The 144,179-nt window shown below is 36.7% G+C and overlaps 13 protein-coding genes and 2 non-coding genes across 16 annotated transcripts; 7 read left to right on the plus strand and 8 right to left on the minus strand.

Moving 5' to 3' along the window:
* Positions 1-851: 851 nt before the first annotated feature.
* On the plus strand, positions 852-923 carry TRNAN-GUU (transfer RNA asparagine (anticodon GUU)). Its single transcript has one exon. It is a non-coding gene; the product is annotated as a tRNA-Asn (tRNA).
* Positions 924-18,566: 17,643 nt separating this feature from the next.
* LOC140884009 (N-terminal acetyltransferase B complex catalytic subunit NAA20) lies at positions 18,567-21,528 on the minus strand. The gene is made up of 6 exons (XM_073290670.1): positions 21,379-21,528; positions 21,196-21,286; positions 19,786-19,918; positions 19,182-19,251; positions 18,987-19,047; positions 18,567-18,884 (listed from the first exon to the last, which is right to left on the minus strand). The coding sequence occupies exons 1-6, from the start codon at positions 21,454-21,456 to the stop codon at positions 18,793-18,795; spliced, it is 525 nt and encodes a 174-aa protein (XP_073146771.1). The 5' UTR covers positions 21,457-21,528; the 3' UTR covers positions 18,567-18,792.
* A 14,849-nt stretch (positions 21,529-36,377) lies between these two features.
* LOC140878639 (uncharacterized) lies at positions 36,378-37,482 on the minus strand. Its single transcript, XM_073282254.1, has 2 exons — positions 37,150-37,482; positions 36,378-37,001 (listed from the first exon to the last, which is right to left on the minus strand). The coding sequence occupies exons 1-2, from the start codon at positions 37,480-37,482 to the stop codon at positions 36,378-36,380; spliced, it is 957 nt and encodes a 318-aa protein (XP_073138355.1).
* Positions 37,483-38,432: 950 nt separating this feature from the next.
* LOC140882981 (uncharacterized) lies at positions 38,433-40,430 on the plus strand. The gene is made up of 2 exons (XM_073289258.1): positions 38,433-39,355; positions 39,862-40,430. Exons 1-2 carry the CDS (start codon positions 38,522-38,524, stop codon positions 40,273-40,275), a joined length of 1,248 nt encoding a protein of 415 aa, XP_073145359.1. The 5' UTR covers positions 38,433-38,521; the 3' UTR covers positions 40,276-40,430.
* A 1,861-nt stretch (positions 40,431-42,291) lies between these two features.
* On the plus strand, positions 42,292-48,167 carry LOC140880373 (F-box protein SKIP17-like). Its single transcript, XM_073284743.1, has 13 exons — positions 42,292-42,803; positions 43,240-43,415; positions 44,012-44,206; positions 44,312-44,422; positions 45,462-45,547; positions 45,622-45,743; positions 45,866-45,930; positions 46,023-46,095; positions 46,195-46,257; positions 47,008-47,072; positions 47,162-47,236; positions 47,329-47,590; positions 47,743-48,167. The coding sequence occupies exons 1-12, from the start codon at positions 42,447-42,449 to the stop codon at positions 47,534-47,536; spliced, it is 1,596 nt and encodes a 531-aa protein (XP_073140844.1). The 5' UTR covers positions 42,292-42,446; the 3' UTR covers positions 47,537-47,590; positions 47,743-48,167.
* A 455-nt stretch (positions 48,168-48,622) lies between these two features.
* Positions 48,623-50,210, minus strand: LOC140884655 (uncharacterized). Its single transcript, XM_073291480.1, has 3 exons — positions 49,886-50,210; positions 49,121-49,262; positions 48,623-48,911 (listed from the first exon to the last, which is right to left on the minus strand). The coding sequence occupies exons 1-3, from the start codon at positions 50,182-50,184 to the stop codon at positions 48,828-48,830; spliced, it is 525 nt and encodes a 174-aa protein (XP_073147581.1). The 5' UTR covers positions 50,185-50,210; the 3' UTR covers positions 48,623-48,827.
* Positions 50,211-51,986: 1,776 nt separating this feature from the next.
* LOC140882000 (uncharacterized) lies at positions 51,987-54,356 on the minus strand. The gene is made up of 2 exons (XM_073287705.1): positions 52,581-54,356; positions 51,987-52,351 (listed from the first exon to the last, which is right to left on the minus strand). Exon 1 carries the CDS (start codon positions 54,277-54,279, stop codon positions 52,585-52,587), a length of 1,695 nt encoding a protein of 564 aa, XP_073143806.1. The 5' UTR covers positions 54,280-54,356; the 3' UTR covers positions 51,987-52,351; positions 52,581-52,584.
* A 10,037-nt stretch (positions 54,357-64,393) lies between these two features.
* On the plus strand, positions 64,394-66,762 carry LOC140880978 (small ribosomal subunit protein eS24z). The gene is made up of 6 exons (XM_073285899.1): positions 64,394-64,528; positions 64,643-64,717; positions 64,835-64,876; positions 65,490-65,660; positions 66,118-66,204; positions 66,422-66,762. The coding sequence occupies exons 2-6, from the start codon at positions 64,646-64,648 to the stop codon at positions 66,461-66,463; spliced, it is 414 nt and encodes a 137-aa protein (XP_073142000.1). The 5' UTR covers positions 64,394-64,528; positions 64,643-64,645; the 3' UTR covers positions 66,464-66,762.
* Positions 66,763-67,059: 297 nt separating this feature from the next.
* Positions 67,060-68,197, minus strand: LOC140880976 (late embryogenesis abundant protein D-34-like). The gene is made up of 3 exons (XM_073285898.1): positions 67,820-68,197; positions 67,445-67,735; positions 67,060-67,345 (listed from the first exon to the last, which is right to left on the minus strand). Exons 1-3 carry the CDS (start codon positions 68,129-68,131, stop codon positions 67,190-67,192), a joined length of 759 nt encoding a protein of 252 aa, XP_073141999.1. The 5' UTR covers positions 68,132-68,197; the 3' UTR covers positions 67,060-67,189.
* A 12,581-nt stretch (positions 68,198-80,778) lies between these two features.
* Positions 80,779-83,591, plus strand: LOC140882625 (uncharacterized). Its single transcript, XM_073288737.1, has 3 exons — positions 80,779-80,998; positions 81,129-83,126; positions 83,212-83,591. The coding sequence occupies exon 2, from the start codon at positions 81,372-81,374 to the stop codon at positions 82,002-82,004; it is 633 nt and encodes a 210-aa protein (XP_073144838.1). The 5' UTR covers positions 80,779-80,998; positions 81,129-81,371; the 3' UTR covers positions 82,005-83,126; positions 83,212-83,591.
* Positions 83,592-84,993: 1,402 nt separating this feature from the next.
* Positions 84,994-87,099, minus strand: LOC140882479 (FCS-Like Zinc finger 8-like). The gene is made up of 3 exons (XM_073288517.1): positions 86,596-87,099; positions 85,615-86,472; positions 84,994-85,516 (listed from the first exon to the last, which is right to left on the minus strand). Exons 2-3 carry the CDS (start codon positions 86,409-86,411, stop codon positions 85,426-85,428), a joined length of 888 nt encoding a protein of 295 aa, XP_073144618.1. The 5' UTR covers positions 86,412-86,472; positions 86,596-87,099; the 3' UTR covers positions 84,994-85,425.
* Positions 87,100-95,187: 8,088 nt separating this feature from the next.
* On the plus strand, positions 95,188-95,293 carry LOC140885959 (small nucleolar RNA R71). Its single transcript, XR_012151370.1, has one exon. It is a non-coding gene; the product is annotated as a small nucleolar RNA R71 (small nucleolar RNA).
* Positions 95,294-134,456: 39,163 nt separating this feature from the next.
* LOC140881856 (F-box/kelch-repeat protein SKIP30) lies at positions 134,457-138,081 on the minus strand. Of its 2 annotated transcripts, none has more exons than XM_073287486.1 (2): positions 137,807-138,081; positions 134,457-135,848 (listed from the first exon to the last, which is right to left on the minus strand). In XM_073287486.1, exon 2 carries the CDS (start codon positions 135,774-135,776, stop codon positions 134,739-134,741), a length of 1,038 nt encoding a protein of 345 aa, XP_073143587.1. In that variant the 5' UTR covers positions 135,777-135,848; positions 137,807-138,081; the 3' UTR covers positions 134,457-134,738. The 2 variants fall into 2 exon arrangements, with proteins under 2 accessions (XP_073143587.1, XP_073143586.1); XM_073287485.1 differs by having other exon boundaries at positions 134,457-135,852; positions 137,807-138,080.
* A 2,084-nt stretch (positions 138,082-140,165) lies between these two features.
* On the minus strand, positions 140,166-141,228 carry LOC140884282 (non-specific lipid transfer protein GPI-anchored 5-like). The gene is made up of 3 exons (XM_073290997.1): positions 140,765-141,228; positions 140,561-140,683; positions 140,166-140,470 (listed from the first exon to the last, which is right to left on the minus strand). The coding sequence occupies exons 1-3, from the start codon at positions 141,084-141,086 to the stop codon at positions 140,334-140,336; spliced, it is 582 nt and encodes a 193-aa protein (XP_073147098.1). The 5' UTR covers positions 141,087-141,228; the 3' UTR covers positions 140,166-140,333.
* A 1-nt stretch (position 141,229) lies between these two features.
* LOC140884281 (non-specific lipid transfer protein GPI-anchored 16-like) lies at positions 141,230-142,529 on the plus strand. The gene is made up of 4 exons (XM_073290996.1): positions 141,230-141,863; positions 141,953-141,979; positions 142,133-142,183; positions 142,263-142,529. Exons 1-4 carry the CDS (start codon positions 141,437-141,439, stop codon positions 142,472-142,474), a joined length of 717 nt encoding a protein of 238 aa, XP_073147097.1. The 5' UTR covers positions 141,230-141,436; the 3' UTR covers positions 142,475-142,529.
* Positions 142,530-144,179: the final 1,650 nt, after the last annotated feature.

Raw genomic sequence — 144,179 nt, forward strand, 5'->3', positions numbered from 1 at the left:
AATCAACAAAACTACTTGTTACAAATAACGTCTTATTGTTGCATCGAAACATATAAATGTGGACTAATTTGGCTAACATTGAACTTGGTAAAATGAAATGGTTGAATAATTGAAAAATAAGATTATTCAAGAATACACATTGAATGCTGAAATTGCGCATTGAATTTCTGGTAGTGGATCCATAATAAAAAAAAAGTGTGTGTGATTGTTGCAGACGAAATGAAACAAAAGATATGATAGAGCTAGGACAGTTATTGTATGAGTTCTACCCAATGCTAGATGCAGATGCGCATAATAGATCGATATGAACATCATGAGCTGTCCTGTAATAAAACCAGTTGTTGCTGATACCTTCTTCTCTGTTCCTTCTTCCATAACCTAAGCTCGGAGAAGGAAGAGATGAGAGGGCCCTATGGAGAATGTGGTCAAAAATCCATAATAGAGTTCGACCACAACGACCGAAATTGATTATCTTCGTGCATAAGGATACTAGATTACCTAGTAGAAAAGATTGAAAAATCATCACAAACCTCATTTATTTCTTTTCTATTGCAATTTCTGGATTATTATATGATGATTTTTCAACTTTCCATATATATAAAAGAAATAGAAAGAGATAGACTAGAAACGACATCTGTTATGTCAATGACACCAAACGGGTATTAAATGAATGAAATTGGGATATGGATGGAATATAATGAAATAGAGCCACTTTGAGGTTCCCTATGAAATGAGGCATGGAAGGGAGCCACTACGAAGAAGTTCCGGGAGTTACGAAGGAGGGTTCGAGCTCATATTGGTCATGGATTGAGAACGGGAATTGAACTCTAGGAGATCTAATCTCCCATTGTTCCTCAGCAGCTCAATGGTAAAGCGGTTGGCTGTTAACCGATTGGTCATAGGTTCGAATCCTACTTGGGGAGATTTGATTTATTTTGAATTAACGAATTCAGAATAAAGAGGCTCACTTTGACCATTAAGAGTAGGGAACCTGTCCTCTGTATTTGTTTCTATCTCATCGTATCCCATTCTGTTCTGCGAGATTTTAAACTGACCATCAATACCTTGGTGTAGATCCGGGATAATCCTTTGCTCCATAGCCCTGGGTCTATTTACAAGTAGCCAATTAAAAATTCTCAGGTGTATTAGCACTGCATCAAAGGTGCAGTCATCGATTCTCCTGAGAGTTCACAACTGCCACGAGCAAACATATTAATGACGAGGCAGGCATTTTTTTATGCTACTAATACTTGTACTTGCTCGCCTATTCTGCCCAAGCCTAGTTGAAGAAGAGTTACGGGGCGTAAAACAAAAAATACGTTGATGGGCCGGGGGCATACTATGTGTAATGATTCTGTCATTCATGATAAATAAAAAGAAAAATCCATTCCAAACCCACACCCAAGTTCCATAGATTTTGGTCCGCTATCCCGATCATGTTTTTCCTACCCCCCCCCCCCCCCCCCCAAAGGGAAAGATACTTCCTTTTTGGGCCGGTTGTGGGCGAGGAGGGATTCGAATCCCCGACACCGTGGTTCGTAGCCACGTGCTCTAATCCTTTAAGCTACAAGCCCCACCCCATCTTTACTGGATCTGTTCCCGGGAGTACCCTCAAAAAAGGAACCTTTCCTCTCCCCATCCATTTCGGGTTAAGAAGATGTGAAAGAGTACTGTTTGTGACATTTAAAAATAAATGATTATGAATGATTTTTTAACAAATTTATTAATAAGAAATTCATAATCACTTTTTTTAAAATGTTAAAAACACTATTTAAATTTGTGTCAAAAGGCTGCAATTGATTTGATACATAAAGTTGAAATTAAATACTCTTTAACAATATTTATGATAAGGCAAAAATCTTAATTTTGGTGATGACAAATGTGCGAACAAAGTCAAACACATAAGCAGATCAGTGGGGAACGCTATAACATTACCAAGAACACTTTAGATATGTATCTAATCGATCTTATAAACATTTGATATTAACAACACTTATATGATAAGGAATCTCTTATCAGATTAGTAATTTTATTGGACAAAGTTTTGACTAAGAAGAACTAGTCTGGATTATTCAGATCGATCTACATTGCCAGACCAGTTCACATAGCCAGACCAGATCAATCATGTCTTCCGAACATCATTCAAGATTTAGCTAGGTTGTTGAAGATAAATCCAAAACAAGTTGTTGGAGATAAATACGTTAGAATCCGTATCAGACCATATTCAAATTGTCCCACAAACAATCAGTACAATTTGTGGAAATAGGGCAAAAACACGTGGTATATTCTGCTTGATTTCCAGCTATTTTTGGATCAAATGTGCAAGGGCTAGATTTGTAGTGACCCTTACCGAGATCACCTACTAATCAAAAACTTAAGCATACAATTAACTTAATTAAAACAGTAAACCAAAATAAACTGCGAAAGCAATAATCATTATACAATCCCAAGGAAAGGAATCTGTAAATACCCAAATAATAATACAACCAAATCGAACTACTGTATCAACCCAATACATCAAAATAAACCCTAGGCGAAAATCCCAGCTGGCCATCCACTGCCTAGTCCCTCCTGGATCCACCCGCCTCATCCAATCGCAAACCTGCCTCATGGAATAGGGTGTCCAGATACACAAAGTACGAGACGTGAGCATAAAACGCTCAGCACGAGAGTATGAGTATACCAAATTATATAAATACATGAATGCAAGTGTACCGCCTATAGAAACTAGAGGCCAAAGATCAGATAACAAAGACAGACCGGGCCCTGGTATGTAGCACGATGTGCCGTCGCTTCAGGAAGTGGCTCCCTTACCAAAATACCAGTGGATACTCCGGACCCAAATCGATGGAAATTCATCCACTAACAGGATAGGGCAAAACTCTACTACCAGACATCTCAAAAGAGATGGCTCAATATGCAAAATGCATGCAACATAAAATCATGTCATATAAATCATGCAGTCACATAATACATGCATACTCAATCAGGATATCTCGAACAGTACTTTCGCACCTCAACTAATAGGCAAGCTCTACCAGCTCTAAGTCCACGCCTATAGTCCGCACTACACAGCGAAATGATACTAATATCATTATATTACTCCAAAAGCTTTAACTAAGCTATTGCATACTCCTATATATTTTTAGGAATCAAAAGCTATACCTGCATCTGTCCTCAGCCCTTTGTTATCGCTTACCTCAAAACTAGGCCACAGCTCTGCTACGACGCCTGGAACGCCCTGCCGCTTCCGAATTTCCCAAAGGAAGCCTAGAATTCCCTATATCTAAACTAGAAACCTAAGGAATCGAGAGAAGAGAGGTGATTGGTGCGTCTGAAAATGAGGCTCGGCACCCCTATTTATAGAACACAATCGAAACTTCCGATCCTGATCGGAACATCCGATCCCGACATCGGAGCTTCCGTTCTTGCTTCTCTGCCACATGGCAAAATATCATTGGCTGGCTGCGGATAAGGGAGATCGGAACCTCCGTTCCAGATCGGAGCTTTCGTCGTCCTACACGTCATGACTGACGTAATCTGATCGGAGCTTTCGATCGCCATCGGAACTTCCGATCACTGCAACTGAGCTTCCATTCTGATCAGTCCTTAATGGTTTATTTTGTGTGGATTAACCCCTTAATCACCTATTCTGGGTACGGGCTACTACAAGATTTTTGAACATTGGACAATCTCCAATGTAAATACTTGAAGAGTATGCAGATGACATCTCTGGCTCACCTCCTGAATCTTTGAATCATCAAGCATACAAGTGTTCTAAAAGTTTTCACAATCTTCATACTCAAACAAAGAACCGGATTGAATACTTCGAACTGCTATCACACGCTTATTGTTATACAATATCAACTTTAGTGATCAAATTCGTGATACTCAGTCAAGCTTATAAGATCATTTTAATATTAGAGTTTGTGTTGTAACTCTAATCAGAAGTGATTTGATTGTGAGATTGTATTGTTAGGAGTTCCAGTCAAAGATTGATTGGATTGAGTTTGTGCAAAGTATTGTATAAATCAAATTCTTTTAGTGAAAATCCTTCTGAAAGCAAAAAAAAAAAAAGGGATACGTAGAATTTTTAGCTTCGAACTTCCATAAAAAATTTCTTGTTCTCCTTTACTTTTATTTTATGTTATTTACTGTTAGTCTACCTAAGCTATCCAGTTCAATTTAGTTAGTGAGATTTTTCTGCCTGATCAGATCAGTTATCACAAGCAAATTTTGTTATGCAAAATTTTTGACAATCGAGCTGGTTACTCAGCATAATTGTAAGATAAATTTTTAAATATTTTTAAGTGTGTATTCACTCCCCTCCCCCTTCTACACTCATTTCGATCCTAACATGTAGTATCAGATAGAGTTTTTGCTTAACTTGAACTACTCTTGATAGCTATGACATCCTTTAACAAGATTCCTACGTTTTTAAATGAAGAATATGATGACTAAAAAATTTGTATGTGGTCACACTTATCTGCCCAACATCACTGATGAACCAATGAAGATCATGAAAGCCAACAATGCAATGGACATAACAGAAGGAGCAACCCAGATGATTGAAGATCCCAGACCAGAGTGGACTGTCGAGGACAAAAAAAAAAGCCAATCTATATAATGTGGCAAAGGATATACTGTACAAAACTCTAGATAAAAACATGTTTAGCAATATCAAAACTTGTGCTACTACCAAGGAAGTTTGGGAAAAACTCACTGAACTTTGTGGGCGCAATGATCAGACCAAAGAGAACAAACTCATGGTGGTTATTCAAAAATTTGATAGAATAAATGAAGCCTAAAGAGACTATGAACGAGTTTGATGAAAGATTTAGCAAAATCATCATTGAGTTGAATGCATTGAGAAAGAACTACAGCAATAGAAAGGTTGATCTGAAAGTCATGAGGTCATTACCAAAAGAATTAGATGTTAATACCATTGTCATAAGGGCATCCACATAGATCTCTACTAGTAAAGTATGATTTTGTAATTGGGATTGTTGACAAAACATTGTTCAAGTTTGATAAAGGTGATCATACTTTAATAGTACAAATCTATGTAGATGATATAGTCTTTGGGTCAACTACCCTCAAGCTTTGTGAGAGATTTTCAAGCTTATGCAGGATAAATTTGAGATGAGTATGATGGGAGAATTAAATTTCTTACCGAGGTTACAAGTCATACAGCTTGAAGATGACATTTTCATTAACCAGACCAAGTATATCAAGGAATTATTAAAGAAGTTTGGGATGGAAATTTGCACTGTTGCCACCATTCCTATGAGGTCCTCTATAAAACTTGATAAAGATGAAGTTGGAATCTCATTATATCAAACTCTTTACAGAGGCCTCATTGGATCATTACTCTATCTCACTGTCAGTAGACCAAACATTGTATTTTCAGTTTGCATGTGTGCTAGATTTCAATCGATCCTAAGAAATCACACTATGAAGCTGCCAAGAGGATTCTAAAATATTTAAAAGACACTCAAAATTTTGGTTTGTGGTATCCAAAGGACTCAAGTTTCAATCTGATAGGGTACTCAGATGCAGTTTACGCTGGATGCAGAGTAGACAGAAAGAGTACAAGGGCTTATGCCAATTTCTTGGAGACAGATTGATTTCTTGGTTTAGTAAAAAACAAACTTCCATTGCTATATCTACACCTGAGGCAGAATACATAGCAGCAGAAAGTTATGCACAATTTCTCTATATTCAACAATAATTAAGATACTATGGTGTCAACTCATCTGAAACACCTATCTTTTGTGATAATACCAGTGCAATAGCCATTACCTACAATCCAGTACTCCATTCAAGAACAAAGCACATTGAATCATTCATATAAGACATAATTTCATCAGAGATCATGTTCTCAATAAAGACATCAGACTGGAGTATCATGTTCTTCTGGGCAAAGCAGGATTGTTTGATGCTATCACCATGGAGAAATTTGATGTTATGGCAGCCATCTCTACTGGATCACAAATAATTCTGACAGATGCTCTGTTTAAAGGTCTTACCTCTATGATTACTATTCCATTCTTTCAGTCTCAAGGGTTAACAGTCCAGATCAATTATCTGCTAAATGGACTTAATCATAATTTTGGGCCTTCTACTGCACTACATGTGCACAAAACACTAAGTGTAAGGGCCATTGTTGTATATCAAACCAAGCAATTGGTGACCTCAAATAAGGAGGTTAGTGAAGATTATGAAGTTGAAGAAGTTATAGAACAGATAGAACAGAGCAAGTCCAAAGATCTAGTGGTCATTTCTCCTACTAAGAAGGCTACTGGTCAAAGCCTAAACATGCCAAAAGAAAATTGATCACACATGAATCAGAATGGGAGGAGTCGGAATCAGATCAAATTCCATTGTCAAAAATCATTCCTTCATCTCCAAGGGTCTAGACCAAAAAACGTTCTCATCTGCTTAAGCATGCCAACACACCCGCATATCAACCTCCACCAATTCCAGCCATACCTATCTCCAAGGTTCGATCTGGAATAACAGTGGAAGAAGTGTATGTTGAGAGCCTGGATTCCGGTCTAAAAGAGTTCAAAGACAGGGAATCAGATGAAAAAGTTCAGTATGAATTTCTCTAATGTATTCGAAGGGCCATAAATGCAGCGATGAAAACCATAGGAGGCCAAATTTAAGAGAGAATGAAGTGTTTTTATAAATGGGTCAAGTACAGAACCAAATTTGCAGTGACCCGTTCCAGATCACCTACTAAGCAGACTTATACATACAATTAAACTTAAACAGAATTACAATCAGAGATAATTGTGAAAATTTTAATTAAATACTAACTCGACAGAATACAACTGGTAACAATTGAACCAAAAGCAATAATTATACTACCAAAATGGAAAAGTACAACAAAATCCCACCTAAACCAAGTTGTTGATAACCCCTGCATCCAAACCTTGGTCACCTACTACAAACAGGTTCAACTTCTGGGAAACCTGCAACTGCACCGTTGAATGGGGTGTCCACAAAACAACCGAAGATGTGAGCGATAACAGTGCTTAGAACTAAAAATACGAGTATACACATGTTATGAGTGCGTGAATGCAAATGTACAAGGTGCCAGAAATCTATCACGTCAAACTCTGCTCAGTATGGAATGACGCTATGGTATGTATCACTCTGGACCGTCGCATCAAGAGATGGCTCACACACCAAAAGAAATATGTGGATATAGGTGACCTGATCCCGTACTAATGGGTCCAACTATCCACTAAAGAATAAAGGGCTGAGAGACTGCACTACAAGGTATAACGAGTTATGAGTCAACATGATAATGCATGCAACATAATAATCATGACATGATATATGCACATAAAACATATCAAATAAACATGCAACACATAGACATCCATACTTAACCAAGATTGAGAGGAGAAACTTGTGAATTGGAAATTGAAAATGAGCCCCGAATGTCCTATTTATAGACGACGATCTAAAGCTCCGATTTCTACATGCATGCCACATTCCAAACTCGGCTACTTCACAAGCTCCGATCTCCACTTTGGATCTGGGCACAGTACGGATGCGGTTAGTGATAAATAATTTTATTATCATTCAATTTATCGGTTGTGTACGTTTATATTTTTTTAATGTATGTTGGTCTTTATTAGTTGTGTACGGATGCTATTAATCAATTCAAACTTTATTATTAACTATGAATGTTTTAATTATATTGTGTTTTATTTTATTAAATCATTATAATGCTTTAAATTTTAATTTTGTATATTATTATAATTATATATTAATAAAATAAAATTTTAAAATTTAATAAATTTTTTGGAATTTTTATTTTATAATTATAATAATTTTATAATAGTTATTAAATTTTGTTAAAGATTAATTAAATAAATAAAAATATTAAAAATTTGTTAATCAAATTACTTTACGTATTTAACAACTATTTAAGATGAAATTTTTATTATATTATAAAAATTAAAATTTTAAATATATATAATAAATGAAATAGTAGGATGTTGAATAGACATGATTAGTGAGCCATAAAAATGTTATTTTTGGGTTTAGGATGGTGTACAGGAGTTTATAAAAATTGTGTTTTTAAAAATTTTGATGTGACAATGATGTGACATTGTAAGTTCCGTGCTGAAATTAGATTTAGAGATTCCGGGTTGCGGTTTCCCTTAATTAGGATTAGATGTATTTCAGTTCAACAAGGCCAACATGAGACAATGAGCATCTGACTTATGTGAAATGAGTTTCCCTTCAAAGTCAACCCTATTAAACAAAAAAAAATGGAATTATTGCTTCATTTTCAAAATAGTCATTACATATTTGGATAAGATTTTTGTAAACTGCTTTTAAACAATATTTTTTAAAAATATTTTTTTCAAGTATAGTTTTCAAATAGCAAATGATATGTGTTTTTTTATGCGTTTAGGTTTTGTTTAGACAAATACTAATAAATTTTTTTTATAAAAGTCTTTTTAAAATGTTTACAAAAATTATTTTAAAATCATTTGAACGACTATTTTATAAAAATGTATTTATAATTAAAAGGTAGTATGTTTTGTTTTTCATCTTTGTTTTCAACTCTAAGACATATCTTAGTTATTATTTAAAAACGAGTTATTTGCATCAAACACCCCTGTGAAATATTAAAAATGCACACTTCTTCCCTGTAAAATTTTAATAGGCATCTTCAACCCCAGCCTTTTAAAAAATTAGTTCACTCGCCCATTCAGATGAGTGATTGTTGTGCACGCGCCCCTCATGCGACTGGACAAAGATTTTGATATTTTTTTTGCACCAAATCCCCTTGTGAAATATTAAAAATGTATATTTGACCCCTGTGAAAATAATTTTTAAATCTATTCAACCCATAATACAAAATTTTTATTAAAATTTAATTATAAAATATTTAGCAAACAATTTTTGTTTTATTAATTTTATTTTTATTTTTAAATTTATTATGATTATATAATTATTTTCTAAAAAATATTATTATTTTATCTTGTTATCATTATTTTATTAAACTTTCTTCTTGTTTCCATCTTTTCCATTAAACATGCATTCATAAACAAGTATTTAAATAATTTCAAGTACCAAAATATTGAACTAAATAGATAAGTTCAAACATATTGCTTTTTCGATTTAGGACTATATATTATTGAACCAAAATTTAAATTTTTCGAAAATTTGCATTGCACAATTTGTAATAAATAATAAAAAAATAACATGCTTATATAATTCTAAATCGAAAAAGTAACATTCATGAACTTATCATTTGGTTCAGTATTTTGGTATTTTTAGATATTTAAATCCTTATTTATGAATCATGTTTAATGGAAAAGTTGAAAACACGAAGTGATTTGATAAAATAATGATAACGAGATAAAGTAATAATTTTTTTTAGAAATAAATTAATTATAAATTTAAATTTAAATCAAAAATTAAAAATAAATAAAATTAAAATTTTTTGAAAAATATTTTATAATTAGATCTTAATAAATATTGTGTATTATTATTTAATGCAAATTCTACAATGCATTTTAAAAAATTTAGATTTTGGTTCAAAAATCTATAATCCTAAATTGAAAAGTAATATGAATGAAATTATCATTTTGATTTAATATTTTGGTACTTTTAGGTATTTAAATCTCGTTTATGAATGCATTTTTAATTGAAAAGTTGGAAACAAGAAGAAAGTTTAATAAAATAATGATAACAAGATAAAATAATAATATTTTTTTAGAAAATAATTATATAATCATAATAAATTTAAAATTAAAAATAAAATTAATAAAACGAAAAGTGTTTGCTAAATATTTTATAATTAGATTTTAATAAAAATTATGTATTATGGGTTGAATAGATTTAAAAATTATTTTCACATGGGTCAAATATGTATTTTTAATATTTCACAGGGGTATTTGGTGTAAAAAAAATATCAAAATATTTGCTCAGTCGCATGAGGGGCGCGTGCGCAACAATCACTCATCTGAAGGGGCGAGTGTGCTAATTTTTTAAAAAGTCATGGTTGAAGATGCATATTAAAATTTTACAGGGGAGAAGTGTGCATTTTCAATATTTCAAATGGGTGTTTGGTGCAAATAACTCATTTAAAAACTATACTTGAAGCACATTTTTTAAAATATTTTTTAAAAATCTTGTCCAATCACATATTTTAAGTTTTTTAACGTTTTAAAATTACTCGTCCAAACAGACATTTACAAATTACAACAAATCCCAAAAATACATATAATATTCCGGTTAAATTTCAAGTATTTAGGTTTAGTTATTTTTATATGTAGATAGAGCTGGTGAGTTAAGCTCACCGAATTGACCGGCCGCCTCACCCCCAAACAGAGGGATTAGGTTGACGATTTCCAAACCCGCTCAAATGGTGAGCCGCCTCGCCAAACAGCGAGTTGTGAAAAATTACGAGTCAATTTGTCTCAACTAAATATAACTAAAAATTGGAAGCTCAACTCCAAAATAGCTAGCCAAATGGTGGGTTAATGATCAACCCGTTTTGATGGCTCTATTAGTGGTATTAATCTGAGAATACACATAAGGGCTTTAACTCGATTTTATAGCAACATTAAATCAACGTCACGTCGAGAAAATGACCAATATAACATATTGATGTTTTTCCACACACACACACACACATATATATATATATATATATATATATACACTTCAATTTTCATGATATTTTTGTTTCTGAATTCTTTCTACAATTACTTCAAAAAAATTTAATTATTTATAATGACTATGTAATTAATGAAATTTGAAACAGTTATATTATTTACAATGGCTCATAACTTGTGTATAATTCGATTGATGAATTTTGAAAATTTTATATTATTTATAACGAGTTTTGCCAAAAAAAAATTTATTTTTTGACCATTGATAGATATCGAACCCATGATTCGCAGTATCGAGTTGAGATTTTAGCGATCAACCAAGCCAAGTTGGCAGGGAATACTAACTGGTTTGATAGCTCTGTTACGAGTATGAAAGATGTGCCAATATATATATATGCTCCAATAATTCTTTCCTGGAGATCAGTTTACCGTTGACATTCCATCTCCACAAAATTCCATATAAAGATATATATAACTAGAAAGAATATATATATGCTTGCATGGCTTGTGACATTATATATGGACGAGGCATTTTGGCTAAGATAAGTAGGCCCAATTCGTACCCAGACGTCTTCGCCTATAAATTCAAACCAATCAGAAGCATTTTCTTCACAATTCTAATTAAATCAAAATATATATATATATATAAGCGCAAAAGGAAGAGAGACCTCACATGAAGATAAGAGCTTCATTCTGCTAGCCAAGAATGACTTGCCTACATTCTCCGATGATTACCACATGCGGTCGATCGAATCGAGCTTGCTGGAAATTCCGCAGGCAAGTTGTTCTTGGCTATGTTGAAAAGCTCTTATCTGCATGTAAGGTCCCATCTTCCCATCTGATCACTCTAGGATTCGAACTCAATTAGAATATTGGAAGATGCATCGATGTAGCTAACGTACGTCTTTTATGTATCGAGGTAATTTAATAACAACATATATCGAAGTAGTTGGGAAATGATGTATATTTTTTCTAGACAGATCAATTATATTTGTTGATGGGCAATGCACGATATATATATATATATATATATAGTTCTCACTTCTCATTAGAAAAAGGACAGAGAATTGGCTTTGATACTATTAGTTATGGTTTAATACGTACCCACCTCAATGACAATAGTCAATGGCCTATTCATGCACATATAATCTCGGAAACGTGTTTATTCAAAGTAATTACTTCTTCTTCATCATTTTAATTTCCCCGGCCCCATTTTTCATATTTCGAGATTATCTCGAAACTGTCATCTAACGTACAAAGCTCTATTTCTTGAAAAAAATTATGATATATATATATTTATTACATGATTACAATGATTTCTTTGCATAATATATATATATATATAGATATATATATATAAATATAAAGTTCTTTTATGCACTAGTAGAATTTCTGCTTTTTACTTCGCATATTAACTGAAGTATTAGATAGATAAGTAGCGAAGTAGATGCACGTGAAGTAATAGGGTACTGTTTTACTTCACTTATTAACCGAAGTCTTAACTAAGAAATTATCGAAGTCTTTGGTCCGTTCACAGAGTCAAAACCGGTTCAAGATTGGATCATTTTCGAAGTAAAAAAATGTCTTTTACTTCAACAATTTCGTTAAATGACGAAGTAATAGAATATGTATGACTTCGAAAATTACATTGAGTGATGAAGTAATTGAATAATATAACTTCACAGGTTATGTATTGTGGTGAAGTAAAAGCATCTCTTTTACTTCAAAAGTTTTTTTAGGTGCAGGCGAAGTAAAAAATACAAATTAAACAATTTTGAGATACAATTATACCACTATATATATATATATATATATATAAAAGAAACTAAAAATACAATAATTAGATTAATTAATTATCCATCCGAAACTACAAACATCCATATATCCTCAAATCCACAATTATGCATCCACGAATCCAAGATAATAACACGAAATTGCATGTATTCCCTAGTATTTCCACAAAAATAAAAGTTTTTAACAAGTACATCCAATAATCCACAAAAACAAAACAAAGATTTATCCCAACTTGCACGACCAATTTAGACACCACCTACATAGGCATTGACGAATTCACTCCATTCACTTCTAACATCATCAAATTGAGCTTGATTGTAATATTGGTTCTTGATGGATCCTGCAAACATGAAATGTAAAAAGAACAATGTCAAGTTCAGAAGACATAGCAACATATTGCAGTCAACACAATATCTTTGCCAAAAAAATACATGTGTTCACGTTTGTAAAAATAAATGTAAGTATCGCTTTATATTTGTTTCAATCCACGCACACAAGACCACATGATAAAATGTTCCTAGTACAGAATTTCCAGCACAAAGTTACAGAGGTGGAGCAGAGACAATTCAAGAACAGAATCCTACCAAAAATGCCAAGTTCAAATTCATTTCTGAGGCAACTAAGGCAGCAAACAAGGATGAAACTAATTATTGTCACACTAATTGAGTTAAATCCAAAAGTATATTTTCATCATGAAAAAAACTGTTCGTGCAATTATCATTAAGAAGAAACAACCAACTATGTTTCTTAATACAAATTTGTCGTGTTCTATTTGTGCAAAAAAAAATCCAGAAAGTTGTCTGTGCAAAAGTAAAGCATAGCATATTCATGTACATTCATTAGTGGTGCTGAGATGCATACAATAGAACCTTGTACATGTGCTGAAGATAAAACGGTCTTGATTAAGCTCCAAAGATTCATATGAAATAACAACATTTCAGAGTAAAACAGAGATCACAAACCTAGTTTTCTACCCATCCAAAAAGCATACGCAGATGCACTATAAGTGACCATAAAACAAGAAAATGTAGAATAGAAAATATGTAAATGAAAAATAGACCATTAATTGCTGTTAAACTAGAAATTGGTGAGCGATTACCAACTTATAACTATGCTAAGGTTTGAAGTGAATAAAAAGTTAAAACCGAGGAGTAGCCTCCATAAACCAAAACAATAAGAGAAAGAGTAAACAAATAGGCTCGTTGACATGATAATCATATATATATATAAAAAAAATCTAACAGTCCCGGTCACAAAATACAAGAAAGATCAAGCACAAGATTACAAGTGTTCCCTTCCAAAAAAAATCACAAGAGTTAAACAATAGCTTAACCGCAAAGTTTTTAAGAAAAAGCATCAAGCACTTACTTCTTCACAAGCATATGATGTGGGGCCTCTTTTTAGTTTAATATTGTCGTCCCCAACTGAAATGCAGGAAAAGTGTCTGGTTAGAGAACATGAATGATAATGCAACAACTTAAAAGTTGTTTTTAAGAGTGATTGATTTGTAGTTTATTTGATAATGCAACTTATGATGTGGGGCCTCTTTGTAGTTTTTAAGAGTGATTGATTTGTAGTACTATTTGAGTATTAGTATATCTTCAAAAATTTCTCTAAAAGAATATGAATGATGGATGGAATGAATGATAAATTTATTAAGCGTCCAGTCCTGACAAAACCATTTATTTTTCTTGATAAACTATTAGACTACACTGCATTCCCCAAATTCTAGAAGCAACAACTTAAAACTTTGGGATAATTCAAAGAATAAGTATTATTGTGGGAATTATAGTAGCAGTCTATGATTATTCTAAATAAATTCATAACAAGTAATGATAATCCAGAAGATAATTCTTCTACACAATATTTGATGAAACCTCCGAGTTCAGATTAGAGTTTTGATATATATTAAATAAGTATTCAAAACATAAATGACTACTGCTTTAAAATGGGTCTTTCTCTCGGTACTCTACTAACTAACATATATACACTAATTCATATGACTATAATGATTATTCAAGTAATAAAAAGGCTGACCAGGTTATCGATGACATCCTTTGACAATGGTCTCATAGCGAATATGTATTTTGAACCACACGTGAAAAACACAGCAGCACAACAGTCAAACTACAATTAAATCCAGCAAAAATCAAAACAGCATAAGTTGCCCATATCAATAAACACTAACATACAAAAACAAAAAGAGCTCAATCTCGTAGACCAAGCTCAAGATCGAGTTCATCATCCTCCTCGAACAACCTTAGTAAATGAGCATACTGCTCTTCACGCTTCTTCATTTGCCAGAACAGAACCTCCTCGAACAGAACCTGCCTATATAATTTTCAAGATAACTTCTACAATCTAAAGATACTGAAAATACAAGCTATAAAGTCGAAATAAATTCTGGAAAAATTGAAAATTTTATGGGTACCTTCAATGGTCTTAAATAAAGTACCTACAATCAATAATATACCACAAATAATTCTGAAAAAATTGAAAATTTGATGGGTACCTTCAATGGTCTCAAATAAAGTACCTACAATCAATAATATACCACAAATGAAAAATATAAAGACGATCAAACAGTAAGTACCGTGATTCATCAGATTCATCTTAATTTTTGCAACAAAACTACAATTATGAAAGCTTCTCAACGCAACAAGAACACCTTTGCAGCACTCCTCACTGCAATTTTTGTATTATGCCATTATAAAATCCAAAAATTAAAACACATTCATGTTTAAACTGCTCGCTCAAACATCAAACAAACAATTAAAAACAACGATTCTATTAGCAATAATTTAACAACAGCAAAAACATGAAAAACACACTAAAAAGTAAATCGCGGGGTATGGAGATACCATTTGGTAAAAGCACTGCCATCTTTAGAGCGCTTGAGAGGAGTACAAAGGAAGATGATTCCGCCTAACTCTATTCCTGACTTTGTGAGGCGCCGATGCTCCGACTCGATGGCTTTGGTTTCCGGTGAGAAGATGTCGGCACGAAAGAAGAGACGAGAGAACTGAATATAGATCGCCATAGAGGAGGGATGAAGAAGTTCTCTCACCGCGTGAGAATTCCAAAAACGTGCAGCTTTTATTGGGTTGGTGTGCAGTTCGCGGCGATGGACACCTGAAGATGGAAATCGGCGGCTGCTAGGGTTGAAGAAGAAAGGGGGTGCGAAGTTCAGAAAGAAATGAAGGTGAAAGGAGATTAAAAGTCCATTGTTCCGGTTCATCTTTTCACTTCACCACTTTTCAATTTAATTTTTTTTTACCATTTTACTTCATCTAATATAGCATGTCGAAGTAATAGGTTATCAAAAATTATTAGTGAAGCCCGTGTTTTGTAAAATTGAAGTAAAAGGTGTTTGTATACTTCGCCATAATTATTATCGAAGTTGATTTATACATATTACTTCGTAATTATTAAATGTCGAAGTAAATAGTGGCGAAGTAAAAGCCTACAATTCTACTAGTGATGGTGTCCAATACTATATGCCCACTTCATGTCCACCATGTACAAGTCAACTCATCTATTGTACTGGTCAACTCATCTATTGCACATGGTGGGCATGAAGTGGGCATATAGTGTTGGGCACCATAAAAGAACTCAATATATATATATATATATGAGTTTTTTTCAAGTGTCCACCTACTATGCCCACAACCATGTCCACCAATGATGTGGCATTATTCTATTGGATGTGATAAAGATGTGATAAACTGTAGGTCCAATAGAATAGTGTCACATCATTGGTGGGCATGGTAGGTGGGCACTTGAAAGAAACTATATATATATATATAGACTAGGGTGCGGGGAATCCGTGCACACCCGTGTTCAAATCAACTCCGATTGACTTGAAATTTTTATGGTAGGATCGTCTCAAAAATACGAATCCAACGATATATCATATGCTACAAATTTCAATCTCGGTGGCCGAAATCGTGAAAATGACCGGAAATAGGATTAAATGTGCAATTTCCGGTCATCTTAACGATTTCGGCCATCGAGATTGAAATATGTGTGTGTGTGTTTTTGCACTGTTTTTCAGTTATTGGGGATGTGGTTTTGAAGACTAATGAAGATGAGGAAAATGGTTAAAGAGAAAGAATAGTTTTGAAGACTAATGAAGATGAGGAAAATGGTTAAAGAGAGAGAATGGGGGAAGAGCTGCATGAAATATTTTCAATTAACTGCATGTGAAAGTTATGTAAAATATTTTTAAAATGTTTCACCGATTCAATTACCAAGTCTTTATTTATAAGTTTCAAAAAAAAAAGTTTTAATTTATATAGGGGATTTCAACTTTAACTAATGATAATTTACCTGTGACTCTAAGATGTATCAATTGTCATTTATATTCATGCATCGGTATATATATATATATATATATATTATAAGAATCTTTGATTTGATACTCGGAAAATGACCCGTTGATACACTTACACCAAAAACTACGTTTGTGGATCTGGTGTTATACACAACACTACGGTTGGATCTAACGGCTTTGCAATGCACAACACCATGATATGCACTAAGATGATCCAAGTAACGTAACATTCTAAGACAAACAACTTTAGAGCTAGGCCGGTTAAAGTCCCTGGAATTACACAAACCAAATATTCCAAAAAAAAAAAACGAACAATAGGCCTTTTACAAGAGAAATCAATTAAAACATATTATTAGAAAAGAAATCATGGAGAAAACAGAGGGGTGAAGTAACATGGAGTTCCCACTAGTCATAAATGGGCAAGGCATTTGGCGTCCAATGGGAGCAGCTATCTGCTGTGGGCCAGGAATTGAGTGGCGGCCCACCCTGATATGAACCTTCTGGCCCGCTTGGCAGTGGCCCACGAATCCACAGATATAGAAGTAATGCCCGGAGCTCCGGATGGGAATGGAGTCGTTCCCGGTGGAGTAGGCGGCGATGGGTGACGCGGCGTCGCAGGAGTGGAAGGCGGAGCGGCTCACTAGCAGCACGTTGTGATATTGAGGATCGTAATTGAAAACTGCAACGCAAATTCAGTTATATATCTATTTCTTGGTTAATTATAATATATTCAGAAACTGGAAAATGATTGAAAACTGACTGAGAGTATCGTAAATTTGAAAAGTCTTGGAAGAAGCCCATTGATTGTAATCGACGTTGCCGATAATGGTCCACCCAGTGGAATCGCCGACATAGTAAACAGTCGCAGCCATGGAATATATTCCAAGAAAAGGCATCAGAATGAAGAAGAAGAAGATTAGCAATATTTGATTCATAATGAATCGGGGAATTAAGTTTCGGAAAGAAAAACAAGGATTGTTTCTTAGAAAGAAATTATCCTGCAGGAAACGCTCATCCGCAGTGCATGATCGAGTGGAGAGAATGATGCGTGAGTGGCGATTTCTTGTGTATGTATGTGAAATCAGAATGTGATGGATTTGGATCATCATCTTAAATACTATTTCTTTTCTTTTTTCCATGTATTGGCGGAAAGTCGATTTTTTTATAAAGTTCATTTTAATTTTAAAAATAGAGGCTAAAAAAGTTAAAATATCATCTAATGTTGCTTATCCCACAGCAAAAAATAAATTAAAAAAAATACAAATCCACGTTCGATTGAGAAATATCTGGTCTATATTACTATATGTACACTATATTAAATGAGAATACGAGAGGTCCTCTAAAAAAAATTGACTCATATGATTAGTGAAATTTCATAATTCTAATAAAATAATACGAAAAAAATTAATTAAATATAAAGAAAATTTTATGGTTTTTCGAAATAATTTATTTTAAAATTATTTGATTAAATCATATTAAATGAGGTCCTATACTAATTACTTTTGCTCTTCAAAAACATCAATTTTATATTTCATTATATCCCCTTGTGATACTAACATTTTGCGATGAAAGGAAAAACCAAACGTGTATCAACATTGAAATAATTTTTCCAATATAATTAAAATTTAATGTGTGTAATGTGTGTGTGTAAATCATATGTCATAGCAAAATTTAATATGATGTGCACGTTATGAGCCCAGATTTACTGGGACTGATAGTTAAGTTTTATACTTTCATCGCCCCAATTATACTTTCACCGCCCCAATTATATAAGACAATTGTTAAGTTTTAGTAATTATCAACAAAACTTTAAAATGATATCACAACTATAAGCAGCACTCAGAACAGTAAGTTCACCTCATACAACAAATTACAACCCCCCAATACCTAGACCAGTTGTATTAAAAGAATTCCTCAAAATCTCAAGATTTTGCTCGATGGCTTTAGTATTAACAATGACAGGATCATACATTTTCATTGAGTCTTGATTTGGGTGCTTAAATGAAGAAACCATCCCTAGTCATACTCCAGTTCATCCGGCGTGATGGGCCGCTTCAAAGGAATAACAGACTTCTTTTCCACATCCCTCGACAGAGCTTTCCTCATATCTGAAAATTAAAAACATGAAAGGCAAAATATATCGTTGAGAAAAGCCAACAACATTCGGCCAAAACAAACGAACTTTCTCAGATTTGCGAAGAGCAACTCACCCAACCCATCCTCCTCTCCGGAGTAATATCGAAGTACGCGTCTATAGACTATGTAGCCAAGCTGAAAAAAGATAAAATGAGCATGCCTGGGAATGCAATTGTGAATAGAAACACATTCATGTATTCATACAATTTTCAAAGGCCAATGGTTCTAAGAATAAATTTTCAAGTATGAAGAAACAAAATTTTCAGTACCTTTTCATACATCTTGATGGCAGGTGTATTAGAAGCTCTCACGAAAAGGTCCACAAAATAAGCCTTGTCACTGTAGAGAGAAAAAATTCGATATCAGAACTCATCTATTACCTCATAACAAAAATAAGTAGAACTTCCTGCACAATTTCATAGTGAAGATGTTACTTTCAAATTTAGGCCAAGTATTTGAGAGGGAGACTCGAGTATTGATTGCATAGAGCAAATGCTGGCAGCTTTGTCATATGCACACCTCAAGTGCATGCATAAAAGAAAGACTCTTATCACTCAAAGATTCAAAAAAAAATGTGGCAGACAGCAAAATAAAATGAGAAAATGCAACAAAGGTCAAAATACTCGAGAAACTTTGTTTACATCGAACATACAACCCCACAGAACACTACTTTTCTCCTAAGATTTAGAAGAAAAATGAGAAATGGGCAAAAGGACAGGATCAAAGGAAATAATAATGAGCTTCAAATTGCAGAAGCAGGCAACTTGAAGAATCGATAGAGATGTTTTAACACAACCAGAATGTGTGATTTCATTTCTACAAACTATGCCAAATGAAGGCACGTCTGAATGCATAAGAAATGTGGATCCTCACATCTTGTCGCTCATGTTCTCCAATAGGTTCATCAGTTTCTTGGCCAATTGTTGCCTGCGATATTCAGGAGCTACAGTTACAGCAGTCACATGACCATGCCATGACTCTCCTTGTCCTTCAACCTTGCCCATAACTGCAAAATAACAAGCATTAAAGTTTTGTTGAAACAGCATATTATCCTGTATAGGAGGAGTAAACATTAGATAAATAGCAAAAATGTCTGTCAATCAAAGTCGAAGCAAATATACTTAAAAGCCATATCATCAAAATCAGCACAAGATTACATTAACATTCTTTTGACACACTTAAATCTTCAACTTTATCACGAGAGTCACGAAAATCTTAATTTTTAATAATCAATGTGCCAATGGCCCAAAATTGTGAACTTGGGGGAATCCAATGAAGTGAACTTCGAAATTCAGCTTATTCTCCCTGTTTTGTTTTAGTTGATAAATAGAGTATAAAAAACTCGTAAGTCATAAGTAGTGCATCACAATTTCAATGGGACAGATCTCCTTTCCTGCACTGAGTGAAAGAGCAAGCGCTAACCCATTTTCAGTTCATATTTCTCACAAAAATAATTGGAGTGCTCAACAGACATAGTTACAGCAATAGTTCAGGAATAGTTTCATTTTACTGCATGACGAATAAGAACCTTCTGCACTTGATACCTACTAAGGCTGATCTAATATTAATCAAATTTCATTTACAGACTAAGGATTTGTGAGAGTTTCAAACAATACCAGAACCGCCACATCCAAATCAAAACAAAACTAAGAGTATCACCAATTAGGCAGAAAGACTAGCAATCTATGATCTCAGATATATGATTCTTCATGCAGTCAATGACATCTTAACCTAAATAACCCAACTTCCCCAACCACTGAAAGCATTAAAGCCAAGATTAAACAGGCAACGACACCATCTTTATCAGGAAAAACAATTTGAGATCCCATCAATTATTTTGAAGTTAAGGGAGTATTGACCAAATGTGCACCTGGCATTTATTGTTTCTCCCCTCATCTATCAACACTATTCATTCTCCACCTTCCCTCCCACTCTAACTTTTAAGTAATTTTTTTTTATGTCCCATTACAGGCCTAACAAAACTAGATAACCAAATATGAACCGTAGCACTTTTTTAAAGAACATTTGAGTTTTCATTAACTGGGAACAATAAGATAATTCCAAGTTTAGAAAGTACATCTCATGTTAAAAGCAAGAAGCAAATTGTATTTAATTTGCTCCTCTTCCAAACAAAGTTGCTCTAATCCTACTATATTGAATATTTTTTTCAATTTAACGAACAAATATCCATTTAATTTGCGGCAAACAGGAATCAAATCAATCCTATTGCGACCAAAACCTAAGCAAACAACATGCTTGTCTTTCCATAGGAGGAGAACTCACTGTAGCCCATGATTCGGTTGCCAGGAGCTTCCGCCACGTGAAAATAATCCGGCCAACGCGCCAAATAAGTCATATAGAACGACATGTTGAACTGCACCCATCAGATTATTGCACTCGTCAACTGGAATACCGAATTGCCGATTCCTGGGAAAGGAAAAATGGAAAGCAGGAAGGGATACTCACTGTTTCTGTGAGATGATCGAGATTCACGGAAGCGAATCGGAGGAGATCGTTGCAGCAAAACCTTCGAATCGAAGTCATCCTCGGCCGCCCTTCGTGAAACTTTCAAGTAATTTTATCCTCTCTGCACCTTCGTATCCACTAATCCAGCTAAAATTTGTTTAAACTTTGGGGTTCCTTCTTATTTTATTTTTAAAGGTTTATACGTCAAAAAAAATGTTGTCCAAAAATTTTTTTCTAATTCCAAAAATATTTTTATAAATAGTTATATAAATTCATATTTATTTTTAAAACAATTTTTAAAATATTTTATAAACATTTTGTCAAAAAAATATATAAAAACTTTTCCAAACAGATTCTGAGTTTGTTAAATAATAATTTAACTGTTTTAAAAGTATGTTATTAAAATTAGAAAAAAAATATAACAATTTGACTTCTTATATTAATGCTAAAATAGTGTTGGGAGAGCTTTTAGTAAGCAATTCTTAGCTTTTTTACATAAAATTTCAAAATTTTGTGAATGAAAAGCTTAAAAGTGTCTCCTACAAGTTCTCTCAAACACTGCGTTAATTTCATTGTGCTGATTCTATTGAATAACAAATCGAATACATGCAGAATCGTTATGATACTAAAAAAAAATTAGGTATTCTAAAAAAAACCATTATACTGGCTTTTATTTAGGTTCAATTTTAATATATAATATAAGATGTATTTATTCCTTTAAATTTATAGTATTTGAGTATTTTTTTTTGTGGCAAATATGATTGATACCCTGATAATATCTCAAGGTACCACAACTCTGACATGAAGCCATGGAAGAACGCGGACCACGTGAGGAAGTCAGAGGCCGAGGACCCAAGAAGTCGGGTAGGTCATGAGGAGGAGGTCGACTCATTGGTAGAATGTGTCAAGGAGGTGGCCCGTGGTAGGGGAGGAAAGGCCAGAGACTCAAGGTCGTGAAGGACTCTTAGGACAAGAGAAAGGGTTTGATTCACCAAGCTAGCCCGAACGGGACGGGAGAGGAGCGGAAATACAAATGTGCATGGTTAAGAAGTTAGTAAGGGGGAAGTAGTGCAAGGGTTTAGGGTGGGTGGGGGATCTCGGGGTTCTGAGGTAGTAGCGTGAACTTGAGAAAATTGAGGCGACAGGAAAATAAGGTCGATATCTAATAAAATATATCAAATCTTTGTCAATATGTTTACTTTTCTTTGGATAAAGAAAGAATCTTGGATATGGATAGACATGAATTCAAATGAAAAACAAATTTTCTCATGATTCACACGCACATATTCACAATATATATATATATACATCTTTTAGAGTTTTTTTTTCTTTTATTTTCATGAGTCGTAATTTGACTTGAAGATCGGAATGACCATGCCGCAAAACTTTTTCGGTACCAATTCACTGGCTATTTGAGTGTGCGGGAAAATTTGTCACGTCTTCTCCAAATTTTTCAAGTATTTTTCAGATACTACATTTATGCAAGCTTTCTTGGGACACAATCCTTCCTACATTTGGCGGAGTATCTTGTGGGGAAGAGATTTTCTAAGTAAGGGACTTCGATGGCATATTGACTCTAGTCAACATGTTCGAATATTCAAGGATCTTTGATTGATGTATCATTTATCTTTTAGAAGTATGACATCTCCCCAACAACAACATGAAAATTTGCATGTTTGTGATTTAAGGACAGAATCAGGTTCGTGGAACTGAAGGAGGATCGAAAGCATTTTGTGGCCTATTGATCAGGAAGAAATTCGAAGTATTCCATAGAAATGAGGCAAGGTCCTGATATACTCGTTTGACATTACACTGCTAATGGTGTATGTGCTATCAAGTTGGGTAATAATGTGGCCAGAAATATTGGGGTAGAAAGTAGCGAAGGGATTTTAGGGGAATCTGCAAAATTATTCCGGAAGTTCTGGCACTTAAATATTCAAAGTAAAGTTAGGTTGCGCTTGGATTAAAATATTTTAAATCCATGGATTTTGATTATAATTTTAGTGTTAACAATAAAATATAAAAAACTCTCAAATTCATAACTTAATTATTTACACATTACTTAGGGAGTGTTTGCAATCACTAAAAAAAAGTGATTGTTAGCTTTTGGCTTAAAAAAATCATTTTTGTGTGTTTCTTAAACCTAGATTATGTGTTAGCTTATGCTTAACTTAATTGAAATCTAAAAGCTAGTCATGTGGTGATTATGATTCTTCAAAAGTGATTCTAATAAGAAGATCATTGCTAAAATCACTCTAATCACTTATTTATCAAATACTACCCAGCTTTGATTTTTAGATTTTCACATTTGTTTCCAAACACTACCAACTTTTGATTTTTTTTTGAGTTTTTTATAATCTATAAATTAATCACTTCTACAAAATCACAATCTATTGCAAACACTCCCTTAGATGAATTTAAAAAAAAATTCTAAATTACCACTTGAATGAACTTAAAATCTATCCTAACTACCATAAATTACCATATAAACATAAAAAAAAGTGGATTTGATGTTTGTGGTGCTACTTCTCTAAACAACAAAAATGCATTTGAAATCCATTAATTTGAAATACTTCTATCCAAGCGGAGGTTTTTCTTTGGAAAACGATTCACAAAATGCTTCTTCAAGAGGAATTTCTATTGATACCAAGTGTCCTCGTTGTCCAACTTTTTTAGAACACAGTTTTCATGTTTGTGGCATTGCAATTGGGTGAGAGCGGTGTATAGTCTAAATTGACAAAACTTTGGAAAACGATTCACAAAAAAAATTAAAAGTATGTGTTTGGATAAAATTTTTGTAAAATTTTAAAAACTATTTTTTAAGTATAGTTTTTAAAAAACATTTGAAAGATATTTTTTTGAATGAAACTATGAATGACAAAAATTAACAACATTAATTTTGAAATATTAAAATATTTTTATAAAATAGTTATCCAAATACATAATTATTCTTAAAACTGTTGTAAAATAAAGGAGAAACTAACCAAATAATATGCAAAGAAATATGCAAAGAAAACAAGTAAATTCGATGTATTGAATGTATTACATGAGTGACCTATTTATAGGTACAAGAATCTGGAGATAAGATCAAATAAATTGATTTGATCACGATTCTATATCATCTCTTTGGGATTTGAATATAACTCCGTGATAACTCAATCTTTGATTATCTTGACATCTATAATATTGTAACACTCCTCCTTGGATGTCATTCGACGGATGTGGCTCGTTAAAATCTTACTAGGAAAAACCCAATGGGATAAAAACCTAGCGAAGGAAAAAAAGTACAACATCCCTCGTTATTGCTAAACTGCTTCGTTAAAAACCTTGTCATGAAAAACCACTTGGGAAAAATCATGGACAAGGGAAAAAGAGTGCAGTTTGGATTAACTCCCCCTGTTGCGAACATCACTTGAAATCTCTAAGTCGCTGCATTCCGATCTTGTACACCAATTTCTCAAAAGTTGATGTGGGCAATGATTTTGTGAAAAGATCGGCCAGGTTATCACTTGAGCGAATTTGTTGAACTTCAATACCACCTTTCTTCTGCAAATCATGGGTGAAAAAGAACTTTGGGAGATATATGCTTCGTCCTATCGCCTTTGATGTATCCATCTTTCAGTTGAGCAATACATGTCGCATTGTCTTCATAGAGTATTGTCGCCATGTTTTTAGTAGAAGACAAGCCGCATTCCTCTTTAATATGATGAATCATTGATCTCAACCAAACACATTCTCGACTAGCTTCATGGATTGTAAGTATTTCTGCATGATTTGATGATGTAGCGACCATGGTTTGCTTCGTAGATCTCCAGGATATAGCTGTTCCACCATAAGTAAATAAGTACCCAGTTTGTGATTTTTCTTTATGTGGATCAGAGAGATATCCAGCATCTGCATAACCAATCAATCGTAAATTACTAGCATTAGAATAAAATAAACCCAAATCACGAGTGCCCTGAATATATCTAAATAAATGTTTAACTCCATGTCAATGCCTTCGTGTAGGAGAAGAACTATATCTTGCCAACAAATTTATAGCAAATGCTATGTCTGGTCTAGTGCTATTAGCAAGGTACATCAATGCACCAATTGCACTAAGATATGATACTTCTGGACCAAGTAGTTCTTCTTGCTCATCATGAGGCCGAAAAATATCCTTTTTCACATCAAGGGATCGAACAACCATGGACGAACTCAATGGATGGGCTTTATCCATATAAAATCGCTTCAACACTTTTTCTGTATATGTGGATTGATGGACTAAAATTCCATCTGCCAGATGTTCAATTTTTAAACCAAGACAAAGTTTTGTTTTGCCTAAATCTTTCATCTCAAATTCCCTTTTCAAGACATCAACTGTCTTTTCAAGTTCTTAGGGACTTCCAATGATATTTAAATCATCGACATATACAGCAATAATGACAAACTTTGATCCATTATTTTGAATAAAAACACATGGGCAAATTGGATCATTTTTGTAGCCTTCTTTCAACAAATAGTCGCTAAGTCTCTTGTACCACATGCGCCCAGATTGTTTTAGTCCATACAAGGATCTTTGTAGTTTAATGGAGCAAACATTTGCAAAATTTGAAGCAAATGCTTCTGATATCTTAAATCCTTCAGGGATTTTCATGTAAATATCATTATCAAGTTTTCCGTACAAGTATGCAGTAACAGCATCCATAAGATGCATTTCAAGTCTTTCTTGTACGGCCATGCCAAGAAGATATCGGAATGTAATTGCATCCATCACAGGAGAGTACGTCTCTTCATAATCAATGCAGGGTCTTTGAGAAAAACCTTGTGCTACTAATCAAGCTTTGTATCTAGTCACTTTGTTTTTCTCATTTTGTTTTTGTACAAAAACCCATTTACAACCCACAGAAATTACCCCTTGTGGTGTTTGGACCACAGGTCCCAAAACCTCACGTTTTGCTAGTGAGTTTAAATCTTCTTGTATTGCCCTTTTCCAATTTGGTCAATCATGTCTGTTACGACAGTCATTAACAGATTTAGAATCTAGATCATCATCTTCATTAACAACATCAAATGCCATGGCATATGCAAACTTATTGTCGACAATAATTTCTGCTCGATTTAAGTGTTTCCCCGTCTTGATATAATTTATCGAGATCTCTTCATTGTCAAGTACTTGAACTTCATTGGGGATTTGATTATCAACTTTTTCAAAGTTATCAATCAATAAATCAGATATCTCAATATGTTGATTCATATTATTTGCTCCTTTTCTTTTTCGTGGATTTTTGTCTTTGGACCCAATTGGTCTACCACGCTTGAGTCTAGCAATTGACTCATCATTTGACGATGCTTTGGTAACATCAATATGTGCTGAAGCATTAGCAGCCGGTAGGTATGACTTAGTCACCCTTTTCACATCACTAAATGCATCAGGTAATTTATTTGCAATATTCTGCAAATGGACTATTCTTTGAACTTCAAGTTCACATTCACTTGTTCGATTATCAAAATGATGTAGTGATGCCTTCCAAGTTAATTCACTTGGTGATCTCATATTTTCTTCCCCTAATGTTGGAAATTTTGTTTCATCAAAATGACAATCGGCAAATCGTGCCGTGAAAATATCTCCCGTTGTGGGCTCTAAATATTTGATAATCGAGGGAGAATCATATCCAAAATATATTCCCAATCTCCTTTGAGGACCCATTTTAGTGCGTTGTGGTGGACTAATTAGAACATACACCGCACAACCAAAAATTCTTATATGGAAAATATTAGGCTCTTGGCCAAAAACTAATTGTAAAGGGGAGAATTCATGATAACTACTTTGTCTGATGCGTATAAGTGTTGCTGCATGCAAAATAGCATGTCCCCAAATTGACGTTGGGAGTTTCGTTCTCATCATTAATGTTCTAGCTATTAATTGGAGACGTTTAATCAATGACTCGGCGAGACCATTTTGTGTATGAACATGAGCAACAGAATGTTCAACAATTATCCCAATTGACATGCAATAGTAATTAAAAGTTTGGGATGTGAATTCACCGGCATTATCAATACGAATCCTCTTAATAGGATATTCTGGGAATTGTGCTCTTAATCGAATTATTTGAGCCAATAATCTAGCAAAAGCTAAGTTGCGAGATGATAGTAAACATACATGTGACCATTTTGTTGATGCATCAATCAAAACTATAAAATATCTAAATGGTCCACATGATGGGTGAATTGGTCCACAAATATCACCTTGTATTCTTTCCAAAAATGTAGGTGATTCAATACCAACTTTAGTCGGTGAAGGCCTAATAATTAATTTGTCTTGAGAACATGCATCACATGAGAATTCTTTAAAATTTAGAACCTTCTTGTTCTTTAATTGATGTCCATGTGAATTCTCTATAATTTTTCGCATCATTGGAGAACCAGGATGTCCCAAACGGTTATGCCAAGTCATAAACGTATTCATATCAATGACTTTCTGGTCAACTGTGGCATTGATCTCTACTACATTTATTTTTGTGTAGTATAAGCCAGAAGTAAATGTTGGTAATTTTTCAACAATATATTTCTTTCCCGACATTTCTTTCGTAATAAAAAGATATTGTTTTTCTTCTTGGCTTACAGTCTCAAGATGATATCCATTCCGTCGGATATCTTGAAAGCTCAATAAATTTCTTTGAGACTTAGGAGAGAATAATGCATTATTGATAACAAAATTTGTAGTGACCCTTACCGAGATCACCTACTAAACAGAACTTAGGCATGCAATTAACTTAATTAAACAAAAATCAGAATTTAACTGCGGAAACCATAAACATTATACAATCCCAAGGAAATGAATATGTATATATCCGAATAGTTTATACAACCAAATCGAAAGATGTATCAACCCAATAACAACAGTATAAAACCTAGACGAAGCTCTAACTGGCTGACTACTACCTAGCCCCTCTTGGATCCACCCGCCTCGTTCAATCGCAAACCTGCCCCAAGGAATAGGGTATCCAGAAACACAGAGTACGAGACGTGAGCATAAAACGCTCAGCACGAGAGTATGAGTATACATGCATTCAAAGTAAACTCCCTACAGACTCGAGGTCAAGGATCAGATAACAAAAATAGATCGGGCCCTGGTATGTAGCACGCTGTGCCGTCGCTTCAGGAGGTGGCTCACATACCGAAAATACCAGTGGATACGCGGGACCCAAATTGATGGAAGTCCATCCACTAACAGGATAGGGTAAACCCTACTAACAGACATCTCAATAGAGATAGCTCAAGATGTAAATGTATGCAGCATAAAATCATGGCATATAAATCATGCAGTCACATAATACATGCATACTCAGTTAGGATATCTCGAACAGTACTTTCGTACCTCAAATACTAGGCGCGCTCTACCAGATCTAGGTCTACGCCTATAATCCGCACTACACTACTAAATGATACTAATATCATTAAAGAGCTCTAAAAGCCTTAACTAGGCTATTGCATACTCCTACATATTTTTAGGAAGCAAAAGCTATACCTTCGTTCGTCGTTAGCCCTTTGCTGTCGATTGCCTCAAAACTAGGCCCAGCTCCGCTACGACGCCTGGATTGTTATGCCACTTTCGGATTCCCAATGGGACGCCTAGAACTCCCTAGATCTGAGTTAGAAGGCTAAGGAATCGAGAGAGAAGAGATGAAAGATGTGCTCAAATGTGAGCCTCGGCACCCCTATTTATAGACAACTAACGTTGTGTTCGTTCTGCCTGACAAACGTTGCGTCCGTTCACCATCATTGCTTCCGATGGTGCCAATGTCACATCAAGTACGTAAGCAGTGACGCATTTCTGATGGCACAAACGTTACATCCGTTCCTAGAACGTTGCTTCCGTTCTGCCTGACCCTCCAGACCATTTCTGATCATTCTGGGTCTAATCTCGGGCTCTGCTAATCCATTAGAAGTCTCCTTAATCATGTTTATTGGATTAAATAATAGTTAATCACTAAAACTGGGTTCGGGCTACTACATCCTCTCCCACTTAAGATATTTCGTTCTCGAAATCAGATCTTAAGTACTGAATGTTAAACAAGATGCAGAAACATTCTCTTATTCAAATTGCAAAACTTACAGAGTTTACAACTGAATACAATTCAAAAATAAAATCAAAATAACTCAGGATGTTCTGTGCGCATCCTGCTTTCGAGCTCCCAAGTGGCTTCTTCAGTGCCTCGGCGCTGCCACTGAACTAATACTAGAGGAATGATTTTATTCCGCAAGACTTTATCCTTATGATCCAGGATACGAATAGGTTTCTCAACATAAGTCAAATCCTTATCCACCTGAACCTCAGACCGCTGTAGAATATGAGATGGATCTGCCACATACCGTCGCAACAGAGATACGTGGAACACGTTGTGAATACTGGATAGATACGGCGGCAAAGCCAGACGATAAGCCAAATCGACAATGCTCTCCAAGATCTCAAACGGACCGATAAACCTGGGAGACAACTTGCCCTTAAGGCCAAATCTGAGAATCCTGCGGAAAGGTGACACTCTCAGAAACACTTTCTCCCCAACATCAAACTGCAGAGGCCTACGCTTAGTGTTAGCATAGCTGGCCTGACGATCCTGTGCAGTCTTAATCCGTTTCTTGATCTGATCAACAACATCTACTGCATGATGGATAAACTCCGGTCCCTCAGCCTGCCTCTCCCCCACTTCTTCCCAGAAGAGTGGAGTACGACAACGTCGCCCATACAACGCCTCAAAAGGTGTCATCCCACTGCTAGTATGATAGCTATTGTTGTACGCGAACTCAATCAATGGCAAATGATCCTGCCAGACTGTACCAAAGTCCATAGTGCAAGCTCGAAGCATATCCTCCAAAGTACGGATAGTGCGTTCTGACTGACCATCTATTTCTGGATGATAGACAGTACTCAAGCTGAGAGTAGTGCCCATCGCACGCTGAACACTCCCCCATAATCTAGAAGTAAACCTGGGGTCTCGATCGCTGACAATGCTCACGGGCACTCCATGAAGTCGAACGATCTCCTGAACATACAAACGGGCCATACGATCCACGGTGTACTCTCGGCTATAGGCAATGAAATGCGCTGACTTGGTGAGTCGGTCCACCACAACTAGGGGTGGGCAATCGGTTCGGGTAGTTTGGGTCCCGACCCGACCCGACCCGACCCGAACCCGATCGGGTACAAAATTCGGGTAGATCGGGTTTTTAATCGGGTTCGGGTAGTAACCGAACCCGATTAAAATTTATTCGGGTCAGGTTCGGGTAGTAAACGACTACCCGAAACACCCGATCGGGTACCCGACAACCCGAATATTATTAATTTATTTAAAAAATATAAAATTTATTTGGGCAATTGATTTGGACTTTATCGTAAACCCATTTTTTTATATATAGAAATATGCATGATTTGGTTGCAACAAGGCAGAGCCGTAGCCTCCATTAATTCTTTAGAATTTGAGGCATTAAAACAAATAATTAAAACTGGAGCAGTTTTATGAAACTTTCTAGTTTCTTTCTCCAGTGCCTTTTGATTCTTTGAATGTATCACTTATCCTAAATAAGCTACAGGCCCACAAGGAATTAGTGAGCAAAACTTTCGTTGTGATAATTATTTTTTTTATAAAAAATTTGGATTTGGTTTGAGATGGTAGAATATTATTTTGTAGTTTGCATCAATTTTTTAAAAAAGCGGGTAACCCGAACCCGAACCCGAACCGAACCGACTTAATCGGGTATCCGACAAGTCGGGTACCCGAGGTTATCGGTTCGGTTTCGGGTAGTATAAAACACTACCCGGCTAATCGGGTACCCGACCCGAACTACCCGAAACCCGAAATACCCGACCCGTGCCCACCCCTAACCACAACCCAGATAGAATCACAATTCCTCGAAGACATCGGCAAATGGGTCACAAAATTCATCGTGATAAACTCCCATTTTCACTCTGGAATAGGCAGACTGTGAAGCAAACCTCCAGGTCGTCGGTGCTCTGCCTTGACCTGCTGACACACCAAACATCTTGAAACATACTGATACACGCTGCGTTTCATCCCCTTCCACCAAAACCGAGTACGTAGATCCTTGTACATCTTGTTGCTCCCCGGATAAATACTCAACTTGGTGCGATGTGCCTGAGACAAGATCTCCTCTCGCAACTCTTCATCCTGCGGAATGACAAGTCTACCAGACAAACACGGAAAATCATCTGACTGATAGTGAAATCCAGAAGTACTACCCTCGTTGGCTAGACGAGCCAAACGATGGGTCTTTGAATCCGACATCTGAGCATCTCGAATTCGCGAATACAAAGCTGGCTCGGATAATATCGCAAACATCTGGATACTCTGCATACCTCTCTTGTGCTTGAAGGTATACCCTGAAGAACAACAGTCACTGATCGCACTAGACATCGAACAAGTCTGAAGTGCGGATAGTCGCACCTTGCGACTCAAAGCATCAGCAGTGAGATTAGCAGCTCCCGGATGGTACTTAATCTAGCAATCATAGTCCTTAAGCAAGTCCATCCAACGTCTCTGCCTTATGTTCAACTCCGCCTGAGTGAACAAATACTTGAGACTCTTGTGGTCGGTGAAGATCTCAAATTTCTCGTCATACAGATAATGACGCCAGATCTTCAAAGCGAACACAATAGCTGCCAACTCCAAATCGTGAACTGGATAGTTGTCCTCGTGCAACTTCAACTGTCTAGAAGCGTATGCTATCACATGCCCATTCTGAGTCAGGACACAACCTAACCCCTGAAGAGAAGCATCTGTGTAAACCACATACCCTCCAGATCCTGACGGTAATGCCAACACCGGCGCAGAAGTCAACCGCCGTCGAAGCTCACAAAAATTCTCTTCGCACTCGGAGGACCACTCGAAATCCACACCCTTGCGGGTAAGCTGCGTCAATGGTTGAGCTAGCTGAGAGAAGTTTAGAATGAAACGACGATAATATCCTGCTAGACCCAGAAAACTACGGATCTCAGCGACCGTCGTTGGACGCGACCAATTAAGCACAGCTTCAATCTTGCTCGGATCAACAGAAATCTCATCCCTGGATATGATATGACCAAGAAAAATCACTCGATCCATCCAGAACTCACACTTGCTCAGTTTAGCGTACAATTGCTCATCCCAAAGAGTCTGCAGTACCACTCGCAAGTAAAAAACATGCTCTTCCGCATTACGCGAATACACCAGAATGTCGTCAATGAAAACCACGACAAACTTGTCTAAATACTCCCTGAAGACACGGTTCATCAGATCCATAAATATAGCCGGTGCATTAGTCAATCCAAATGGCATCACTAAAAACTCGTAATGCCCATAGCGAGTACGGAATGCAGTCTTGGCTATATCCTGATCTCGGACTCTCAACTGATGATACCCAGATCTCAAGTCAATCTTGGAGTAAACTGAGGTGCCCTGCAGCTGATCAAACAAGTCATCAATACGATTCAAATGATACTTGTTCTTTACAGTAACTCGGTTCAGCTACCGATAGTCAATGCACAACCGCATAGACCCATCATTCTTCTTCACAAAAAGAACAGGAGCTCTCCAAGGAGATACACTAGGACGAATGTACCCCTTGTTCAACAGATCCAGTAACTGATTCTTCAACTCCCGCATCTCTGACGGAGCCAGACGATACGGTGCTCGAGAAATAGGAGAAGTACCAGGCATCAGCTCTATGCCAAACTCGACTTCCCTAGCAGGAGGAAAACCCGGAATCTCATCTGGAAATACATTTGGGAATTCATTCACAACAGGAATGCTCTCTATCCCAATGCTCTCAGCGGATAAATCAACTGCATAGATAAGATAGCCTTTTTCGCCAGACTCTAGAGCTCGACAGGCTCTCAAAGCTGATACTAAAGGCATCGGGGGTCGCGCTCCCTCACCATAGAAAAACCAGCTATCACTCCCATCCGGATGAAAGCGTACTAATCTCTGATAGCAATCCACTGAAGCTTGATAGGTAGTCAGCATGTCTATCCCCAGAATACAATCGAAGTCATCCATCGCAAGAACCATGAGATTCGCTAACAGAATATTTCCTTCGAACTCTAAAGGGAAACCCATCACTAGACGCTTAGCCAAAGCAGATTGACCCGTCGGAGTAGAAACAGAAACTATTACGTCTAGTGCAATGCATGGTAACTTATTCCTATTAACAAAACATGCAGAAATGAAGGAATGAGATACACCAGTGTTAATAAGTACGATAGCAGATATACCATAAAGTAGAAATGTACCTGCGATGACCTTCTCATTCTCCTCCACAGTCTGATCATGCTCAAGGCGAACACCTGACCAGCAACCCGCGGTCTCAAATGAGAACTCCCAGCAGACTGTCCCTGCGTCCTCTACTGAACGGTAGCCTGAGAACCAGACCCTGAACCAGAACCGCCTCCCCCAGACTGTGGACAATCTCTCTAGAGATGACCAACCTCTCCACATCAAAAACAAGCTCCAGAAGCTTTGCGGCATCGGTCGGTCGGATGGTTCTTCCCACAATGATCACACTTGTCCTTCTTCTCAAAACGGACAACACCAGCAGAACTAGAGGAAGAAGAAGTAGATCCGGACTTCTTGAAAGTCTGAGCACGGGGACCCAAAGAACTCGCAGGCCTAGACTGAGAGAAAGACCTGTTCCGCCGAATGCTATCCTCCGCCTGGTGACAACGGCTTACCAAACCCTCGTAAGTCATGTCATCGCCAACCGCCACACGGACATGGATCTCAGGGTTAAGGCCCTGAAGGAACAGATTATACTTCATCTCAGAGTTGTCGGCAATCTCAGGGCAATAAGACAACAGATCAAAGAACTTCTGCTGATACTCGTCAATAGAAAAGCTGTGCGGAACTCGGCCCAGGTGGCCACTCCTCTCGCAGTAACAAAGGGTGCAGAAGTAAACCTCCACCACCTACGGGCTCGCCCATCCAGAAGGTAACCCAGTGTCTCCATCTTTTGCTCCTCAGTGCAGTGAAAAGTCTGGAAAGTCGTCTCCATGCGGTCTAACCAGTTCTCCGCATCCTCTGGAGACTCGCCTCCAACCAAGGGCTTAGGACCCATCTGCAGGAATCGGCGCACACTGAAACGATCCTCATCACGTCGACGATGGTGACGCTCCCGACGACGCTCACGGTCATCGTCTCCCCAGCGTCCACCTCCACTACCATAGCTACTCTGATCATCGTAGTTTGCCATCTACAAAAGTACCTCACGATTATCTTATGCAGAATCTAAATTTCCAAGAATACTATGCATGCTCTGATACCATAAATGTAGTTACTCTTACCGAGATCACCTACTAAACAGAACTTAGGCATGTAATTAACTTAATTAAATAGAAATCAGAATTTAACTGCGGAAACCATAAACATTATACAATCCCAAGGAAAGGAATCTGTATATATCCGAATAGTTTATACAACCAAATCGAAAACTGTATCAACCCAATAACAACAGTATAAAACCTAGACGAAGCTCCAGCTGGCTGACAACTGCCTAGCCCCTCTTGGATCCACCCGCCTCGTCCAATCACAAACATGTCCCAAGGAATAGGGTATCTAAAAACACAGAGTACGAGACGTGAGCATAAAACGCTCAGCACGATAGTATGAGTATACATGCATGCAAAGTGAACTCCCTACAAACTCGAGGTCAAGGATCAGATAACAAAGATAGACCGAGCCCTGGTATGTAGCACGTTGTGCCGTCGCTTCAGGAGGTGGCTCACATACCGAAAATACCAGTGGTTACGCGGGACCCAAATCGATGGAAGTCCATCCACTAACAGGATAGGGTAAACCCTACTAACAGACATCTCAATAGAGATAGATCAAGATGTAAATGTATGCATAAAATCATGGCATATAAAATCATGCAGTCACATAATACATGCATACTCAGTCAGGATATCTCGAATAGTACTTTCGTACCTCAAATACTATGCGTGCTTTACCAGCTCTAGGTCTACGCCTATAATCCGCACTACACTGCCAAATGATACTAATATCATTAAAGAGCTCTAAAAGTCTTAACTAGGCTATTGCATACTCCTACATATTTTTAGAAAGCAAAAGCTATACCTTCGTCTGTCGTTAGCCCTTTGCTGTCGATTGCCTCAAAACTAGGCCACAGCTCCGCTACGACGCCTGGATCGTTATGCCACTTTCGGATTCCCAATGGGACGCCTAGAACTCCCTAGATCTTAGTTAGAAGGCTAAGGAATCGAGAGAGAAAAGATGAAAGGTGTGCTCAAATGTGAGCCTCGGCACCCCTATTTATAGACAACGAACGTTGCGTTCGTTCCTCCATCGTTGCGTCCGTTCTGCTTGACGAACGTTGCGTCCGTTCACCATCGTTGCTTCCGATGGTGCCAATGTCACATCAAGTACGTAAGCAGTGACGCATTTCTGATGGCACGAACATTGCATTCATTCCTAGAACGTTGCGTCCGTTCTGCCTGACCCTCCAGACCATTTCTGATCATTCTGGGTCTAATCCCGGGCTCCGCTAATCCATTAAAAGTCTCCTTAATCATGTTTATTGGATTAAATAACAGTTAATCACTAAAACTGGGTTCCGGCTACTACAAAATTTGTTCCTCCATGTAATATAATATTTTCTCTTCCGGAGCCTTCAATAATGCTTGTACTACCACAAATTGTGTTGACATTACTTTTTCTCATTTGCAAATATGAGAAATATTTATCCTTCTTAAATATAGAATGCGTTGTCGTCTTATCAACAAGACATAAATCTCCATCATTGACTTCATGTCCAAAGTCCATATTCTATTTAAAATAATAAAATTAATAAGAATAAAAAAAATTCATAATAAAGACAATATTGAATAAATAACGTTTATTCATAATAAAAAACAATTAAACCAACTTAATATTGTCTCAAATAAAAATAACTCAAAAACATTACATTTAAATAAATCAAAACATATAACTAAACGATAGATAAAATATTTAATAATTCTGCACGCTGCCATCTCCAGTCAAATGATCAATTCTCCCATCTGGGTCTTCAAAGAAATCAGAGACATCGAAAGGTGCTGAGAAAGATGAGACTTGGCTTAAATCTTCACCTCGATAAATAAAATTGGTCTCTGTATCCTTTGCCTTCTCTTTTGATGCTTGATAGAGATCAACAAGGTGTTTGGGTGTACGACAATTTTGATACCAATGCCCTTTTATTCCACATCTATAGCACTCATTTTTTGATTTCTTTGGCTTATTATTTTGATCACTTTCAACTTTCTTTCCTTGGTCATTACCCCATTTTTGGTAATTTGTATTCTTTTTATTGCTATGACTATAGTCACGTGGCTTTTCATGCCCACGATTATACGGATGAAAGCGTCCTCGACGGCGCTCACGGCCACGTCCATGACCATGACAACGACCACGACCAAATTCGGTCTTATTTTGTTTCCTCTTTTCATCATGCATTGCCGCATTCACTTCAGGGAATGGGTTGGCTCCAGTGGGACGAATTTCATGATTTTTCATCAATAATTCATTATTTTGCTCAGCCACAAGCAAACATGAAATCAATTCAGAATAGTTTTTGAAGCCTTTCTCTCTATACTGCTGTTGCAGGAGAACATTAGAGGCATGAAACATTAGAGGCATGAAACGTGGAATATGCTTTTTCCAACAAATCATCATCAGTTATTTTCTCTCCACACAATTTCAATTGTGAACTGATGCGAAATAATGCAGAATTATATTCACTTACAGACTTAAAATCTTGTAAGCGCAAATGCATCCAATCATAGCGTGCTTTTGGGAGAATCACCGTCTTTTGATGACTATATCTCTCTTTCAAATTATTCCATAGATCAAGCGGATCTTTTATCGTCAAATACTCAATTTTCAAACCATCATGAAGATGGTGGCGAAGGAATATCATAGTCTTTGCATGATTTTGCGGTGATTCATTATTTTCATCTTTGATGGTATCTCCAATACCCATAGCATCTAGATGTATTTCAGCATCTAGTATCCAAGAGAGATAATTCTTGTCGGAGATATCAAGAGCGGCAAATTCAAGCTTTGAGATATTCGACATGATGGAATCTATATTTCACAAAAATCATAAATTTGTGACATTAATTAAACCGAATTTTAAAATGTACATGACATACAATAAAAACATGATTCGAAACTAATAAGAGTTGGGAAGATTACGTCTAATATGTGATACATGATATAACCAATCGAACAAAACAAAAAAAAAGTAAAACGAATAATAATTGTACATGTCATCATGGTCGTGGAAGAATTGAAAAAGAAACAACTAAAATATTCATCATCATATCACATATTAAATATTATTAATATAATCATGCTTTAATTTCATAATTTAAAATATACGGCAAAGTTATGAATGTCAACCGAAAAAAGAGAAGAAACACTTGACAAACAAATATTCAATCGTGCGAGTGACGGTGATGCATGATATGTGTCATACCATAGATATTTAATCGCAAAAAGAAAATTACGATGTGAATGAAGAACAAAATATTTAACAGTCGGTGATCATAGATAAAACGATCATGCAATCGTGCTGATAACGTGTTGTAAAATAAAGGAGAAACTAACCAAATAATATGCAAAAAAATATGCAAAGAAAACAAGTAAATTCGATGTATTGAATGTGTTACATGAGTGACCTATTTATAGGTAAAAGAATCTGGAGATAAGATCAAATAAATTGATTTGATCACGATTCTATATCATCTTTTTGGGATTTGAATATAACTCCATGATAACTCAATATTTGACATCCATGTAACAAAAAAAACTTTTAAAATATTTTAAAAAACAATTTTATAAAAATATTTTATAAATACATGTCTACAAAATCTACACAACATTTGTAATTATAATCGAAAATGTTAAAAAAAAAAAAAAAAGAAAAGAAAACGGTTAAGTGTGGAGGACCGGCGGTTCTAATTCTAAACTATTAAACCGAACCGAGTACATATAGACCTCCTATTTCCTTCCCTACTCCCCTCCCCTCCCCCGTTTAACCCTGAAATCAGAGAAACCCCTAAATCCATTACCTGGAATCGAAGTAAACCCGAAGCAAACATAGAATACTATCCATGGACATCCTTAAACAGGAGCTGATGAAGAAGAGGCAGAGCCTGTCCGAGGATGTCGGAGGTAAAAAGTTCTTCAAGCGTTCTGAAATCGAGCAGAAACGCCTTCAGCGGCTGCGAGAAGAGGAGAAACGCGAGGCCGAGGCCAAAGCCCTCCGCCACAAGAAATTACAGCAAGAACAACAGAACGAAGACCCTAATTCAGCTTCAGGTCAGAATTCTAAGCACGATATCCCCAAATCCAAGCCCGAATCATCCTCCTCAAAAACCCTAGCCGACGAGAAAAACATCGACGATCTCAATCTACCGAAGCAAGAAGTCGTCCGCCGCCTCCGCTTCTTGAAACAGCCGGTGACTCTCTTTGGGGAAGACGATGAGGCCAGACTTGACCGTTTGAAGTTTGTTTTAAAGGCTGGATTGTTTGAGGTTGATGATACTGATATGACGGAGGGGCAAACTAATGATTTCTTGCGCGATATTGTGGAGCTGAAGAATCGGCAGAAATCTGGTATTCTGAGTGATAGGAAGAGGAAAGGAAGGGAGGACGGAGCGGAGGATGACGAGAGTGGAGGTCGGGATGATGATTTGAGTGGGGACGGGGGATCTTCCGGTGCGGATCATGACAAGGATTTCAAACGAATGAAGGCGAATTTCCAGGAGTTGTGTGACGAGGATAAGATTCTTGTATTCTTTAAGAAGCTGTTGAATGAGTGGAAACAGGAATTGGATGAGATGAGTGAGGCTGAGAAGAGGACGGCCAAAGGGAAGTCCATGGTTGCCACTTTCAAACAATGTGCCCGTTATTTGCATCCTCTTTTTAAGTTCTGTAGGAAGAAGGCGAGTGTTTTCTTCTTTTTGTGGTTATTAGTCATTGAACGTTGTGCTACTTGTCTTCCATCACTAGAACACTGAAAACATCAAATTCTATTTTCTTGTTTACTAAACAGAATGGACGGAAGGACTTAGTGAGGGAGCATAATATAGGTGATAAGGCACCATATTTATAGTTTAGATCGATGTTTAGATCGATTTTTGAAGACCCGCCCTTTTGACCACCTGCCCAGATGCATAACCTTAAAAGCTTGTGATTGATGTTTTTACTTTGAAGAAATTCTGTCTGCATGCTACAAGCCTACAACAGAATGAATCTACAAGATTTTTTATGCACCTACTGTAAAATTCATAGTATGTCATATGGTAGTATCTCTAGGTGTATGAAGATACTCTACTTATCAGTCACATCATTAATCTATAAAGTCATTGATGGTTATTTACTTGTTCCATACTATTCTAATGATCCATTAATTTAAAATCTGAATGCTGTTGATTTATGTCTTTAATAGGTTCTTCCTGACGATATTAGACAAGCGCTGCTGGTGGTGGTTAAGTGTTGTATGAAACGTGACTACCTTGCTGCAATGGACCAGTACATCAAATTAGCAATTGGAAATGCTCCGTGGCCCATTGGTGTTACTATGGTTGGTATCCATGAACGTTCTGCACGCGAAAAGATTTATACCAACAGTGTCGCACACATAATGAATGATGAGACAACTAGGAAGTATTTGCAATCTGTTAAGAGGCTGATGACTTTCGCCCAACGCCGGTATCCAACCATGCCTTCCAAAGCTGTTGAGTTCAACAGTCTTGCAAATGGTAGTGATTTGCAGTCGCTGTTAGCAGAGGAGATGTCATTTGGAGGAAATCACCAAAAGGAGGAGATGCTTATGTTGATGCCTGCTCCTAAAGAAGACTAGCTTACATAGTGATGATTTTTAGATTCTTAATTTAAGACATGGCCTTTCCTGAGGTGCTGGATGGATCGATACATGCTATATGCGTGGTTTTTTTTGTACTCATCTTTTGTATAATCAAAATTGTTGGTGTTCTTTATAGAATGAAACTTGGTGAATGAACAAAGATAAGCGTAATTCTGGTTAGAAATTTAGACCACATCTGGATCAGTCTCTACAACGCATCCTTCACACAGATTCACCTTTATTTGCATGCATGCATCTTTCTATTACTATTATCAGGAAAGGTTTAGATAAAATGTACGCATCCTAGCTAGGATTCATGAGATATGAAAACCTATTTATACAGGCACTGTTTTGACATAGATCTAACGGTGTACATTTACCAATAAATGTGGGGTTAATTATTTTTTAGTGGACCCTGCATGTATTGATAAATGAGAACCCTTCTATCTATCATGGAGGTAATGCCTGTAAAGGTAGGTTGAAATGAACGAGAGCATGAGCATTCAATCTTTCTCAGTTATGGGGCAATCTGGTCGGAGCATGAGCATTCAATCTTTCTCAGTTATGGGGCAATCTGGTCGGAAGCCCATCACTTCATCTGCTCTCACAATCTTCTCGTAAATCAGTACAACGAAACATTTGGACGGCCAGTAATAAGTTTTAGGATCATTACGTTTACCTCCCTTGAGGTTTATAACTATTACAACAACAAAAAACCCAAATAAATTTAAAAATAACAAACATCCTCTTAACATCGTCATTTATCTTCATTCTTACATATTACCCCTCCATTAAATATTTCAATAGAAAATATATTATAACCCTAAACAATACTACAACATTCTAAATTTACCCTCTTTATTAATAATTTTATATACTAAAACTTGAAAAAATAACATTTTATTGTAATTTTAATGTTTTCATACTTTTTTGAGACTTTTTCTTAATTATTTAGATTAAAAATGAAATTTAATATTTATCATATTTGATTTCAAATTAATATAAAATTTTTACACTTAATTTTATTTGTCTAATAATAATATCGATTACATTGTACATAATCAAATTGAGTATATTATCAAATTGGCGTGTGTTTTTTCCTCGGATATACGGTATACCATTTTTTAAAAAAATTGAGAATGAATCCGGTCGATCATTTTTTTAAAAAAGTTTGATTTCCTCAAGTGCATTCAAATACACTTGAGGATGTTAATTTTTTTAAAAAAATTATTAACGAGGTTAGATTAAAAAAAAAAAAAAAAAGACCGATTGAATACCTCATTTATGTATCGTGTGGTTTATATTCTACTAGCATAATCGCACACGCGTTGCGTGTGTATAAAATCATATAATATGTTTAATATTGTATGTTATATATAAATATTATTTTTTCAATAATATTTAAATTTATTTTTTAAAATTTATAAAATAATATAAAAATAAATTTAATTTTTTTTTATCAATTTATCTTATCTACAATGTTTAGTTGAGAAAAATATGAAAATTTGAAATTTCAAAATTTAAAAAAAAATAAATAAATAAAATTGTAATATTTATGTTACATAAGGACAATTTCGGCAATTTAAAAAATAATGTCTAAGGGGGAGATTCTTTATATATAGTGAGAGATATTACGTCCATGCATACATGTTTCAGTTTTTTCCATTGTGCCAAATATATAGTCAAATTTCTGAATGTAATTATACGGGCTTCTTGGTTTTACTAAAATTACCTTATTAATTAAATTTTAAACTAAGCACAATTATTTTTTTGGATGAAGTAAATAAAAATAAAACATAGAAGCTAAGTGTAAAAAAAAAATTCACTGTGTTTTTTCGATATGTCTATTCATATTGGGACTGAATAAACATACCAGTTTAAAATAAGCGATAGTAATTTGGAAAACATAATTAATTTTTTAGAACTATAAAAAAGAGAATACTACAACTTTTAGGTATTATTATTATTATATAGAGTAGGCTTTAGCAGCGATTCGCCGATACGGTGACGTAATCGGTTAGAGCAGGTCACATGTGGACAAAAATAATTCCCACGTGTCACTCTCTCCTCTCATCTCGCACTTCACGCAGTCCGCCTCTCCTCTTTGCTAACCCCGAAAATATATATATCACTCTAAATAGAAATGCTTCACTGAGCCAACATCTCCGATGGATACCAGTCTTCTCCTCCACTGCCCCACCACCGTCTCCGCCACCAGCAACCCCAAGCTCAAACGCCCGTGCTCCTCTTCCCTCCCGGAAGCCACGCGAATCCCCAGCCCTAATCCGTTGGACTGGCTGTTGGAATCGCTTTTAGAACTCCCCGATTCATCCGCGGTTGCGCTCGACCTCTCCTTCGACCGCATACTTCAATCCAGACCGTACGATTCTGATAAGGATGATGTCATCGAGCACGCCTTCCGTCTTGGCTCGGCTCTCGCTGAAGCCGCTAATCGATCCGCCCGGAGGCGTGCTTCCATGCACAACGCTGTCGTTTGGGCGTTACCGTCTGATCTCACTATCAAGGTTCATTTCAGCACCTACTGATTTGTGCGGATCCAATTCCTGATATTGTTATTTTATTTTTTTCGTTTTTTTATGTGGTGTTTGATATCTGTGAATTAATGCGACGGGTTAGAAATGACCAAGATCGCGTTTAACTGTCGTGAAATTTGATTCGCTGAGCTGAATTTCTAGATCTTTTGATTATTCTAGTTTTTAAATGAATCGGTGGTTATGTGATTTTTACTTGAACAGGACATTTTTTTGGCTTTGTCTAGATTCATTTATGTCATCTAAACAGTGGTTGTTCAAAATTCAAATGCATTTTTATACACGCTACTGTGCTTTGGGATTGAGAAAATATTTATGATGGTTTTGGGCAAAGTTGATGCAGATGTTACTTGATTAGTTAATTTCCACCTTTCGCTAATTTGAGTTCTTAACTTCGTGTACTGGCTAGGTATTTTCTTCCCTTGATACTCAAAGCTTATGTAAAGCTGCCTCTGCATGCTCGTTTTTCCACAAGTGTGCTGCAGACCCATTGTGCTACTCCAACGTTGACTTGACCGCAGCAGCGCCAAAGGTCAATAATATGGTAGTTTCGACCATGATTCAGCGTGCTGGGAAAGAACTGAGGTAGGTTCCATTGGCTGAACTTCTGTTTCTCTGTTTTCAATGCCTTATTTTTCATTATAATCTTGTTGAAGCACTGGTAAGCAGCGATCTTGTCTGTTTTTGTTATTTCTCTGGTAGAATGTTGGGCAATGACCATGGAAATTTATTGTTTAGCCTTGCACGACAAAGTTTTCAATAGAACAATGGCCTTCATCTTCAGTTCTATTTCAAGTTGGGTTCTGTATAATGTTATGGAACATGTCACATGCCAAAAAAATCTGAAATGACTCCACATCCTAGGCTCTGAGCCTTTGAAACTTTCAGCGTTCACGATATCATATAATTATTGCTAATGATTATGTATTGCAGTCATCATATTAGTTCCTTTCTTGGTACCAACCACTACTGGGTTCTTTTTTGACTTTACATATATTCCCTTGTTTATTTTTAGTTTAATTTTAATCTGGGGAAGTAAACTTGTGATTGGATATTGGTTTTTATGGTTCTGGAATCTCTGAAGTTCTGCATCAGCATGAGAAGATATAGGCTGCTTCATAGTTTTGTTATCTATGAGCACATGGCTTTATAGAATATGCCACTTGTCTTCATGTATGCAGGTCTCTCAAGCTTGGAGTTGAGCCATGCCCTGTAGCATTGCTAGGTTCTTATCCAACCCTGGGTATTTCTACGAGGAATTTCTCAGATGCATCACCATCATTGTGGAATGATAAACATTCTAGACAAGGAAAAGAGTCATTTACACTTACTAGGTCGTGCCTAGCTCCCTTGATTGCTGTTGGTGGTGGTCCTGGGTAACATTCATTCATACACTTTTATGTTTTTGTGTATTTTTGGTTTTGAAGTAGTTTAAATATTTGAGTCATCCTGTCTAATTCTTTCCTTTTAACCACCTTAAGGGCTCTTTTGAGAAGGTTACACCTTTTCAATATTGAAAGAATGGACAACACTGCATTTGGTGCTGCATTATCGGCTTGCCCTTCTTTGCTCGATCTGGAAATTGTAGGCCTGTGAGTACCACTTTCTGACTTTCTGTTTGATTAAGTTGTAGTTTTCTAATTTTTCTGCAACAAAACCTTAACTCATTGTAAATCCATGATATAACATACTCAGAGTTCGATGTACCTGAAACATTTTGAACAAATTCAGTAACCGTTGATTTACACACCAAGGGTCCGTAGAATAGTACAAGCTAATTTTTGTTATTTCATATTATTGTTGCTACTTTAGATGGCAAATGAGAAGCAGGTTTCCATATCTGAAACCTCCTATTCTGAAGCTAGTATCATTGATCTATTTTTCTGGGAAATTGTTTAGTTTTAACAGAATTTGTCATGTGCTGTATTCGGGTTAATATGCATCACTGAGTTTCAGTTACGTAGAATTTGTAACTTTTTTTGGTAAGTTTCTCATGTCCATGATTGTTACATTGATTTTGCAATACTCTCTTTAAAGAAGGTAAAATGGACTGCAGTGCGACAGATTGTGAAACCCAATTTTTTTTATTTCCAACTTCGATATTCGCGTCATTAGGAAACTCGAAGTTGAGCATATGTTTGCGAGCCCACTTGCAGGATTCTCATTCAGCTTCCCAGATTGTAAAGCTTGCCTATAATTTGATCGGTTTTCTTGGTTTTCTTGGCAATTTCCTTAATTATGCTGGTTGTAGAGCATTGTACTTTCTGGATGAGGCAGCTTGTTGCCAGAGTTCTTTTTATGTATTTTTGTACTGCATTTTCCATGTCCCTCTCTGTGGTGATTTGAATCGGATGTTTTGGTGGCCTCATTTTCTGCATGAGCAAGGTAATTCACATTATAATGGTTGTGGTGTCTAGCTTCTTTTTAACTGATGTTATAGGGAAAGGTGTATGCTTCTCATTTTCAGTTTTTGTCTTCACCTCATGATGATGTGTGTTGATGTTCTAGTTTTGAATGTATGAAGATATTCTCTGAACTCTCTATATCACAATGACTTCCTCAGTTGTCTTATTAGAGTCTACACGTGTACTCATTTTTACTATTTTATGTGAGACCACATTTTCGTGACAGTCATGTTGAACTGAGCCAGACACTGGAGTCAGTGAGTAGATCTTGCCATCTGTTAGATCGACTATTTTTTGAGTCATCAAAAACAGGTTGATTCTTATTGTATCATGTTCTCATAAGTGCTGAATAGGCATTTTTCTCATACTGTATTGATTCTATTCAGGTAGAGATGACAGTTTAAAATTACCTACATGCCATGATCTAGTGACGCGTTGTCCTTGCATATCAACATTGGCACTAAGGGGATTTAAATTACCGGACATGAAACTTCGTATATTTGTAAAGGTATCATTGCTTGTCATTACTTTCGGGACACGTTTGTCCCCACTACCCATCAGTTTCTTTTTTATGGGATGTTCTGGAAATTTTTTGTCCAATGAACACAGTTGAAAATTGGATTCATGCAGGGATTCCGCCAATTGAAATTTGTTGACTTTTCAACATCGTATTCGATTACGGGCGACTTTCTAAGGTACATAATACATTTACTTCTGTTTCCCCCCGACTTGCAATGTTAATCCCCCTGGGCCAATTATATCTTTATCCTAACATGTCTGCTTTCAGGAATCTTGGTGGCTGTACGGGTGGAAACTTATTGGAGGTTTTGATTTTGCGGGATTGTATGCACTTGAGAGAAGTGAGTTTTTTTTTTCCACTTCTCATAGTAACTGAAGATTGATGCAAACTGCAAAGAATGGAGAGCATTTTTTTAACTTGTCAATAAGTACTCTTTCAGGCTGAAGTTTCGCGGTTTCTGTCGGCAATTCTTGGAGGACGCTTCAAATACCTTAGGCACCTTGTGAGTCCAATGATTCCTTGGCCACCCTCTTTTTTCAGTTATGACTAGGGGTGCACATGAGAGCTGAGTTGAGATCAAGTATCATACTACTCGATCTTAACTCGATTTAAATTTCGTAGTATCGAACTCAATCGAGCATTCAATTTCGAGCTCGACTCGTGAAAGCATCAAGTTACTCGAACTCGTGTTTGAAAAGCTCGAAAATGTTTGTAGCATAATTTTAGGGTTTAAATTTTGTATTTATATGGACAAAAATACTGTTAAATTATGTATCTACTAAAATTTAATACATAGTTACTCGAGTAGCTCGCGAACTACTCCAGTAGAAACAATTAAAACTCGAACTCGTCTTGAGCGAAGAGTTGAGCTATTCAAATTTAGTCAAATCTAGCTTGAGTCGAGTTTAAACCGAGCTGTTCACGAGCCAATCACGAATAGCTTGACTCGCTTGTACTTTAGTCGTGACCATTCTCTTAGGTGCATTTCGGGGAAAGAATTTGATTTGGGAATTGATTAAAGAATGTATTTGAAATTTCACCGATCTTGGGTAAGTTTTAGTCCTTTTCAATTAGTATTATATTTAACTAAATTAAAAAAAGGCCAGATTTCAAATTTACCCAATACAAATTCATCCAAACAATTTAATGTGCAAACCATGATTTCAAATTTCTCAATCCAAATGCACCCTTGGTTTCCCGTCTTTATTCCCTGTAAGCTTTCGGTATGTAATACTTGTTTGGCTGTTAACAGGATGTATCAAATCGAGAGGGACTTGCTTCTGATGATGATTGGTATCATCGATGTTATTCCCCAAGGTCAATTTAATTATATCTTAAATTGTGTGTGGACAATTTTCACATCTTCTATTATAATCTACAACTGTCATTTGTACGAGATTATGCAGTTTTGCGTCATTAGGACTGTTATTGCAAGAAAGGCCTCATTTATGCGTGCTTGCGGATTTTCCTGCAGAAGGAAGGTGCTGAATTTCTCTATTTGTTTTTCACTTTGCATGCCATTTTGAGCGTCGATTTCATTCACTTCTGTCTGATTCCTGTTTCTGGTTTTCAGTTTTGTAGAAGAACCGATGACCAGCAGTGACAATGATATGAATCTACCCTCACTAATAGGCAGTCATACATCTGATGGGTCAACTTGTTCTTTTTCTCCGGAACCTAGTTACTGCTACAATAGCGATGAAAGCAGCGGCAATGAGGACAATGTAGGTCCCATTTTCGCGCTTCATGCAGAAATTGCAGATGATGTGGATTACTTGTAGAGAGATGGAGACTATAAATACATGTCTGACCAAGTCAGCAAAATAATGCTTCAGGTATTAATTTCTACCATAATTACATATAATACGCCATAGTATTCATCACTAACATATTCGGTCAAAACTATGCATTTGAACTCCCACTCTCCCCATTAAATTATTAGTCGTAATGGTCTGTGGTTTGGTACACATTGTTTCCTTCATTTCAGTGAAGGCATACTGTGGCAAACATCAATGCAGTCCCTGGATATAAGGCGATGGTCCTCGGTGGTTCCGAGCGAAGAATTTTGTTTAATTGCTTGACCAATCTTCTCATTGGTCCCGCTAGTACAAACGTCTATCGTTGAATAGGTTACAATAGTACGTGTTTATTAAGTGGTCAATATATAAATCTTCGAAATGGTTTGTGTTCTATTTCTTGACGATGTAAATCCGGTAACTCTGCGAGCGTGCCACTGCTGGGAACCGGCAGCTGAGCGCAAGGTCAGGAAGTTTTTTCGCGCTCGAATGTTTTAATAACACCTGATTTCTTAGGTGCACTGAAACCAGGTGTTTAGCTTCCCTTTATACTGTTATCAGAATCGTGGTGGATGTTGTCAAACTTTGTTGTTATTATCAAATATTTTTTTTGGTGTGTGGATTCCTTTATTTTGTTTTACCCACAAATGCGTTAAGAATATCAAGATTTGGCGGAACTTGGAACAGTATCCATCGGAGACATTTCCTGGGGAAAACAAATTTAATTTAAATGGTGTTTTATACGTACTGTGTGATCAAACAACTAATCTAGCATCCCTAATAGTGTGTATGTATGTATATATATGTGTAGTTACGTCATTGCAACGAAAAAACAATTAAAATTCGGAGAGGACGTACGATATGTTGCATCTGGAGTTACATTTAAATAAAATTGATATTAGTGTAACATAAAATCATGTCAGTTTTGAGATCTCTTTATCACCTTTTTATTTTTACTCTATTTCAAGCAATAATACATTGGGGAAGGTGGTCAAATTCAACGCAATTAGTGCTTTCAAATATGATGATACTTAATCAAACAAAATCTAAAAAGTAAGGAGACAGGACAAATAACAGCCAAAACAATAACCTTAATCCTCAAGATCACATGACTCGTTTCCAAGTAAATTGTGCTCCCCGTGCATGAGATTTCCTCCTACGACCTATTGCTATGTTCCTACAAACAAAAGACTTTGTGCCTCGTTTTCAACCCACCTTACATTTCTTCACCAAAATGCTTGTACATAAATGATGATCTTAATCTTGACCCTTGAGATCATTGCTCTGTTTTCATACCATAGGTGTCTTCAACACCACTGGTGACATTTTTTCTTCTCTCAGCGATCATGTTCGAATATGCCTGTGAAGTCAACGAACCAGTTTTGATTGCAAGGAACAAAATGAAGTAATCTGTGTTAGAACGAAAACGCACTACAGAAATCCCAATCCCAAAAACAGATTAAACAGTTGGGGTAAATTAAGTCCAAACCGAGTTTGTCCACCGGATTCGATGCTAGGAAAAACTAAAGAAGCTTGATAAGAGCATGGTAGACGAAATGGGCATCATACCTTTGGATACGAATAGAGAAAGATGTACCACCACGCACAAATTAAAGCCCCTACGAGACCGGAAACTATCAAAGAGTGCAAAACCAGCCAGCTACATGTGATTATTCCTATTCCAGTTAGAGTGATTGTCCATGGTTGGCACCTGAGATAGATAATTGAGAGCATGATTCATCTGCAATTAATTACAAGCGTTCAACCACTACGTTCTTGATATTTTGGAGAATTAAAATATGTGTTACATTATGTTGTACTAAGATAGTTATAGTGCCAAAAAAAAACGCAATTTTCAGCAGAAAAGAATAGATCACAGCTAACAATCTGAAACTATAATTTACTCGAGGTAGAAAGGCAATCCAAATCGCCAAGATTCGAGTTTTATATACCATTTTCAAAATGGGATTTTTCCATTGAGTTAAGAACAAAAAGAATCAAGAAACCCAAACTGATGTGTATGATAGAATACGAGAAGATAGTTATAGTGGCCATAAAATAACACAATTTTCAGCAGAAAAGAATAAATTCACTACCAACAATCTGAAACTATCATTCACTCGAGGTAGAAAGGCGATCCCGAAATCGCCAAGATTCGAGTTTTATTTCACATTGTTGAGATGGGATTTTTCCATTGTGTTAAGAACAAAAGGAATCGATAAAACCAATCCAATGTGTATGATAGAATACGAGAAGCTCAAGTGGAGGAGTCAGGAGAGCCTGGATTCAACAAAACCATATGAAAAATACTGAGAGCATTTGAGTGGAGTTTACCATGAAGGTTTAGTGTCCCAAACAGAGTCATACTCGAGGGAGAGGTAATTGAGATAGCCATCCATGTCTTGGACGACGCCGTTTTCATCGAAGAAAGGTGAATCTTGAACTGGGTCGGCTCCATTCCTGAAATCACTCCTTCTGAGAGATTTCTGGTCTCTAGTTTTGGGTGATTGCTTGGCAAATGAAAATGAAGGCCGAATTGTCGAAGAATTTTTGTTGTGATTGATTGGTGGAGAAGAAGACGAAATATTGAGGAGAGAAATGGGGAAATGAGAGCTGGTATTGAGAGCTATCATCTCCAACTCTTTGTTCCTCTCAAACGTGTGTGGTTCTACGCGCACTAACATAATAAATAAGTTAATAACGAATAGGTCCTGTGATTCAATATTACATATTATCTTAAAAAAAGGGTCGATCCTAAAGGCTATCTCATTTCATATGAGTTAAAGGTTTATTAAACTCATTGTATCATGCAGGGTTAAATCGAGGGATGTGCACGAGCGGTAGAAACCTGAGGGAGGGTGGCCAACCTAGGGGTGGGAAAAAATACCGAAATACCGAAATAGCGAAAAACAATACCGAAAAAATTACCGAAATTATGTATACCGAAAATACCGTACCAACCCATCCCTAAGCCAACCCCCAAAGCATACCACACAATCTTTAAATGGATCGGTTTTAAGTTTTACCTATGTATGAAGTGAAAAGTTACACTTTTGCCATAAAAAAAAATAATAATTCCTCATAATCGAATTGAAGATCTATATCACAAAATTAACTTATAAAAATGATGACACAAAAGATTTATTTAAAAATTGAAAAGTGACTCCTAAGTTTTTGTGTTAAATAAATTTTACAATAGATCAAATGTAATGTGGATGCTGCGTTGTTTGTAGAAGAACATAAGTTTGGAATTGGATGTATATTGAGGGATGAGGAAGGAAGGGTTATCAGCCGTAGAACTTGTACTTTGCAGGGTGTGGTTGATGGAAGGAGAGGTAATGGAACTATTTGAGGCTCTCTCTTGGGTTAGAAGTCTTGAATTGAAGAAGGTATATTTTGAACTTGATGCAAAGGTAGTCGTTAATACAATTAATTCAGAATATGTTGGCATTTTCGAATATAGCTCTATTGTGCACAAATGCAGAGATATAATTAAAAGTGAGCATGAGTTCTTAATAGGTTTTACTCGGCGACAAGCAAACAAATGTGCTCATGCACAGATGCACTTGCAAAAGCCTTTCGCTTTTATACTAGTCCCATGAACTGGAGCGAGACTCCGAGTTTTATTTTCTCTTATTTGAATCATATTTGTAATAACTCTGATCATCTTTACTAATGTGAGTTCTGTTTGGGTTCAAAAAAAAAAAACAGATCAGAGATTAAAGTTTTTTAGTTTTTTTACAATTTAAATGTCCTTGTAAAGAACAATAAAAAATAAATTACACATCAACTATTTTTGGAATAAACATCAATAATTACTTAAGTTTTAATTTTAATAAACAAATAAGACTTTATTTGTACCTGATTACTTCCTAATCATTAGAAAAAATATAAATATGTAATGATATTATGCCTACTAAACATAATGACAACGTCCAGCTTTTGCGGGGTATAAATATCACGCTACAGATAACTTAATAGTATCTATTTGTGATATTAGTGTATAGTATAATGGTATTTTGTTATATAGATTTTCTTTAGAAAGTATTACTGTAAATCTGTAAATCACGAGAATATTTTAAATGAAATAAACGTTTTGTTCACGAGTCTTGAATATGATATGATAATTTGACCCTTCCAACTAACATTTTTCTGAGAATGTTGGAGATTCTATTGTAGGCGTAGGAAACACCCCAATTCTCGCAACAATATTCAAATTCAATGCATTAGCCTTCCTAGTCTATTTGGTGTATAGCCCACACTGGACCAGATCTCTTTGCAGATCAAATCAATTGATTCGCTTGATCTGCAAAGAGATCTGGTCCATTTGATTGCCCTTCGGGTGCCTATGGACTGATCCCCATTTAGCAAGCCCTTGAAGTCTGCAGCCTGCGGGTTCTAACTTGGTGCCAAAATAACCAATTTAGTCTCTCTTTTTTTGAAAACAAAACAAACCATGCATAAAATTGAATTAAGGAGGCATAACATTCTTCCTATAACCCATTAATAGAGCTACCGAAAGTTTGTTCTTAGATAAGTATTCAATAAATACTTCACGGTTCAAAATCCAGTTACATTAAGTGCATATAGCATTCGATATCACCTACAAAACCTGTAGAAGTACTGGAAGCAACAGGTCCACATTCCAGGCTCATTCATCAATTTGCCCCAAGATCCAGATTTCAGAGGCCGAAGGACGAAGCAGATGTCTAGGGTGAGAAGTGCCTTCCCTAAAGCCAGTTCAATCTACTAGCAAATAATGACTATACGCAGATGCAAGAAACTCACATACTATATCACCTGTCAGATGCAAATCACAACATTTGAGCATCATACTGATTCAAAAAAGTGCCTATAACCATGCCAACTTGTAGCCGTCTAAATCATGAAAGAGCTTGAGACATGTTTCTGAATAAATATATTCGATATCATTTTCCAACCCAATGATCAATCATTTTTGGTCAACAAAATAGAGAAGTAATCGCGATGAGTATTTACTATAATAGAAAATGAAGTAAGGATTACACACCATATCAATCATCCGCAACCTCACCAATCCTTCCACTGAATGGGTCGTGAGAAGGACCTGAATCCTGCCCAATATGACGCTGAACCAACCTCTGCAAATCAGCCATTACCTTCTGTTCGCGCTTGGCCTTCTCCTCATAGTTAAACATCGCCAGTGCCCGTTTATCCTCAGCACTGTAAACCTGGTTTTCTTTCCTGATACGAATGGCATTCATCCTCTGATGTCTGCTACCACTCATCACATAGCCAAGACTCTCGAACTTAGAAATCTCTTCAGCTGAAAGACCCACCTCACCTCTACGAGGGATACGTTTCCCTTGCTGAACATATTGGGCTATGGCATCACCTTCACCAGGCCTGAGCGCACCACCATAGCTTATATGCCCTTCTGCTCTTGGCAAAGGCATCGGACCCACATCTGCATCGTCTTCATCGTCATCATCATCATTCAACGCAGGCTTCTTCCGTAACTCAATCATTTCCTTGAATTTAATCACCTCGCTATTTACATCGTCATCCACATTAACTTCATTCAGCATTTTTTCAGCACCATTTGCATCCTTTTCCGAATCAGAATCTCTCTCTCGTGAGAGTGTGTTAGGGCTCTCTGATTTTCTATTCCTCTTGCTTCTTTCAGACCTTTTCGATAAATCATGCCTCCTTTTCTTCGACTTAGTACCATCATTAACATCAGAACTATGAGTTTCACTTTCGTCTCCACTAACAAGATCACTCGCTAAGCTCTTCTTACTGCTGCTCTTTCTCTTAGAACTTGTTTTTCTCTTGCTACTCGTCTTTCGATGTCTTCTCCTTCGTCGTCTACTTTCTTCTTCGGATTCATCATCACTGGAAACCTCTGAATCACTGTCACTTTCAGGAACAGATTTTGATCTCCTGCTCTTATGTGTAGACCTGGATTTTCTAACCGTCCTCCTATTCCTTGACCTAGAGTCATCTGTTTCCGATTCAGAATCAGCAGACTCCGACTCAGAATCATTGTCACTCTCGGAAACATATCTAGTCCTCCTACTCTTGCGCCTTGAATCAGATTTTCTAACCTTTCTCTTCCTTTTCGACCTAGAAACATCCGACTCAGATTTAGAATCGGTAGACTTGGACACGGATTCGAACTCTGACAATTTTTTTATGCTCGACTTTACTTTACCACCTTCTTTATCAAGAGGGACGTCTTCTACCCCGTCATCATCTTCTAGTTTTCCATCCAACGTTGTATTCGAATCCCTAGGGGGGCTAGGAGTGCAATTCCATACACAATATTTCAAATTCTTCCTCAGTTTCTGGCGCTTGAGCCGACGGTATTCTTCATAACCTAGCCCTTTCAACTCTTCATCGGATTCAGGATCCGCATCATGTCCGTTTCTAAAATCGCGATCGAGATAGTGTTTCGTTCGATTATCATAATTGATTTCATTTCTTTCGCCAGATTTAAGAGTCCCGTCGATCGCAGGGTATGAGTAGTCAGGAGAAGAACGATTGTACCTGTTATAACCGTTGTCGTAGGGGCTCGGACTTCTGAAACTACGGCCACGACCACGTATGTGATTAGGGCTCCGGCTTCTGCTCGGGCTCCGGCTGTAACTTCGGTTGCGCCGGTCGTTTTGACGTGATTCGGGAGAGTAGCGAAGATTTCGGCGGCGGCGGTCTTCCGGAAATTCGACGGCGGAAGAGATTCTAGGCATGGTGAGATTTGAGGAGATCCGAAACGATGAGAAACGGATGGGGGGAATCTAGGGTCGGGTCACTTGTACTCCCTTACGTTTTTTACGAATCCCAAAAACAAAAGCGCGCTTTTAATTTATATTGAAAGGGCTATTTGCTTCCTATCTAATAAATTCCAAGTCCGAAAGGAAAAATAGTAACGCTGATATTAATACAAGGAAGTATGGGCCAGTTGATGGGTGAAGCCCATTGAATTACAAATGGCCCACTTGACCATTCCGAACTCCCTCTAATAATGTTCTATTACTTTGTATAATTTAATATCTACCCTAAGTTATAATGTTCTACTACTTTATAAATTGAAAATATCATTACTCAAAATTATTTATTTTTATTATAAAATTATTTAAATAATAAATATCGATACCCTTTTAATTATTATAAAATTACTGATAGCATAAAACTAATAGAAATATTAATCTTGCTTTTATTGTTATTAGTTATTTGATTTATTAAAATAACTTATTTTAGTGATTAATAGTGTCGTCATTATTCAATCATCATCATTTATGTTTGATAATATTATTATTTTCATGTATTATTTTAGGTATTTTGTTTTTTTATAATAATAAAAAATATTTATTATTATTAAATATATAAATTTATATTATTTAAGCTAAATAAGAGAATTTTTTTTATAAATATAGAATAATGAGGAGTGAGAATGACTATTCGTCCATTCCTATTCAAAATGGATGGAATGACTCTTTCAATGAATATGAGATTCGCTTAGTGTAGATAATGAGATAAGAATGTTCATTTTATTCCTAGTCATCTTCTCTTATCAAGCATGTCCTTAATATTTTATATTAATATCGAGACAAGGATGGATCTATAGTACGGCTAAAGGGGTCATGTCCCTCCCAAAAAATTTTAGAAATCCTATTATTATATATGAGCTTTTTATGTTATTATATATATATATATATATATATATATATATTATAAAGTATTTAAAAATAATTACCATTTAAACAAACAACTTAATTGAATTATTATAAATAATTCTCGCCCTCCTCCTTTTCATTTTTTTTATTGCGTGCCTTGGGTTTAGCACCTTAATTAATCCATCTAAAATATTTTTTTAATTAGACAAATGTCAATGTGCTTAGTAAGTTAATTAACTCATCTACAATCATTTTTAATTTGACAAATTTCAATCTCTACTATTGAACTCAAATTGGATTTGTTGAGGTGACTGAACTTTTATCTTTTATGTATTGATTATTGACGTTAAGCGTAGACATCTTTCATAAACCAAAACTAACTTTTAAATTTTGTTGGAATATTCATAGTTCGGTGTTGACAAACTATGAAAAACAATAGGCAAAATCTTCATGAGAGCTGAACTTGTCAATGACCTCAACTGGAACTGAAGCTCTCAACTGGAACTGAATAGACTTGGTCCATATACTAAACTGTTTACCTAAACTGGACAAGTCAACTGAAGTTAGTAAACTGGTCAATCTGCTCGACTAGACAAGTTTATTCAATCGGACACTTTACCCAGACTGGACAGTCATCCAGACTGAATAAATCTATCTCAACTGAACCAGACAAGAAAACTGAAGTGAGCTTAACTAAATCTGATATAGTACATATCAGTTCACCAACATTTGAAAGATTATTAGTCGAAGCCAACAACCTTTGGATAAGGTTTCCCATACACTGTAGCAACTCAAAAATATGCAAGCACACAACTTTTTGTTACGAATGTTAGGGATTGTTAATGTTGAGAAAAGACAAGGCAACGACTTTTTTTTTTGAACGAACTTTTTGATTATTCTATCGTTGCATTCTCATCTATGAATAGGGACAAAGACCAGTTGAGAAAGCCCACGACTCAGGAAAAGAATTCTGCTATGTTAAGTCAACTGAAAGTTATTTTTGAAGAGTTCAAACTTACTTTAAAAAAACATATTGAGCCAAAAAAATCAAGCACATACATAGCGTTTTTATCATACCATTAAGGATCATTTTATGCAAAGAGATTGAGTTGTAATTACTTTGTTGTAATCCAATCGAGGCGTTGTAATTTATCAGTCGATGACTAATTTGTATTTTTGAAGTCTCAGAGTTTTAGTTTTGACGGTGTTTATGTCCAAAAAGTCCTAGTCTTGGAGTGGGGTGTTGCAGTGTTGTAATACTCAAAGTGTGACGTCTAAAATCCAATCTACTAAATCGCATGCATTAAATTTAATAAATATTATGATTATTATTTTTAGGTTTAATCGATTTAAATTCTTTATTTGAAGTATGTGCTAATAAAATATTTTTATTATTTATGATTTTGTTTTACTAACTATTTTGTTAATGTTTTGAAATGTTTAAGTTTATTTGTATAAATGATTTTATTGTGTAATTTAAATTGTTTTAATATTTTTTTAAAGGTTTAGGATTGCATATTTAAATGATTTTAACTATTTAGTTTATTCTTTTAAATGGTTTTAACTGTTTAGCCTATTTGTTTAAATATTTTTGAGTGTCCAAATTATTTATTTTAATTAGCCTAAGTTTAGCGATTAGTTATTTTAAATTATTTTAAGTTATTTTAAATGTTTAGTTTATTTATTTAAATTCTTTTTAATTGTCTAAATCATTTTAAATGTTTTAGACTTGTTTATTCAAACCTTTCTTTTTATTTGTCCAAATCATTTTAAAGGTTTTTATTTCCACTTGTGTATTTATTTAAATTGCTTTTAAACGTTAGTCTAGTTTGTTTAAATTATTTTAATTGATCTACTCGTTATTTAAATATTTTACTCGTTGTCGTGACATCAGAATATTTAATGTGTTAATTGCCTAAATATTTCATTTTTCTCGCGCATTAGAATTCATTATTTTTAACTTTTGTGAAAACTAGTATTTTTATTTCCGGTCTAGTAAAATTAATTTAATGTTTTAAATTAGGATTTTTAAGCTTGTATTTTTATTTAGTGCGATTTAATTTAAGTCCTAATTACTAGCATTGGTTTAACACTTTTTAAAAGTGTGTTGCACTTTTTCATGGAATTCCTGCACTCCCATTTTTCTAGGGTTTACCTATGCTAGCACTTGGACTCAAATATTTAATCCTAGCCACACCCACTCAAAAACCCACACAAACACACGCACATGCACACACACAAGAAGCCGACATTCCCTTGTTTCTCTCCCAAGCTCAATCCATCGGCTCCCTATTCCTCTTCTCTTCAAGCTTGCCGCCGCCAGCCACCTCTCTTCTCCGGCGAAACTCCACCATCGCGAGCTGAACGAGCTGGTGCATCCCTCTTGCAGCTCGGTTTCTGCTCATTCCAGCCCTTGGATCGATTTTCTTCAGCTCATTTGAGCTCGTGCACTTCGGTTTTAGCTAGGCAAGGATATGGTTTCTTTGCTTCACCTTGTAAACTATATATGTTGTGTGTTGCATTTTCTTGAAGCATTCGAATTTTTTTAAGAATATTACTGCTCTGTTCGAAAGTCATGTTTCCCCTGCCCTTCGATTTTAATTTCAGAAAATTCTTGCATTTTCACTTGGCTCGGTTTGCTGCTATAATTTATGGATTCATGTATTGCATTTGTTTGTTGGTTGTCCATAGCATGAGATCGAAATGTCCAGAAGTTTCATAGCATGTGTTCGAGAAATTCCAGATTTCTTTTATAAGCTTGTGGTTCGAATATTTCTCAGATGTTCTTCATGCTTTGAGTTCGTATGTTGGTTCAGAAATTGCCTTGGCTTGTGTTTGAACACTGTCCAGTCCATTTACTATTATGATGTTTGAATTGCTTTCAGTTTTCCCCTTGGCTTGTGTCATTCAAAAGTTTTAGAATTTATGTATAGCAAGTGTTCGAACCATTTCCAGATTTTTGCCTTCATGTTATGTGATCGAATTTTCAGATTTTTTATGGCTTATGGATCGATTCAAATTTCCAAATTATATACATCTTTGGGTTCGAACACTTGGTGTTTGTTGTGTTGATTAGGATGGTGATTTAGAGCTATCATGGATGATATGAAGTTCACATGGTAGCAACTAGGATGACGTGAAGTTAGCTTGTGGGATGGAGTTGAGGTGCATTCGAGTAATGAGGATGGTTGGGCTCGGTTATGATTGTGCCTAAGGCCTGCCCTTTTGAAGGAAGTTGAGCTGGGTTTTGGGTTGTTATGAGGTGAGTTTAAGGGGGTTTTGGGTGAGCTTAAATTTTGGTTATGATACCAAGATAATGGCTGGAGTTTGGGGACAAATAGATAGGTTTTTTGGAGTGAGTTTTGAAACAAGACATGAGCAGAATTTTGTTGGTGTGTGAACTGTCCGGAAACTATTTTTTTTAAAACAGGGATAAACTCGGGTTTTGGTCAAGGGCTCGGGTCTGAAACTTTTCCTAGATGTTGGGAATATGTCGGTTCAAGTGTAATTTAATTCGGTTAAGTTTTGGTCGAGTTCCAGATTTCTAATTGATTAGGTGCAGAATTTTTGAAGCAAAACAGGGCTGCTGCCCGGAATTGTGTTTTTTGTAAAATGATCGCTTAAGAAATAAATTCCGAGGATGATTTTTCTACTTAGTTCTAAGTGTCATGGAATCGTGGTTTCAAGCAGAATCCTTTTTGATTAAGAATTGAGCGAGTTACAAATTTTACAGGCGAACCGCTCCAATTTGTCTTAAGCGCTACACTATGGTTTAGTTTTCCCATCCTTTGGTTTGTCTCCTAAATCACCATCCCGATCATCCATGTGTGAGTCATATGCATGATTATCGATTAATATTTACATGTACGTCATATTTACATATGCATGCTAAGTCAATATTCAAGTATGAAAGAAAATATTTTTACAAACGAAGTGAGATGATTGTGACTAAATTTATTTACGTGTATGTGTGGGGTTGAGAGAAATCTTGGCCTCCCTTACCAAGTATGGGCAAGATGGGTTGGAAAATACCTGACCTTCTTGCGGCATTGTGCACTGCAGCCATGATCATGATCGAAATCACAGAGTCACAATTCAAGGATCTAAGTTCAAATATTTGTGACTATGTTCAGATCAGTTTATTCAGTTATTTATGTTTTACATAGCCATGCATATGTTTCATTCATGTTCACTCCATTTATTTAGAAATCATTCATTTAAGTTAAGGTCACAAAATATTTAATTATCAAGATATTTTTAATCTGTGTGTGCTTATATTTACGTAGTACTCGTTATTTCTTCCCATATTTTTGCTGAGTCTTTTAGATTCACTACACTTATTGTTTTCAGGTGTGGAGTATTTCATTTAGATCGAGGGGCAAGACTATCGAGTGGACTGCGATGCGGTCACGGCACATCCCTTCGACCTATGCTCGTCTTCCGCATATATAGTTACTAGAATTTATATGTTATGAAGCATTTATTTTGCTTATTTGTCAAATGTATATGTAATGTTTGATTAGAATTGTTTTGGGCATATAAATATTAGATTTTTAAATACTTTCGGATATTTGTTATGTCGAATCTCTTCCTTAGATTCTCGTTCTTTTCTCGGTTTTGTTTACTTGTGTCGTCGGTTGTTTATTTCTTTCATTTTATTTTGTTTGCTGTCTGAGACATGCGGATTTTCACTTAAACAAATAGGTCATGCCGAAATTTTTATAAATTTTTTTGAAAAATCCGCATTTTATTTAATTATTACTTATGTTGAGTCAGGATCGTTTCACAAAGGCCCCGTTTGGTAGACTGGATACTGGATAATTGCTTGATTAATAATTAATTAATCCCATGTTTGTATCGATTTTTGTACGTAGATTGTTAGCCAGATTGACTAAAAATCACTATATAACCTTGACTCCTTTTCGGCCTCATTTCACGTGGATAGTTTTTGTCCGTCGTCTACAGTGTCCAGGATTACACCAAGAATTTATCAAAATAACCCTTATTTAAATAATAATAAACCAAAGCACTTGCTTCTGTAAACTTAGAAATTTCTTCATTTTTCGAGCAAATTCATTCCAGATCTGAAAATATTCGAGCAATTTATTACACATCTGAAAAATTATCGCAAGTAAGTAAATTCATTCAAGATCTGGAAATCGTGTCTACAGTTCCATTAAGATTGAAGGAAGCCACAATGGAATTGTTGAATTCATTCTCGTCTTCTTCTTCGGATCTCGCAGGAGGGAAAATATGAAAGATACTTTTTTTTTGATAGAATATGAAATCTACTTACTGGATCTATTTCCTCTTTCCTTTCGTCAGTGAAGAAGATGGGATGGGAATATTGTTGTATATTGTAGTGGTGGGTCAGAGATTGGAGTTGCAAGTGATGGTATTTTGGTCATCAAATAAAATACATATTAGTCAATCTCACTTATAACCCACAAACCAAACATAACAATAACTATAAAATATTTTTTTATCAAACACTTATCAATCAATTTATTATTCATTTAGTTATTTCATCCTCATATCAAGCGGACCTAAAATTTTATAGTGAATCCTTCTGCCTTCATTCAGTGGAAGAAGGGGTCAAGCAGGAACAATGAGTCTCCGAACATCCAGAAATAAACACTTAATTTCTTTATGTTTCAGTATACTTCTCATATCAGTTTACTTATCAGTCCTACATACACAAGTCATTTGATACATGTTTAAATCTATCAGTTGACCTCCTTCCGCACAGACATAGACACAGACAGACACACACACACACAAATATTTGTTGGTCAATTGATATCGACTCAATCTACAAAATTAGCTGTGGAAAAAAATTAAAATTTTGAATTTAAATTAAATTTTAAAAATAAAATGGATCCATAAAAAATTAAGATTTTTATTAAATTTAAATTTAAATTTGATGACTGATCTCCATGGCCCTTGAAATTTTTTAAAACCTTATATTTTAATAGAAATACTCACACATATATTATTTATAGCATTCCAATATATCTTTATTGCTCGTAAATCCCATTATTTTACATTTGCTAAATGTTGGTGTCATTTCATTCTCAATTTTTTATTTTACATATTTTAAATACCCAAATAATTTTTTTATGAAACTAATGAACACAACACAAGTCTGGAGAGTGAAATTAGCAACCCTCACTGGAAAATGATAGCTCCGTCATCGTTACATATTATCTTCTCCTATTATAATTTATACGTCCCCAAACTTAACATTTTGGATTTGTCTCCTAAGGCCCTAACCAAGGAAATGACATTTCCTTGCTTGATATCTTATTTCACTCATAAATATTACGAGACTTGCCTTGTTGTTAGACAACATATATATATTCGATATATCATCTACAGAGAAATATAAACATCAAAATTTTACACTATTGCAAAAACGTTATATCTCCGTAACAATAAAACCAAGTTTAAGTATTTATAGTTTCTTAATAAAATATGTTGAAAGATTAGATCACCGTTTGATCAATGATAAAGGATGTTCGAGTTAAAAGATTAGATCACCGTTTGATCAATGATAATGTATTAGATTTTCAAACATGATAAGAAAAATGTCAAGTACTATTTATTATACAAAGATGAGTTATTCTATTATATTTCCACTAGTACATAGTACAGAAAGTGGACAAGGGACAAATAGCCTATCAAATCGTTAAACGTCAATGTTCTTATAACTTGATCTTGATTTGTGCAATATCTTGCAAAACTGTACTTGCAAAAAAGGCTTTAAGAACAAGCTCCTTAAAAAAGAATTGGGATATACATAGGCATATAGTCATTGTATGGCTAACTCATGAGACCAATTAATTACTTTTCTTGTGGTGGTATCACAATAACCACTGCGCTTATTTGGGGTGAAAGAAAACCCCAATTAGTGTCAATGATAAACAAATTAAAGCCTTGTTAAAGAATTTACCTATAAAAGCAAGCCAACTCGATCAAACCCAAAAACCCTTCAAAATAGAGTGTTGAATTTGTCAATTGACTACAGAGATCAATTAGGAACTAATGTATATTTAACTCCCGTTAGATAGTATGAAAATGCATGTAATGATAATTTGAAAAGGACATCACACCAAAACAAAAGACGTTTCTATTAGGACATGATGTCTGCAAGCTTAATGGATTAAATTACACAACAAGAGGGATGATGTGTAATTTTCACCCATAGGGAAAACCTACAGTGGCATAACAAACAATCATATTTTAAGCGAGGAGTTTGACTTCTCGTCGACACCTTTCAGCAGCTCATATGTCTCAAAATTGAGTTTTTTCGTCATTGTTTTCTTGATATACTTGATTTAATTTTAATTTCATCTCTATTAATCTCTGTTTTTTAATAATATTTTCATTTCTATAAGATAGATTTCTTATTGCCGTTTTAAAAATTTTTCAGCTTTGTGATATTGCTTATTTTAAAAGTAACTGCATTGTGCTGATCATATGTCGCTGATATGATGTCATATTGAAAATAAATTTGGATTGTGATATCAGTCAAATATTTTTAAATCTTAAGTACGATTTCATACAAAAAATATTGAATATCTTATTAATGAAAAGCTTTGTAAAAGTATAATGACCAAATATCTTATTCATCTTTTTAATTCTTATGCATTATTTTTTGTTCTTCGTTAAAAATTATAGTGCGGGTGGATTTCGAATCCTAGTGCCAATGACATCGGTCGTGGATTCTCATATAAAAAACAATCAATTTTATGATATTAAATTAAAATATATTGATAAAAAAAAGTTTGGAAGGGTATGCTGGTCCTGTACCCTATTTACCCTATTTTGCTATGATAGTATATAAATGTACTCATCGGTGTTTATTATATTCTTGCCTTCTTGGATTAATATTAAACCCTTATAACTTCCTCCGGACCTTCACCTAACTTCAAACTCGGAGACTCACACTTCTCCTGATCATGGGCTGGCTTCGTTCATTTCTATCTCCTCTGAAGAAGTTCTGGGGCCGTATACGCGTAAAACGAACACGTCCGTAAATTCAACCAAAGTATATATCTTGAATTCATCGCTTTTTGTATCAATTTCTCATACAATCTCGATTCAATATTTATCTCGCAGGTAGAGGAATATATACGCTGTACGAAGATGTTAAGTCGTGTTCGTGTGAAGATGTTCACGCATTGTGGATGCTGGTGGTTGACTCTTCGGAAACAAACATGAATCAATGATAAGTCATGTGCTTGGATGAATGTTAATGTAGCCAATTAGAGATCCATAGAATATATAATGAATGCTTGCCTTTAATTACCATATACGCCTTCATTGTATAAAATGACGAAATTAAACATAAATCCAAAGTTTTTTTTTTAAACATATATTTACGATAAAGCTGTTCTCTATTGTTTCCAAGAAAATGTTTGCCACGAACATGTAACATGTTTAGTTGATGGATTCATGTTGGAGGCTTCTAGAATTGGGATTAAGTTCATTTGTTTTGGACAACATCGGGTATCATATCGTTGAAATTTGTCCCACATCGGTTGGACAGAACACGATTCTCTCCCTTCAACTAGCTAGTTTTTTGAGTTGAGTTAGGTCCAAGTTCACCTTTTTTAACATCCGTTGACATCAAATCCAGTTTGTCTTATCCTCGTGTCTGGTTTGAGTTGAGTGAGAGTGAATGTTTGATCTATTATATTTATAATTTTTCCTATTGATAGTTTCTCGAATGAAACACCGGATTTGCCTAGTGAAGAGGGTATGATCAGTTCCATGGTCAAAAGAAAAGTTTTTTGTTTGAATTTTTTTTTTCTATTAATAATTGTACATGATAAAACATATGATCAGTTCCATGGTCAAAAGAAAAGTTTTTTGTTTGAATTTTTTTTTTCTATTAATAATTGTACATGATAAAACACTATTATATACACTACGATTAATATAGTATTAAACCCATGACGAACTTCAACCAACAGCTCGGACCTCGGAGCCTCGGACGGACCATAACTTAAAATTACATATTTTTATATAAAATAAATAAATTATACATATACAGAGCAATGGGCCATATATAAATCTGTTGATTGAATAATGGACCATCATAATGTTAAATTATGTTGAAATATTCGGGTCTGGCCTGTTAATCATATTGGGCCAAAGTTTACTGAGCCCATTTACTCCACCATTTACGAAAACCCTAGACCTAGAAAAAGCTTCCCCCTCACTCCCGGGGAAAGCAGGAAAACGCCTCACGAGCACGCACAGAACTCAGCTTCTCAAGAGCATCGGCACGAGGCGGGAGTGCGCATCATCAGAAACCGTAATTTTTGCGCATTCACTTGCGATTCTCTCCTACTTATGATTTCAGTGTATATGTACTGATAGATCGAGATGATTTTGTATGATAACATAGATGGAGTTTTTGGTTTTGCAGAAAATGGCGGACAAGGCAGTGACGATTAGAACAAGGAAGTTCATGACAAATCGCCTTCTTTCCAGGAAACAATTTGTATGCTTGTGAATTTTATTATTATTATTTTCTCTTTTTTTTGCTTTTGCAATTTTGTGTTTCAGAAAGTTTTTACATTTGCTTGTTTATTTTATTTTATTTTTCACTTATTTTCAGATCATTGATGTGTTGCATCCAGGGAGGCCCAATGTTTCTAAGGTGTGATTTCCAGTTGCATTCATTTTTTGAACTGGACTTTTATACTGTTTGCGTTGTTTTGCTAAATTATCTGGGGACAATGGGATTTATGTGATACTGAATTCTCTTTAAGAGTCCTATGTGAATGTAGTGATACAACCTTGTGATTTATTGATTAATTTTTTCATTTCAAGACGTGGAGGCTCCCGAAATGATAGACTTGGAGAAGAGTTGTGAATCTTTTGCTATTTTGTTCACAACACACTATTGCTAGTAATAAATGGTGCTCTCTAGAATTTCTATCAAAATGTGATAAAATTTAAGTTTTCAGGATGATTTGGATTTGAGGGAACACTAGAGGGGGAAGGATTTGAAATGACTCCGATGAATTTACCACAATGGTTCAAAAAAATAACTAACTGAGATAGAAAATGTAGAACGTCGTTATAATTTTGGACGTTGGAATTTTGGTATTCTTGGTCAAATAATGTTCTTTTTGCTGCAAATTAAAAATAATACTAATTTGCTTTATTAGTGCAAATATGCAGAACAAAAAAAGTTTGTTATTAAAATTATTTGTGTTTTTGTAAATTTGTGAGTTATCTTTTTGTTCCTGCTTGTCATGCCATTGAAGGCTGAGTTGAAGGAGAAATTGGCGAGGATGTATGAGGTGAAGGATCCCAATGCCATCTTCGTATTCAAATTCCGGACTCACTTTGGAGGAGGGAAATCCACCGGGTTTGGCTTGATCTATGATTCTGTTGAAAATGCGAAGAAGTTTGAGCCCAAATACCGACTCATCAGGGTAATTCATCCGCTATTTAGCTACTTTTAGTCCTTTCGATTAATTTCTGGAATTGATTTAACATTTCTAAAAAGTATTTCTTTGAATTTAAAGCTCTGTTGTTGGCAGTCATGATTTCTAGAACTTTTAGTTTCTAGCTATTTTGAAGCTGCTGTCTTTTGACATTAGCTGCCTGATACTCTTAGATTTCGATTTTGTCATCACGTGGAAGTGAACATTACGAGATTCATACGGCTTATTGTCCATCTTAGCTCTTATATTTCTTTGCCTCCCACTCACAAATTATTGTTGCCGTTGATTGTCCTGAAAAGGCTAGAAATCTTTCTAGATTTCAGCGTGTTTAAAGGTTATTAAAATCTATCATGGTATTGGAACGAAGCATTGATTCATTTACGAGGGAACATTGTGACAGAACTGCCAATGCCTCTGATTAAATATCCGAAACATTTGCTTGCAGAATGGCCTTGATACCAAGGTCGAGAAGTCAAGGAAGCAGATGAAAGAAAGGAAGAACAGAGCAAAGAAGATTCGTGGTGTTAAGAAGGTACAATTATGTGTCATACAATCAAGATTATTTATCTACTTCATGTACCTAGGCAGCTTGAGAAATTGACATATAAAAAGGGCCTTGCTCAATCTTTTTTAAGCCTTGAAGCTGTTCTGCCCCTGCAACCATCTTTCCTGGAGTACAAAGTACCCTTGTTACAGAAATGTATATTAAGTTACTTTTGCTAACCATGGGTTCGACTAAATTTGTGCAGACTAAGGCGGGTGACGCAGCTAAGGCTGGCAAGAAGAAATAAGCCTCCGAGAGCTTTTGTGCCTTCTGGATTAGAAACCGGGAAGATTCTCATACAATGTCTTGTTTTTGTTTTAGCAGTGATAGTGTTGCATCACTTTGGGATCTTGTTTGATTAAAATTTTCATAGCTGAGAATCTTCTTCTCAGAGTCTTTGTAGAAGAGACCGCTTAAGCTCGTTCCTCTTTCAGGTCGTCCTGATAGTTGCGTTATTTTGGGAGCACGGTTAAAGATTCGGATATTATTTGTTTCTACACATTATCTGATTATTTTTTCACCAAATGATGTGCAGCAAAGAACATATATTTTCTATAGATTCAAATTACGTATAACATACAACAATATAAAATTTGCGTGCCTATTACCGAAGTGTGTCTTATAATAACATATAAACATAGGACTCGAAGAACTAATGTGATGGTATAGTGCGAAAATTACTTGTCCTATTGAATGCAGCTACTTGTTCGCCATCTAAATCTATCGAGCGTCGGTGTTACTGTTTGGCTTTTGTAATGTGCTGCACACTTGGAATTTCTCAAACATTCTGGTGCATTATCACAACCTCCGGCTACGTGGTGATGTATGTTAAAGACTTCATGATTAGATTTAATATTTTATTACTAACAAGCATCAACTCAAAATGTCATTTATTTCCATATTATTATACACATACGCATACACAACGTTAGTTCCTCTCAAAATAACTACATCAAAATTCAAAAACCACTCGTTACTGTTGGTTAAGCCTCGCTGCAGCCACCATGGACGCGGCCACGCCTCCAGGGTGCGCGGCCATATCCGGCGTATTGATTATCTCAGCCTGTATCACTCCCTCCGCATCTTCTCTCGTCACAGCTTTATCACCACTCAGTTTCTGGGTCGCATCCTATAAATCACACAGCAAAACAATAAATCTAACCAAAACATAAATGAAAAAAAAAAAAAAAACAATATTACAGTATTTGTTTTGAGTACGAAATTTGACCATTAAAATGTCTTCAAGCGTGGTTTTGCCCTCATCCCCTGCTATCCGTGCATTGTGTGCGGCGGCTGATTTGGCCTCTGCTCCTAAGCCTCCAGGCACGACATGGCCCAACCCAGTGGCCCTAACCTCCGCAGTCTGTATTGCGGCGGCGTCGCTTTCGTCAACAGGTTTGTCTCCAGCTGAGATGGCCGTGGCCTCCAGTGCTTCTCCGATGGTACATTCGTCGGGGTCCACATCTGATGAAGGATCAGCCATCGTCACTTCCCTTGGCTGCCCATATCGCCCCACAATCTGCAGATTGTTCAGTTCGATAAAAAAAAAAAACAAATTCATGTATAACAAAGAACTATAAAATGGCTAGATTAATATTTATACTTGTCCTCCGACGGCTTCCGTTATGACACGATAGCCATCGACATCGGTTTCTGACACGGCAGCTCCGTGTTCGCTCATGATGCCAGTCATGTCGTTGTGGCCGACCAAGCCTCGTCGCTCATTCCAGCTGGAAGCCGATTGCATGGTAGCCCCCACACCACCCTTGGGGGTCTCGCCGAGCACCATGTTCTCGGCGGCCTGCATGGTGGCGGCGTCCTGTGGTGCGATGGGTGTCCGAGATAGTTGACCGGAGACGTGGAAAACGTCTCCATACTTGACAGCTTCCGGCCTCTGTGGTTGCTGCTGACTCATGATCGATCGAATTGGGATTAACAGAATAGAGATTGAAGAAGTATGTGGAGAATATATTTTGTTGTCCAAGATAATGGTGGATGAGTATATATATACATAGAAAGCGTGCAAGGCGGTGACAGCAGGGGAAGGTAGATGGGAACACGTGTTGGGCTTGCACAGATAGCATGACACCGTGTGCCTGTGCTAAAAGTGGAGTGGAGGGAGGGATACAATAAAATATAGGGAAATGATATATGTATATGTTAGATTTATATATTGGGTTACACATTACACGTGAAATTACAAAATTATCCTTTTATTTGATTTGAAAAAAATCTTTTTAAAATACATTAAATATATTTATGTAATTTCAAGTGCAACGTAACCCAACGTATAACCCTCCGTGTACACGTAACATCACCCTAAAATAAAATGTTGTCTCGCACACATCTCCAAGATTTGCAAAAGACTCCGTTGGTTGGGTTAACTTTGAATTCGCAACCAATTTTGCCGGATAAATTTCAATTTCAACGGTTAGTTAATCCACCAAAACAAAAGAAAATATTTTTTTAAAAAATGATGTTGGAATATATATATTTACAGATTACGAAGAATTCGCAATACATGAAAAAATAAAGTAAAAGATCTAAAAATATAGAATGATAATGTGAAATGGAAAATAAATTGAGTTTGAATCTAGAATGATAATGTGAAATGGAAAATATATTGAGCTTATTATTGTTATTATTATTATTGATGATGGTTTATCAAACCGGGGCCCGGGTTGTCAGGGTAGTGAAGTGGGCCTGACGTGATGACCGGGGTAGTAGGTGTAAAATATGGTTTGTCCCTCCTGGATCGAAGTGATCTGCTCACAAGGGAAAAGAATGAAAGCACGTTAGTGGGGCGCCGGAAGGTTTTCCGGCGGGGCCACTCCGATGCTTAAGTCAGACTTAGAAATAGAGTGGGCTTTTAGGAAAAATGAGTATAGTGCTTTGGGATTTTAGATGAACATACCTCTACAAATGCCCGGACTAGGTATTTATAGGCCTTGGAGTGAGAGAGTCACTCCGCATTTCCAGGGTAGTGGCCACGATCTGGATCGTGGGTGCAAGAGTTACCCACGTTTACCTGTGACGCACGATGGAGCCGGAAGGCTCGGGATTATGGCAGTCGTGGGGATCATGCCCTTGAGACATGGGCTTTGTCTAAGTCATGCAGATCTGGTCTCCCGGGATTCTGAAGCTCCTAGCCTGCTTTAATACAGCCCTGACTCCCCTGGCCTTTCCTGGCCCTGCCACCCCTGGCTTACCAGGGTATCACTACTCCTCCCAAAAATAGTCGGGCTAGAGTCTTACTCGCTGTCCTGACTAACAGCCCTGCTACCCTTGCTTTAATACAGCCCTGACTCCCCTGGCCTTTCCTGGCCCTGCCACCCCTGGCTTACCAGGGTATCACTACTCCTCCCAAAAATAGTCGGGCTAGAACCATGTTCGCTGCCCTGACTAGCATCCCTGATGCTTCTGCTTTTCCTTAGCCCTGATACCCCTGACTTCCCGGGATATCACCACTCCTCCCTAAAAATAGTCGGGCTAAAACCCTGTTCGCTGTCCTGACTAGCATCCTTGATGCTTCTGCTTCTTCTTAGCCCTGATACCCCTGATTTCCCGGGGTATCACCATTCCGTGGGGCTTTAAACAAATTGTGAAATTTTGTTAAATGCTGTAGGGCTGACGTCAGCCCTAGAATTTGAAGTGACGGGCAGGTGTCAGTGGACGTTACTTGTCCTTTCAACTGCCCGCATGATCATTACGCTGCCCGGTTCAACTTCCCAAGCTCCTCCTTACCCTCCGATCATCTTTAAATCTACGGCCTGGATGTAAGTTCTTCACCTATAAATACCAAACCCCTTCCTTCATTTTTTACTTTCTCTGTTCACGCATTCCTTCCCTACTTCTAAGTTTCTCCGGGTCCGGCAATTCTGCATTTGAAGCTTATTTCTTACAGCCCTTGTTCGTGCTCCGTCCTTTTTCTGTAAGTTTTTACTCTACCTTATACTCAGTGTCCCCTTCTTTTACCTTGTCGTCTTCCCAAAAAATGTCGGAATCTACCTCTTCTACATCTGGTGCCAATGCTCGTGGCTCTGCTAGTGTAGAGTCCGCGGCCCTATGCCATGATTCTCCACCCCCTGTCACTTCTGGTGTCCAACCGAGATTAGCCCCTTCCTCCTCTCGTCCAAAGAAGGCCCAAACTGGGACTTCTAAGGATAAAGGCAAAGCTAAAGCTTCTGCTTCTAACCCTCTTCTTCCTTTACCCAAACCAAACCCTGAAGGTCCCTGGTTCTCCCAATTTACCAGTACCCTACGCCCAGAATCCATAGAGGAGCTTCGAGTTATGGGTAACATCCCTCCTGCGTATTCTATTCTTATTCCCGGGCCCCTGGGCCGGGCTGACCATCCGCCCGAGGGGTTTTATACCTTCTTCAGGGAACAGCTCAAGAACGGGCTTCGTTTCCCTGTTCATCCTTTCTACTATAAAATTGCTGCTTTTTACAAGGTTCCTCTGAACCAATTTCATCCAAATGCTTTTCGCATGATGGCTGCCACTTACGTCCTTTTCAAAGCAAACAATTTGGCCATCACCCCTCTCGTCTTTCACTATTATTATGCCTGCCGTTTCACTGAAATGGCCTTCTCTTTGAATGCACGGCAAAATGCCCGCTTTCTAGATGACACCCCTTCCTCTTGGAAGGGATGGAAAGAAAGGTTCTTTTATGTTCAGCTTCCTGGCGCCCGAACCAGACCTACCCAATTCTTGACAGCCCTTCCTCTTCAGCCCGAACTCCCTAAGAATTATAAACTGGAAGAACCCTATCTCCGATCTCAAGAGCTAGTGGAAAACCAGAAGTTTCCTTCAGCCCCTCTCCTGGAGGAGAAAAGTTTGAATGATTACGGGTTGGGTCCCCGGGTAGGTGATCCGGTAGACCGGATTATTGATGAGTATGATGACTCGGCCCCGGTCTCTGGTATGCTTTACCGTTATCATGTACTTGCTTCTCTTACATGCTGTTACTAATATTCCAACTTTCTTCCTTGATGTTTTGTACAGCTGAACCAGCCCCGAAGAAGAAAAAATCCCGACTAATGAAGCAGGCTTTCGCTCAAAAATGGGCAGCCGAGAAGGCAGCAGCTGCCCAAGAGAAAGAAGGGGCCCGGGCTGCGGATGCGGCTAGGAAAGCCAGAGTCCTTCAATTGGCAGAGGAACGCAGGGCCCAGCAAGCTCAGGGTCAGGAGATTGCTACTGCTGTTACCATCCCCGTAGCCTCCGCTCCTTTACCCTCTGTTGATCCCTTTCTGGTCCCACCTGTGGAGACCGGGGTGGCGAATGATCAGGCCTTTTTTACTGCGGGTCCTTCCTCTCCGTTGACGCGGAAGAGGAAGGCTATAGAGGAGCCAGAAATGGTCATTCTCAGCGACCGGAAGAGGTGGCTCCCCTTTCCCCCTCCTTCCAGCCCTTGGCCCCATTTTACCAGGCCGCGCCGGGCTCAAGCCCTCCAGGTGCCAAGGAAAGTATATTCCAGGCCGGCGCCTCTGGTCGAGGAGTGATGTTATTAAAAGACCTCCTGACTCCTGCGGAGCAAAACCATCTCTACCACCGGGGCCCCAATGCTAAATATTTTGAAGGCACCAATCGTATTCTATCCGTAAGTTTTCTATTTCTAAGTTTAATGGTATTCCTCTTTTCCTTTCTGACACCTATGCTTTCAGGGACTGCATATGCTGATGGACAGCTATGAAGATGCAACCCGATTTGGTCTGATCGAAACAGATCAGGCACATGTGGAGGCTGAGAGGTCCCGTGCTGCTGCGGAGGAAAATAAAAGACTGGAGCAAGAGCTGCTGATGATGAGGCAGACTCATGATCAAGTGGTGTCCAGCCTCCAGTCTGCTCTAGGGACGGCTGAACAAGCTCTTCACTCTGCTCAAGTGAATCTTGAACGTGCTGAGACCGATCTTGGGCAAACCCGAGATGCTCTGATCGTGGCGGAGAGCCAAGCTACAGAAGCTCAAATTGAGGCAGCTCTTGCGAAGGACAAGGCTGAGAAGGCTGTGTCCGCACTGGAAAGCCGCCTGAAATCAGAAGAAGAGCTGAAGGCCTCTTTCCTTTCATCTGCCGAATTCCAAGAAGCGGTAGTGGACAAGTCATACTCCTTTTTCCAGACCGGCTTTTACAAGTGTCGAGATCAATTTGAAGAGGTCGGCCTGTGGTCTTCTGATAAAGGGATTTCTCGGATTTGGACAAGGCCATTGACTCTCTTCCTAGTGCCCAAGGAGCTGAAGATGCAGAGACGGCCCCGGCTAAAGGAGCTCTGACAACGGAAGACGGGAGCCCTTCTGATAACCCCGCAGTTTGAAATATTTTTTGTAATTGGGCCGTAAGAGCCCCACCTCTTGTAATCCTTTATTATTAATGATATTCCCAACTTCTTCATTGTGTGATGTATTGAATATTTGAATCCTTCCCCACCATAACAGAACAAAGCTTGTCTGTCTTTGGGTTCCACTGGGTGCCAGGACCTGGAACCTCCCAGGCTTATATATGCCTTGGGATAAAAATGGGTGCCAGGGCCTGGAACCTCCCCGGCTTATATAATGCAAGGGCTTATATATGCCTTGGGCTTAGATAATGCCAAGGGCTTATATATGCCTTGGGCTTAAGATGGGTGCCGGGGCCTGGAACCTCCCGGACTTATATAATGCCAAGGGCTTATATATGCCTTGGGCTTAAGATGGGTGCCGGGGCCTGGAACCTCCCGTGCTTATATAATGCCAAGGGCTTATATATGCCTTGGGCTTAAGATGGGTGCCGGGGCCTGGAACCTCCCGGGCTTATATAATCCAAGGGCTTATATATGCCTTGGGCTTAAGATGGGTGCCGGGGCCTGGAACCTCCCGGGCTTATATATGCCTTGGGCTTAAGATGGGTGCCGGGGCCTGGAACCTCCCGGGCTTATATAATGCCAAGGGCTTATGTATGCCTTGGGCTTAAGATGGGTGCCGGGGCCTGGAACCTCCCGGGCTTATATAATGTCAAGGGCTTATATATGCCTTGGGCTTAAGATGGGTGCCGGGGCCTGGAACCTCCCGAGCTTATATAATGCCAAGGGCTTATATATGCTTGGGCTTAAGATAGGTGCCGGGGCCTGGAACCTCCCGGGCTTATATAATGCCAAGGGCTTATATATGTCTTGGGCTTAAGATGGGTGCCGGGGCCTCGAACCTCCCGGGCTTATATAATGCCAAGGGCTTATATATGCCTTGAGCTTAAGATGGGTGCCGGGGCCTGGAACCTCCCGGGCTTATATAATGTCAAAGGCTTATATATGCCTTGGGCTTAAGATGGGTGCCAGGGCCTGGAACCTCCCGGGCTTATATAATGCCAATGACTTATATATGCCTTGGGCTTAAGATGGGTGTCGGGGCCTGGAACCTCCCGGGCTTATATAATGCCAAGGGCTTATATATTCCTTGGGCTTAAGATGGGTGCCGGGGCCTGGAACCTCCCGGGCTTATATAATGCCAAGGGCTTATATATGCCTTGGGCTTAAGATGGGTGCCGGGGCCTGGAACCTCCCGGGCTTATATAATGCCAAGGGCTTATATATGCCTTGGGCTTAAGATGGGTGTCGGGGCCTGGAACCTCCCGGACTTATATAATGCCAAGGGCTTATATATGCCTTGGGCTTAAGATGGGTGCCGGGGCCTTGAACCTCCCGGGCTTATATAATAAAAAACCTTCTTTAATGAATAAACTCCTTCATTAATAAACATCGAATACAAAACACTACATAAAATATTTCTTCAAATGTAAAGCATTCCATGGTCGTTTGAGGGGGCGTCCCTGACTATCCTGTAGGTACCAAGTATTAGCACCGACCTTTCTGATAAGCTTGTATGGCCCCTCCCATCGGGCATCTAGCTTCCCCACTTCCCCCGCTGGATTAACTCTCTTCAATACTAACTCTCCTTCCTGTAATTCCCGAGGTTTGACTTTTCGATTATAGGCTCTCATCACCCGAGCTCTATAAGCCTCCATTCTACGAGCTGCTTTCTCCCTTCGCTCTTCAATGAGATCCAATTCTTGTGCCCGGGCTCCTTCTTCCGTATCCTCATATGCCCTAATCCGAGCTGAAGGTTGTCCAATCTCTACTGGCAGAATAGCCTCCGAACCATATAACAGGCTAAAAGGTGATTCCTGTGTAGCCGTATGAGGAGTGGTTCGATAGGCCCACAACACACTTGGGATCTCCTCAACCCAATCTTTTCCCATTCCATGCAACCGAGCCTGTAAAGATCGAACAATAGTATGGTTGGTCACTTCTGTTTGACCATTACTTTGAGGATAGGCGACCGAGGTGAAGGCCTGCTTAATGTTCATCTCGGCACACCAATCTGCCAATTTCTGCCCCTGAAACTGCCTACCATTATCCGAAACCAACTTCCTTGGGAGCCCAAACCGGCACACTATGTTCTTCCACAAAAACTTCATCACTTCGGCTTTTGTTATTTTTGCCAAAGGCTCTGCCTCCACCCACTTGGAAAAATAATCAACGGCTACCAGCAATAACTTCTTCTGTGCCCGGGCTTGTGGAAAAGGTCCTACTATGTCCGGACCCCATTGGTCAAAGGGGCACGATGCCCATACGGGATTCAAGCTACTTGCTGGGCTATGCTGTATATTGCCGAACCTCTGACATCCTTCACAAGATCGGGTAATTTTAGATGCATCAGCCTGTAAAGTGGGCCACCAGTATCCGGACAACAATACCCTTCGGACCAGACTCATAGACCCTCCATGGTTTCCACAACATCCCTCGTGCACTTCCCGCAAGACATATTCTGTTTCCCCTTCCCCCAAGCATTTGAGCAAAGGGCCCTGATAGGAACGCCTATAAAGCCTTCCTCCTAAAATAGCAAATCTGGCTACCTGTCTTCGTATGACCCGGGCTTGTCCTCTGTCTTCCGGGAGATCCCCATGGGTAAGGTACTTGACCATCGGGGCCATCCATGTATCTTCTCGGAGGACCGGCTCCCGAGATTCTATGGCAGCCACCATTTCCCTCTGTACCAGGGATTCTTTACCATCATTTTCCCCAATGATCGCTCTTTTAGCCAAGGCGTCTGCTTCCCTATTTTCTTCCCGGGGTATCTGCTCTATACTCCAAGTAGTGAAACTGGCCCCAAGTTCTTCAATTATCTTAAAATATTTTATCAATTTCTCCTCTCGGGTACAGAAGGTCTTCTTTACCTTGAACAACCAACTGTGAGTCAGAATATATTATAATATGACTTACCCCGATTTCCCGAGCCCGTTGCATCCCAGCTATCACAGCCTCATATTCAGCTTCGTTGTTGGAGGCCTGAAAATCCAGCTTTACGGCTATCTCGATTTTCTCCTGGGTAGGTGAGATCAGGATGACCCCTACACCACTGCCTCCAACACCACTGGCTCCATCTACAAAAACCCTCCATACTTCCTCTTGGCCAAAAGTGGCCACCTCTGTCAAAAAATCGGATAAATCTTGGGCTTTGATGGCTTTACGCGGCTGGTATTCAATGTCATATTCTCCCAACTCCACCGACCATTTTACAAGACTCCCCGAGGCATCCGGATTAGTCATGATTCGCCCTAGGAGGCTATTAGTAAGAACAGTTACCGGGTGAGACAAGAAATAAGGTCTCAATTTCCAGGCTGTTATTACCAAAGCCAGGGCCATCATCTCAATCTCCGTATATCTAACTTCCGCCCCCTTCAAAGCATGACTGACGTAGTACACAGGCCTCTGATATCCCTTTTCCTCTTTTATTAAAACAGTGCTGACAGCCTTCTCAGTAGTAGACAGATATATCCACAATCTTTCCCCTGGCTCTGGCTTAACCAAGATAGGCAAGCTAGCCAGATGCTCCTTCAACTCCTGAAAGGCCTGCTCGCACTGCTCAGTCCAGCCAAACCTCTGGGCTTTTCGCAACACTTGGAAAAAATGATAGCTGCGGTGAGCCGACCGAGCTATAAACCAAGCCAGGGCTGTAATCCGGCCGGTCAATCGCTGTACCTCCTTGATAGATGTTGGCGAAGGCATTTCCCGCAACAGGTTCACTTTTTCTGGGTTGACTTCTATCCCACGTTCAGTTACCATGAACCCCAGAAACTTGCCACTTTTCACCCCAAACATACACTTGGCCGGATTCAACTTGATCCCATATCGCCGAACTGTGGCAAAAGTTTCCTCCAGGTCGGGTATAAAACAATCCTGGGTCCTGGAATTCACCAATACATCATCCACATATACCTCCACGTTTCGACCCACCTGTTCCCGGAACACTCTATCCATCATCCGCTGATACGTAGCCCCTGCATTTTTTAGACCAAATGGCATAACCACGTAACAGAAAGTACCTCCCGAGGTGATAAAACTGACTTTGTCTTGATCTTCCAGGGCTAAAGGAATTTGATGGTAGCCCTGGTATGCATCCATAAAGCTCAGCAATTCACACCCGGATGTGGAATCCACCAATTGGTCAATCCGGGGTAAAGGATAACAATCCTTGGGGCAGGCTTTATTTAAATCCCGGAAATCCACACACATCCGCCACTTCCCAGTAGCTTTTGGTACTAGCACTACGTTGGACAACCAAGTAGGAAATTGTACTTCTTTAATGTGTCCGGCCCGCAGTAGCTCTTGAACCTGCTCCGCTATCACTTTATCCTTCTCAGCCCCGAAATGCCTCTTCTTTTGTAATACAGGCCGGGCTCCAGAGATGATGTTGAGTTTGTGTTCTGCAACATGAGATGAAACTCCCATCAAATCGCCCTGAGCCCAGGCGAACACATCCTTATTCTGAATGAGGCAACCTTTCAATGTTTCAGCCAACCTTGCTTCTAAGTCCCGGGCTATTTTAACAGACTTCCCTGTTTGCCCGAGCTCCAGCTCCACCTCTTCATACTCACCTTTAGACTCCTCCACAGAACAGACTTCTCTTCCCCCCTGGGCTCCTTCCTTCCCATTCTGTCTTGCCCTCTTGTAATCTACCTTCACTGTCTCGGCATAGCATTTTCGGGAAGAAGGTTGATCTCCTCGGACTTCTCCGACCTTATCTCCCACTGGGAATTTGATCTTTTGATGGTAAGCTGAGGCCACGGCTTTGAAAGAATTCATAGCCGGCCTCCCCAAGATGACATTATAAGAAGAGGGTGCTTCTACTAATGTGAATCTTGTCATGACCGTCCTCTTCTCATCTCCTGACCCTAAGGTTATGGGCAGCAACATTTCCCCTTGGGGTTGAATGGTGTGCCCTGCAAAACCATATAAGACAGTTTTTACCGGGCTCAGCTCATACCCATGTAGATCCATCTGCTCGAATGCTTCTTGAAAAAGGACGTTTACTGAGCTTCCCGAGTCGACAAACACCCTTCGAACATCATAATTGGCGATCCGAGCTTGTATAAGCAAAGCGTCATTAAGTGGTAAGTTTACTCCTTCCAGGTCTTGGGATTCGAATGTGATGATTGGCTCTGAACCCTGTCGCCCTTTCTCCACCCCTAAACTTTCCCTCCGACTCCAGGCCTTCCTAGCCCGGTTTGAATCTCCGTCAGTAGATCCTCCTGATATCATGTTAATGATACCTTTGGCTGGCCCATCTCCTGATGTCTTGTCCTTTTTTGCATGATCCATTTCTTGTTTCCCTTTTTCCCGAGAGCTGGTGACATCCCGGGGAGAAACCAGTGTCTGTGACCCCCGAAACCAAGGCACACTTCGGGGCTTTTTCAGAACCGGCTTACCATCTCTAACATAAGGTAGCTGATGTCTCTGCTGCAGAGTTCGGCATTCACTGGTGTCATGAGTGCACTCCTGATGAAGCGCACAGTACTTCCAGAACTTTTCCCTAGAAACAGGGGCCTGGGTCGCAACTCCTTCTTCGCACACGTGAACAGCCCTATCTCGGGTCCCTCGGTGCGGAGCATACCGGGATAACCGCCCCATGGGATCATGGCTTTCTCTACTTCTTCCTTGTTCCCGGCCTCCCTCCCGCCGGGTTACCTCCTTCTTCTGCCTCTGAGCTTCCTCCATGTTAATGTATTTTTCAGCCCGAGCCAGCAAATCTTCGAAAGTTCGGGGTGCTTTCTTCACTAGTGATTTGAAAAATTCCCCTTCCCGAAGACCTTGAGTGAAGGCCGTGATCTTGGTCTCCTGGGCACAGATCGGGACCTCCAAAGCGATCTTGTTGAACCTTTTAAAATAGGTTCGTAGAGACTCCTCTCCTGAATGTTTTGCTTCAAATAGGCTATAGGCAGTTTTCTTATACCTCTTGCTACTGCCGAAGTGCTGCAAAAACACTTGCTTGAATTCTGCAAAGGATCGAACACTTTGGGGCTCCAACTTCTCAAACCATCTTTGGGCAGAATCCACCAAAGTGGTAAGAAGACTTTGCACTTGATCTTATCCCCATAGCAATGTAACATAGCTACATTCTCAAACCGAGCCAGGTGCTCCCCTGGGTCCGTGCTCCCATCATACTCCCGGATTTTTGCCGACTTGTAATTTAATGGCAAGGGTTCCTCCATCACCTCCTGCGAAAAAGGGCAACCCGGAATCTTGATAGGCCAAGCCATTTTGGAACCCCCTTCTTCCAACTTCTGTACTTTCCTCCTAAGTTCATGCAACTCATCCGCCATGGAAGGCTGTATTGAGTGCATCCAAGAGCTTTCTTCTTCTTCTCCTTCTCTAACTTGGGCATTAGAGTTTGGATTACCCCGGTTCCTTTCTTCCTCCACTGTTATGTCCTTTGATTGTGGTTGCTTTGCAGCTATCAACGACTTCCGTATCATATCCTGAACATATGATTCGAACTGCTCCATAGGAATGGTAATGTTCCGGCCTTGCTGGTGGTCTCCAGGTGATGTTTGCTCATGAGAAGCCATATCTACGTCTATAGAACAAGCTTCCCACAGACGGCGCCAATGATGATGGTTTATCAAACCGGGGCCCGGGTTGTCAGGGTAGTGAAGTGGGCCTGACGTGATGACCGGGCTAGTAGGTGTAAAATGTGGTTTGTCCCTCCTGGATCGAGGTGATCTGCTCACAAGGGAAAAGAATGAAAGCATGTTAGTGGGGCGCCGGAAGGTTTTTCGGCGGGGCCACTCCGATGGTTAAGTCAGACTTAGAAATAGAGTGGGCTTTTAGAAAAAATGAATATAGTGCTTTGGGATTTTAGATGAACATACCTCTACAAATGCCTGTGACCAGGTATTTATAGGCCTTGGAGTGAGAGAGTCACTCCGCATTTCCAGGGTAGTGGCCACGATCTAGATCGTGGGTGCAAGAGTTACCCACGTTTACCTGTGACGCACGATAGAGCCGGAAGGCTCGGGATTATGGCAGTCGTGGGGATCATGCCCTTGAGACATGGGTTTTGTCTAAGTCATGTAGATCTGGTCTCCCGGAATTCTGAAGCTCCTAGCCTGCTTTAATACATCCCTGACTCCCCTGGCCTTTCCTGACCCTGCCACCCCTGGCTTACTAGGGTATCACTACTCCTCCCAAAAATAGTCGGGCTAGAGTCTTACTCGCTGTCCTGACTAACAGCCCTGCTACCCTTGCTTTAATACAGCCCTGACTCCCCTGGCCTTGCCACCCCTGGCTTACCAGGGTATCAATTATTATTATTATTATTATTATTATTATTATTATTATTATTTCAGTCCAACTCAAAACATTTTTATGATCACACAAGTTTTTTTTCTCACATCCAATCTGATGTCTTTATGTTCATAAAAATATTAGGGTATCCGATCCGAGTCCATACCCAAGAGAGTTCTTCCAAATTTACTATACTAAAGTAAAGTCTAATGAAGGTCCAAATAATACACAAATCCGAAAAAGATAGATTTGTAACTGAGCCTATCTGGCAAGATTCAAAAGGGCTTAGCTCTAACAGGTAGGAAAAAAGGACGATCCGGGTGCAATAGCGGAAGCTTTACTCGAGACTCTTGAATATTAGAAACACTTATTAAATCTCTAAAGGATAAAAGGAGATCCCGACAAATCCGGGATTGAGACATGACCACTAAGTCGGTTCAGAGTCCTAACTGCCATGTCATGCACTCACTTATATTCTCTTGCTCTCTCAATTTTATTATGCCCTTCATGTAATCTGAGCACTGACTTATGCGTCAGCGGGATTACGCCGACACACATTCGGCATCCCCTAACCTCATTTTTTGTTCATGAATAGTCTTGTTTTTCGATCCGACCCGAGAATTGGAAGATTGGAAAATTCGCTCTAAATTTTTTGGTTACATCACAATCCTATGTATAGAATTAAACGGTCCTAAAAATTCAAATTAGATATGATTTTCTCTTAAATATTTATCTCCGATCAATTGAAACTTTTCATAGAAATTAAATTATTTCTTCGTGGTTTAAGTTCAAGATTTATATGTGGATTGGGCTCAATTCAATTGTGAGTTTTTGGATCTCAATAATTTGGGTCCTAGCTAGAAGGGCAAAATGGTCTGTTCCGCGGTGTAGTGTCAGTGACGTAAGCCGGTAAATTAGCTGCCATGTTCAGGGCAGTTTCGTAAATTCGCCCTCTGTTATTGTTCCCTTTCGCCCTGCATTCCCATAGCGAAACCGCAAAAAGGAAACCATTGCTCCGCCGTGCAAAGCCAAGGAATCTGAACTTTCTTCCCAATCTCTCTCTCTAAAACCACACTTCCAACCAACATTTTTGTGTAGCAAGAGGATTTCTTGAGTGAAGCTAAGCTATTCCGGCTCTGTACCGTCTCCATTTCCACCATTTCATCTGTTCTCTCGCGAAAATCAAGGTAGTTTCTGTACGATATATATATATTTTTTCGATTACAAGTTTTTATTTGAGAAGCCTTGAATTTTTCGTTCGAGTTTAATTTATTGTTTGTCATTTCGTTTGCTGTGGTTTTGTTTGCATGTGTGTAGATCTGAAGTTTGCTTCTGGTGGCTTCGTTAGATAAGAATATATGCTGTCTGGATAGGTTGGGTGTAGGCGAAGGCGGTTTTTGGACAAGACCTTGAACTTCTGATTGCTTGAGATACGATTTTCTAGTGTGCTGATTTCTGGAGCTGTTAAGTAGTTCGATATTTTTGGAGTACCTTATTTCGTGGTTAATAGTGGTGGGCAAGATAATAACCTAGGATTGTGTTACTCGGTGTATTGATAGCATGAAGACTCTAGTGGTCGTTCCTCATCACAGGAATCACCATCAGTATTATGATAGAAACCCTGGCCACGACAGGAAGAAATTGGCGTCGTTTGAAGATGATGTTGCTGGGCATTTTCAGGGGATTAATTGCAGGATTTCTCAACGCGGAGCAGGGTTACTCCCAACTCCTACGAAATTTTGCTCCTCCACCATTCCTGTTATTAAACGGGCCTTCTCTGCATCATTTTCGCCCAAAACCCCGTCACCAACCACCATTGGAAGCCAACAAAGCTACAAAAGAAATTCGAAAAGCTGTGCAATCCCTATCCCATTTAATATAAGGTTTGAAAACAATGATAGGTCACCCAATGATGTTTTTCATTTTTCTGAGCGTTGGGCTGGACCTGCTTATTCAAATTCCCCTCCTCCAAGCTCTTTACCTATTCCAAAGTTTTCATTCCAGCCTAGCAGAACTGTGTCCCTTGACTTGGCTACCTCGTCCCCTGAAAATGATTTGTGTTTATTCATGAAGTCTGCACCTGCTTCTCCATCCAGGGAGCACAGTCCATTGCCTGGTGATCTTTACAACAGCCCTGACTCTGCAACTAAAACCCTGCGCCGCATCCTTAATCTTGACATTGCTGATGAATGAAGGATTTGGATCATTTAGTGCTTCTGTGAATAAGTTGTGAAGTAGGTTAGTGGTAGACTGTGTACAAAATGTAAAGATTGATTCAGGGATACTTTCTTATTAGGATTCCATTTGGAAGTGTGTTACGAGTGGCGGTGGCCGTGCAAGTACTCTGATGGGTGTTGGTAACCTGTCTCCATATATCATGTAAAGTCTATTATGTCTGTTTAGGAAATTTGAAGGTTGCTCAGACGTGGATTTCTCCTGGGTGAAGCTTTGAAGTGAAAAGCTTTGTCTGCCCAATATAAATGATTGATGAATAGACAAGATCAGAGAATTGACTGCTTAACTGAACATATTCAGCTTGGAGGAGTCCACATAATGTTCGCAATTGTAATTGAGGTCGTCAATGTATCTTCGGGGATCTTCACTCATGTTTTCCCTGTTTTACGTTGATTTATATTTTTTAGTTAGGTACCAGTATATGTTGTAGATCCCTAATATGGTTGTCTATAGAGTTTTATCTTATCACCTCCTTACCCACCCTCTGCCTGATATTCAACTTGGCCTTCATGATTTTCTATATCACCAGTTGAATACCGACTATAGGTTATCAATTTAGTCTCTATGTTCATGACTACCTGAATCATTTCATCATTTTCTTCATCCTTGTCCCTCGATGCCTCTATTTTCTTTTCTTTTGAAGTGGTTCTCACTTCTGGTTCATACCCTGCAAAGATGTGGTTTCCCCTTCACCATCTTTCTGGTTTTTAAAAAAGGAAAAATGGGAAGGAAAATAGATATGGATTCTCTGTATGCGTTAGGTTTGGTCCTTGTTGAGCTGTCTTCTATTCGCGTAGGTTGTCCTCTGTGCCGAAAGTGGTTAATGGTCTTTCTACTCCGAGTCCTTAGGCTTGATCCATGTTGGGCTGTCTTTTCGTTAGCTTGGCCTATTCTGCTATGTTGAAAGTTGGTTCATGGATGATATTTTGGCACTAGTGGTTAGACCGATTCCATTTGAGCCCACTCTCTTGTAAGCTTTACTTCTTGTTGCTCTCTTGTGAAAGCTGGTGGGACCACTTCTTCCCTGGTGCTTAAGTTCATTTTCATTGGAGATTGTTGTTCATTCCCTGCTGTAACCTGGTAAGTTTACTAGTTTTTGCTCCTTTATATTGATTCTTATTGCATTTTCCCTTTTAATAATGTATCTTTTTCATGTGTTTGCTAGCGTTTGTATGGGTGCTGTCTGCTGATTGAAGAAGATACTTCTGGTGGCTGTGTCAGTTCCTTGTTAGCCTTCATCATCATGGTTATGTTGGTTATTCTGTTTTTTAAGTTTGGTTGTCTACAAATATGAAATATAGCATCACACACTGTATGGTGTCTTGATCTTTTGTGTCCGAAATTGGTGCACTTGCCTAGCTTTATGTAGCTCTATACAACTGTTTATGTACATGTAACGAGCTTGTAAGGTTCTGAACTTCTGGGAGACTTCCGAATCATCTTTTATATCTGAACTTTCTAGTTTTTCTAGGCAATGATATTACTCTCTCGTAGAGATTTACTGAGAATTTCGGCATATATTCAAGGTTTTAATATGTATATCGGCTAACAAAAACACGTTGGAATCTACACGGCTCTGATATAACTTTTTTATTGTTTTCATTTCTGTGTGCGGAGTTCATGTTTATAATGACAAATAGTTTTTTTTTTTTTTTTTTGGCTTCGTGGGGGTTATGTAATTGTAAATACCGTGAAGGTGACTCGTCAACCATGGGGTTGCTTTCCGATGGGCCGTTCTATCATTTTACTAGAAATTTATGTATTGCAACTTGAATTTTGTGTCATTTGTCTTCAATAGCTGACTTTGTTTTCTGGTACTGTTCCCGAAATGAATCAAACCTCTTTGCTAATCATTTTACTATTTTTGAAAGTCTTTTGCGTAAACATGGATCATACTATGCTTAAGAACGAAAAAAAGAAAAAAAAATGTGGTGATAATTATCTGAATAATCTTAATTTATAATTATTTTTATGAAGACAAAAGTTAGAGATCAATTTGTGACACAGAAAACGTCCCTAGTGAAACGAAAATTTTGGATGATTATTCATTTTATACTTTTGTGTTAGTCGAACTTGGAAGTCTTTTGGAAGTATCAGAATATCAGAATTGATTCTTTTATATATAAAATATATAATCAAAAGTTAAGAGTAGGTCTTATGTGAGACGGTTTCATAGTTTATATTTGTGAGACAGGTCGATCTGGTTTATATTTGAAGTGAAAAGTAATATTTTTGTGTAAAAGATAATATTTTTCATGGTCTAAGGTTGAATGGGAAATCGTTTTTACAAAATTAACACATGAAACGTTTTCATTGAAAGTTTTTTTTTAAAAGTTAAGTTTTGGAGTGTACATTTTAAGGTAGGTTCAAATGAATTTATTTATTTTGCAAATCTTAAATTTATCCAAAAGACCTGCATGATGGATTATGTTCTTGGAAGAACCAATTAAGATAACTAAAGCGTTGATTAATAAGGCTGTCGTGGTGAGATGATTCTCGAAACAGATAATTACTATCCCCTGAAGCAACGCCAGCATAATCTTTGCTTTATAATGAAGGAAATGGTTCTATTTGTCTGGATATTACAACTTCTGCTCAAAGAAACGATTTCCATTCTTTCTTTTATCATGTTTAATTATGTCACTCTATTAGTTTCTGATACGAAACATTGTTCGCTATGCATCTCACAAACATCTATCTGATCAATACACCAGATGAATTAGAACCAAACACAGCAAAATATTTTGTATTGTAATTCTCCATTATCGAGAGAGCATTACTTTCTATGGTCGATTGCGAATGGTTTAGGCTTGCCTTTGTTTAGAGTAATTCTCCTCACATGATATGTTTGAATCTTAACTTTTTTTTTTTTTCGAGTTTTGAATCTCAACTTTTGCATCCAACATATGGTGTGAAATTTTCATAAAATCATGAGACACGTGTTGAGTATAGGAAGAGAATTACTCTCGATGAAATACATAAGCATTGTTTGTATGATAGTATTAACAGACTCAAGATTTTAGAGCAACCCTTTAAATAGATAGTCATCAACTACTGAGATCCCAACATTGCAGGGTTAAGTAAAAGAGATTGATTTTACAATAAGAATTTTTTTTTACATTATATCTCTGCCTCTCATTGTGTATTTGTATATGCACGAGAGAGGAATTCAAGAGAATAAGAAAGAAAGAAAGAAAAAATAATTAAAGGAACATTTCACATTGATAAACGAAACTCATAGTCCTTGAGCCACGTCATCTTCCCACTCAACTAAAAGGGATGGAAAATTTGGAATGCTTTGTTCAAAATCTCTTTTGAAGATGCTAAATTCCTCTGAAACAAGAAAGTGGAGCATAGAGAATCAAATTCAACTCGACTTCTAAAAATGATCATCCAACTTCGGATTCTTCATTCCGTCAATGATCATTTCTTGGCAGCGGCATTCATGGCTGCAAAAGGCTTTCTCACCTCTAAAAAGTGAAACCAATTCCAAAACATTAAAATCCCACAAATCATAAAGCCATTAATGTGTTTTTAACAGAAAGCATAGGCCATAAACTGAATTAACCTGTAAATGTAAATATCTTTGCCTTGTTCAAGAATTTCTCTGCAAGTGTGACAATAGCTCAAGAAATTTGGTGATGGAGAAGTTGAAACATTGATTTCAAAACCACTTTCCATTTCCCTTGGCCTTGGATGATCAGAAGTCATGTCATCATCATCTACGCAGCAATCCTCCACGATACAATCGTCGAAAATATGAGTGGTTTTCGGGTTCGGGCCGTGGGTGATCACACAAGTGTAATCCTCAGAAAGCTCCATTTCTTTCAAAGATAGCTGTCTGCTAAAGTTCTTTTCCGGATTGCCGGAAAAAGGGCTGAAGCACTGAGAATTCCTAGTCTTGATTCCGAAATCCGCCGGAGATTTCGGTGATTCAGCGGGAGAAGATGTATGATTATTGGAGGGAATCTGCACCTTGAGCTTTGATCCAAACAGAACCAATCTGCTCAATGGCTTGCTAAAGTTTCCATCGTCATTGTTCTTCTCCTCAATGATTGAATCAATAAGGGCCAGTCCAATGGCTTCTTGTTCTTGTTTAATGGGAGGACTGGACAAACTGGTGTCATAGCCAAAAGGGTTCACAAAACTGGATGAAACTTTGGGGTCAAGAATTGAAGTTGGACTCATTACATTAGCTTCTGCATCAGAAAGATTCTTACTCAAAAACCCATTGAAGAATCTTGGTGATCCCAAGAAAGATGAAATTGGTGTGGTTGGAGTTTTGGTAGGAGAAAGCAATGAATTGCTTTGATCCGCCATTAGAGCTTGCTTGCTGGCCACTGCTCTAGATCTATTACCCAGCATTATTACAATAAAACCAGACAATCTTTTTAAGCCAAGACTCCTTCTGTAATAACAAACAGAACTGCAGAGAACAAAAGATACCAGAAATGAACAAAAATTACAAACACCACAGAACAAAAGAGGGATAAAGAACATCAAACAAAAGCTAATAACAAATAATGGGTTTCTGAAATAAAGAACCAACCGGGAACTTGGCGTTTTGTGAACTCCATGAACAGCTGATGAAAGGCACAAACAATAGAGAAGGAAACTTCCCCTTTTCTTCGCCTTAAAAGAATAGAAACAAAAGTGGGTTTCCTCTCAAAAGCACAGAAGTGATTAAAGAAGTATAAAGTAACAAAGTTGTTTAATTTTTTTTGTGTAACTTCAGGATCTCTGCTAAATCTCATTGGCCTCCATTTTTAGAACCATCACAGGAGATAATAAAACTCCCTATCTTTCCTTAAAGATAAAATAATAATAATAATATTTTCACAGTTTCCTTCTTTTCCTCAACAAAATATGAGCTTAATCCCCATCAAGCTTGCAACCCAGATACAAATCAACACAAATTTCCATTTGCTATTTAATTTCAGCACTAGAACAATATGAAATATCTACCAAATGGGCTCGTGGAAACTTTGCTAGAAAGAGTGCTTTGCTAAGAAATCGATCAACAATGGCGGATTTTGCTGCCTTTTTAAAGAAGGGGAGAAGAAGAAGTAGAATTATTACTTATTTGTTATTTTTTGAAAATGATGGGAAGAAATTAGAAACAAGAAAAAGCAAAATTAACGTAACAAGGGCCCCTCTTCATTTAATTTTTTGTCACTCATTTTGGACTCTAGCCATGAATTGCTCACGACATTTATTTTATTTTAATTTTATTTTTCGAAAAATTATTCCATAAATGATGGTAGTTATTTTACCACATAGGTATTGAAGAAATTTTGTTTTTTCCGGATAATTATTATATTATAATTTTTTGTTTTTCTTATAAAATAAATCGTTGAATTAGAAGACGTTTATGTGGGAAAAAAAAAAGCATATGGTAAGATTTTATAGATGACATTTTTGAACCAATATGATCTTGAGGCATATGTATATGTATCAATTGGTGCAATAATTGATATATATATATATATATATATATATATATTCTTAATAAAAAGGGAATTTCATTAAATATTAATTGAAATTTAAAAGTATCTAATCATTGCTTTAGTACAAGAATTTTTTTAAAGATATTATTACTTGAGAGGTTCCATTATTTGGGGACTACAAATAAATATAAATAAGATGGCAAGAGCCCGGGCTGTGGGGCATACAAATGTTGATTAAGCATAAAACCACTTGATTTGTTTTTTTTTTTTTTTTTTTAACTTTTACAAAAGAAATTTTTTATTTTAATTTATAAATATGCCCTATAAATTAAGTACAGCTAATTTTGTAAATTATATTATATTATACAATGAAAAAAAGAAAGGAAGTGCAGTGACCTTTTTCTGAAACTGATAATTTTCAGTGATCGTGTCTATGTATACTATTACTTAAACCAAGTCTCTTTAAAAAAAAATACTTTGGTCCGGCCTCTTTAAATTATTTTTGTGTAACCCTAATTTTAATTGAATATCTAAAGAAGTTTAAAAAAAAAATTGAATATCTAAAATATTTATTTTTACTAATTAAAATAAAATATAAATATATCGTATAACAATCACAAACATACTCTGTTGCTTAATATATACTAGCGATAACATACACGCATTACATGTGTAACGTAATACATAAATATTATGTATTGCGTATATATTATATAATATTTATTTTTAAAGTGTTTGATTTTAATATGATATACATTTTTTGTAATTTTACACTTTTATGGTTTTTTTTTTTTTTTTTTTTTTTTTTTTTTATAATATGAGGTTTGACATATCAAGAGAACAAATAAGATATTCTTAGCTTAAAATATATATAGTATAGGTTATAATATATTTGATAAAAAAAAATATATATTATAATATTTGTTCATCTTTGTCCTTTTGACCTGGTTTCGCTTTTGTCGCTACTCTCTGCCTCTTTAATAATAATGCTTATCTTTTGGCTATCAGTAAATATTTTATTTGAATAATATTAAATTCTTATATTATATTATGCAATTTATGAATAAATAAAATAAAATGATTCTGTATTTGTAAACATGACTCCCACGAAAGTGAACCTGGGATTCTTTCCAATGTTTATTCATGTTTTGCAGGAATATTTTTGTTTTTGAGTAACATATATATACTATTTTCAAATCTATGCTTAAAAATTATTATTTCATTCTCATTTTCTACGTATATTTATTGTTTTAAAATGAGTTGAGTTCATTTTGCCCGATAAACTACCGTTTGGTAGACATTATTATTAATCTATGTATAACTTATCTCATCTAATATCGCGTTCTTCTCGTCGTATTATTTTTTCATCTATTAACTATTAATTTTAAGTCAATCAAATTATTAATAATTTATTTTACATCAATCAAATCATTGAATTTAAATTACTATGTTATCTTTTATAAATAATATTATTTTATATTTTATTTATTGTTAAAAGGATAAAATAGTAATTTATCATTTCAATATAAAATTTAATCAATCAAATCAAATATATTATAATCTATCAATCAAATTCAATACTATATTAACTATAATTTCTTATTTATTTTTTAATGTATTATATTACTTATCTATTTATTATTTATCCAATCACTCAAAACAAACGATATATGTACATCATCAGATTGATTAATGAACTATTATTATATGCAATTCAACTCAATTAGGGTGCAATAATTATTCCGGTTGGGATGAGAAATCGAACTATAGCGCATGAGCTGTTGTACGGTTGAAAAAATTTGAGTTATACCATTCTCACCGGCTAAAAATTTTGGTAAAATGGCAAACGCTCGATCCTACAATTGGTATCAGAGTCAAAATCATGTCTTTGATTCCCATTAATTTCAAGAATTACAATTATTTGGAGGAAGATTATTGAGGGTGTAATAATTGTCCATACTGAGTAGAGTGTTATTGTTGCATGTTTTATTCACTTGCAAGCGCACAATGTCAAGTTTTAATATAGAATGAGTAAAATATCATTCTTCCACGAAGAATAAATAATTGATATTATACTAAATATATGAAACTAATATAATCTTAATCTTATTTAGAACTACGAAAATAGAGTGATATTTTAATTACAAAAATTTGCAATAAAATAAATATGTAGAACAAAGATAAAATGAAGATAAATTCTATGTAATGTCCCAATTTCTTATTGGAGCGTTACTCAAACATACATACTTAAAAATATAATTATTTGGGGAAAATTAAAACTTTTTTGCGGAAGCATCATCATCTTTTAAAAAAAATCGAATTTAAATGTGCACAAAATAGTGGAATAACATTCAAAAGACTTTGTCAATTATGGCCATCTTAATAAAGTTTGTTTTCCTCTCATCAACTTAAAATGATTTGAACAACTTTCATTCATAAATACTCGCACTCATGCATCGCCAGCTGGACCGATCCCTGCCTCCTCTTCATGTCCACCAACGTAATCATCAATAAATTCATCAACATCATCGTTAACTACACCATTCAAGTATAGTGAGTTTAAAGACTCAACAAAAAATGCATAAAAGGATTTTTCTGAAACTTAAAAGGAGAAAAAATATCATCATAGTCTTTCATGCAAAATTTAATATAAATGCATTTTGATAAAACCATAACGTAAAACATTTTTTTTGAAAGACATAACATAAAACATTTAAGGGGTGATGAAGTATGTGAATTGTGATAACCGTCATAATGAGCCATTCATAGGTTTCTATTGTATAACAAGCATATGACATTACGTCCGTAACTTTCATTCTTTGGATAACCGCTCCGGAGCTCATCTCGAAGTGCATACCCCGTATAACCATCCCATGAGCCATGTTTGGATAGCCGCTCTGAAGCTCATCCCAAAGTGCATACCTCGTATAATCACCACAAGACGCATAAATCATCAAAATATTTTCCATGTACCATATCATATAATCTCATATCATCGTAAAATCATGCTCATACAACTTCTTGTGATGCTAATTAACTTCAAAACATTTTATGAGAAAGTAACTTTCGTGAGAAAATCACATAAACGTGCAATACATGACTTAACTGATCCACGTGAGGCATTCCGTCCGTCCCGAACCTTTGAAAACTTAAAAATTTTTCATGAACATTCTTAAAAATAATTGAAATACATTAAAATATCAAAAAAATGATTTTCAAGACCCAAAAAACGTAAAATGGGGTGGGGATCTCGAGCCCTATGCACGGGCGTGCCGCCCGAGTGCAGGACCAGCAAGTCTTGCGCGGCATGCAGCCTGTACGCAGGCCTGCGCGGCCCATGCGCGGGCGCACCGCCGCGACTCCTTTCCAAAATTTCTATTATTTTCTGCACTTTTTCAAATCCTACAATGTTTGGGAACACTTTTCCATCAAAATACCATTCAACACCATAAAAACTTCAAAATAATTCATACCAAAACACTTAACAACTTAAAAGATTTTGAATCAAAACCTTCCTTCAAACTTCTCCCAAAAATCTGATTTCTTGCCTTCAAATCGTTCAAAACTCAATAAACTTGAACCAGACACATCAGGAATGCTTAACGTATCACAATCAAGCAACATAATCATAAATTTTTTAAGAAAACATGCATAGATCATCAATCAAACACCTAGAGTTTTACCTTGAAAATATCTATGTTATTGAATGGGTTTCAGAACAGTAAATACTTGCCTGAACCATTTAATTGGAATTAACCTGGGCGGAATAGATGATCTAGCCTTGAGGATGAAGAACCCTAGCCTTGGATCGCAGTGTTGAAATGAGAGATTTTGAGAGGAGGAAGGGAGCGTTCAAATGAGAGAAAAAGAAATCTGAACGCTTGATTTTTAATTTGTGAATAATGGGCTCCCAACACCGCCCATTAATAAACCTGGCCACGGTCTGGGTTGGAATTTAGCCAACCCTTAACCGGACCGGCTATGGCCGATTTCGGTCCGGGTTGGTGAACCGGCGGTTCCGGTCCGGTTAACCGCCGGTTCAGGGTCAGGGCTAACCCGTGAAATTTTTTTAAAAAAAATATTGCAGCACCCCAGCACTGATTTTGCAGCGCTGGGGCGTTACCCCTTCGAATTTAATTCGAAGGGGCAAGACCGCTACTCCGCAAGTGAGCAACTTCAATTTTTTTTAATTTTTAAACAAATTTTTAATAAGACATATTCTTTAAATAATCTCAATCAAATATTTCATATCTCCATAATAAAAATCTATTACATTTATTAAATAAACAATATATTAGAATTTCAACATCTTATGACTTATATTACAAATCTATTACATTTTATTCTACTTCACTCGTATTTCCTCCCGTCGTAGTTCCGGATGTTCCTTCGGCATCATCTTGGTCTTCTTCATCGCTTTGAATATGTTGTGTTCGAGTAGCGGCTTTTGACCAATCATTGAGCAAACATTGGGCTTCCAAATTTTCCGGCCTTAAGCTAGAATGTCTCTCGTCCAATGTATTTCCTTTAATACTAAATGCTTGCTCCACTGCAACTGTTGAAACCGGACAAGCTAGAATTTCTTTTGCCATTATAGCCAAAATTGGATATATTTGTGTTTTTTGCGACCACCATCTCAAAATGTCAAAGTTTTCCTCATCTGTATCACTAAAATCAAAAGTAGTGGTAAAATAATTCTCAAGTTCCTGACTGGAACTTGAGGATCCTCATGGACGTTTCGTCCGTTCCCTTAATAAAAGTTGTGCTTTAGTAAGTTTAGAAGTAACATTACTAGTTGCAGTTGATTGTGTTTCATGTGAAACAATTTGTCCATCATATTTGATGTTATATTCATTATAAATATCAAGTAAATGAGTTTTAATATTAAACAAAATCAATGAGATAGAAGGAATCATTTTCGCAATAGGCTCCAAAGATTCATAATATAATGTTAACATGTCGCTTAAGCCATCTAATTTAAGTCTAGGATCTAAAACAAAAGCACATAAAAAAATTTCAGAAATGAGCAAAAAATATTTTTCCCATTTTGCTTTCATGACGATAATACATTGAGATAAAACACTATCATTAGATTTAACATATTCATGAAAAATACAAGCAATGTTGCAACAATGTGTTAAAACTAAATGTGAAGTAGGGTAATAAACACCGGATAATTGGTCACTAGCATCATTAAAAACTTTTAAAATTTCACAAATACTAGTGCATATGTTCCATTGATTTGAAAAAAAATAAATATCACGAGCTTGAACAAATTGATGAAAAAATGTACATAATAAATCTTTATATTCAAAAGAGGATAATAACAATTTATATGTTGAATTCCAACGAGTTGGAACATCTCGTGCAAACCGCTTAGGCTTCATACCATTTACTCTACAAAATTTTCCCCATTGCTTCATAACTTGAGGATGCGTCCATAAATAATGAATAGCGTTCCTAATTGGTTGAATATGTATGCTTAAACCTTTTAGCCCATCTTGAACACACAAATTTAAAATATGACATGTGCATCTAATATGAAAAAATTTGCCACCTAGTGATGGTTTACATATTTCAATAAGCTCACTGATACTAGAAGTATTTGCACTAGCATTATCAAAAGACATTGAAAAAACTTTGGTAGTTAGACCATATTCTTCTAAAATAACAAATATAAGTTGCGAAATATTTTGTGCCGTGTGTGATTCGTTGAAACATCTATATGCAAGCAACCTTTTTTTAATGTTCCAATTATTATCAATCCAATGACATGTAATACACATATATGAACAACTTTGCCAATGATCACTCCAAATATCGGAACACAAAAAAACTTTATTATTCAAACTATAAAATTCCTTAATTAATTCTTTCTTTTGATCAACGACTAACTTTTTCATTGTGCGTTTGAGACTATTTCTTGGAATACGTCTAATAGAAGGATTTGCACTTGTAGAAAGCCAATTTTCAAAAGATAATTTATCGCTAAAACTAAAAGAAAGTTGTTCAACCGCACAAAATTTAGCCGTTTCTTCTCTAAATCTAGCTTCGTTATATTTAAATAGTTGAGATTCATTATCCGATTGAGAAGAGAATGCCAGAATTTGAGTTTGACCACGATCAATACCAATTTCCACCGGATGATTTTTCTCGATATGCCGCGTCAAAGTTCCATAACCACCTCCTTGTTTAAATTTGTAACATTTTGAACAATATTTGCATTTGGCTTTCAAATCACCGGAGGGAAGCGTCACCTTGTCGAAATGTTTGGTGAAGATATCGGATGTCGGGCGAGGCACCGCTCGAGTTTGTCTCTGAGAGGCCGCCGGATCGTTCATACTTTCTTGACTTGCATGATGACGTGGTGGTGGTGGTTGTTTAACTTGTTGTCTTTGTTGCGCCTCTTGTCGAATTTCTTGAATTTCATCATCGGAATATTCAAGATCAAAGCTATCGACATTGAATTGAGGATACTCGACCTCGGGTGCTCTTTTCATTTCCTTTTCCTTTGTCACCCCTATGACTTGATCCCGCTCCGGACATTTGTAATTGTATAAATATGAAAATAAATCAACAATTGACAATAAACCAATAATCGAAACTTGATATTTTTGATAATTCAAGAAATTAAAAGGAATTGAGAATAGAGAGAATGAAGAGTTCAAGAAAGAATTGTGTAAACAAAATGAAATGAGGTTGGGGATATTTATAGATAAAATCATAAAAAGTAGGTTTTTTTTTTGTTTAAAAAAAATTCCGATAGATCCGGCGGGTCGACCGGGTTTCAACTACCACGATTTATCTCAATGGCCACGATTGAGTGATCCAACGGCCACTTGCTAGTGGCTGTTGGATCATCTGGGCGCCCCCATGGGCGCCACGTGTCCAACCCGCCGGGTTGGACGGTTCCAACCCGACGGGTTGACGGTTTTCCCTTTGGAAAACTTGGACCGGACCGCCTAGTCGGTTTTGGGTTGGACCCGTTGACCCGGTTAACCGGCCCGTTGACCACGGGCCGGTTTCGGGCCCAACCCGGCCCTTGGCCAGGTCTACCCATTAATTACAATTAAAAGTTTAAAAATATTTAACTCTTCCTTTAAATAAAATACATTGCGTCTTCTTAAACTTAATTTAAATAAAAACATTTTCTTAACTCGTTTCAAGGCTAGACTCGTCCCTACAACCCAATTTAAATACCAACCTGAAACTAAAAAAAAAATCATTTATATCACATAAAATTTTAGGCATTCAAATAAATCACATAATTAAACATAACAATTAAATACCCTAAATATCATGCATTAAATCAAATAATTTAATTAATTTATCGTGATTAAGCTAGTGAATTTTTTGGACCTTACAGCAAAATTTACGGCAGTCGCCAGTGATGCTGTCTCAGTAAAACTTTGATTCCCTTTGGTCAGTGCAGCCAACTGTGTAGAAATAGTAGCCATCTGAGCAGTCAAACCAGTGAATGCATCAACCTCATGAATTCCAGCAGGCTTCCTTATTGCAGATCTCTCACTCGGCCACTGATAACTGTTAACAGTCATTTGCTCAAGCATCTCATAAGCCTTAGTAGGAAATTTAGCGAATATCGAACCTCCAGCTGCAGCTTCCACAGAAATACAAGTTGGCACATTCAAACCATTGTATAATAACTCAATCTGTTCCCAGTCCGGACAATTATGGTTCGGAGTTCGGACACTTCCTAAGCAATTCCTTTTACCGCTCCCAAGCTTCATACAGTAGCTCATAATCTTGCTGTTTGAAAGTAGTGATCTCAATTTTCAGCTGGGCAGACTTGGCAGGTGGAAAGTACTTAGCCAGAAATTTAGATGCAATGTCTTCCCATGTAGTGATGCTCCCAAGAGGCAGTGACTGCAACCAATGATAGGTGTTGTTTTTATGTGTTTTATTGAATTATTTTGCATTTGTTTAGCATGTTTTTATATTGTTAATGTCATTCATGTTTAGTTATCGAGTATTTATTGCATTCAGATCACTCCTCATGATTTTTGATTGGTTGCAGGTAAAAGATGGAGAAAAGGAAGAGTTTGAGCGAGGAGAATTGACGCAAGAAGGAATACAAAGCATTAATGGTCCAAAATTTATTTTTGACTCTAGAGAAATCCAAATCCAATCTCCATCATCCAGATTGAATTCAAGATGTTTTGAAGTTTATGTTCAAATTTCGGATCAATCCGACGGTTAGATTGTGAGATATGAGTTTTTGAAAATTATCGCGCGCTGTAGAAAATCATATGCGAGAAACACAGTTTTGGGACATAACATTGGGCGCCTTGGCACGAAACGGACTGAAAAAAAATCATATTTTCAAAATTTTAAAGTCTCAACTTGTCGGGTTTTGTTTGACGTACTTTCAAGGGCATATAAAAAGGACTTTTGAGACGCATCAGCAGGAGAGAGAGCAGCCACCATTAACCAAGGAGAGAAAGGAACGTGAGAAGAGGGAGATGACGTGAAGAACTCAACCAGAAACAAGAACCTCAAACAATAGTTTTATATTTTCTCCTTCTTTCTTTTATATTTTTGTTGGGATTTAGGGGATCCTACCCCCAAAACTTTGTTTTGATTTTTTCTTGAAGATTGAATTTGATTTTTATGCATTCTTGATTATATTATTGAGTTTATTGCATCTTTGGAGATTGATCATCTTTGAAGTGATTTTATTCGTTGTGATTGAGACTGAAATGAGATTTTATAACATGATAGAGTAATATAATTCATGGATCTACAACTTGCATAGACATATGAGGTTGGATACATGTTGATAGTCATAGTCCAATAGGTCGAAAGCTAGAGGATTCCACAAATCGTTAATGCGGTTGCAATTGTTAAATAACGCAAGGACACTTGGTTATTGCAATTTGTTAATAGATTAATATAGCTCGACAGAGCTTATTGATAGATTAGGGAATTCCGTCAAAAGCATGACTTGAGAACTGAATTTCAATCGGTAGTGAAGATTAAGGGGTAGGTGAACCGAAATCCTAAAAATTGTTTATTTATTTTCCAAGTTTAATTTATTTTTGTTTCATTATTTTATGTTAGTTTATTAATTTATTCTCATCTCATCTTTATTAACTAAAGAATAATACTTGAGTAATTTTGTCACAAATCAATCTCTGTGGGACGATACTCGTACTTTTATATTATTACTTTACTCGTGCACTTTCGATTTATTTGAGCTTAATTGATAGACATATTTGAGTTGATTTTCTGTGGTAGTATTTGCTCGATCAACCAACTACGAGCATTGTCCCTAAGAGAGAACGGGAACAATCGTAGTCTGATGGTGTCCTCAGTAACACCATGAATCTTTACTGAGTCAGCAATCTCCAGAAAAGTACGCAGGTGCAAATTTGGATCTTCAGTAGCTGCACCCCTGAACTGATTTTGCTGCACCATATTAATCAAATCTGGCTTCAACTCAAAATTATTTGCTGTGATATTCTTCCGAGCTATCCCAAAATAATGAGTATTGATCACGGTCGAAAATGATCTCTGATTGGCACCGGAGCATTATTGACAACTCTTTCTCTTTCTTCAGCCATTTGTTGCAACTCTTCTCTTCTAGCTTTTCTCAAAGCTTTAGCAGTTTTCTCGATTTTTGGATCAAATAGCAGTGAGTCGTAACTTTGGCTTTTTCGCATAAACTGCATAGACAAGAAAAATTTTAAAATTAGAACCAACAAAATAAAATAAAATGCTCTAAATCAAAATTAAGACTAATCAGCACAATTTAATATAAATCAAATAAAATTCAGTCCCCGTCAACGGCGCCAAAAACTTGTTGCGTGTTTTTCGCTCTCAAGCGCACGATGTCAAGTTATAATACAGGAATTAAGTCCAAGTCGATCCCACGAAGAATGAATAAATGATATTATATCAAATATTTGCAAATAATCAAATCCTATCCTATGTAGAGCTACGAAAATGGTTTGATTTGATAACACTAAAAATTGCAAGAAATAGAATTAAATAACCACGAGTTCAAGAGAGGAAAATTCAATAAGCGATGAATGCTAGAGGTTCGACTTCACTTGACTGTCCACCATAATTTATTTCTAATGATTGTTTAATCATAAATTATTCTAGTTTATTAACCAAGAATCCCTATTATTTTCTACTACCTCTCTCGAGTGTCAAGCAGAAATTCGTATTCAATAGCAAACTCAATATTTCTATCTAAGTTCAACTAGTAAATCCGGTAAATGGCAAAAGAATTTTTCTAACGACTTCTATGGAGTTATATGCCTCTCGAACAATATAAACACCAAATATGTATTTTCCTATGTCGTATTCAAAATCTCCTCTATCGAGTGATAGATTCTAAATAAAATATCATTTAATATATGACCAGTAAATTGAAAACATTAAAATCAAGAAAATACAAATAAACTGTGAGAAGAATTCAAATATATAAATCAAAATATCTAAATCATGATTTTCAGTCAAGATCCGTCTACCTCTAGACTAAAAAATTAGTTCATGACGCAATTAAAAATCAAATAAAATATGTTTTTCCAACAATCCATCAACCAATAAAAATAGAGTTTAAAGAGACTAGAACAAAGTAGAATTAAGCTTTTCCGTCGCCGGATGCTGCCGTCTTCCATTTTCGTACCAAATTCTCGAGCTCTTGTCCAATCCCAAAACTCTCAATAGCCGTCCTTATGTTCTGAAAACTCTCTAAACCCTCGTAACCCTCAAAATAAGTTGTAAATTATTTTTTTAAACTTGGTCAAGACTTTCCAAATTTTAAGAGACCACGCAGCGTTGGAGCGCTGTATTTCGGCGTTGGAGCGCCCAACAATTTTTCCCTGCAGCGCTGGAGCGCTGGTATGATAGCGCTGGAGCGTTATTTCCTCGACTTTTGCACCCTTGGAAGACTCCGTATAGCGTTGGAGCACTATAATTATGGCGCTGGGGCGCTGACCTGTTCAACTTAAATTCATTTTTTTCTCCTCTCTTTTCTTAACTATTTTTGCATCTTTCTGACTCTTTTCATCAACTAAAATGAATAACACTCAAATTCCTGCAAATAATACTAACAACAAGAGAAATGCATAATATCGCTCAAAATACAATAAAAGCCAAGCTAATTCATATAAAATATAAGTGCAAAAATTGCACTTATCAGTATCATATAAATCATGCAATTACATAATACATGCAAACACATAATACATGCATACTCATATGGATATCTCGAATAAATAATTTAGTACCTCATACACTAGGCAAGCTAGACCAACTCTATGTTCAAGCCTATCGTCTGTACTACAATTCAAAGTACTCATGCATTATAAATTTATTCTAAAAGCCTTACTGAACTATAGCATACTCCCTATTTATTTTAAGGATCCAAAGCTATACCTGTGTCCGTCGTCAGCTGATGACGACTGCCCCAGAACTTGGGCACCTCTCAGCAGCATCCCTGGAGCCCCTCGCCAACCTCTGGACCAAGCCTAGGAAGGCTGGAATCACCCCTAAACACCTAAAACCAAGCTAGAACGGAGAGAGAAGAGAGGACTTGGTGTGCCAAAATGTGAGCCTCGGATTTCCTATTTATAGGCGGAGTTCGGACGGTCCGATCGGGACTTCGGACGATCCGAACCTTGCATGCGAGACACGTTACTTCATTCACTCTTCGGACGGTCCGATCCTGCCTTTGGATGCTCCGAACTACTAGGTGTCCGTTCAACCTTGACACCTCATCAGCTGCATGGACTAACTGAGTTCGGACGTTCCGATATGGATTCGGACGCTCTGAACTGTCCGCAGCCTCCGATCCAAGGGTTCATGCCTCCGAAGGGTTCGGACCCTCTGATCTTGGTTCGGATGCTCCGAACCTACCTTGACCCAAATTTTCGAAAATTGTCCAATTAATTCCATTTTAAGCCTTTAATCCATGTTTAACCATTTTTAATTAATTAATCTGATAAAATGGAGTCGGGCTACTACATGGACTTTGAGTACCTGGACTGCTAGATTCCTAGGGTGCTTGAGTTGACTGGATAGAGGTACGGACGTACTATCCAAGATACCCTGGTTGATTATGTTTGTAATATGATTGCATATTTTATGTGGAATTTTGTATATGTTGGTTATGTCACGGATATTATGCTGCATGCATTATATGTTGAGTATTTATCATTGATTGATATACCCAGTAGAGGGGTCGCTCAGCCTCAATATATTTTATGTGGATGGATGCCATGGTTTTGGATCCGGTTATATCCACTGGATTTTATGGTATGGGAATACCTCCTAATACAACGGCCCAACATACTACATACCATGACGCCTTTGACTGAGCAGTGATTCTGGATAGGTTTCCTGGTACCCTTCACTTGCATTTGCATTCAGAGCACATGTATACTCATGCTTTCGTACTGGGCTTTTTATGCTCACGTCCTCGGTTTTGTTCTGGACACCCTATTCCACGGGGCAGGACTCAGGTTAAACGGACCAGGTGGTATCGGCCGTTGAGCTGCAGCAGGGTGGATTTGTACTGAATGTATTCGGGATTTGGTACTTTTATTTCAATGGGGTTGTATAACAGAATTATTTGGATTTGGATACCGGTTGTATTCTGCCGGTGGATTTTAGTTTTTTTAATTAAGTTTTCGCTGGATTTTTGATTTATCGCTTTTAAGTTGATTTGCATTATTTAAGCTCTGTTTTATTAGTGATTCCAGGTTGGGTCACTACACCATGAGTCTAGCGAGGGGCCTTACTACTGGTGTTGTCTCGTAACCATTCGAGACCAGTCCTATCCTTTCCTTACTGCTGGCCATGTCCCTAGCAGATACAATGTTATCCATTAAGATCTGGTGTCCCTCTTTTACAGCCCACCTAGCCAACCAAATCAAACAGCGCAAAGTCAGCAACTTGACGCACTAGAGCTTATCGGAGGTCACCCATCCTGGTACTACTCTCACTCTTGCACACTTAACCAAACATAGAGCAACCGAAACATGGCGCTTGGGTCGCTGTATGGTTTAAAAGATTTGAGTTGCACCACTACCACAAGCTATAGCTTTTGGTAAAATGAGAAGCGCTCGGTCCTACATGTGTCACATAAAAGTTGTAAGATTGAACGTTTACTGCTATATAAAATGTTATAAGGGGTGACAACATTGCAGTTCTGATTTTTTTTAAGAAAAAAAATGTTCAGTAACTTATTCTCATGTGTGGATTGCTTTCTCAACTGAAGTGCACCCCCAAAATCAATTTGTCAACAATTGTATTTATTGTAATTCATGGAAATCGAACATTTAACTTTGGCATTGATAACAAGTTGTTGGACTATGGACTTAGACAATGGGCTTTTTCATTTTATGTGAATGGAAATTGGATAATTTATTGGGCTTGTTAAGTGGATGGTTAAGTGGGTAGAATAATAATGTCTCACTTAGAAAAAATAAACTTTCATGGGTGAACTTATATTGTGTAACACTTTATGAAGATGTAAGAATAATTGATAAAGAGGCTCTCTTTCGTGTGCACATGCGCAAGAGGGGATGTAAATCAAGGGCCCGATTTGCACTAGAAAAGGCTTGACTTATGTGCAAGCGTGTACAAGCGCGACCTGGGTGCATCGAATGTCGGACCGATCAAGGTAAAAATTGCCTACCTAGTGTTAACCACCTTTTGCAATTTTATTTTTCGATTTTCGGACTAGAAATTACCTTCCACATGCCTTGGCAGAAGCTTCTGGACGACTCCATTCATCTGGCTGTCTCTTGGTGCTTCTGTTGGCCAGACTGCTGGTGCTCCATATGGCCTATATATAGAGACAGTCTCCAGTCCTTCAAACACCACAAATTCGCAGCCCAATTTCATTTATTATTTTCCTCTGATTTCTGCTTCTGTTCCAATTCTTGATAAAGCTCAGGTAATTATTCAGTTCGTCAGTATAGTACCTTCGTGTTAGGTGGCTACAAGATTTTACCCGTTGTATCGTGAGAAACAATCGTCCATCTTGATCCTCACAGCACATACCGAAGGGGACGAAGATGCTTTAAAGACACTATATTCGTACAGACCTCGGTTTGGTTTCGTTTACGTTTTTCTATTATTTATATTATCTTAAGTTTACTGTTCATGCACTTGTTCGATCACTGAGACTCACACACTGTTTGATCTTACTGTATTGTTTCCACTGTGTTTATTTTTCGGAGTTCAGCAATTTGGATAATACAAGCGTATGATCAACCAAACGTTATAGTTGGTAACGACGGTTTAATTCCAATATTTTAAAATGAACAACAATCCGAACAACACTCTACGATTGCACTCTCAGCGAGAGCAATTATTGCAGCACAACACAAGCAATTATTATATGAATTGTGAAAGTAGTTTGAAACATGATATTTGAACTATTGTAAAAGTTATATATATGAAACGGTAAAATCATTAAAAGAAACTAGTAAAAGTAACAGGGTACGAGGAAAGTGGGGAATCCAGAAGATGATGAAGTTGGGGGCTTTGAGGTAGAGCCGTCAAAATGTCTCAGGTCCGTCAGGCCAGCCTACCCCTCCATGAAAAATTGACGAGTTGGGTTAAGATTTTACAGGCCTGTTTGGATGCGGGCCTAAACGGGACACATGTTGAGGCGGGATGGGTCGGGGCAAGCCGACCAGCCAAATTTTTTATAAAATAAAATTTTTAAATTTTTTGAATTATGGGTATAAAAACACTTATTTTTAAATATTTTTTTAAAAAAAATTAAAAACTAGTATTTGATGTATTTTTAATATCTTACATTATTATTTTTTATGGTTAAATATCTATCTATATTATTCATATGATTTGAGAATGTGATTTTTTATCCAAAATATAATAGTTAACATCAAAATTTTATATGATTTGTTAGATTGTGACATTTATTATTTGTTATTGTGTAATATTGTTGATATCTTTTTCAATCCAAATACTAATTGTTATATATAGATGATATTTAGGTAGACCCGTCAATTCGGGTTTAGTCCGTCGGGCCAACCCGCTCCTCTATTAAAAAATAGCGAGTTGGGTCATGCTTTTGTAGGCCCATCAAGAGGCAGGCCGAAATGGGCTGACCCATTTGGGCCGCGGGGCGGGGCGGCCCACCAATAAATATTTTTTTTTTGCATTTTAAAATTTATATTATTATTAATATTTTAAATATTTTATGTATGAGTGTTAAATGTTAAACAATTTATATTGTTTAAAATATTTTATAAACGATTATAAGCTTTAAATGATTTATATGATAATTTATGTTTAATTGATTATTTTAAAAAATTTATATTATTTGTAATTATTTATTTATTTTTAATGGGTTTTTAAATATGCATATCATTTATAATTATTTATGTATGCTTTTTTAAATTTTTTTTCATATTTTTTAAAATTATTTGTTTTTAAAAATTTATGGCGGGTTGGCCCGCCCAACCCGCAACCCATGACGGGCTGAGTTGGGGTATTCCCAACCCGCCATCAATTCGGGCCGCCCCGAATTGACAGCCCTATATTTAGTATATTGATTTGATTTTAATATTCTTTTTGTGTAATATTTCATCTACCCTATAAATAGAGGTGTATAGTTGAAATGAGAGACAATTGATTTCACACATCTTTTTTCTATTGTATTTCTCTAGTCTTTCATTCTCTTCGTCCCTTTTCTCTACTAAATTTATAACACGTTATCAGCACGAGTGCTCATCAAGATAGAGAAAATATAATAATATTATTATCTTTGTATGAATTCTCTCGAAGAAGCGCAATATTTCAATCTTATATTGATGCTCCTCGAAATCGCATAAATTTTATTTTTATGTTCTTTCTTCTAGTGAATCATTGATTCTTCTGAAAAAGCACAACATTTAATTTTATGTTGATATTCTTAATATAACACATGTTTTTGAATTGATATTTGATAGATATACAGATACAATATTTATCAATATTCCCGAAGAATGATGATACAAGATATAAAAATTGTCAATATTGATAGATGATTTAAGATCTGAAAATATTCTTAAAGAATATTGAGTTGATAGCATGATATATTAATATTCATTAATATTACAGAAGAAATTGATTTGATATTAACAAATTATCCAAACATATGATTTAATATTTAAATCAGAGATTGTTGATATTTCTGAAGAATATTAATTCAAAATTTAAGATTTATCAATATTTTTGTAGATCTATCAATATTTTTTGAGGGAATATTGTTCTAATATATAAAATTTGTCAATATTTATGAAGAATCAAATCTTCCGATAGTTTCCAACATTCTAGAAGAATTTTGATATTAGATTTGCCAACGATAATGATATAAGATCTAATATTTATCAATATTAACAAAGAATATTGATTCGATATCTAACGTATATCAATATTCCTGCAGGATTTTGATTAAAGATTCAATATTTTTTAATATTCTTGAAGAATATTAATTCAATACGAATTATAAATATATTCTTGTTTGATTTAAGTTTTCTCATCATATCTTGACATGCTTGTTTATTATTTTCATTATTAAGTTTGTTCATTTAACAAGTTGCTAATATATTCTTTATGTAAAAATAAATATTTTATTGATTAATAACTATGACAACATGAGAAGTTTATATACATTCCATAGCCTACACGATACCATGTTTATTTATATTTTTTTTGCACAAATCATGACTAGATCTATATCTTAGATAAATTTAACTTATTTATTTTTATGGGTAGTTCATTATTTAATTTCCTTAGATGTTCACATCCTTCATGAAATAATGATAATAAGTTATATTATTTTTATGATCTTAATTTTGTTGCGCAAATTATATATGCCTTGGATGTAATTATATTTGAACTATAACTTATATGCATTTATTTTTAGATTAATGAAGGAATATCTAGCTGATAGTTGTACAACACACACCATTGTTCAAAGCAAAATGTATTTTTTGAAATTAACATAGCTGAAAATAATGTTATAACAATATTGGGTGCATAAAAATTATTGAAGGTCATGGTAAGGCAAAAATCATTTTACCAAATGAGACAAGCCTGTATATTGAAAATTCACTCTATGCAAGCAAATTCAGCAAAAATTTGCTTAGTTTTAAAGATATCCGCAGAAATTGATATCATATTGAAACATTGAATGCAAAAAATGTTGAAGACCTTTGCATTACATCTATTATATCTGGCCAGAAGGCAGAAGCAGAAAAAATAAAGATTACGTGCACTTCTCTATAGGATGTATTGCACAAAAATAAAATCAATTGAATCAAATACAGTCACAAACAAGAATTTTCTTGACAAGAAATGTTTTATATTATGGCACGACCGACTTGGTCACCCTGAGAGTTCATTGATGCGAATAATATATAATAAATAATTCTCGTGGACATCCTTTAAAGAACCAGAAGATTCTCTTACTTGATAATTTTTCATGTGTGGCTTGTTCACAAGGAAAATTAATTATAATACCTTCCCCAACGAAGGTTGATATTGAAATTCCAACCTTCTTGGAGAGAATTCATGGGGATATTTGTGCGCCTTACACTTACCATATAGACCATTTCGATATTTCATGATATTGATTGATGACTCAACTAGGTGATCACATGTTAGTTTGCTAGGATCTCGAAATATAGCTTTTTTTCTAGACTACTTGGGCAAATAATTAATTACGAGCTCAATTCCCTGATCACTCAATCAAAGACAATTTGCCTTTATAATTATGTTGAATTCAAATCACAAGCATTTGATGACTTTTTTATGTCGATCAGGATTTCAGTTGAGCATTCAGTTGCCCATGTTCATACATATAATGGTTTTGCAGAATCATTTAATATTAAACGATTGCAATTGATTGCTAGACCACTACTCATGAAAACAAAATTATCATCTGCAGCTTGGGGCCATGCTATAATACACGTTGCATCATTGATTCGTGTGATACCAACTAATTACCACCAATACTCACCTTTGCAACTTGCATATGGTCAAGAACCTGAAGTTTCTCACCTTCGAATATTTGGTTGTGCGGTACAAGTCCATATCCCACCTACACAATGGATCAAAATGGGTCCACAATGTAAACTTGGAATTTATGTGGGATATGATTCACCATCTATCATTAGATATTTGGAGCCTTTATCAGGTGATTATTTACTGCAAGATTTGCAGACTGCCACTTTGATTAAACTGATTTTCCGACACTAGGGGGAGCAATGTTGTATGCTGAGGAACAATGAAAAATTTGTTGGAATGAGAAAACATTATCTTATTATGATCTCCGAAACAATCAATGTGAGCAAAAAGTTTAAAGAATTGCAAATCAATTACTCGATGCTTTTATTAATACTAAAAATATGACAAAATCATACACACAAATGGAGAATACTCCAGTGAAGATTGATGTCCTTTTAGGACCATGTAATACTTTACCCATAAATGAATCTAAAATACACCAGAAGCATGATCGACCAATCGTTTTGAAGGATATGGTATCTAGAAAAAAGAAAGATACAAGAAAAAGAAGCAGTTACAGCTCTAGAAGAAACAACTTTACATGATACAACAAGATAAATAAATGAAACAGATGTGGATAATGTGTTTCATGAAGAATCACAATCATATGAAAATATCAAGATTTCAACAAATCATTTCATATCTCGTAAAATATGGGATCGAAGTAATACAAACATCGATTATGTTTTCACTCTAAATGTAGTCCTTGATATTATGTAAGAAAATGATGACCCCGAACTACAATCTGTTAAATATTGTCAACAAAGAAACGACTGGCCAAAATGGAAGCGACTATACAAGAGGAATTAGATTCTTTAGAGAAACGTAAAATGTTTGGAATCGTAGTTCAAACACCTAAAAATATAATCCTTGTAGGATACTAATGGGTGTTTATACGTAAAAATAAAAACGACGAAATTGTAAGATATAAAGCCAGACTTGTAGCCCAGGGTTTCTCTTAGAGACATGGAATCGACTATGAGGAAATGTACTCACCTGTAATGGATGGCACCACTTTTCGATTCTTGATTATTTTGGTTTTATCAGAAAAATTGGACATGCAACTTATGGATGTGATTGCTGCATATTTATATGGTTCACTTGATAGCGACATATACATAAAAATTCCTGAATGATTTAAGCCATCAGAAGCAAGTAATACAGTCCCCAAGACCATGTTCTCAATAAAACTGCAAAAATCATTATATAGATTAAAAAAATTCGGGCGCATGTGGTACAATCTCTTTAGTGAGTATTTGTTACAAGAAGGTTACAAAAATGATGTTATTTGTCCATGGGTTTTTACAAAAAGGACGGATGTAGGTTTTGCAATCACGACAATATATGTGGATGATCTAAATCTCATAGGAACTCCCGAAGAGCTCACCAAAACTACCAATTATTTAAAAAGTGAATTTCAGATGAAAGATTTGGGAAATACAAAATTTTGTTTTGGCTTGAAAATTGAACATTTACAAGAAGGAATATCTGTTCATCAATCCTCATATGCAGAAAAGATATTAAAACGATTTTACATGGATAAAACACATCCATTTACATCACCAGTGGTCGTTAGATCACTTGACACTAAGAAAGATCCTCTTCGTCTGCTTGAAGATGTAGAGAATATCATTGGTCCGGAAGTACCATATCTGAGTGCAATTGGTGCATTATCATATCTTGCAAATCGTACTCGACCAGACATATCATTTTCTGTTAACCTTCTAGCAAGATATAACTCTTCTCCTACCCGAAGAAATTGTAATGGTGTAAAACACATATTTCTTTACCTTCGTGGTACAACAGACATGGGTTTGTTTTATTCGAAAAACATCAAATTTCTCTTTATTAGGATATGCAGATGCAGACTATCTTTCAGATTCATATAAAGCCAAATCTCAAACAGGTTATGTGTTTACACGAGGGGGCAATGATATATCATGGAAGTCGACAAAGAAAAATTTAACAGCGACATCATCAAATCACTCAGAGATCATTGCAATACATGAAGCAAGTCGAAAATGTATATGGTTGAGGTCCGTAACACAACATATTAAAAAATAATGCGGACTACCAACACCAAAACATAGTCCGACGACTATATTCGAAGATAATGCTGCTTGCATTGCCCAATTAAAGTAAGGATATATTAAATACGATCGAATGAAACATATTTCGCCAAAGTTATTTTACACGCACTAACTTCAGAAAAAATGTGATATTGATGTCCAACAAAGTCGCTCTAATGACAATGTAGCTGATTTATTTACAAAAGCATTACCGACATCAACATTCAAGAAATTGGTGCACAAGATAGGGATGCATCAATTAAAAAACCTTCAATGATTAAAATCAGGAGAAGTATCAATTGTTGTACTCTTTTTCCTTCATTCAGGTTTTTTTCACTGAGTTTTACTAACAATGTTTTAATGAGGCAACATTGGACTCTCCACCAATCATCTAAGAGGAAGAGTTATATATAGTTGATATTGAGATGATTGATTTGATTGTAATATTATTTTTGTGCAATATTCCATCTACCATATAAATAGATGTGTATAGTTGAAGTGAGAGACAACTGATTTCACTCATATTTTTTCTATTGTATTTCTCTAGTCTTTCATTTTCCTCGTCCCTTTTCTCCACTAAATTATAACACTAATGTTGTTGTTTTTTAAAAAAATAAAAATTGACGAGTAGGCCTGCCTATTTTGCAACCGCGGCGGGACGGGGCAGATTGGGGTTTTTATGGCCTGTTTGAAAGTGGGCCTAAATACGCCATGAGTCATGACGGTACGAGACAGGCGGACCCGTCTGACCACTATTCTTTGAGGTTAGGCGTGGCCTATCAATTATCATAATTGATTTGAAATAGTAATAATAATAATAATAATAGTCTCCATTAGACTTTGCCATGCCACAAGTCCAAAATGGTGGCCCGCCATCTCTCTTGGGCCCGTTTTCTTTCATTGCCCTGTGTGCATATTAAAAGTATCTTCTTCAATCATTCAATCAGAAAAATAGCCATTTTTTTTTCTAAAAAAAAAAATAATAAAAGTGTTGAAAATATATATAAATATATATTATTATTTATTGTTGAATGTTGAAGGTTGAAAGTTGAAAATTGAGTTGTAAAATATTGAAAATTAGTGTGTGATGATGTAATTAATGATGTATTAATTTTTGACTAATCTCCAATTGAGATCTATAAATAGGTCTCTCCATTTGTGTAGAAAAACACAATTGTGAAGAGAGAAAAATTTTATAAAGTGTAGAATTTGATAAATTTTGAGTTTTTGAGTTTTTACTTTTTACCGTAAATTTTTACTTTTTCACAACACGTTATCAGCACGATCGCTCGAAGGTTCTCTATATTTTCCGATGCTCCAAAATACAAGAAGAAGTCAAAAATATTCAACAAGTAAGAATTTTTATTTTACTGTTTATATATTTTTATTGTGTATATATTAATATATAATATCATGTTATGAAAAAAATAAGTTTTTTTTCAAAACTTGTTATAAATCCTGGGAGGATGTTAAGACGACATCCCACACTCCCGGTAAGGGATACGACAAGTATAAAAGCCTCTAAGGTTTTTAAACAATAACGTGATATATATTTATTATGTATATATTAACTATATTAATATATAATTTCATGTTATTATATAAAAGGTTGTCTATGACACTGACCTTATAATAACGTGATATGATATATATTATTGTGTATTTATATACTAACCATATTTGTATAATCTCATGTTATTATATAAAAGGTTGTCTACGACACCGATCTTATAATAATGTGATATGATATACTATACCTGACTTTATACTAACTATATTGGTATAATTTCACAACATTATATAAAAGGCTGTCTACGACACCGATCTTATAATAATATGATATGATATACATAATTATTTAACTATGATTATCATTATATGCATTACATGATTATTACGAATTTTTATTCAACACATACTCAATTTTTTCTTTACCCCCAACTGTCACAAACGGTAACAAAACGGCTAGTTTTTGCCCTATAAATATGTTCACTCAAACTCATTTTCAATCACACCAAATTCATTCTTTCTCTCAAAATATTTTATCCTCGGTTTTTTCGAAGATGGAGATGATGACATTTATAAGGATATTTTTCATAACGACTATGATCATCATGCTCACGAGTCTTTTACTCACCAGCGATTTTCCAACACATATTTTTTCTCTATTTGTATACGCACTTGTAATTTACGTTCTTCCATTATTTTGTATTGTCATATTTATGGAAATTAACTAATAAAATGCATTGTTATTTTCTAGTACCACCATGTCGAACTTGGCGAAACTCGAATTCATTGCACTTGATATAACCGGAAAGAATTATATGCCATGGACCCTAGATGTAGAAATGCATCTCGAGTCATTGGGTCTTAACGAAACTATCAAAGAAAATAACATATCATCCTCACAAGATAAAGCAAAAGCGATGATATTTTTACGCAGACATCTTGATGAGGGGTTGAAATGTGAATATTTGACCGAAAAAGACCCAATGATTTTGTGGAAAGGGTTAAAAGAACGTTTTGAGCATATACGGGAAGTTATACTTCCGACCGCACGAGATGAATGGAATACTTTAAGATTCCAAGATTTTAAAAAGGTGAGTGATTATAATTCTGCGATGTATCGAATTGTCTCACAGCTGAAATTTTGTGGGCATAATATTACTGAGATGGAAATGCTTGAAAAGACATTTTCCACATTCCACGCATCAAATATAACTCTACAACAGCAATATAGAGTGCGTGGATTTTCAAGATACTCAGAACTCATCGCATGTTTACTCGTGGCGAAAAAGAATAATGAATTGCTCATGAGAAATCATCAGTCCAGACCTACTGGTTCAACGGCATTTCCTGAAGCAAATGTCGTAAGTAAAAATGAAAACCAAAATCAAAGATATAGACAAGATTTTGGTCGAGGTCGTGGACGAGGACGTGGGCGTGGACGTGGGCGTAGAAATGATCGCGGTCGTGGTCGAGGCCGTGGATTTGAAAATAAAAGAGATAGTTATTTCAATAACTCATCTCAAAGGAACGTCACGAACCACCCACAAAAGAGGCAGCATGATAATACGGGTGAAAATGAAAATCATCCAAAAAGAACTGAGAGTGTTTGTTATAGATGTGGCACTCCAGGACATTGGTCAAGAACTTGTCGAGCCCCTGAGCATCTGTGTAAGCTCTATAAAGATTCAATAAAGGGGAAAGAAAAAGAGACCAATTTTACTGAAAACATTGACCATGCAAGTGGTTCAATGAATTTAGATGCTGCCTACTTTTTGAATGATTTCGAAGATATTGATTAAATATACTGGTGGGAAAAGAATGTAACAATGTAATTTTTATTTTATAAAACATATTATATTTTGCATGTATTGTTTGCATGTATCTTTCTTAATTCATTTTATTGCATATTGTTTTTGAAGATCATTATGGAAAATGCTATGATCAAAGATGGAAATAATGCACTGGAAGTTTGCATACCAGATAGTGGTACAACGCACACTATCCTCAGAAATGAAAAATATTTCTTGGAATTAAAACCAACAAAAACAATGGTGAATACAATATCAGGTCCTGTAGACTTGATTGAAGGATGTGGCAAAGCACAATTTTTGTTACCTAATGGTACAAAATTTTTGATAAATAGTGCTTTATATTCACCACGATCACAAAGAAATTTGTTGAGTTTTAATGATATATATTCTCATGATTATGATACGGAAACAATAACCGAAGGAAATGAGAAATATATGTGTCTTACTACATATAAATCAGGAAAGAAATATGTAGTTGAGAAATTATCAATGCTCCCTACTGGATTGCATTATACACATATAAGTCCAATCGAATCAAATATGATTATTGGAAATTCTTCAATACTAACAAATTGGCATGATCGATTGGGACATCCTGGTTCAATAATGATGCGAAGGATTATAGAAAATACAAGTGGTCATCCACTGAAAGACCAGAAGATCTTTCAGAATAATAAGTTTCAGTGTAAAGCATGTTCTCTGGGGAAACTTATTATAAGACCATCACCAGCTAAAATCCAAAAGGAATCACCCATATTTCTTGAACGTATTCAAGGTGATATTTGTGGGCCAATTCATCCACCATGTGGACCATTTCGATACTTTATGGTATTGATCGATGCCTCTAGCAGATGGTCACATGTATGTTTATTGTCCACTCGGAATGTGGCATTTGCAAAATTGATGGCTCAAATAATAAAATTGCGGAATCAATTTCCCGAATATACGATCAAGAAAATAAGACTTGATAATGCTGGAGAATTTACTTCCCAGACTTTTAACGACTATTGTATGTCGATGGGAATTACTGTTGAACATCCTGTAGCTCATGTTCATACACAAAATGGATTAGCTGAATCATTGATTAAACGTCTGCAGTTGATTGCTAGACCAATGATTATGAGAACGAAACTCCCTATTTCTATATGGGGACATGCAATTTTACATGCTGCTGCATTGATTCGCATCAGGCCAAGTGCATATCATAAACACTCCCCATTGCAGCTTGTATTTGGCAAAGAACCAGATATTTCTCATTTGAGAATTTTTGGATGTATGGTGTATGTGCCTATTGCACCACCTCAAAGAACAAAAATGGGACCTCAAAGAAAGAATGGTATTTATATCGGCTATGATAGTCCATCAATCATTAGATATCTTAAGGCTCAGACAGGCGATGTGTTTACAGCACGGTTTGCTGATTGTCATTTTGATGAAAATAACTTCCCAATGTTAGGGGGAGAAAAGAAACACATCGAAAAAGAAATCACATGGTATGTACCATCATTATTACATTTGGATCCTAGAACTAAACAATGTGATAAATATGTACAGCAAATTGTGCATTTGCAAAGAATAGCAAATCAAATGCCAGATGCATTTGCAGACACAAAAGGGGTAACAAAATCATATATACCTGCTGTAAATGCCCCTGCTCGAGTTGAAATTCCAAAGAAACAAAATGAAGACATTCATGATGTCATAAAACGCCTGAAGCGTGGAAGGCCAATCGGTTCAAAGGATAAAAATCCTCGGAAAAGAAAATACATAGAGAAAAATGATGATCAGAAAATAGAAAATGGTGTTCCAGAAGAAACACACGATGATGAAAATATTTTGTCAGAACCACAAACTGACGAGAATCATGAAATCTCTATCAATTATATTAATACTGGAAAAATATGGAACCGAAAGAATGTACAAGATATTGATGAGATATTTTCGTACAATGTGGCATGTGACATCGTAAATGAAGATAATGAACCAAAATCTTTTGGTGAATGCAAAACTCGAAAGGATTGGTCAAAATGGAAAGATGTCATCCAGGTTGAATTAAATTCGCTAAATAAACGTAGTGTTTTTGGACCTATAGTCCTTACACCTAAAGGTGTTAAACCTGTTGGGTACAAATGGGTTTTTATTCGAAAGAGAAATGAGAAAAATGAAATAGTGAGATATAAAGCTCGACTTGTTGCACAAGGTTTTTCTCAAAGACCTGGAATTGATTATGAAGAAACATATTCTCCTGTTATGGATGCAATTACGTTTCGATATTTGATTAGTTTGGCAGTGTCTGAAAATTTGGAAATGTGTCTTATGGATGTTGTTACAGCTTACTTATACGGATCACTTGATAGTGATATATACATGAAAATCCCTGAAGGATTTAAGATGCCTGAAGCACAAAGTTCAAAACCCAGAGAATTTTATTCTGTAAAATTGCAAAGATCATTATATGGGTTAAAGCAATCTGGCCAAATGTGGTATAATCGGCTAAGTGAGCACTTGATGAAAAAGGGATATGTAAATGATCCAATATGCCCTTGTGTTTTCATCAAGAAAACAACATCCGGATGTGTAATTATTGCTGTATATGTTGATGATTTAAACATCATTGGAACGAATAAAGAAATTCAAGAAGTTATGATGTACTTGAAGGAAGAATTTGAAATGAAAGACCTTGGAAAAACCAAGTATTGTCTTGGTTTACAAATTGAACAAAAAGAATGTGGAATTTTTGTTCACCAGTCTAATTATACAGAGAAGGTCCTTAAACGTTTCAATATGGATCAATCAAATCCTTTAAGTACTCCAATGGTTGTCAGATCATTGAATATAGAAAAGGATCCATTTCGTCCATGTGAAGATGATGAAGTTGTTCTTGGTCCTGAAGTACCATATCTAAGTGTCATTGGTGCCCTTATGTATCTTGCAAATTGCACTAGACCAGACATATCTTTTGCAGTAAATTTATTGGCAAGATTTAGTTCATGTCCAACGAAGAGGCACTGGAACGGAATTAAACATATATTCCGTTATTTACGAGGAACGACGGATTTGGGACTTTTGTATCCAAAAGATACAAATCAGAGAATAATTGGTTATGCTGATGCTGGATACTTATCTGATCCACATAAGGCACGTTCCCAAACCGGATATGTATTTACTCGTGGAGGCACTGCAATCTCTTGGCGATCACAGAAACAAACACTTATTACAACTTCATCAAATCATGCCGAGATTATTGCACTACATGAAGCAAGCCGTGAATGTGTCTGGCTTAAATCAATGACTCGGCATATCCAAACTTCTTGCGGATTATCAGTGGACAAGAATCCAATCACACTGTATGAAGATAATGCCGCATGTGTTGCCCAAATGAAAGAAGGATACATCAAAAGTGACAGAACTAAACATATTCCTCCTAAATTCTTTGCATACACTCAAGAGCTGGAGAAGAATAAAGATATTGATATCTGTTACATTCAATCAAGTGAAAACTCATCCGATCTCTTCACAAAGGCACTTCCCACGGCGATATTCAGAAAACACATTTATAATATTGGGATGCGCAATCTACGAAATATGTGAAGAATCATTCATGTTGACATCAGGGAGAGTTTACGTGGCTGCACTCTTTTTTCCTTACTATGGTTTTTGTCCCAATGGGTTTTTCCTAGTAAGGTTTTTAACGAGGCAGTATACAACACGTAATGGAGATAGTCATTCTATCATGATCATCATCACAAGGGGGAGTGTTGAAAATATATATAAATATATATTATTATTTATTGTTGAATGTTGAAGGTTGAAAGTTGAAAATTGAGTTGTAAAATATTGAAAATTAGTGTGTGATGATGTAATTAATGATGTATTAATTTTTGACTAATCTCCAATTGAGATCTATAAATAGGTCTCTCCATTTGTGTAGAAAAACACAATTGTGAAGAGAGAAAAATTTTATAAAGTGTAGAATTTGATAAATTTTGAGTTTTTGAGTTTTTACTTTTTACCGTAAATTTTTACTTTTTCACAACAAAAAGAAGCCATTTTTCATTATTTGTAGGTGTGTATTTTATATATCTGATTATCTGAACATGTATTTCCATATTATTTATTACTATATAATAAAACAAGAGCAAGAAGGTAGTATAATAACACATTTAATATATTGGTTTCAAAAAAAAAAAAAACACACACACACATTTAATATATTTATGTGAACGTCCAAATGTACTTTTATTAACTACCATTAATTATATTATCAATTAATTTTCTGATAAATTTATTTCGGTAAAGTTTAATATATGAAAGTATAATGTTTTTAACAGAACGGTTGATTTATTATATATTTTAAAATAAGTTTTTTTCCTATCAATCTTTTGTCTCGCAAAACCATATTTCGTGATTAATACAAAAATACAATCAATAACCTTTAAATTTGTAGTTTGTATGCACACATATTACATGTGGAAAGACACTAGTATCTATAAAACTGCCATGATTTCCTTCAAAATTTTCACCACTAAAAGATGAAATTATCAGTAAAAACAAAACCAAAAAAAAACAAAGGCGTATAAAAATAAGATAATCCAGTTTCTGCATAAAAATTTCAGTCATTTTAGGTTGAACCAATCAATATCCCGTCCCAGCATTTATTCAAATTCAAATCGTATAGTAAAGTTTTCATGGAAGAAATATAACTACGTACACTCTTCTCTTGGGTCAATTTATGTTACACGACTCGCTCGACTCGACTTCATTATTTCACGCACTCAAAACTCATAAAACGTAAATGCAATTTCTTGGCGCTTACTTTTCCAAGCATAAATTTTCATATAATTATTAAAATTACTAAAATAAATTGATAAATATAATAATCGGGCATAAAATATGACAATTTTTTATTAATTTTGGAGAACATCAGAGCAAGAAAATCAAATGCGGGTGTTGAATTATTAGACAACGATATATGCCTAAAATCATGCGCAATGTACCATCCATAGGGAGAGGCCCCAACCAGACAGTACAATTAGATAACATTTATTCTTTATCCCCACATTGATGTAAATCTGTTCACTTTTTATTTATTTTTTTGTGTTCAATATATTGTTTAAATCCTTTTATTTTCATGTATTCAAATTAACAGTTGATGTTGTGTTCATAAATTAATTTGTTTACATCAAGTTAATTATATGTATATTGCATTAACATTTTTACGTTAAGCGATGATCCATTATAATATATAATCAGAGTTTTCGATTGTACATCAATTATAATATTATCTTATAATCATGTGATGTTCAATCGACTCGAATCTATTTTTCTCTATTTAATGCCACAAAGGCATATCCAAGTTTATGTCTGAAACCTTTCTAAAACACTGATCGTAATTTGAAAAATAGATAAATACATGGAATATCATTTGAAAATTATTACTATACAAATATAAGATGAAAAAATATTAACCAATCAGTATACTAAAAAAATTTAGTGAATTTTTTATATGTATTTTTACTAGAGATAATTTCTTCAATATGACTGATGGGTCACGTTTGATTAATTATTGGGCATATTGAAGTGATGATGTGATTGGATTTTGAAACTTTTCATCATTAATCAAAACAATAGACTAAACCCAAATAAATACGTAAACTTTACTTAAATTGATTTTTTTTGAAAAAAAAATTAATTATTATATTTTGCGTGTGGCAAATGTCTATTTGTGGGCACCCTTCCTTATCTTGTAGCTGCGTCAATGCCTCCCTATCGACTAAATAATTCGAAATCAATTTTCAAACAGAAGTAGGTAAGACAGTTAACCCTAGTATTCTTCCTTACAGGTGTCGTGCGTAGATTCGTTCAAAATGTATATTAGTTATATATATATATATTTCTAAATAATTATTGCAAATTTTTTATAGATTAAGTGAGATACAAATGATACATTTAATTTGTGCCAAGGAGAAATGATAACAAATTTTAAAGTAGAAGTTTGATGATGTACTATATTAATTTAAACATTTTTCTGACACTATATTGTGACTAGAATTGTTACGAGATGTGGTCAGAAAGTAAATATACCCAAACGAATGCTTTAGTAAATTGCGTGTGAGTATCAATAGTCGCTCGAATTGCGATACTTGAATTTGATAAAAATATTGTTGGTGTCAAGAAGTTGCATGAATAAAGAGCGGCTCCTGATAGGCGAAAGGGTGTTGGATAAATTGAATGAAATAAATGGAATTAAATGGGAAATGCTTGTTCTACATTGGAAGCATAACAATGAGTTGTCTTCCTTAACTAGTTCAACTTTGGATTATGGGATTGGACTCTTAGGGCATCGGAAGTTAAAGGGGCAAGACGCTAGTCGATGAACAAACACACGTGCACCCTCGGCCAGCTCGGTGGGGGTGGGTTCTTATGATCGTATTATTCGTTTTGGACAAAATTTAATTATTAAATTTTGCACATCGACCAGTCGAGTTACTCGACCGGTGCTCACCTCAACCGCTCAAGTCTACTGGTTCAGTGCGTTGCTCGAACTCGACCGCTCGTTGCACCTCGACCGGTGATGCTTGTTGCTCGACTGCTTTGTTGTATCTGCTTGACCGCTCATCTGTGTCAGTTTTGCTTGACCGGTGAGTTGTGTTTGTTTGACTTGATGAGTTGTGTCTCTTGGTCACAACCATTAGCGACATCTATAAATACATCCTCATGTCTGTAGTTGAAGGATCGAGATTCTGATTACTTCTGCATTCTCACTTATAAGTTTCTGCCATATTTTTGTTCGCTGCGTTTGAAAGATTTGTTGTGCTACTATCTTTCGTTCATTATCGTTGTATCTTAGAGACGATTGTCTCTAACGTAAAGCACTGTATACAGGAAATTTTGTCTTGCGGATAGAGAACATCTCTCGCCTCGACATCTCCTTCTTGTTGTTTATCTTTTCAGAATCTGAAATACTTTGGAAACAATCGCAAGACGAAATTTTTCTCTGATTCTGAACATGTCTACAGTCTCATTCACTACGCTCACTATTGCCCCCGCTCATGGTGAAAAACCATCCAAGTTCTCTGGTGCTGACTTCAAACGCTGGCAACAGAAGATGTTGTTTTATCTGATAACATTGAGTTTGTCTAGATTCCTAAAGGAAGATCCCCCTGTTGTAACTGAAGAAGATTTAGACACCTAACAAAGGACTGCTGTTGATGCATGGAACCACAGTGATTTTCTATGTCGAAATTATATTCTGAATGACCTTGATGACATACTTTACAGTATATACTGCTCTGTCAAAACAACAAAGGAACTTTGGGATTCCTTAGAAAATAAATACAAAGAAGATGGATCTATAGATAAATACAAATCTCGTTTAATAGTTCATGAATTTAGACAAAAAATGGGATATTATTTCTTCGACACATACTCTCTGGTTACAAGGATCACATCCATTTGTGTTCTCATAGCTATTGCTGCATTGCATGATCTTGAGATTCATAAAATGGATGTCAAAACTGCATTTTTGAATGGAGAGTCGGAAGAAGAAATATATATGAAACAACCAGAAGAGTTTATTGTACCCAAAAAAGAAAGAAAGGTGTGTAAGCTTGTCAAGTCGCTATACGGACTCAAACAAGCATCTAAGCAGTGACATGAAAAGTTTGACACTACAATGTTATCAAATGGTTTCAAAATCAACGAATGTGATAAATGTGTCTACATTAAAGATAATTCAAATGCATATGTCATTGTTTGCATTTATGTAGATTACGTGTTAATCATGTGAAGTAACCATGAGTTGATTGTGAAAACTAAGAAAATGTTGAGACAACATTTTGACATGAAACATTTGGGAATATGTGATATTATACTAAATATTAAAATATCTAGAACATCTGATGAAATTGTTTTATCACAAACTCATTATGTAGAAAAGATTCTTGAATGATTTAATGCAACAAATCGTCCTCCGACTCGAACACCTATAGATTTAGGTACACATATAGCCAAAAACCGAAGAGAACTTATTTCACAAGTGGAATATGCACGGGTAATAGGAAGTTTAATGTACCTAACTAACTGTACCCGTCTTGATCTTGCATATACAATAAATAAACTAAGTCGATTCACAAGTAATCCAAGCAAGGATCATTGGATATCCTTAATGATAGTGCTTGAATATTTAAAATACACATTATGGATTAGTTTATACCAAATATCCTGCGGTCCTACAAGGATACTGTGATGGAAATTGTATATCTGACACAAAAGACTCAAAATCCACCAGTGGATATGTATTCACAATAGTTGGAAGAGCGGTGTCATGGAAATCATCAAAGCAAACGTGTATAGCTCGGTCCACTATGAAATCAGAGTTTATTGCTTTGGATAAAGCAGGTGAAGAAGCTGAGTGGCCTAGAAATTTTTTAGAAGATATTCCATGTTGGAATAAACCAGTGTCTTCAATTATTATTCTTTGTATTGTCAGTCAGCAATATGAAGAGAACAAAGCAGTATGCACAATGGTAAGTCTCGACATATTCATCGAAGACATAATATCGTAAGACAGTTGATCTCAAATGGGGTTATTTCGGTTGAATATATAAAGTCAAAGGAAAACCTAGCGGATCCGTTTACAAAAAGTATAAATATAGATCAAATGTACAAACTAATGAGAGGAATGTGCTTAAAACCCACAAAATAAATATTTATAGCGGTAACCCAACCTTGAAAATTAGAGATCCCAAAATTTTGGTTTAATGGGACAACAAAATTATAAATATACTTTGAGTACTTGGATTTAACTCTCGCTCATTCCTAGCACATCCAAGTAAGACAAACCTATAACATGTGGTGAGGTTAAGTTGCCTTTTACTGATTCTTATACCTATAAGGTGGAGTAAAGCAGGATACTATAAATAAGAGATCACCTATATAAGTGCAAAATGATGGTCGCTTTGATAGGAACATTTATGAATTTAAGACATGGTTCAGAGCTAAAATGAACACAACATAAGAACAAAATATATAGGAGTTGTTGTTATGTAAATACTATTGACTTAGTTTACATAAACATTTGACTAGTTCAAGACATCACGTCACTATGAAACTAATAAATCCGGTAGTATTTTACAAAGTTAGGTTCAAAGCCACAAGCTACCTATCCCGATACAATAATAATTCACAAGAATTTTAAAGTGAGTATGCTAATATGCGTAAATTTCATTCATGTGGGAGATTTTTGGATAAATTGAATAAAATAAATGGAATTAAATGGGAAATTATTGTCTCACGTTAGAAGAATAACAATGAGTTTCCTTCCTTAACTAGTTCAACTTTGGATTATGGGATTGGGCCCTTAGGGCACCGGAAGTTTTGTAAAAGGGCAAGACATTAGTCGATGAACAAACACATGCGCACGCCCGCCCGCTTGGCTCGGCTCGGTGGGGTGGGGTCTTATGACCGTATTATTCTTTTTGGACAAAATTTAATTATTAAATTTTGCACATCGACCGGTCGAGTTACTCGACCGATGCTCACCTCAACTATAATGGACTGAGCCCGCACCCTCTGCTCTAGCCCATCTGGCCTTTGCTCTGGGCCGGCCCAGCCATATTCTAACTCATGGCCTTCTCCCCGCCCTTTTTTGTAATGGACTGGGCCCGCACCCTATGCTCTAGCCCATCTGGCCTCTGCTCTGGGCCGGCCCAGCCATATTCTAACTCATGGCCTTCTTCCCACCTGGCTAGGGAAGTTTTTGCCCTCCCTAGGATTCGAACTTGCACCCCAGGCATAAGTGCAAATTCTTATGCCTGAGGTGCAAGTTCGAATCCTGGAGAGGGAAAAAACTCTCCTAGCCATGTGAGGAGAAGTCCATGAGTTAGAATATGGCTGGGCCGGCCCAAAGCAGAGGCCAGATGGGCTAGAGCAGAGGGTGCGGGCCCAGTCCATTACATCAACCGCTCAAGTCTACTAGTTCAGTGCGTTGCTCAAACTCGACCAGCTTGGTGCATCTCAACCGCTCATTGCACCTCAACCGGTTATGCTTGTTGCTCGACTGCTTTGTTGCATCTGTTTGACTACTCATCTGTGTCAGTTTTTGTAACACCCGGTATTTTTAATTACTTAAATCCGCCTGCATAATTAGGATATTTAATTATTTAAATTTATGATTTATGGGTTAAATAATTTTGTGAATTAGTTATGCATGATTTAATTTATTTTTAAGCATTTAATCCATAATTAGTAATTTTATGATTTTTAGTATTTTTATTATTTGATCGCGTAGACGGGACCGTGGACGGACGAGATGACAATTTTCTAGCCAAATTATTTTAGGAGCCTTTTTGGAGCCTTAAAATATTATTTTGAGTTTTATTATCCCAAAATTTTAAGTATTTAATTTTATTTAATTTTAGGGGTCATTTTTATCCAAAATTAGTCAAAATATTGACTTTTTAGTATTTTTAAATTTCCCCTAAATTATTATTTCGAGATTTTATTTTTATGTTATCAGATTTCTAAATGTTTATTTAAAAGTTAGGTTGTATTTTATTTATTTAAAACCCTTTTATTTATTTATTCAACCTATTTTCTAATTAAACCTAATTAACCCTAATCTATCAAACAACCTAGCCGATCCATCCCTTCTCCCTCCTTGTAGCCGTCACCTCCATCTCCACTTTCTTCCTCACGAAACCAAGCTCCAAGAACACCAAGGCTTCGTTCTTTAAGGTTCCAAGCAAGCCATTGTCGCCCCGGCGTCCCGAAGTCCGTTCTACGCGTATCAAATCCTTACCTACGGTGAAAGGCATGCTTTTATTCATTTTTTTAACTCATATCAGTATATGTATGCGTGTGGGTGTGTAACATCAGAATTTATATTTTTGACATCAAGCTTTTCGATTTTCTTCCTTACTTGCTCTCGGTTTGACATTTGTGTTGCAAGCTCACGTTTTCCCTCTCCATGTTTGGTTCGGCTGTTGGCTAGGGTTCCAGAGGGGTCCTAGGGTGCCTAAGGGTCGAGCCATGGCTAAGCTTGGGGCTGAGAAGGGCTCGGCCGTGGGATTTTACCTTGGTTGGTGCAGGGCGGCGCAAGTCAAGGGTTTGGGAAAAAGGGCTTCGGCCTTGGCTCCATGGGCTGCATGGGGCTGGGGGCTGGGTCAGGTTGGGACCGCCCGGACGTGGGCTACGTCCGGGCGGCGGCGCTCCGGCCAGGGGCGGCCGGAGCAGGCCGGCAGCAGCCATAGAACGGCTGCTGCACACGGCCGAAGCAATAGGGAGGCTAGGGTTCGGGTTCTAAGGTTTCGGAGGGATCCGGGTCGGGTCGAGGGGTCTGGGTCGGGTCTAAAATAATGTGGGTCAAGTTAAGTGGGTCCGGGTCCGGGTTATTTTGTTTTGGGTTCGGGTATTTTATTTTTTTAAGTTTTTAAGTTAATTAGAAATTAAATGGACTAATTAAATTCCCAAGAATTTAATTAGTGCCATTTAATTTATTTTGGTGTCAATTAAATTATTTTGGGGTTAATTTAATTATTTTTGGGCTTTTTATAATTTTTATTTAAATGTTTAAGTTGGCCAGGAATTTTTATGGGCTTGGGAGCCCATGAAAGTTATTTGGCCTGTTGGATGGGCTTTTGGGCCCATTGGGCCAGGGATAGTGTTATTGGGTCTAAGCTAGATTTAATGGGCTTTGATATGTTAATGGGCCAAGTTTTAAGTTAATGGGCTTGAGTGTAGGGCCAGCAGTCCAGAACCATCCATGAGAAAATGTGCATGTGTCCTGATTATATATTTAAATATTTTATGCATTTAAGTTATTTTAATATTTATATGTTAGTAAGAAAATTAAATTAAATATATATGAAGGACACACAATTTATTCAAGTACATGCATTCATGAAATCAATTTTTATGCTATGATTTAATTTCTATGGTTGAGCAAAATAAAATATTTTAGGTGGAAATTGAAGTAGTGTGGCCATTTATGTATGGGCAGTTTCTGCCATTTATGTATGGGCAGTTCGCTGCCATTTATGTATGGGTGGTTCGCCACCAGCCTCGTACGATGGTTTCTTAGACTGATCAGTCGCACTATGGGTCACACTTACGGATAGGACCATACGATGTTCAGAAAACAAATGCTCAACAACTTATGTATGTATGATATTATGTATGTTTATTTATGAAATTTATGTTATTAATTTTTAAGCATGCTCATTCATGTATACGTATGTATTAGTAGTAAATTGATTTAAATTATTTTAAACCCTTGTTAGTATGCATGTTGGGCCTCTAGGCTCACTACACTGATATGATGCAGGTGAGTACGTAGAGGAGCAGGTTACTCCTACCGGTGGTGAGGATCTATGAGCTATGCTGCAGTAGCCCCGTGACCGTGACAGCTTCTGAGTCACCGTGCTTGAGTGTCATGAAACATTTTATTATTTTTATTGGTTGAGGGTTTTTGGAATATTTCATTAAATATTTTTAGTGCATGCACATTATTATTTATTTTATTTATGCGTTATATTTTTAATTCTATGGTTGACTCAGTTGTTTAATTATTTTAAAGAATGCATTTTTATTTAAGTATTTAAATTGTTTATTTATTTAGTCATGAATTTATTTTTAGTATTTTTATTTGGTGCATATATGTATGGGCATATATGTACTTATATTTATGTAGTAGTATAAAAAAAAAAAAAAAATTTTCCGCATATTTATTTATTAGAGAGTTAGGGTCGTTTCAGTTGGTATCAGAGCACGGTCCTTGGAGGGGTCACTACTGCTTTGCGAGCTCAGAAATCCACGCTACCGGTCTGTAAGTTTTAAATGTTTATAGTATGATTTAATTTCTATAATTTAAGTTAGCCTTAAATTTTAAACACTTAGTTATGCAAGGCGATTTACGTAAATAAATATGTGGTGGTGCAGAATGCCTCCCAGACAGGTGAATCGACGTGGGAGACCTCCACCTCCACCGCCACCTCAGCAGCACCCTATTACAGCACTGGAGCAGGCCAGTGCCACTATGATGGCGGGTATTACTGCCTTGCTGGAGCAGCAGGCAGCCCGTCCCAGACTGTCCCACGAGGAGGACGTCGCCGAGAGGTTCCAGAAGAAGGGGCCTAAGGAGTTTTTGGGGACCACCGATCCGTTGGTGGCTGAGGGATGGATTCGCTCACTTGAGTCCATCTTTGACTACATGGGGATCACAGACACCGACAGGGTGAGCTGTGCTACATATATGATGCGGGGCGATGCAGCCTCATGGTGGGAGGGTGCAGTTAGAGGGGTCCATCTACCGACATTGACGTGGGTTGAGTTTAGGCGTATCTTCTACGCCAAGTATTTTACTGAGGACGTGCGCAGCCGCATGATCCGTGAGTTCATGAGTCTCCGTCAGGGGGACCGATCTGTGGTGGATTACGTGAGCCAGTTTGAGAGGGGCTGTCGTTTTGTGCCCATGATTGCTGAGAGTCCGCAGGAGAAGCTGCGACAGTTTGTTGAGGGCCTGAAGGCAGAGATCAGGCATGACGTACGCATGGCAGACGTTTTCACATATGAGTCTGCAGTCAGCCGAGCTTTGCGTTCTGAGGAGGGTCGGACAGCGATCCAGAGAGAGCAACAGAGTAAGAGACAGTTTACGCATACAGGGTATCAGCGACCATCTTCGCAGCCACCTGCGAAGAAGCAGTCTACAGGGCCATCTAAGGGCCCGATTCAGCAGAGGCCTCAGGGGAAGCCACAGCAGCAGACTAGGGGCGGGGCCCCTACTCCAGGGAGATATCCAGTGTGTCCGAAGTGCCAGAAGATGCATTCCGGGCAGTGTCTTTTGGGAGCAGGAGTCTGCTATCGTTGCAAAGAGCCAGGGCATCAGATTGCCAACTGCCCGCAGAGGCAGAATACTAGTGGGCGAGTCTATGTTATGCAGGCTGAGGAGGCAGATCCAGATACCTCCTTGATTACCGGTATACCTAACCCCTAGAACTTTTTCAATACTTTGCTTTTATTTAATTGCAATCATATTTGAATACCTGTTTCTTGAGTTTAATTATCAGCATGCTAGACTAGGAATTTTGTTCTTTGTGATTAGAATTAAGGATTTTAGTGTTTTAACCTTGGGAGCTTAGTGGTGTGAATTGTTGGGAATCTTCTGCGTGCAGGGAGAATTCTAGTTGGAGGCAACTCCACGTTTGCGTTGCTAGATTCAGGAGCCACGCATTCGTTTATATCCCGGGATTTTATCAGACGGATAGGCATTACACCAGAGGTTGTAGACAGTGGTTACGATGTTACCATGCCATCCGGACAGATTATCACTACCACTAGTGTCATCAGGGATATGGCATTGGAGTTGCAGGGACACTCCATTCGAGCAGATCTAGTGGTTCTTCCATTGACTGGGTTCGACTTGATTTTGGGTATGGACTGGCTATCAGTTAATGGAGCTTCGATTGATTTCCGACGTAGGACAGTATCAGTGAAGCCAGCAGGAGGTGAGATGTTTATTTTCTTTGCATCTCAGTCTAGCAGTATTCCTCAGATGATATCACTTGTCCGTGCGAGGAAACTGTTGCGCAGTGGATGTCAGGGTTTTCTGGCTAGTGTGGTCACTACCTCAGATGTTTCTAGCAGATCGTTATCAGATATAGAGGTGGTACGTGACTATCCAGATGTTTTTCCTGACGATGTTGCAGGAGTTCCACCAGTGAGGGAGGTGGAGTTCAGTATTGAGTTGTTGCCGGATACTGTGCCTATCTCTAAGGCACCGTATCGACTTGCTCCTACAGAGATGAGAGAGTTGAAGGAGCAGATTCAGGAGTTGTTGGAGAAGGGCTTTGTTCGTCCTAGCTTTTCTCCATGGGGAGCTCCAGTGTTGTTTGTGAAGAAGAAGGACGGTAGCATGAGATTGTGCATTGACTACCGAGAGCTCAACAGAGTCACAGTGAAGAATAAGTATCCGCTACCGAGGATAGAGGATTTATTCGATCAGTTGCAGGGAGCTTCGGTATTCTCCAAGATCGATCTGCGATCTGGTTACCATCAGCTGAGGGTCAGAGATTCAGACGTGTCTAAGACTGCCTTTAGGACACGGTATGGACACTATGAGTTTTTGGTGATGCCCTTTGGGTTGACCAATGCTCCAGCAGTTTTTATGGATCTCATGCATCGTGTCTTCCAGCCGTATCTAGATCAGTTTGTCATTGTATTTATTGATGACATATTGATCTACTCGAGGAGCATTGAGGAGCATACACAGCATTTGCATACAGCCTTGCAGACTTTGAGGGAGCATCGACTGTTTGCAAAGTTCAGTAAGTGTGAGTTTTGGTTGGAGCAGGTGGCGTTTCTAGGCCACATTATTTCTAGAGATGGGATTGCAGTGGATCAGTCCAAAGTGCAGGCAGTGAGGGATTGGGGGATTCCAAAGAATGCTTCGGAGATTCGTAGCTTCTTGGGTTTAGCAGGATACTATAGGAAGTTCATCAAGGGTTTTTCCTCTATTGCAGTACCCTTGACTTCCTTGACCAAGAAGAACGCGAAGTATAGTTGGAGTCCAGATTGTCAGAGGAGCTTTGATCAGCTGAAGGATGCACTTACTTCAGCACCGGTGTTAGCTATGACAGTGCCACATGAGGAGTTAGTGGTGTACACCGACGCGTCCAAGCTTGGGTTGGGCGCAGTACTTATGCAGAGTGGCAGAGTTATCGCTTATGCGTCGCGACAGTTGAAGATTCATGAGCAGAACTATCCGACGCATGATTTGGAGCTTGCAGCAGTGGTATTTGCGTTGAAAATCTGGAGACATTATCTTTACGGCGAGAAGTGCAAGATTTTCACCGATCACAAGAGCCTCAAGTACTTCTTCACCCAGAAGGAGTTGAACATGAGGCAGCGCAGATGGCTTGAGCTTGTGAAGGACTATGATTGTGACATTAGCTACCATCCGGGTAAGGCTAATGTAGTGGCAGATGCTTTGAGTCGGAAGTCGTCAGTGGTATCATGTTTGACTGTGCAGTTACCACTACAGACCGAGATTCAGAGATTTGGTTTGGAGTGCTATCCGAGTGGCCATGCACCGAGCTTGTCAGTGTTGACGGTGCAGGCAGTTCTGCGAGATCGGATTAGAGAGGGACAGTCTACTGATGAGGAGCTACAGCGATGGAGACAGAGAGATGAGGCCAGAGGTAGTCTCTTGTATACAGTGGAGGATGGCATCGTTCAGTACCGTGGGAGGATGTGGGTGCCGAACGTTGATCAGTTGAGAGCCGAGATTCTAGCAGAGGCTCATGCGTCTCCGTACTCCATTCACCCCGGAAGTACGAAGATGTACCGAGACTTGCAGTTATTGTATTGGTGGCCTGGGATGAAGAGTGACATCGGGAGAGTGGTGTCAGAGTGCTTGACTTGTCAGCAAGTCAAAGCAGAGCATCAGCGTCCAGCAGGACTCCTTAGACCTCTTCCTATTCCGGAATGGAAGTGGGAGAATATTACGATGGACTTTGTGGTTGGCTTGCCGAGGAGTGCCAGAGGTTGCACAGCGATTTGGGTGATTGTGGATAGACTCACCAAGTCAGCTCATTTCTTGCCGGTGAGGACTAACTATACTTTGACACAGTATGCAGAGCTTTACATTAGAGAGATTGTTAGACTGCATGGCATACCAGTGTCTATTGTGTCAGACAGAGATCCGAGATTCACATCTGCGTTTTGAAAGAGTCTGCACACGGCTATGGGGACTAGGCTTTTGTTCAGTACAGCATTTCATCCCCAGACAGATGGTCAGTCCGAGAGAGTGATCCAGGTTCTCGAGGATCTTTTGAGAGCTTGTGTTATCGATTTTCGAGGATCTTGGGAGACTAGACTGCCATTAGTGGAGTTTACCTATAACAACAGCTTTCAGTCGTCTATAGGTATGGCTCCATATGCAGCGCTCTATGGGAGGAGATGCAGATCTCCGGTGCATTGGGATGAGGTTGGAGAGAGGATTTTGTTGGGTCCAGAGATTGTGCAGCAGACAGCTGACATAGTGACGCAGATTCGAGACAGGATGAGGACAGCGCAGAGTCGGCAGAAGAGTTATGCAGATGCCAGACGACGCGATTTGGAGTTCGCAGTAGGTGATCACGTATTCTTGAAGGTGTCACCTATGAAGGGAGTAGCGCGTTTTGGACGGAGAGGCAAGCTTAATCCGAGATATATAGGGCCATTCGAGATCTTGGAGCGAGTTGGCACGTTGGCCTATCGTTTAGCTCTACCTCCAGGGCTAGCGGCAGTGCACAACGTTTTCCATGTATCCATGCTTCGGAGATACGTCTCCAACCCGTCGCATGTGTTGGATTTCGAGCCCTTACAGTTGCCACCAGATCTTGTGTACGAGGAGAGACCAGTGCGGATCTTGGCTAGAGAGGAGCGGAGGCTTAGGACGCGGGTCATACCGATGGTCAGAGTCCAGTGGCTGAATCACTCGGAGGAGGAAGCTACTTGGGAGACCGAGGAGGATATGAGGACTCGCTACCCGGAGATGTTCGGGTAAGTACTTTAATTTCGAGGACGAAATTCAATTTAAGGGGGGGAGAATTGTAACACCCGGTATTTTTAATTACTTAAATCCGCCTGCATAATTAGGATATTTAATTATTTAAATTTATGATTTATGGGTTAAATAATTTTGTGAATTAGTTATGCATGATTTAATTTATTTTTAAGCATTTAATCCATAATTAGTAATTTTATGATTTTTAGTATTTTTATTATTTGATCGCGTAGACGGGACCGTGGACGGACGAGATGACAATTTTCTAGCCAAATTATTTTAGGAGCCTTTTTGGAGCCTTAAAATATTATTTTGAGTTTTATTATCCCAAAATTTTAAGTATTTAATTTTATTTAATTTTAGGGGTCATTTTTATCCAAAATTAGTCAAAATATTGACTTTTTAGTATTTTTAAATTTCCCCTAAATTATTATTTCGAGATTTTATTTTTATGTTATCAGATTTCTAAATGTTTATTTAAAAGTTAGGTTGTATTTTATTTATTTAAAACCCTTTTATTTATTTATTCAACCTATTTTCTAATTAAACCTAATTAACCCTAATCTATCAAACAACCTAGCCGATCCATCCCTTCTCCCTCCTTGTAGCCGTCACCTCCATCTCCACTTTCTTCCTCACGAAACCAAGCTCCAAGAACACCAAGGCTTCGTTCTTTAAGGTTCCAAGCAAGCCATTGTCGCCCCGGCGTCCCGAAGTCCGTTCTACGCGTGTCAAATCCTTACCTACGGTGAAAGGCATGCTTTTATTCATTTTTTTAACTCATATCAGTATATGTATGCGTGTGGGTGTGTAACATCAGAATTTATATTTTTGACATCAAGCTTTTCGATTTTCTTCCTTACTTGCTCTCGGTTTGACATTTGTGTTGCAAGCTCACGTTTTCCCTCTCCATGTTTGGTTCGGCTGTTGGCTAGGGTTCCAGAGGGGTCCTAGGGTGCCTAAGGGTCGAGCCATGGCTAAGCTTGGGGCTGAGAAGGGCTCGGCCGTGGGATTTTACCTTGGTTGGTGCAGGGCGGCGCAAGTCAAGGGTTTGGGAAAAAGGGCTTCGGCCTTGGCTCCATGGGCTGCATGGGGCTGGGGGCTGGGTCAGGTTGGGACCGCCCGGACGTGGGCTACGTCCGGGCGGCGGCGCTCCGGCCAGGGGCGGCCGGAGCAGGCCGGCAGCAGCCATAGAACGGCTGCTGCACACGGCCGAAGCAATAGGGAGGCTAGGGTTCGGGTTCTAAGGTTTCGGAGGGATCCGGGTCGGGTCGAGGGGTCTGGGTCGGGTCTAAAATAATGTGGGTCAAGTTAAGTGGGTCCGGGTCCGGGTTATTTTGTTTTGGGTTCGGGTATTTTATTTTTTTAAGTTTTTAAGTTAATTAGAAATTAAATGGACTAATTAAATTCCCAAGAATTTAATTAGTGCCATTTAATTTATTTTGGTGTCAATTAAATTATTTTGGGGTTAATTTAATTATTTTTGGGCTTTTTATAATTTTTATTTAAATGTTTAAGTTGGCCAGGAATTTTTATGGGCTTGGGAGCCCATGAAAGTTATTTGGCCTGTTGGATGGGCTTTTGGGCCCATTGGGCCAGGGATAGTGTTATTGGGTCTAAGCTAGATTTAATGGGCTTTGATATGTTAATGGGCCAAGTTTTAAGTTAATGGGCTTGAGTGTAGGGCCAGCAGTCCAGAACCATCCATGAGAAAATGTGCATGTGTCCTGATTATATATTTAAATATTTTATGCATTTAAGTTATTTTAATATTTATATGTTAGTAAGAAAATTAAATTAAATATATATGAAGGACACACAATTTATTCAAGTACATGCATTCATGAAATCAATTTTTATGCTATGATTTAATTTCTATGGTTGAGCAAAATAAAATATTTTAGGTGGAAATTGAAGTAGTGTGGCCATTTATGTATGGGCAGTTTCTGCCATTTATGTATGGGCAGTTCGCTGCCATTTATGTATGGGTGGTTCGCCACCAGCCTCGTACGATGGTTTCTTAGACTGATCAGTCGCACTATGGGTCACACTTACGGATAGGACCATACGATGTTCAGAAAACAAATGCTCAACAACTTATGTATGTATGATATTATGTATGTTTATTTATGAAATTTATGTTATTAATTTTTAAGCATGCTCATTCATGTATACGTATGTATTAGTAGTAAATTGATTTAAATTATTTTAAACCCTTGTTAGTATGCATGTTGGGCCTCTAGGCTCACTACACTGATATGGTGCAGGTGAGTACGTAGAGGAGCAGGTTACTCCTACCGGTGGTGAGGATCTATGAGCTATGCTGCAGTAGCCCCGTGACCGTGACAGCTTCTGAGTCACCGTGCTTGAGTGTCATGAAACATTTTATTATTTTTATTGGTTGAGGGTTTTTGGAATATTTCATTAAATATTTTTAGTGCATGCACATTATTATTTATTTTATTTATGCGTTATATTTTTAATTCTATGGTTGACTCAGTTGTTTAATTATTTTAAAGAATGCATTTTTATTTAAGTATTTAAATTGTTTATTTATTTAGTCATGAATTTATTTTTAGTATTTTTATTTGGTGCATATATGTATGGGCATATATGTACTTATATTTATGTAGTAGTATAAAAAAAAAAAAAAAATTTTCCGCATATTTATTTATTAGAGAGTTAGGGTCGTTTCAGTTTTGCTCGACTTTTCGATGCTCAACTGCTCAACCGATGAGTTGCGTCTGTTCGACTCAATGTGTTGCGTCTGTTCGACTTGATGAGTTGTGTCTTTTGATCACAACCATTAGCTGTCTATAAATACATCCCCATGTATGTAATTGAAAGATCAAGATTCTGATTACTTCTACATTCTCACTTATAAGTTTCTGCCATATTTTTGTTCGTTGTATTAGAAAGATTTGTTGTGTTACCATTTTTCGTTCATTTTCGTTGTATCTTAGAGACGATTGCCGCTAACATAAAACAATGTGTACGGACAATTTCGTCTTGCGGATAGAAAGCATCTCTCACCTCGACATCTTCTTCTTGCTGTTTATCTTTTCAGAATCAGAAATACTTTTCAAACAAAGGGAACATGAATGAGCCAATCTCATACTTGAGAGAGATTTTGGGACTGTGTAGATATGACACTGTACCGTTGATAAATGCTTTGAAATATTTGGTAGGTAATACTCATATCAACAACATGAATCTTCTTTTCTGGAGCTCATCACATAAAAACTTCAAAGTTAAGCATACTTGACTTGGGGTAATTCTGTGATGGGTGATCCCTAGGAAAGTTTTTTAATATGTGCGTGTGAGTGAAGACATATGTACGTTGAAAAGATTCGTGTTGTTATAGTTAGAACAATCGTCGAATTTGAGGGTCTACACGAATGATCTCAATTACAGTCCTTAGTGGTTCGTTCCTACGTCAAAAATCAAAGTTAGATGTGTCGAGAGTTTTTCCATGAAAACACTCGGACGCTTAAGTCAATCGAAAATATTTATTGAGAGTAATATTTAAATAAAACAAAAGCCTACTGGAATTGGTCATGTGACCCAAAGATATTAAATAAAATAATTGGACCAGATCCCTTTAGTTAGTCTTGATCACACTGAATAATTTGTGTCACGACCATCATAAAATAAAATAATTGGACCGGACCCTATAATTAAACTTGAGCCTGGTAAATAATTTTTGAATCGCCACCAATCACTATGTAAAAAATATTTTTTGGGTTATGATTTATTATATTTCTCCCCGAAAAAACTTTTTGTTTTCATAAAATGAATACATAAATGTTTTAATTAATGATAATCGAGTATCAAATTGAACCAAGAGAAGACATCACGGCCTGCTTGTTTAAAATAAATTTCTCAAAATTTTAAATTGTACATAGCTTTTTAGAATCAATCATGTGATCTTGCACATCACCTTGCAAAATTTGTTTTTTCTCTTCTTCGACATTTTGTTCGGTGAATAGTGAATTTCTTAGTTGGCTTGTAGTAAATCTTGAAATGTTGACATCTCACATTAATGGATTTACAATTCCTTTAAAAAAATAAAAATAAAAATAAAAATCAATAATGTGATCTTGGATCGATGCATGTCAAATTTCTTAAATTGTAATAAATTATGTATAGATATTGCGTGTGTAAAATAATAATCATAATTTATATAAATGAAATTAGAATATTATTTATTTTATTTAAAGTTCAATTTTATATATTTTCTGTAATTATAAATGCACGTGACAGTTATGATCTAAAAAAATTTGTGCAAATAATTTAATCTATACTATATATAATAGTTGAGCAACTTAGAGTGAGGACACCAATTTTTTTTTCAAAACTGTCCTTACACAATATAAATAAGAAAATTTGATTTTATTTATATATATTTTTATATTTTTCTCAACTAACCATTATAAATAAGATAAAATGATAATTAATAATTTTTAAATTTACTTTATATTAGAAACGAAAAAAAATAATTTTAAAAATTATTGAAAAAATATACTATTTGTATATAACATATAATACTAAATATATTATATTATTCTATACACACGCAGTGTGCGTAGTTATGCTAATAAAAATATAAGGAGGGGCGGAGGTGTTAGAGAAGAAATGTGACTAACTTATTAACTTGAGATCTAACTTAAAAGAAATCCATGTTAAATTAGAGGTAAAATGAAAATAAATTTGATATACTTTGACACATCAAAACGGTATTACAAGGTCTGCAACTATTATGTAATAATAATATAGATATCTATGATTTTTTTTTAAAAAAAAGATATAAATGACCATTTTTCAAAGTTTTTTAGAATTTTAGTATCATCAGCTCTAGAACTCTCAAATTTATGCCATATAATTATAGCTCTGTGTTGCAACTATCCTAGCATTATTGATTTATATTTATTACTATATCCACTTGGCACTTGCTTTTTCGTGTGTATAAATATATATACATACATACACATATATATTTATATAAAAGGAATTCTTAGACGTTTACAAAATTCTGGTGATATATTTTAGAAATATGGTGGTCAAGTATATATATATATATATATATATATATATATATATATATAAAATATAATATTTCAGTGTGCATGGCATATAAGCACACATTGGTGAGAATAAATAGCCGTGAGTAGACATACCATATACTTAACGATACAAAAGTACGTGTGCAACAACTAAAAGTAAGACCTACGCACAGCATGTAATGCATACATATATATACAAACACAAAGAAAATTAAAGTAGAACTTTTACGGAGGGATGAAAGTACCACATTTAAGCCACCGGATTGTTAGCCTAAGTGGGCACCAAACTCAAATAATTGGGAGAGGTCTTTGGTTCAAAAACAACATACCCTCAATGTCAAAAAAAAAAAAAAAACACATTTGGATGATGTGTAAATAACTCGTGGTGTCTCTGTTCCTGCTGCTAATAATAATAACTCGGGTTAAAATCGCATCTCTTTTCTAGGTATAGATTCTTAATCAACAAGTTTTGCCTCGATGGATACATTCTCAGTATCCGCCACTCGATGGTTTGGGAGTTCTTAGCAGCGGAGCATAAACAACCCTGAGTTTTGAGTCAAAAAGATTCCAGTAATAGATTTTTGTCAATCACATAGGGCGACATTAAAGAAGAACAATAGAAACTGCCCTACAACAAGGGCAGAGGGAGGGGCTGACTGTTGTGCTCTGCTCACCCGCCTCGCTCCCCTTCGCCCCATAAATTTTTCTGCTGTCTCACCAGTGACGCCTGATTATGAATGAGGTAAAATGTTTATAAACAACAGAAATCAGGTCCTCGTGTGAGTCGTGGTGAGGAAATGAATGACGCAATGCGCGACGAATAATGGCAATGAACATACAGAGTAGGGGTCACATTTCAAAGCAAACATACCACGCAGTCATTATGATGCAATAAGTACACATGGAAAGTGTCGGAAATACACAACAATTTACTACAGAAACAAATAGCGTGCTGGTGTGCAATTGCATAACAAAATGAAACTCAGATGAAGTTAACCAATTAAAGATTCTAACAAGCTGAAACATAGTATAACTCAACTACAAGAGGGCAACGTAAATGCCTCCATGAGAAATATTGGACACCCACAAAAATGTTGGTCCAAACACTCAGTTCAGAAGCATTATGTGAGCCATAGAAAAATCCAAACCAACTATTATTGATCTCGTTAACTGCTATTACATTAACAAAACCTAAAGCTTTAGCTGTGTACATCCAAGAACAGTTCCCCGGCACCGCGTTATAGGAGCCACCTGACGCCAAACCGGTCTTTCGCTGCCCAGTGTCAGAACATCGACATCAGACGTAGCTTTGATGTCCCAATTCATCCTGTCCGGCCCGATGACACCTCCAATTATGTAAATATCATCTCCCAAGCCTATCATGGCAAACCCAATTTTACGACGAAACTCGGATGCGGAGACAATCAACTTGTTTGAATCCCTTTCCTGTTTGTAAATCTGGCCATGACTCATTATATAAAGCTTACCCTTAACAACTGCCATAGGACCCTGAAGCCAACCATAGTCATGAACAGTCCAACCCTGCTTAATATTTTCCAAGACTTGTACTGTTGACAATCCCTTGTGCAAGATATGAACTTTACCCCCAATAACAACACCAGTACATGCAGAATTGTGTGTGTGGTGAAGATCAGGTATTGGAACCCACTCATCCTTTTCAGGGTCGTATATTTCGGCCTTGGAGATTGATTTACGGGAGTTGGTAAAGCCACCTGCAACGATTATCTTTCCTTCCAATTCGCAGCATGCAAACATCGCACGAGGGACGGTCATGGCTGCACACAAGGACCACTGCCGAGTTATTGGATCATATGACCAAACCTCGTCTGATGCAAAACATCCATCCTGGTCACCAGTCAATGGGTCCACAGCATCACTACCACCACCTAGTACATATAGCTTTCCTGCAGCAGAGACGACACCAAAGTGGGCAAGGTGCCGAATATTTGAAGGAAGATCTGGGAGAGTAATCCAAAGGTCATGCACAGGATCATAAAGCTGCCACAAATTGTCAGGGTCATAAGCACAAACACATATGAACTCCTCGGTTGCATTAACCTCCTCACGGGCTTTGAAAAGCTCATTACTGTTGATGGCGTTGCGCCAGGAATGGGAAACGAGCTCTAATTTGGGATGTAGGTAAAAGGGAACTCGTGCAAGACACCTTAGGGCCACAGCATCTGGAAGGCCTTCAATGAGTTCAGACATGATAATCACAGTATCTCATATATTCTCAACTCCAACAGAATTAATTTGCAGCTAGGTGAGAAATGGACGCACCTGTCTGATACATGACATAGAGAAATTGAATGTTAATGGGATTAGTGTGAACAAAATGAAAACTATGAAAGTTATTTAAAAAGATATGTCATTCTTTCACAAGGAAAAGTCTCTTTAACATTATTGACTACAAATATATAACTTACATTATCTTGTTTGTCAACTGAAATTTTTTGTTTATATCATTCTATTCATATAAATTCCACCAGATTTTCCCTCAGGAATGCTCTAGTAATAATCTTTATACAGATTGTACAGCAGAATAGGTTCTCTCATCTCTGGAAGCTCAAAAGATTTCAAATCCAGCTACCTTGCCAACACCAACGTTGTGCCTGCCTCATTTCCTCTCAATTAAAAAACAAAATTATAGTTCCTAAATAAGCCAAACAAGGCGTGCACTCCCGATTACATGAGGATATTCATTTCCCTTTTTGTTTTTGGCACCAGAAAGACTTCAACGTGTCAACCTTCACTATTAAGTGAATTTCAAAGGACGGCGGCTTTTCTATACTGGTATTTGAAGGCATTTTAGAGATTTATCCTCATTAAGAACATGACCATTCGCAATATTCAGCGTGTGGGGTACAAAACGTATAGCCAAGGGTGCATTGCTCAATATTTGAATTAGTTAATACCTCAAATTTTTTCCGTAGCAGGTTTCTAACAATCTCGGGATTTGACAAGATTAGTATATGTAATTATCCCTTATTCAAGCCTGCTCTAGTATCCCATTTATATCCATAAAAATCCATATCCATATTCAAGAATAAAACTGACGCAAGTGTTTATTTATGATTATTGTGCATCATTAGGAAGAAGTTCATGATATTTTTTACTAATGCACATCTACAAATTAAACTAAAGTACGACAGGTTTGGAATTTATACCTTATAGTCACTTTCACAAAAGCATACAGTTTTAAATAGGTTGAGGAAATACACAAGGGAAATAGAACCATGTTGCAAAATTTGATATGATGTTTCAATAAACTTGATGCTGAACAATGTTTATTTCATTGTTCAGCACAGAAAATGATCCACTCCCGTCAACAAGGACGAGAACAAAGACAGAAAAAAGGTCAACGTGTCTTTGACGCTCAAGCCTTACAATTAGCCATAGCAATGGCAATACAGTTCCATAGTGAAGCCCAGGGTCAATACATTATGATTTATTATACACTGGAAAAAACCAGGAATTAAGTGGGGGAAGTGGGGGGGGCCTGGCTATTATGCATTTTGGGAGTGAAATTTACATTTTTAGAAAAGTCACAGAAGAAATGCTCTCACCCACCACTACACCTGGCCTTGATATTATAAAAGGTCGTGTGGATAATTGAACTAACAGATAATGAAATAATCCTCCCAGTTAAGCATGCAAAAGTAGAACTACAAGTTCAAATAATAGATAGTGTGCCATCAGATTTCAGATTGCATTACAATTGCAAACACAACCTCATTCTTTCACGCTTAAAAAATAAATGATGAAGCAAACAAGAACCCCCAACAAATTTTGTGAGCATTTTTACGCGACTAATTCCACATGCACACAAAGCCCAAATTGTGTCCATTAAAAAATGCCCTTCAAAGACCTTAAAAAAAAGGCCTTCAAAGCACTCAGAGTGAAATCCAGATGCATTTACATCAAACACCAAAGGTAGGCAACAAGTGCGTCCCCAAAAAATTTAAGAAAAAACAAAAATTCACCATCAGAAAAGGGGAAAAGATCCAATTCTTCATGTAAAAAACCAAATCTTTCAGATTGATATCTAAACCTAAAGTGCAATTAGAAACGTACCTATACAAACACAAACACATCAAAATTCCCACAAAAGGCGAGGGGTCACCTCAATATAGAATCGAAGAAAAAATCACTGTAACTTCACTTCAGTATATTCCAAACGAAATCACAAACCAAACCCAGAAAACAGAATGCCAGAATCAAATAGAAACAAAACAAACCTGAATCACAAAGAGCCCGATCAGGAAACCAATTCTCCAGCTCCCTCGTCCCGAAAAGATGGGGAAAAAAAGGAGGAAAAAAAAAACTTTCGATTTCGGGTAGAAGTTTCGCCGTTAAACCAGTCAATTGCAAAAGAATTACGAACATCAAAACACACAAATCTTTATCTCACAAATGAATGAAGCAATCCAAAGTGTGAATATCTGGGAAAGGAGTTTAGCCTTGGAATAGGGAAAATAGAATTAGGCATCATCTGATAGGGGGGGAGTTTCGTTTTGGGCTTCCAAATGTCACGTGTCCGGCACGTGTTCTCTTGTTGCGTGATGAAATTACAACCCCTATCTTTGTTTCTTTTCCATTTCCATTTCCATTTCCATTTCCTTCCATTTCTTTCATTCTCTCTTTTTTTTTTTTCGATAATTCTGGAATAATATTTTATAACATTTAAACCTTAATATTGCATATTAAATTACGAAAATGCTCTCGAATTCATTTATATTTATTTTCTTTATATAATTTTTTTAATCTCTTAAAAATGAAAAAATGTCGTTCTGATTGTAATCGAAAGTATACATCTAGCATACATGACTCATTATTATTTTTTATTTATTTTGGAAGATAACAGTAATGTTAATAAATTAAAGAAGTGTTTGGAACAGTTTCCCTTTTAAACAAGAGATTAAATTTATTTATACATAAAATTATACGTTGTATTAAATTTAACATATATCCACAAATGCTGGCGTTGTAGTAAAGGACTTCTCCAACTTTTTTTTTTTTAAAAAGGGACACGATTTATAAATTGATTGTTAAGATTATGTCTAGTTTCACATAATTTTATCTTGAAAAAGTACATAAATTTCCCCATAATTTTGCTTATATTTTATTATTTAATTTAATAATTATGCAGTAAACTAAATTAATTAATTGGGTTATGGGTACAACCTATACAAAATGAACCGAGTTGGTGGGTACTTTTTTGCAAGCTGGTTCCATCTGTAACACAGCAGGGATGGTGTGCTCTTCCCATCTCATAATTAAATGTTTTGTTATGAAGTAAACATACGCTAACAGCTTGCTATTAATTTTTTTTTTTAAAAAAAAAATTAATCTCCTAGGAAATTCAATTACTAGAAATTTTTTTTAAAAAATTGAATATATTATGTCTTAGAATTGGGAATTGATAAAAGTGTAACATGAAAAAGAATAAATGTATGATAGAAATTTCTTAGAATTGGGAATTGATAAAAGTGTAACATGAAAAAGAATAAACGTATGATAGAAATTTCTTATGAAAAATTTCTATTCAAAAGTCTACAATTAAGTACTCTTACATACTTCTAAATTGGAAACTTGTGGAGTCGTAAGTGGAATATTCCATATCAACATTCCATGCTCGTCTTATATATCACGAGTGAGTCACATCCCAATCAATATTGCAATATAGAATTCTTAATTAATTATCACATTAATTTTCTTGCCACTTCATTTACTTCGTAGAATATGCTACCACATATTTATATACTTAGATTAGATTAGAAGATAGAATATAATTAAATCTTTTACCTTTCAGTTTGAAGTAGAAATTGTTATAATTAGATTTTGGTACCGAGATGTCATCTCAACGAGACTTGATAATTGCATCACAAAGTGTATTTGAAATTACAAAATTATCTTGAATACATTATTTAAAAAGTTTTTCCAAATAAAATACATGAATAATTTTGTTATTTCAAATCCATTTTGTAAATCAATTTATAATCATTATTGTACACACAACATTTTTCGAATATTCCTCTATATGTCTTCGATTCTTTTCTTCTTGTTCTCGTGATCTGTTGATTTTCAATATGCAAACTTGGTTCTAAGATTTGTTTTAATGAAGGTATATCATAGAAACTCTCTCAAATCACTGTCTACCTAAGTCCTCGATATAATGATTTGGTTTCTCACTCATTTTATATTTACACGAACAGCCTTCGATTTCGATTTCAGTGGGTTAAATAAAGGAGAAATTGCATATATCACCCTTGTGAAATTTCGGGTTTGCTGATAACCTCCTATGAAAATTTTTTAAGCTAATAACCTCCTGTGATTTTAGATTTGTAGCATGCACACTCTTTTCAGCTAAAAATGACGAAAATACCCCTATATAAAATAAATGATAAATTAAAGAGTTCATAAAAGTCAGGGTATTTTCGTTATTTTTTAATCAGAAAGGGGTGTTCATGCTATAAATCTAGAATCACTGGGGGTTATTAGCTTAAAAAATTTTTATAGGGAATTATCGGCAAACCCGGGATTTCACATAGCTGATATATGAAATTTCCGCTTAAATTAATTTGAAGTAAGAATGAATTTAATTATATATATGTGTGAACTTTTAACGCTGAAATGTACGTATTGGCATGTAGAGTTGAAAATCTTGCGGGATAATACAAAAGAGCAGTGGCAACGAACGCAAAATCCACAGAAAAACAAACAAGATCATAACAATGGTAGCATATCTATATGTGCTGGGAGATCTCAGAATCCGGCGGCAGAATAAGCACACGAGAGAGACAGGAGAAGGATTCCCACAAAACTTAAGGCTTCTCTGGTGTTGCTAATTCCTCCATTGGAGAAGCCGTCTGTTCTAGGAACTGTTTTAGACCCAATTGTCTCTGTATTCACAAGACAGTCGCGATTCAAATATATAAAGCAGGTTGACTCGGAGAATTGAAGAAGAAATAATAGATGTCAATGTCATGTACCTGATGGAATATCTGGCAACGCCGGTGAGGTTGGGCTCTCGGGGATTTCGTCGGTAGGAGATTCAGGGGAAGGTGGAGTACTTGCTGGGGCTGCTGCAGAACTTGGCCCGTTGTTAGAAGCAGCTGTTTCATGATCAAGTTTTGCAACTTACATGACCGTTGAAACGAAATTGAATTCAAAAGCAAGCCAATTGTACGTCTTACCATCACACTGGCTCATCGGAGGCGTTTCCACGTTGCAAGCGCCGGGTAATTCAAGTGCCTGCGTTCGATTTATGACAATGCCTAGATATGAGTTGGATCCGCTTTTCAGGAGTACGCAAAGACACTGCGGCTGCGATTCGACGACATTCTTAAGCTGGGAACAGCACGATGGTGATGGGGTCGATGTGTTTCCGCTCGCGTAGTTGAGGCACGGGGACAGCCCCACCAGTGCATTCGTGCAGCCTGACTGTGCTGTGGTTGTGTCATAAAACATGAACATGACTAACATAACTAGGCTCACGTAACTCGTTTTCGAAGCCATTTTTCGGATAATTGGTGATGTTTGTGAAATGGGATTTTCGTGTAGACGAGATTTTTGCAGATGAATTTGCTGGATTCAGGTTTAAATAAGACGTTTCTTTGGGGCAAAGACGACACTAATCGATATATAGGTCCTGTTTTGTTGGCCTAATTTGGGACTTAAAACTGAAACCGGGAAAATTTATGCTCAAGAATGTAGGAAATACAAGTCATCCGTGGCCACCTAACAAGAAGCTTAATTACCCTCTTCAAATAATATGTTAGTTAAAGTAGTTGAGCTCCTTAACAGCATTTCAAATCCACCCATCTCCCCTCCAAATCGAATAAAACGATCAATACATAGGTGTATACATGTATATATTTATCCATATCTCGAGTCCCCAATTACTTCAAGATTATTACAAGTTTCAACACTTGGTTTTCTTTAAAATTTTCCCTGAAAAACGGATGGCTCACTCATATATGCAATCGCTATTTGCAACTCTGCTAATGTTTTTGTTCCTTGAGGCGAATGCACAGATGATTAGCACGCCATGTACCACTGCAATGATCAACAGTTTCACCCCCTGCTTAAACTACGTCACCCGAAGCAGCGCCACGGGTTCTTCCCCTACCCAAGATTGCTGCAGCGCCTTGGAATCTCTTGTATCTGACAGCATGGATTGTGCCTGCCTTATAGTAACCGGTAACGTCCCCGTCTCGGTACCGTTTGTGAACAGAAACTTGGCGATTTCACTCCCTCGAGTATGCAAAACTTCTGTTCCAGTAAAGTGCAAAGGTGAATAATAAATCTCTTTGGTTGATATTTGTTCACTAACTTTTTGGTCTTTGGTTGCTAAAGAATGAGTACTTTCTTACAATTTGCAGCCTCAGGTGATACCTTACCAGCTCCAGGTATGTTCACAAATCAGAAAAAATATTGAATTCTACGTTTACGTATAGTTTGCAACCTCTAAAAAAAAAAGTTTTTCACGAGGTTTCAAACACTCCATTAGTATATATATATATACAAACGTCGTTGGCTAGCTAAAATTCGATAATTCGCAGGTCCTGTTTTATTCGGGCCAAGTGCAGCTCCAGCTGCGGCTTCTACTCAAGGTAGTAGTCGATCCTAAAACTATAGATAATGTAAGGTAAACTTGAAATATAATCAATTAATTTAATTTGTTGGTTTCAGCTTCTAAAGCGGCAGCAGGGGATGCGCCGCCACCAGCAGGCACCTTGGATATCTCTCCAGCATCTCCTCCTGAATTCTCATTAGCTCCGAGTGACAATCCGGGTATCAGACCCGTGGTCGGCCCGAGTTCGGATTCGAATTTATCCACTGCTTCAGTGCTGCCTTTTCTTGTTTCGATTTTTATCGGAATTATGGTTTTCATCAAGTTCTGAAAACATTTCTTGGAATGTACGTCTTGTATATTTTTCTTTGCTTGGGAACATGTGTTTTCTTGATCCATTGTGCCCAGATCACATCACTGGTCTACTACTTTTTTGCCCTTTCTCATTTTACATTACTTTTATCACGTTACGTTACGTACCTTACAGAATGAAATACCATTTATAATTCACATGACACGACTCGAGCCTCGGGGGAAAAGAATTTAACAAGAGATTTCATGATTCTTTAATTTACTGCATGGGCAATGGGCTCAAAGATTTCCGGTAATAAAATACATTCGAATTAATGATTAATTGTGCAAAAGTTGCAAAGACAGAAGCCACCAAGATCTTCAATAAAGTCTGCAACGCATTCACTTATAACCCCACGCCCAAATTTGCGAAGGCAAAACTTGGTACAACGATCCATTCCTGTCCAGTCATCAACATAGCATGGGATCTCGCGATGCACTTCAAAGCACGGAAATGGTAACGGATTAACCAACCCTGCACCAATTTTACAACCATTCACATACTTAATTCCTTTTATTGTTCTTCACATTATCGTTTGATGCTGATGAAAATTAAAATTCGATAAATGCACCTGATAAAAGTGTGGTCAGGACGAGGACGAAGACGAGCACGGAAAACTTCATCGTCAACACTAGCGGAATCGATGTTTACATCTCAGTTATGCTTATGACAGGCATTTTATAGATTCGTAAAAAAATAAAATAAAATCGACTATTATATTTCTTTTCACAAGAATGGTAAATTTATTTCCTTTTGAACAATCAAGAGCAGATATATATATATATGCATAATCGTAATCGCTGTTACTTTATTATTCTGATTTTGTGCCACACAAATGACAACTTTTTTTTATTGGTCAAGACCTTTGTATATACTAGAAAATTGCACGTGCACGTGATACGTTATAATAATTTTATTAATTGATTGCTTAGCTTTTTTAATTATGTGTTATATATTTTACTATCAATTTCAAACTTTGGTTATAATGATTTGATTTCTAATTAGTTATTGAAGTGAGAACATTATGTCTTTAATTTTTTCTCTTTACGATCGATTTGTGGTATCTAATCGATGCTTTTATGTTTTACACCTTGGATTTAATTTATTTTTTTAATTAATGACTTTAAAACAATAACATATGTTATATATTTGTCGAGAAATGTAAAAAAATACATTGATTTTTTATAAATCGTAAGACTGAGCATTTGCATTTTATTAAAAGCTATATATAGTTGATATATAATTATGCAATTCAAATATTTTAATATATGTAACAATTCAAACACTACATTTTGATTGTTTTACATAGCAAAGAGATAATTATTGTACCAAATAATCTCCTTCCCAATAATTATGCTCGCAATCAATGTGAATCGAAGTCATGACCTTCACTTTGATACATATTGCAAGACCGAATGCTTATTGCATTTTCAATAATTATAGTCATTGGTAACAATACTAATCCAATATTTTAAACTATGTTGTATCTCAAACATCATGTTTCTATTGTTCTTCTCAGTATGAATAGTTATTGCACTTCAACAAAAGTAATATATGTTAAATAATAATTTTACTTCTATTGATTTGTAAGTTAAAACAGTAATTTATTTGAAAGTTAAAACAATAATTTATTTGAAAAATAATAATTTTTTAGTTCCATTAACACATCACATTTTGCTTTTTA

Source organism: Henckelia pumila, chromosome 2 (genome assembly GCF_033568475.1).
Source record: "Henckelia pumila isolate YLH828 chromosome 2, ASM3356847v2, whole genome shotgun sequence".
NCBI lineage: Eukaryota > Viridiplantae > Streptophyta > Magnoliopsida > Lamiales > Gesneriaceae > Henckelia > Henckelia pumila.

Bases quoted from the DNA above. Each gene is read 5' to 3' on its own strand.
- LOC140884009 (XM_073290670.1), bottom strand. From the start codon at position 21,456: ATGACTTCGATTCGAAGGTTTTGCTGCAACGATCTCCTCCGATTCGCT. The intron at 19,252-19,785 runs GTGAGGATCCAC...TTCTCTCTACAG, and splicing joins GAGAACATGAGCGACAAGAT to TGACAAGGCTTATTTTGTGG. The intron at 18,885-18,986 runs GTGAGTTGCTCT...TTTAATTTTCAG, and splicing joins CGGAGAGGAGGATGGGTTGG to ATATGAGGAAAGCTCTGTCG.
- LOC140878639 (XM_073282254.1), bottom strand. From the start codon at position 37,482: ATGTCGAATATCTCAAAGCTTGAATTTGCCGCTCTTGATATCTCCGAC. The intron at 37,002-37,149 runs GTAAGTGAATAT...CTCCTGCAACAG, and splicing joins GCTTACAAGATTTTAAGTCT to CAGTATAGAGAGAAAGGCTT.
- LOC140882981 (XM_073289258.1), top strand. From the start codon at position 38,522: ATGGACATCCTTAAACAGGAGCTGATGAAGAAGAGGCAGAGCCTGTCC. The intron at 39,356-39,861 runs GCGAGTGTTTTC...TGTCTTTAATAG, and splicing joins TTAAGTTCTGTAGGAAGAAG to GTTCTTCCTGACGATATTAG.
- LOC140880373 (XM_073284743.1), top strand. From the start codon at position 42,447: ATGGATACCAGTCTTCTCCTCCACTGCCCCACCACCGTCTCCGCCACC. The intron at 43,416-44,011 runs GTAGGTTCCATT...TCATGTATGCAG, and splicing joins CGTGCTGGGAAAGAACTGAG to GTCTCTCAAGCTTGGAGTTG. The intron at 45,744-45,865 runs GTATCATTGCTT...GGATTCATGCAG, and splicing joins AACTTCGTATATTTGTAAAG to GGATTCCGCCAATTGAAATT.
- LOC140884655 (XM_073291480.1), bottom strand. From the start codon at position 50,184: ATGATAGCTCTCAATACCAGCTCTCATTTCCCCATTTCTCTCCTCAAT. The intron at 49,263-49,885 runs GTAAACTCCACT...TATCTATCTCAG, and splicing joins TGGGACACTAAACCTTCATG to GTGCCAACCATGGACAATCA. The intron at 48,912-49,120 runs GTATGATGCCCA...TTGACTTCACAG, and splicing joins TTCTCTATTCGTATCCAAAG to GCATATTCGAACATGATCGC.
- LOC140882000 (XM_073287705.1), bottom strand. From the start codon at position 54,279: ATGCCTAGAATCTCTTCCGCCGTCGAATTTCCGGAAGACCGCCGCCGC.
- LOC140880978 (XM_073285899.1), top strand. From the start codon at position 64,646: ATGGCGGACAAGGCAGTGACGATTAGAACAAGGAAGTTCATGACAAAT. The intron at 64,877-65,489 runs GTGTGATTTCCA...ATGCCATTGAAG, and splicing joins GGAGGCCCAATGTTTCTAAG to GCTGAGTTGAAGGAGAAATT. The intron at 66,205-66,421 runs GTACAATTATGT...AAATTTGTGCAG, and splicing joins AGATTCGTGGTGTTAAGAAG to ACTAAGGCGGGTGACGCAGC.
- LOC140880976 (XM_073285898.1), bottom strand. From the start codon at position 68,131: ATGAGTCAGCAGCAACCACAGAGGCCGGAAGCTGTCAAGTATGGAGAC. The intron at 67,736-67,819 runs GTATAAATATTA...AACAATCTGCAG, and splicing joins CGGAAGCCGTCGGAGGACAA to ATTGTGGGGCGATATGGGCA. The intron at 67,346-67,444 runs GTCAAATTTCGT...TGTGATTTATAG, and splicing joins CGCTTGAAGACATTTTAATG to GATGCGACCCAGAAACTGAG.
- LOC140882625 (XM_073288737.1), top strand. From the start codon at position 81,372: ATGAAGACTCTAGTGGTCGTTCCTCATCACAGGAATCACCATCAGTAT.
- LOC140882479 (XM_073288517.1), bottom strand. From the start codon at position 86,411: ATGCTGGGTAATAGATCTAGAGCAGTGGCCAGCAAGCAAGCTCTAATG. The intron at 85,517-85,614 runs GTTAATTCAGTT...TTCACTTTTTAG, and splicing joins AAAGATATTTACATTTACAG to AGGTGAGAAAGCCTTTTGCA.
- LOC140881856 (XM_073287486.1), bottom strand. From the start codon at position 135,776: ATGTCTGAACTCATTGAAGGCCTTCCAGATGCTGTGGCCCTAAGGTGT.
- LOC140884282 (XM_073290997.1), bottom strand. From the start codon at position 141,086: ATGGCTTCGAAAACGAGTTACGTGAGCCTAGTTATGTTAGTCATGTTC. The intron at 140,684-140,764 runs GTAAGACGTACA...ATCATGAAACAG, and splicing joins TCCGATGAGCCAGTGTGATG to CTGCTTCTAACAACGGGCCA. The intron at 140,471-140,560 runs GTACATGACATT...TTGTGAATACAG, and splicing joins GTTGCCAGATATTCCATCAG to AGACAATTGGGTCTAAAACA.
- LOC140884281 (XM_073290996.1), top strand. From the start codon at position 141,437: ATGTATATATTTATCCATATCTCGAGTCCCCAATTACTTCAAGATTAT. The intron at 141,980-142,132 runs GTATGTTCACAA...GATAATTCGCAG, and splicing joins TGATACCTTACCAGCTCCAG to GTCCTGTTTTATTCGGGCCA. The intron at 142,184-142,262 runs GTAGTAGTCGAT...TGTTGGTTTCAG, and splicing joins AGCTGCGGCTTCTACTCAAG to CTTCTAAAGCGGCAGCAGGG.